This window comes from Staurois parvus, unplaced genomic scaffold, assembly GCF_062004578.1.
Source record: "Staurois parvus isolate SC_StPar_1 unplaced genomic scaffold, SC_StPar_1.0 ptg000813l, whole genome shotgun sequence".
Classification (NCBI taxonomy): domain Eukaryota; kingdom Metazoa; phylum Chordata; class Amphibia; order Anura; family Ranidae; genus Staurois; species Staurois parvus.
Genome location: NW_028318609.1, coordinates 446,386 through 590,564, shown reverse-complemented (window position 1 = coordinate 590,564; position 144,179 = coordinate 446,386). Strand labels below are relative to the sequence as shown.

At 44.2% G+C, this 144,179-nt stretch overlaps 2 protein-coding genes across 2 annotated transcripts; one reads left to right on the top strand and one right to left on the bottom strand.

The window, feature by feature from the left end:
- Nucleotides 1-29,276: 29,276 nt before the first annotated feature.
- LOC149444114 (uncharacterized) lies at nucleotides 29,277-34,128 on the bottom strand. The gene is made up of 3 exons (XM_089654925.1): nucleotides 33,998-34,128; nucleotides 31,453-32,102; nucleotides 29,277-30,744 (listed from the first exon to the last, which is right to left on the bottom strand). Exons 1-3 carry the CDS (start codon nucleotides 34,126-34,128, stop codon nucleotides 29,354-29,356), a joined length of 2,172 nt encoding a protein of 723 aa, XP_089511051.1. The 3' UTR covers nucleotides 29,277-29,353.
- A 36,758-nt stretch (nucleotides 34,129-70,886) lies between these two features.
- On the top strand, nucleotides 70,887-134,178 carry LOC149444113 (transcription factor CP2-like protein 1). The gene is made up of 15 exons (XM_089654873.1): nucleotides 70,887-71,053; nucleotides 86,134-86,276; nucleotides 87,151-87,227; nucleotides 90,266-90,371; nucleotides 99,374-99,480; nucleotides 99,662-99,814; nucleotides 101,738-101,848; nucleotides 102,610-102,704; nucleotides 107,180-107,234; nucleotides 112,988-113,081; nucleotides 115,428-115,518; nucleotides 119,017-119,099; nucleotides 125,940-126,085; nucleotides 127,150-127,201; nucleotides 132,796-134,178. The coding sequence occupies exons 1-15, from the start codon at nucleotides 70,971-70,973 to the stop codon at nucleotides 132,831-132,833; spliced, it is 1,434 nt and encodes a 477-aa protein (XP_089510999.1). The 5' UTR covers nucleotides 70,887-70,970; the 3' UTR covers nucleotides 132,834-134,178.
- Nucleotides 134,179-144,179: the final 10,001 nt, after the last annotated feature.

The window sequence follows — 144,179 nt, the reverse complement described above, 5'->3', positions numbered from 1 at the left end:
AGCTGACACTCTGGGATTCTTCTTTACCTCATGCAGCATTCTGCGCTGTGCTCTTGCAGTCATTTTTACAGGACGACCACGCCTAGGGAGAGTAGCAACAGTGCTAAACTTTCTCCATTTGTAGACAGTTTGTCTTACCGTGTACACATGAACATCAAGGCTTTTGGAGATACTTTTGTAACCCTTTCCAGCTTCATGCAAGTCAACAATTCTTGATCGTAGGTCTTCTGAGAGCTGTTTTCTGTGGGGCATGGTTCACATCAGACAGTGCTTCTTGAAACCAGTAAACCCAAAAGAGGTGTGTGTTTTTTAAGGGCAGGACAGCTGTCAGCAACACATCCAATATCATCACACTGATTGGAGTCAAGGTTGGCTCACTCCTGGCTCCAATTAGCTCTGGGAGAAGTCATTAAGCTAGGGCCTCACATACTTTTTCCTCCCTGCACTGTGAATGTTTACATGTTATGTGCAATTAAACCATGGCAACATCTAATATTTGTGTAGTATTATGTTCAGCAGACTGTGTTCTTCTATTGTTGTGCCTTAGATGACGTTCAGAGCACATTTTATGCCCAATTCATGCAAAACTCCACATAATCCCAAGGGGTTCACATACTTTTTCTTGCAACTGTGTGTGTGTGTATATATATATATATATATATATATATATATACACAGTATATATATATAGTGTGTGTGTATATAAGTGTATACATATATATATTGTGTGTGTATATATTTATTTACAAAATTTCACACCCACTGCCCACTTCACAAAATTTCCACACACCCCTTATAATTAAAATATCCCACCCACTTATATACGCATCACACACCACACATATCCACAGTGCATTTTTTACATATTACCTGCTCCACTTTCCATTCCTTTAGCTTCCACATCTCTTGGGCATTACCATATCCCACACTTCTAGAATCACAATATGCATATAAAAAGAGCCTTCCAGGGACCATTCCAATACTCTCCCTTACACTCAACTCTTCCTTTCTAAAAATCAAAATATTCCTTAAATCCAACAAAACGTCTTTCACACAGCTCACTATAAACCACAATAGCCTCTCCACTCCTCCGAATATTACATAAACCAAACATCATCATTTCAAACGTAATCTTCTCCAACCTGGTCAATCCCTTGACAAAGTTCATCAGACTCTTCCATGCTCCAAATTCTCCACACACCTACACCCCTCACTCGGACATAACTTACTATCAACCAGTCTTCTCCTTCTTTGAAACTCTTGTGTCGGCAAACATCTGTGAGCCGCCATTAATGCCACATCCTTCTGCTTATTCACTGGCTCTCTCTCACACCCCTTTCCTCATACGTTCTTACTCTGACTTTCACTTAATCCACCTATCAACTCCAGACTTTTCCTTCCTTCCAACATACCCATCACTTTCTTACTTTCACACCATACTTCTTTTCCCACATCCTTCAACTCATACCTTCTCAAACATCTCTCAATCCTAACGTAAAACCACAGCGCACTAAAACACACTGGCTTTCGCAAATCCACCTCACACAACTTCTATCTTCTGAACACACTCCCACTAGCGTATCTTAACATGCAACCTGCCAGACTCTCACTTATTTTCACACACGGGCTTACATACTTTATCACCAAAAATCTTTCAATATTTAGTACACCTTTCCCACCATTCATCCTTCCTTTCATCATTTTTCCTCTCCTTAATTTTTCCATTCTTGACACCCACAGGAACATAAAACATGCTTTAATTATTTTCTTCAAGATTCTATCAGGAGTGGGAAAAACCTGAAATTGATATAATAAAATAGGCAATAATACAGTCTTAATTATTAAGGATTTCCCCTCCACGCTTGGGATCCTCAAGGAGCAGAAATGTATTTTCTTTTGTATTTTCAAAATATTTCCCAACTTTCCCTCCCATACAACTCACTATTAAATTGTACACCCAATACTTTAATACTTCCGTTACATATTTTGCAACCAACCTCCACTTTCTCCCTCCGTTCTCCAAAGAACTCTTCCCCATATTTATTCCAATACCACTTGCTGCAGAAAAAAATATCAATCACCAATTTCCCTCTCCTCAAACCTGCAACACTTTTACATACCACCCTCACATCATCCATATATCCAATTAAATTTAAGCTTTTTCCCCCACTCCCAGGCATCTCCACTCCCTGCACAAATTTATCTTTTTGCCAATATTCTCAATAAAGGTTCAATCACACATACAAACAAAACAGGGGACAGAGGACACCCCTGCCTTACACCCGCTTCTAATTGCACTTCTCCATTAACCATCCATTCACTTGCACCTTACTTATCACACTGCTATACAAAATTCTTACCCATTTAACCATTCCCTCAGGCACACCCATCCTTTCTACTACCTTAACCCCTTCATGCCTACATCACATAAATATGCGGCCTCACAGAACTGGGCTTTTTTCCGTGGGGCCGTATATTTGCGTACCTGTCTTTCTGCTGGGAGCAGTGCACTCCCAGCACAAAGACTGAGGTGTCACTGAGAGCCCCCGCGCCCTGTTTTTTTTTTTTTTCTCTCTCTATGAATGGAAGAGAGATGCATTGTATCTCTCTAACTCCTGGCATAGAGGAAAGAAAAAAAAAAGTTTGCTAAAAAAAAAAAAAAGAATAAATAAAAGAAAAAATAAAGAAAACGACCTAGATCAAAGTTTGATATAGTTCAGTGTCAGGGTAAGTGTTTGGGTCAATGTCAGAGTCAAAGGTCAGGATTTTTAATAATTTTTTTTTTCATTGGTATCAATGTCAGTTAGTGTCAGTGTGTTTTATGTTAAAAAACAAAAAAAACAAAATGTGCACTATTATTTCTGGGCTGTACTACGGGTACAAACAACAAATAACTCACATATATGGTATTGCTGCGATCGTCAAGAGCTGGAAAATGTATTTTGGGTTTTTCTTTGGTGGTAGGTCAGGGTAGTAACAAATGCACAGCTACATTTTTTTTTTTTACTATTTTGGGCCAGTTTTCCTTTGATTAAAAAAATAAATAAATCAGGAGATATCCATTACCATTTACCACCAAATGAAAGCCCAATTTGCCAAAAGCACACTAAACATTCTGCAATCTATCTACCAGGCACTTACTCCTCCCCCACCATTTTAGCAATCACCCCTTCCAATCTGTCAGTAATCAACTTTGCTATTAGTTTATAATCAACATTCAATAATGAAATAAGCCTCCAATTCTTCAAATCATCCTTATCTCCTTTCTTATATAATAAAACAACAATATTTTCACGCATAGAAGCAGACAGTTTACCTCTTTTCAAAACTTCCACACAAATGTTATACACCCATTCTCCTATTATCTCCCAAAACATGCAATAGAATTCAACAGGCAAGCCATCACTCCCAGGCATTTTTGCTCTTTTCATATTTTCCATACATGCCTCAATTTCAATCTTCCCAATCTCATCACACAAAACATCCTTATCTTCTTCATTCTAATAATCCCCAATCTGCTCTAAAACCTCATCCTCCACCCTTTCTTCCCTTTCCCTTTTCACATACAAATTTGCATAAAATGTCCATACTTCTTTCCTCACTCCATCACCACTTATCACATCCACATTCCTTACATTCAACATCCCAACTCTCCCTCCATACACCTTTTTAAAGAAAAACTTTGTACATTTCTAATCCTCCTCTTTCATAACAGTCTTTGCTTGCAACAAGATATTCCTTGCTCTCTGGTTTATAAATTCATTCAATTTATCTTTTGCTTTCTCAATCTCATGACTCGCATCCTCTCCCAACATTTCTTAACTCATTTAAATATTCAAACTCTGCTGCCACCTCTCATATTCTTTCCGCTCATTCTCTGCTTTCTCAAACCCTTTTTTAATAAAGAAAAATGTTGTTCTTGTTTTAACCCATTCCCATCATTCAACCACACTTTAAAATCATTCACTCTCTCTTTAATTTATAAAAAAAAAACTCACATATTCACTCCTAACTACTTCATCATCCAACAAACTTTCATTTAATTTCCATACCCCTTTTCCATACAAACCTTCTCCTTTAATGTTCACAACTAGAGATGAGCGAATCGAAGTATCCGAAGTGGAATTCGAGTCGAATATCGGAAAAATTTCGATTCGTGCCGAATCCGAAAAACAGCCTAATTCGGACGCGCGAATCGAAATTTTTCCGAAAATGGCGGCTGACATGTGCGGCGACGGAGCGGGGATGTCGGGGAAGGCGCGCAGACAAGGCGCGCTGCCCCATAATGCATTCCTCAACGACATGTGATCGCATCAGCCAATCAGCAGCCAGCCAGCCAGCACTGTGTAATGGTCGAGGTATATATAGCGGCCATTTTGGAAATCTTCATTTGCCTGCAGTCATTGAACAGAGGCAGACCGCTCTGTACTAGGGACAGGGACAGAGTTAGGGCCACAGAAACGAGAATTGGGGACAGAGAGAAGTTACTTAGGGACAGAGAACCATTACTCAGGGACACAGACTTGTTAATGAGGGCCACAGAATCGTTATTTAGGGACAAAGAAACGCTAGTTAGGGCCACAGAATTCATACTCAGGGACAGACAGAATTTTCACTCAGTGCCAGAGAATTGTTACTTAGGGCCACAGAAACGTTATTAGGGCCACAGAATTTTTACTCAGGGACAGACAGAATTGTTACTGAGTGCCAGAGAATTGTTACTCAGGGACAGACAGAATTGTTACTGAGTGCCAGAGAATTCTTACTCAGGGCCACAGAATTCATACTCAGGGACAGACAGAATTGTTACTCAGGGACAGACAGAATTGTTACTGAGTGCCAGAGAATTGTTACTCAGGGACAGACAGAATTGTTACTGAGTGCCAGAGAATTGTTACTCAGGGACAGACAGAATTGTTACTGAGTGCCAGAGAATTGTTACTCAGGGACAGACAGAATTGTTACTGAGTGCCAGAGAATTGTTACTCAGGGACAGACAGAATTGTTACTGAGTGCCAGAGAATTGTTACTCGCACAGACACAAAATTGTTACTTGCACAGACACAGAATTGTTACTCGCACAGACACAGAATTGTTACTCAGGGCCACAGAATTCATACTCAGGGACAGACAGAATTGTTACTGAGTGCCAAAGAATTGTTACTCAGGGACAGACAGAATTGTTACTGAGTGCCAGAGAATTGTTACTCAGGGACAGACAGAATTGTTACTGAGTGCCAGAGAATTGTTACTCGCACAGACACAAAATTGTTACTTGCACAGACACAGAATTGTTACTCGCACAGACACAGAATTGTTACTCAGGGCCACAGAATTCATACTCAGGGACAGACAGAATTGTTACTGAGTGCCAGAGAATTGTTACTCAGGGACAGACAGAATTGTTACTGAGTGCCAGAGAATTGTTACTCAGGGACAGACAGAATTGTTACTGAGTGCCAGAGAATTGTTACTCAGGGACAGACAGAATTGTTACTGAGTGCCAGAGAATTGTTACTCGCACAGACACAAAATTGTTACTTGCACAGACACAGAATTGTTACTCGCACAGACACAGAATTGTTACTCAGGGCCACAGAATTCATACTCAGGGACAGACAGAATTGTTACTGAGTGCCAGAGAATTGTTACTCAGGGACAGACAGAATTGTTACTGAGTGCCAGAGAATTGTTACTCAGGGACAGACAGAATTGTTACTGAGTGCCAGAGAATTGTTACTCGCACAGACACAAAATTGTTACTCGCACAGACACAGAATTGTTACTCGCACAGACACAGAATTGTTACTCAGGGCCACAGAATTCATACTCAGGGACAGACAGAATTGTTACTGAGTGCCAGAGAATTGTTACTCAGGGACAGACAGAATTGTTACTGAGTGCCAGAGAATTGTTACTCAGGGACAGACAGAATTGTTACTGAGTGCCAGAGAATTGTTACTCAGGGACAGACAGAATTGTTACTGAGTGCCAGAGAATTGTTACTCAGGGACAGACAGAATTGTTACTGAGTGCCAGAGAATTGTTACTCGCACAGACACAAAATTGTTACTTGCACAGACACAGAATTGTTACTCGCACAGACACAGAATTGTTACTCAGGGCCACAGAATTCATACTCAGGGACAGACAGAATTGTTACTGAGTGCCAGAGAATTGTTACTCAGGGACAGACAGAATTGTTACTGAGTGCCAGAGAATTGTTACTCAGGGACAGACAGAATTGTTACTGAGTGCCAGAGAATTGTTACTCGCACAGACACAAAATTGTTACTTGCACAGACACAGAATTGTTACTCGCACAGACACAGAATTGTTACTCAGGGCCACAGAATTCATACTCAGGGACAGACAGAATTGTTACTGAGTGCCAGAGAATTGTTACTCAGGGACAGACAGAATTGTTACTGAGTGCCAGAGAATTGTTACTCGCACAGACACAAAATTGTTACTTGCACAGACACAGAATTGTTACTCGCACAGACACAGAATTGTTACTCAGGGCCACAGAATTCATACTCAGGGACAGACAGAATTGTTACTGAGTGCCAGAGAATTGTTACTCAGGGACAGACAGAATTGTTACTGAGTGCCAGAGAATTGTTACTCAGGGACAGACAGAATTGTTACTGAGTGCCAGAGAATTGTTACTCGCACAGACACAAAATTGTTACTTGCACAGACACAGAATTGTTACTCGCACAGACACAGAATTGTTACTCAGGGCCACAGAATTCATACTCAGGGACAGACAGAATTGTTACTGAGTGCCAGAGAATTGTTACTCAGGGACAGACAGAATTGTTACTGAGTGCCAGAGAATTGTTACTCAGGGACAGACAGAATTGTTACTGAGTGCCAGAGAATTGTTACTCGCACAGACACAAAATTGTTACTTGCACAGACACAGAATTGTTACTCGCACAGACACAGAATTGTTACTCAGGGCCACAGAATTCATACTCAGGGACAGACAGAATTGTTACTGAGTGCCAGAGAATTGTTACTCAGGGACAGACAGAATTGTTACTGAGTGCCAGAGAATTGTTACTCAGGGACAGACAGAATTGTTACTGAGTGCCAGAGAATTGTTACTCGCACAGACACAAAATTGTTACTTGCACAGACACAGAATTGTTACTCGCACAGACACAGAATTGTTACTCAGGGCCACAGAATTCATACTCAGGGACAGACAGAATTGTTACTGAGTGCCAGAGAATTGTTACTCAGGGACAGACAGAATTGTTACTGAGTGCCAGAGAATTGTTACTCAGGGACAGACAGAATTGTTACTGAGTGCCAGAGAATTGTTACTCGCACAGACACAAAATTGTTACTTGCACAGACACAGAATTGTTACTCGCACAGACACAGAATTGTTACTCGCACAGACACAGAATTGTTACTCAGGGCCACAGAATTCATACTCAGGGACAGACAGAATTGTTACTGAGTGCCAGAGAATTGTTACTCAGGGACACCTAATCGTTGAATTAAATAGTATGTCAGACAACATGCAGAGGAGTGGCAGAGGAGGCAATGTTTTAGGAGCGAGCAGACGTGGCAGCAGAGGAAGGGGTCGAGGCAGCAGTATTCACAGCCAGAGGCCAGTGCTCCCGGTGTCATCCAGCGGTCGTGTCTCCACCGACAACCCTGCCGTCATTGATTGGTTGGCTCGGTCGTCTTCCTCTTCCCAGGTCACCTCTGACACCTACAGCCAACGGTCGGTGGGTACGTCAGACACAACCGTTAGTTGGCATGGCCCGGGACCAAGCCCACTGAAATCACGTGTCCTCTACCTGCCCCTGTCCTTTGCTGTTCCCTCACCAAGCGAAGTATCGCATGCTGTGGGCTCAGCCCCACTGTACAGTGAGGAAGAGCTAACAGAGGGCGGTCAGGAACGGGGGGAGACATCGGCCTTTTCAGCAGCCAAGCGAACAAGTACTGGCGAGGAGAGTGGCTCGGTAGCCGGTCTAGAGACAGGTCTGTCTCCTGACCCAGACGCAGCCGAGGGGGCTAGTAGTGAGGCGGAGACCCTACTTGATGATGAGGAGGTTGATCGCACTTGGCAGCCTCGTCGTCATCAGGCAATTTCTTCCGCATCATCAGGAGAAGAGGGTGGCAGCTTGGCAGCGAGCAAAACAGTCGGTGGGTTGCCCAGGAGACAGCAGCAGGGTCGCATCAGTGTCAGTGGAGCCAAACGTCCACGGAGTAGAGCACCAGCTCCACTGCAGCCTACCACCACGGCCAGTAGTGGTGCCGGTGCGCACGGAGGAAGTAGCAGTCAGCCAGTGAAGAGTAGCGGGGGCAAAGTTTCCTACTCGGTGGTGTGGCAATTTTTCCTCAAGCCGCCCGAGGAAGTAAACGTAGCCGTATGTCGACTATGTGGCCAGAAATGCAAGCGTGGCCAGGGGGCCCATGTTGGGACTACAGCGTTGCGTCAGCATATGCAGCGTCACCATTCGGTGGCCTGGGAAAACCGTGATAAACATACGGCGGTTCTGCCTGCCCCAGCCCCCGCTCCATCACCCGCTCCGTTACTTGCTCCGTCACCCGACGTCGTCAATCGCCCTCTATCAGCCAGTCAAGGCTCCAACACCTCTGCTGAGGGGAGTTGTCGCTCATTGGCATCTTCCGCTCGTTCAGATGCTCCTTCTCCTGCTACTCCTCTTCTCGGATTCCGTCAACAGTCTTTCTTGGAATCCGTATCCAAGAGACAACAGTTTGCGAGCACGCACCCGACGGTGCAAAAGCTGAACGTCCTCCTGTCCAAGTTGCTGGTGCTGCAGTCCCTCCCTTTCCAACTGGTGGACTCAGCACCTTTCCGAGAAATGATGGCTTGTGCCGCGCCGCGGTGGAGAGTGCCAAGCCGTCATTTCTTTGCCCAAAAGGCAGTGCCAGCCCTGCATTCACATGTAGAAGAGATGGTGGGCCAGTCTTTGAGCATGTCGGTCTCTGCCAAAGTGCACGGCAGCGCCGACGTGTGGAGCTGTAACTACGGTCAGGGACAGTACATGTCATTTACGGCCCACTGGGTGAACGTGGTGCCGGCACAGCCGCACCAGCAACTTGGACAGGTCACGACGCTTTTGCCTCCACGTTTGCACGTCCTTGGTCCAGCAAGCATGTCCGCCTCTACCACCTCTTTTTCCGCCGTGTCCTCAGCCGCCACCCCCGTGCCAAGTCCCATTACCCGACCGGCATATCACATGTGCAGGGCGCAACGGTGTCACGCTGTGCTGCACCTGGTATGCCTTGGCGAACGTAGTCACACAGGGGAGGAACTGCTGAGTGTAATGAACAGAGAAATCGACAGATGGCTGTCTCCGCGCAAACTAAAAATCGGAACCATGTTGACTGACAACGGAAAGAACATGGTGTCTGCTCTGCGTCAAGGAAGGTTGTGCCATGCATGGCTCACGTGTTCAATCTGGTTGTCAAGCGGTTCCTAAAATCCACCATCCCACTGCAAGACATCCTTAAAATGTCACGTAAACTGTGCATGCATTTCAGCCATTCCTACACCGCAAAGAACACCCTCATTGAGCTGCAGCGGCAGAACGGAATTCCACAGCATCGCCTGATCTGCGACGTTGCAACAAGGTGGAATTCAACCCTACACATGTTAGACCGCCTTTACGAGCAGCGAAAGGCCATCACCGATTTCCTGATGTTACAAGCGGATAAAGGTACTCCCCTGTGTAACTTAGATGTCAGCCATTGGCAGCTCATGCGTGACACCTGCCGCTTGCTCAGGCCCTTTGAGGAGGCCACGCTATTCGTGAGTCGGCAGGACTATGGGATGAACGACGTCATTCCTCTGTTGCACGTCCTGGAACAAATGCTGTTAACAATGGCTGGTCAGGGTGCGGTAGACGTGGCGCACAGATCTCAACGCCACATGACCCCTGTGGGGGCAGGACAGGAAGAAGAGGAGGAGGTAGAGGAGGACATTTGTGCTCAGGAATTATTGAGTGAAATGGGTGGTTTTTCCACTCAGCGGACAGGAGTGGAGGAGCAGGAGCATCTGGTAGAGGAGGAGGAGGAGGAGACAGAGGACCCAGACGCACCGTGGCAGTATGCTGTGGAGATGGAGGCAGGGAGTCCCTCGCATTCCTTGGCACAAATGGCCCATAGCATGCTCGGTTGCTTGCGTAGCGACAGCCGAATAATAACCATCAGACAGAGGGATGACTTTTGGCTGTCCACCTTGTTGGACCCTCGCTACCGGTCCAAAATGGTGGCCTTTTTCACACCTGCTGAGAGGGAGGCCAAAATTACGTACTATAAAAACCACCTATGTAGTCAGTTGGTCTCTGCCTTTGTGCGCCAACGTCCATCCTCAGACACTGTGGGCCCTGTGCGCTCGCGTTCCGCTGGCATGGCAGCAGGGGAGGGGTGGGGTGGTAGGAGCAGTGGCAGCTCCACCAGCAGTGGCTGCCTCAGTCTGCAGTCGATGATGAGTAGCTTTCTTCACCAGCAGCAGCAGCAGCAGCATCAGGTGGACCTGGAGCAGGAGCTCAAACAACAGGCTTGGGCCTACTTGGACAGCACCCTGCCAACCGAGGTAGACAATCCCCTTGACTACTGGGCAACGAAACTTGACCTTTGGCCCCAACTAGCTGAATTTGCCCTTGAAAGGCTGTCATGCCCGGCCAGTAGCGTGGCATCGGAGCGCGTGTTTAGTGCGGCAGGAGGTATTGTAACTCCGCGGAGGACACGACTGTCCACCCAAAGTGTGGAGAGACTCACGTTTGTGAAAATGAATCAGGCGTGGATTAGTCTGGATTTCAAACCACCAGTTCCTGACACAACTGACTAAATCCGCCATGAATCATGCCTCAAACATGTGCCACTTTCAGGTCTCCTCACACTGCTGGTGTGTTTAATTTTTTGACATAGGGTGCTGGCAGATTACGGGCCTCCTATAGCTGCTGCCAGGCCCCTAATCTGCCATAGGCCCCTATATACCGCCTCCTCATGCTGCTGCTAGGTCCAGAGTCTCTCATGGGTCCCTGTACGGCCTCCCATTGCTGCTGTCTCCATCGCCACACTCTGCTGCCATGTGCCACTTTCAGGTCTCTTCACACTGCTGGTGTGTTTAATTTTTTGACATAGGGTGCAGGCAGATTACGGGCCTCACATAGCTGCTGCCAGGCCCCTAATCTGCCATGGGCCCCTATATACCGCCTCCTCATGCTGCTGCCAAGTCCAGAGTCTCTCATGGGTCCCTGTACAGCCTCCCATTGCTGCTGTCTCCATCGCCACACTCTGCTGCCATGTGCCACTTTCAGGTCTCTTCACACTGCTGGTGTGTTAAATTTTTTGACATAGGGTGCAGGCAGATTACGGGCCTCACATAGCTGCTGCCAGGCCCCTAATCTGCCATGGGCCCCTATATACCGCCTCCTCATGCTGCTGCCAAGTCCAGAGTCTCTCATGGGTCCCTGTACGGCCTCCCATTGCTGCTGTCTCCATCGCCACACTCTGCTGCCATGTGCCACTTTCAGGTCTCTTCACACTGCTGGTGTGTTAAATTTTTTGACATAGGGTGCAGGCAGATTACGGGCCTCACATAGCTGCTGCCAGGCCCCTAATCTGCCATGGGCCCCTATATACCGCCTCCTCATGCTGCTGCCAAGTCTAGAGTCTGTCATGGGTCCCTGTACGGCCTCCCATTGCTGCTGTCTCCATCGCCACACTCTGCTGCCATGTGCCACTTTCAGGTCTCTTCACACTGCTGGTGTGTTTAATTTTTTGACATAGGGTGCAGGCAGATTACGGGCCTCACATAGCTGCTGCCAGGCCCCTAATCTGCCATGGGCCCCTATATACCGCCTCCTCATGCTGCTGCCAAGTCCAGAGTCTCTCATGGGTCCCTGTACGGCCTCCCATTGCTGCTGTCTCCATCGCCACACTCTGCTGCCATGTGCCACTTTCAGGTCTCTTCACACTGCTGGTGTGTTTAATTTTTTGACATAGGGTGCAGGCAGATTACGGGCCTCACATAGCTGCTGCCAGGCCCCTAATCTGCCATGGGCCCCTATATACCGCCTCCTCATGCTGCTGCCAAGTCTAGAGTCTCTCATGGGTCCCTGTACGGCCTCCCATTGCTGCTGTCTCCATCGCCACACTCTGCCATGTGCCACTTTCAGGTCTCTTCACACTGCTGGTGTGTTTAATTTTTTGACATAGGGTGCAGGCAGATTACGGGCCTCACATAGCTGCTGCCAGGCCCCTAATCTGCCATGGGCCCCTATATACCGCCTCCTCATGCTGCTGCCAAGTCTAGAGTCTGTCATGGGTCCCTGTACGGCCTCCCATTGCTGCTGTCTCCATCGCCACACTCTGCTGCCATGTGCCACTTTCAGGTCTCTTCACACTGCTGGTGTGTTAAATTTTTTGACATAGGGTGCAGGCAGATTACGGGCCTCACATAGCTGCTGCCAGGCCCCTAATCTGCCATGGGCCCCTATATACCGCCTCCTCATGCTGCTGCCAAGTCTAGAGTCTGTCATGGGTCCCTGTACGGCCTCCCATTGCTGCTGTCTCCATCGCCACACTCTGCTGCCATGTGCCACTTTCAGGTCTCTTCACACTGCTGGTGTGTTTAATTTTTTGACATAGGGTGCAGGCAGATTACGGGCCTCACATAGCTGCTGCCAGGCCCCTAATCTGCCATGGGCCCCTATATACCGCCTCCTCATGCTGCTGCCAAGTCCAGAGTCTCTCATGGGTCCCTGTACGGCCTCCCATTGCTGCTGTCTCCATCGCCACACTCTGCTGCCATGTGCCACTTTCAGGTCTCTTCACACTGCTGGTGTGTTAAATTTTTTGACATAGGGTGCAGGCAGATTACGGGCCTCACATAGCTGCTGCCAGGCCCCTAATCTGCCATGGGCCCCTATATACCGCCTCCTCATGCTGCTGCCAAGTCTAGAGTCTGTCATGGGTCCCTGTACGGCCTCCCATTGCTGCTGTCTCCATCGCCACACTCTGCTGCCATGTGCCACTTTCAGGTCTCTTCACACTGCTGGTGTGTTAAATTTTTTGACATAGGGTGCAGGCAGATTACGGGCCTCACATAGCTGCTGCCAGGCCCCTAATCTGCCATGGGCCCCTATATACCGCCTCCTCATGCTGCTGCCAAGTCCAGAGTCTCTCATGGGTCCCTGTACGGCCTCCCATTGCTGCTGTCTCCATCGCCACACTCTGCTGCCATGTGCCACTTTCAGGTCTCTTCACACTGCTGGTGTGTTTAATTTTTTGACATAGGGTGCAGGCAGATTACGGGCCTCACATAGCTGCTGCCAGGCCCCTAATCTGCCATGGGCCCCTATATACCGCCTCCTCATGCTGCTGCCAAGTCTAGAGTCTGTCATGGGTCCCTGTACGGCCTCCCATTGCTGCTGTCTCCATCGCCACACTCTGCTGCCATGTGCCACTTTCAGGTCTCTTCACACTGCTGGTGTGTTAAATTTTTTGACATAGGGTGCAGGCAGATTACGGGCCTCACATAGCTGCTGCCAGGCCCCTAATCTGCCATGGGCCCCTATATACCGCCTCCTCATGCTGCTGCCAAGTCTAGAGTCTGTCATGGGTCCCTGTACGGCCTCCCATTGCTGCTGTCTCCATCGCCACACTCTGCCATGTGCCACTTTCAGGTCTCTTCACACTGCTGGTGTGTTTAATTTTTTGACATAGGGTGCAGGCAGATTACGGGCCTCACATAGCTGCTGCCAGGCCCCTAATCTGCCATGGGCCCCTATATACCGCCTCCTCATGCTGCTGCCAAGTCCAGAGTCTCTCATGGGTCCCTGTACGGCCTCCCATTGCTGCTGTCTCCATCGCCACACTCTGCTGCCATGTGCCACTTTCAGGTCTCTTCACACTGCTGGTGTGTTAAATTTTTTGACATAGGGTGCAGGCAGATTACGGGCCTCACATAGCTGCTGCCAGGCCCCTAATCTGCCATGGGCCCCTATATACCGCCTCCTCATGCTGCTGCCAAGTCTAGAGTCTGTCATGGGTCCCTGTACGGCCTCCCATTGCTGCTGTCTCCATCGCCACACTCTGCTGCCATGTGCCACTTTCAGGTCTCTTCACACTGCTGGTGTGTTAAATTTTTTGACATAGGGTGCAGGCAGATTACGGGCCTCACATAGCTGCTGCCAGGCCCCTAATCTGCCATGGGCCCCTATATACCGCCTCCTCATGCTGCTGCCAAGTCTAGAGTCTGTCATGGGTCCCTGTACGGCCTCCCATTGCTGCTGTCTCCATCGCCACACTCTGCTGCCATGTGCCACTTTCAGGTCTCTTCACACTGCTGGTGTGTTAAATTTTTTGACATAGGGTGCAGGCAGATTACGGGCCTCACATAGCTGCTGCCAGGCCCCTAATCTGCCATGGGCCCCTATATACCGCCTCCTCATGCTGCTGCCAAGTCCAGAGTCTCTCATGGGTCCCTGTACGGCCTCCCATTGCTGCTGTCTCCATCGCCACACTCTGCTGCCATGTGCCACTTTCAGGTCTCTTCACACTGCTGGTGTGTTAAATTTTTTGACATAGGGTGCAGGCAGATTACGGGCCTCACATAGCTGCTGCCAGGCCCCTAATCTGCCATGGGCCCCTATATACCGCCTCCTCATGCTGCTGCCAAGTCTAGAGTCTGTCATGGGTCCCTGTACGGCCTCCCATTGCTGCTGTCTCCATCGCCACACTCTGCTGCCATGTGCCACTTTCAGGTCTCTTCACACTGCTGGTGTGTTAAATTTTTTGACATAGGGTGCAGGCAGATTACGGGCCTCACATAGCTGCTGCCAGGCCCCTAATCTGCCATGGGCCCCTATATACCGCCTCCTCATGCTGCTGCCAAGTCCAGAGTCTCTCATGGGTCCCTGTACGGCCTCCCATTGCTGCTGTCTCCATCGCCACACTCTGCTGCCATGTGCCACTTTCAGGTCTCTTCACACTGCTGGTGTGTTAAATTTTTTGACATAGGGTGCAGGCAGATTACGGGCCTCACATAGCTGCTGCCAGGCCCCTAATCTGCCATGGGCCCCTATATACCGCCTCCTCATGCTGCTGCCAAGTCTAGAGTCTGTCATGGGTCCCTGTACGGCCTCCCATTGCTGCTGTCTCCATCGCCACACTCTGCTGCCATGTGCCACTTTCAGGTCTCTTCACACTGCTGGTGTGTTAAATTTTTTGACATAGGGTGCAGGCAGATTACGGGCCTCACATAGCTGCTGCCAGGCCCCTAATCTGCCATGGGCCCCTATATACCGCCTCCTCATGCTGCTGCCAAGTCTAGAGTCTGTCATGGGTCCCTGTACGGCCTCCCATTGCTGCTGTCTCCATCGCCACACTCTGCTGCCATGTGCCACTTTCAGGTCTCTTCACACTGCTGGTGTGTTTAATTTTTTGACATAGGGTGCAGGCAGATTACGGGCCTCACATAGCTGCTGCCAGGCCCCTAATCTGCCATGGGCCCCTATATACCGCCTCCTCATGCTGCTGCCAAGTCCAGAGTCTCTCATGGGTCCCTGTACGGCCTCCCATTGCTGCTGTCTCCATCGCCACACTCTGCTGCCATGTGCCACTTTCAGGTCTCTTCACACTGCTGGTGTGTTAAATTTTTTGACATAGGGTGCAGGCAGATTACGGGCCTCACATAGCTGCTGCCAGGCCCCTAATCTGCCATGGGCCCCTATATACCGCCTCCTCATGCTGCTGCCAAGTCTAGAGTCTGTCATGGGTCCCTGTACGGCCTCCCATTGCTGCTGTCTCCATCGCCACACTCTGCTGCCATGTGCCACTTTCAGGTCTCTTCACACTGCTGGTGTGTTAAATTTTTTGACATTGGGTGCAGGCAGATTACGGGCCTCACATAGCTGCTGCCAGGCCCCTAATCTGCCATGGGCCCCTATATACCGCCTCCTCATGCTGCTGCCAAGTCCAGAGTCTCTCATGGGTCCCTGTACGGCCTCCCATTGCTGCTGTCTCCATCGCCACACTCTGCTGCCATGTGCCACTTTCAGGTCTCTTCACACTGCTGGTGTGTTTAATTTTTTGACATAGGGTGCAGGCAGATTACGGGCCTCACATAGCTGCTGCCAGGCCCCTAATCTGCCATGGGCCCCTATATACCGCCTCCTCATGCTGCTGCCAAGTCTAGAGTCTCTCATGGGTCCCTGTACGGCCTCCCATTGCTGCTGTCTCCATCGCCACACTCTGCCATGTGCCACTTTCAGGTCTCTTCACACTGCTGGTGTGTTTAATTTTTTGACATAGGGTGCAGGCAGATTACGGGCCTCACATAGCTGCTGCCAGGCCCCTAATCTGCCATGGGCCCCTATATACCGCCTCCTCATGCTGCTGCCAAGTCTAGAGTCTGTCATGGGTCCCTGTACGGCCTCCCATTGCTGCTGTCTCCATCTCCACACTCTGCTGCCATGTGCCACTTTCAGGTCTCTTCACACTGCTGGTGTGTTTAATTTTTTGACATAGGGTGCAGGCAGATTACGGGCCTCACATAGCTGCTGCCAGGCCCCTAATCTGCCATGGGCCCCTATATACCGCCTCCTCATGCTGCTGCCAAGTCCAGAGTCTCTCATGGGTCCCTGTACGGCCTCCCATTGCTGCTGTCTCCATCGCCACACTCTGCTGCCATGTGCCACTTTCAGGTCTCTTCACACTGCTGGTGTGTTAAATTTTTTGACATAGGGTGCAGGCAGATTACGGGCCTCACATAGGTGCTGCCAGGCCCCTAATCTGCCATGGGCCCCTATATACCGCCTCCTCATGCTGCTGCCAAGTCCAGAGTCTCTCATGGGTCCCTGTACGGCCTCCCATTGCTGCTGTCTCCATCGCCACACTCTGCTGCCATGTGCCACTTTCAGGTCTCTTCACACTGCTGGTGTGTTAAATTTTTTGACATAGGGTGCAGGCAGATTACGGGCCTCACATAGCTGCTGCCAGGCCCCTAATCTGCCATGGGCCCCTATATACCGCCTCCTCATGCTGCTGCCAAGTCTAGAGTCTGTCATGGGTCCCTGTACGGCCTCCCATTGCTGCTGTCTCCATCGCCACACTCTGCTGCCATGTGCCACTTTCAGGTCTCTTCACACTGCTGGTGTGTTAAATTTTTTGACATAGGGTGCAGGCAGATTACGGGCCTCACATAGCTGCTGCCAGGCCCCTAATCTGCCATGGGCCCCTATATACCGCCTCCTCATGCTGCTGCCAAGTCCAGAGTCTCTCATGGGTCCCTGTACGGCCTCCCATTGCTGCTGTCTCCATCGCCACACTCTGCTGCCATGTGCCACTTTCAGGTCTCTTCACACTGCTGGTGTGTTAAATTTTTTGACATAGGGTGCAGGCAGATTACGGGCCTCACATAGCTGCTGCCAGGCCCCTAATCTGCCATGGGCCCCTATATACCGCCTCCTCATGCTGCTGCCAAGTCTAGAGTCTGTCATGGGTCCCTGTACGGCCTCCCATTGCTGCTGTCTCCATCGCCACACTCTGCCATGTGCCACTTTCAGGTCTCTTCACACTGCTGGTGTGTTTAATTTTTTGACATAGGGTGCAGGCAGATTACGGGCCTCACATAGCTGCTGCCAGGCCCCTAATCTGCCATGGGCCCCTATATACCGCCTCCTCATGCTGCTGCCAAGTCCAGAGTCTCTCATGGGTCCCTGTACGGCCTCCCATTGCTGCTGTCTCCATCGCCACACTCTGCTGCCATGTGCCACTTTCAGGTCTCTTCACACTGCTGGTGTGTTAAATTTTTTGACATAGGGTGCAGGCAGATTACGGGCCTCACATAGCTGCTGCCAGGCCCCTAATCTGCCATGGGCCCCTATATACCGCCTCCTCATGCTGCTGCCAAGTCTAGAGTCTGTCATGGGTCCCTGTACGGCCTCCCATTGCTGCTGTCTCCATCGCCACACTCTGCTGCCATGTGCCACTTTCAGGTCTCTTCACACTGCTGGTGTGTTTAATTTTTTGACATAGGGTGCAGGCAGATTACGGGCCTCACATAGCTGCTGCCAGGCCCCTAATCTGCCATGGGCCCCTATATACCGCCTCCTCATGCTGCTGCCAAGTCCAGAGTCTCTCATGGGTCCCTGTACGGCCTCCCATTGCTGCTGTCTCCATCGCCACACTCTGCTGCCATGTGCCACTTTCAGGTCTCTTCACACTGCTGGTGTGTTAAATTTTTTGACATAGGGTGCAGGCAGATTACGGGCCTCACATAGCTGCTGCCAGGCCCCTAATCTGCCATGGGCCCCTATATACCGCCTCCTCATGCTGCTGCCAAGTCTAGAGTCTGTCATGGGTCCCTGTACGGCCTCCCATTGCTGCTGTCTCCATCGCCACACTCTGCTGCCATGTGCCACTTTCAGGTCTCTTCACACTGCTGGTGTGTTAAATTTTTTGACATAGGGTGCAGGCAGATTACGGGCCTCACATAGCTGCTGCCAGGCCCCTAATCTGCCATGGGCCCCTATATACCGCCTCCTCATGCTGCTGCCAAGTCCAGAGTCTCTCATGGGTCCCTGTACGGCCTCCCATTGCTGCTGTCTCCATCGCCACACTCTGCTGCCATGTGCCACTTTCAGGTCTCTTCACACTGCTGGTGTGTTTAATTTTTTGACATAGGGTGCAGGCAGATTACGGGCCTCACATAGCTGCTGCCAGGCCCCTAATCTGCCATGGGCCCCTATATACCGCCTCCTCATGCTGCTGCCAAGTCTAGAGTCTGTCATGGGTCCCTGTACGGCCTCCCATTGCTGCTGTCTCCATCGCCACACTCTGCTGCCATGTGCCACTTTCAGGTCTCTTCACACTGCTGGTGTGTTAAATTTTTTGACATAGGGTGCAGGCAGATTACGGGCCTCACATAGCTGCTGCCAGGCCCCTAATCTGCCATGGGCCCCTATATACCGCCTCCTCATGCTGCTGCCAAGTCTAGAGTCTGTCATGGGTCCCTGTACGGCCTCCCATTGCTGCTGTCTCCATCGCCACACTCTGCCATGTGCCACTTTCAGGTCTCTTCACACTGCTGGTGTGTTTAATTTTTTGACATAGGGTGCAGGCAGATTACGGGCCTCACATAGCTGCTGCCAGGCCCCTAATCTGCCATGGGCCCCTATATACCGCCTCCTCATGCTGCTGCCAAGTCCAGAGTCTCTCATGGGTCCCTGTACGGCCTCCCATTGCTGCTGTCTCCATCGCCACACTCTGCTGCCATGTGCCACTTTCAGGTCTCTTCACACTGCTGGTGTGTTAAATTTTTTGACATAGGGTGCAGGCAGATTACGGGCCTCACATAGCTGCTGCCAGGCCCCTAATCTGCCATGGGCCCCTATATACCGCCTCCTCATGCTGCTGCCAAGTCTAGAGTCTGTCATGGGTCCCTGTACGGCCTCCCATTGCTGCTGTCTCCATCGCCACACTCTGCTGCCATGTGCCACTTTCAGGTCTCTTCACACTGCTGGTGTGTTAAATTTTTTGACATAGGGTGCAGGCAGATTACGGGCCTCACATAGCTGCTGCCAGGCCCCTAATCTGCCATGGGCCCCTATATACCGCCTCCTCATGCTGCTGCCAAGTCTAGAGTCTGTCATGGGTCCCTGTACGGCCTCCCATTGCTGCTGTCTCCATCGCCACACTCTGCTGCCATGTGCCACTTTCAGGTCTCTTCACACTGCTGGTGTGTTAAATTTTTTGACATAGGGTGCAGGCAGATTACGGGCCTCACATAGCTGCTGCCAGGCCCCTAATCTGCCATGGGCCCCTATATACCGCCTCCTCATGCTGCTGCCAAGTCCAGAGTCTCTCATGGGTCCCTGTACGGCCTCCCATTGCTGCTGTCTCCATCGCCACACTCTGCTGCCATGTGCCACTTTCAGGTCTCTTCACACTGCTGGTGTGTTAAATTTTTTGACATAGGGTGCAGGCAGATTACGGGCCTCACATAGCTGCTGCCAGGCCCCTAATCTGCCATGGGCCCCTATATACCGCCTCCTCATGCTGCTGCCAAGTCTAGAGTCTGTCATGGGTCCCTGTACGGCCTCCCATTGCTGCTGTCTCCATCGCCACACTCTGCTGCCATGTGCCACTTTCAGGTCTCTTCACACTGCTGGTGTGTTAAATTTTTTGACATAGGGTGCAGGCAGATTACGGGCCTCACATAGCTGCTGCCAGGCCCCTAATCTGCCATGGGCCCCTATATACCGCCTCCTCATGCTGCTGCCAAGTCCAGAGTCTCTCATGGGTCCCTGTACGGCCTCCCATTGCTGCTGTCTCCATCGCCACACTCTGCTGCCATGTGCCACTTTCAGGTCTCTTCACACTGCTGGTGTGTTAAATTTTTTGACATAGGGTGCAGGCAGATTACGGGCCTCACATAGCTGCTGCCAGGCCCCTAATCTGCCATGGGCCCCTATATACCGCCTCCTCATGCTGCTGCCAAGTCTAGAGTCTGTCATGGGTCCCTGTACGGCCTCCCATTGCTGCTGTCTCCATCGCCACACTCTGCTGCCATGTGCCACTTTCAGGTCTCTTCACACTGCTGGTGTGTTAAATTTTTTGACATAGGGTGCAGGCAGATTACGGGCCTCACATAGCTGCTGCCAGGCCCCTAATCTGCCATGGGCCCCTATATACCGCCTCCTCATGCTGCTGCCAAGTCTAGAGTCTGTCATGGGTCCCTGTACGGCCTCCCATTGCTGCTGTCTCCATCGCCACACTCTGCTGCCATGTGCCACTTTCAGGTCTCTTCACACTGCTGGTGTGTTTAATTTTTTGACATAGGGTGCAGGCAGATTACGGGCCTCACATAGCTGCTGCCAGGCCCCTAATCTGCCATGGGCCCCTATATACCGCCTCCTCATGCTGCTGCCAAGTCCAGAGTCTCTCATGGGTCCCTGTACGGCCTCCCATTGCTGCTGTCTCCATCGCCACACTCTGCTGCCATGTGCCACTTTCAGGTCTCTTCACACTGCTGGTGTGTTAAATTTTTTGACATAGGGTGCAGGCAGATTACGGGCCTCACATAGCTGCTGCCAGGCCCCTAATCTGCCATGGGCCCCTATATACCGCCTCCTCATGCTGCTGCCAAGTCTAGAGTCTGTCATGGGTCCCTGTACGGCCTCCCATTGCTGCTGTCTCCATCGCCACACTCTGCTGCCATGTGCCACTTTCAGGTCTCTTCACACTGCTGGTGTGTTAAATTTTTTGACATTGGGTGCAGGCAGATTACGGGCCTCACATAGCTGCTGCCAGGCCCCTAATCTGCCATGGGCCCCTATATACCGCCTCCTCATGCTGCTGCCAAGTCCAGAGTCTCTCATGGGTCCCTGTACGGCCTCCCATTGCTGCTGTCTCCATCGCCACACTCTGCTGCCATGTGCCACTTTCAGGTCTCTTCACACTGCTGGTGTGTTTAATTTTTTGACATAGGGTGCAGGCAGATTACGGGCCTCACATAGCTGCTGCCAGGCCCCTAATCTGCCATGGGCCCCTATATACCGCCTCCTCATGCTGCTGCCAAGTCTAGAGTCTCTCATGGGTCCCTGTACGGCCTCCCATTGCTGCTGTCTCCATCGCCACACTCTGCCATGTGCCACTTTCAGGTCTCTTCACACTGCTGGTGTGTTTAATTTTTTGACATAGGGTGCAGGCAGATTACGGGCCTCACATAGCTGCTGCCAGGCCCCTAATCTGCCATGGGCCCCTATATACCGCCTCCTCATGCTGCTGCCAAGTCTAGAGTCTGTCATGGGTCCCTGTACGGCCTCCCATTGCTGCTGTCTCCATCTCCACACTCTGCTGCCATGTGCCACTTTCAGGTCTCTTCACACTGCTGGTGTGTTTAATTTTTTGACATAGGGTGCAGGCAGATTACGGGCCTCACATAGCTGCTGCCAGGCCCCTAATCTGCCATGGGCCCCTATATACCGCCTCCTCATGCTGCTGCCAAGTCCAGAGTCTCTCATGGGTCCCTGTACGGCCTCCCATTGCTGCTGTCTCCATCGCCACACTCTGCTGCCATGTGCCACTTTCAGGTCTCTTCACACTGCTGGTGTGTTAAATTTTTTGACATAGGGTGCAGGCAGATTACGGGCCTCACATAGGTGCTGCCAGGCCCCTAATCTGCCATGGGCCCCTATATACCGCCTCCTCATGCTGCTGCCAAGTCCAGAGTCTCTCATGGGTCCCTGTACGGCCTCCCATTGCTGCTGTCTCCATCGCCACACTCTGCTGCCATGTGCCACTTTCAGGTCTCTTCACACTGCTGGTGTGTTAAATTTTTTGACATAGGGTGCAGGCAGATTACGGGCCTCACATAGCTGCTGCCAGGCCCCTAATCTGCCATGGGCCCCTATATACCGCCTCCTCATGCTGCTGCCAAGTCTAGAGTCTGTCATGGGTCCCTGTACGGCCTCCCATTGCTGCTGTCTCCATCGCCACACTCTGCTGCCATGTGCCACTTTCAGGTCTCTTCACACTGCTGGTGTGTTAAATTTTTTGACATAGGGTGCAGGCAGATTACGGGCCTCACATAGCTGCTGCCAGGCCCCTAATCTGCCATGGGCCCCTATATACCGCCTCCTCATGCTGCTGCCAAGTCCAGAGTCTCTCATGGGTCCCTGTACGGCCTCCCATTGCTGCTGTCTCCATCGCCACACTCTGCTGCCATGTGCCACTTTCAGGTCTCTTCACACTGCTGGTGTGTTAAATTTTTTGACATAGGGTGCAGGCAGATTACGGGCCTCACATAGCTGCTGCCAGGCCCCTAATCTGCCATGGGCCCCTATATACCGCCTCCTCATGCTGCTGCCAAGTCTAGAGTCTGTCATGGGTCCCTGTACGGCCTCCCATTGCTGCTGTCTCCATCGCCACACTCTGCCATGTGCCACTTTCAGGTCTCTTCACACTGCTGGTGTGTTTAATTTTTTGACATAGGGTGCAGGCAGATTACGGGCCTCACATAGCTGCTGCCAGGCCCCTAATCTGCCATGGGCCCCTATATACCGCCTCCTCATGCTGCTGCCAAGTCCAGAGTCTCTCATGGGTCCCTGTACGGCCTCCCATTGCTGCTGTCTCCATCGCCACACTCTGCTGCCATGTGCCACTTTCAGGTCTCTTCACACTGCTGGTGTGTTAAATTTTTTGACATGGGGTGCAGGCAGATTACGGGCCTCACATAGCTGCTGCCAGGCCCCTAATCTGCCATGGGCCCCTATATACCGCCTCCTCATGCTGCTGCCAAGTCTAGAGTCTGTCATGGGTCCCTGTACGGCCTCCCATTGCTGCTGTCTCCATCGCCACACTCTGCTGCCATGTGCCACTTTCAGGTCTCTTCACACTGCTGGTGTGTTTAATTTTTTGACATAGGGTGCAGGCAGATTACGGGCCTCACATAGCTGCTGCCAGGCCCCTAATCTGCCATGGGCCCCTATATACCGCCTCCTCATGCTGCTGCCAAGTCTAGAGTCTGTCATGGGTCCCTGTACGGCCTCCCATTGCTGCTGTCTCCATCGCCACACTCTGCTGCCATGTGCCACTTTCAGGTCTCTTCACACTGCTGGTGTGTTTAATTTTTTGACATAGGGTGCAGGCAGATTACGGGCCTCACATAGCTGCTGCCAGGCCCCTAATCTGCCATGGGCCCCTATATACCGCCTCCTCATGCTGCTGCCAAGTCCAGAGTCTCTCATGGGTCCCTGTACGGCCTCCCATTGCTGCTGTCTCCATCGCCACACTCTGCTGCCATGTGCCACTTTCAGGTCTCTTCACACTGCTGGTGTGTTAAATTTTTTGACATAGGGTGCAGGCAGATTACGGGCCTCACATAGCTGCTGCCAGGCCCCTAATCTGCCATGGGCCCCTATATACCGCCTCCTCATGCTGCTGCCAAGTCTAGAGTCTGTCATGGGTCCCTTTACGGCCTCCCATTGCTGCTGTCTCCATCGCCACACTCTGCTGCCATGTGCCACTTTCAGGTCTCTTCACACTGCTGGTGTGTTAAATTTTTTGACATAGGGTGCAGGCAGATTACGGGCCTCACATAGCTGCTGCCAGGCCCCTAATCTGCCATGGGCCCCTATATACCGCCTCCTCATGCTGCTGCCAAGTCTAGAGTCTGTCATGGGTCCCTGTACGGCCTCCCATTGCTGCTGTCTCCATCGCCACACTCTGCCATGTGCCACTTTCAGGTCTCTTCACACTGCTGGTGTGTTTAATTTTTTGACATAGGGTGCAGGCAGATTACGGGCCTCACATAGCTGCTGCCAGGCCCCTAATCTGCCATGGGCCCCTATATACCGCCTCCTCATGCTGCTGCCAAGTCTAGAGTCTGTCATGGGTCCCTGTACGGCCTCCCATTGCTGCTGTCTCCATCGCCACACTCTGCTGCCATGTGCCACTTTCAGGTCTCTTCACACTGCTGGTGTGTTAAATTTTTTGACATAGGGTGCAGGCAGATTACGGGCCTCACATAGCTGCTGCCAGGCCCCTAATCTGCCATGGGCCCCTATATACCGCCTCCTCATGCTGCTGCCAAGTCTAGAGTCTGTCATGGGTCCCTGTACGGCCTCCCATTGCTGCTGTCTCCATCGCCACACTCTGCCATGTGCCACTTTCAGGTCTCTTCACACTGCTGGTGTGTTTAATTTTTTGACATAGGGTGCAGGCAGATTACGGGCCTCACATAGCTGCTGCCAGGCCCCTAATCTGCCATGGGCCCCTATATACCGCCTCCTCATGCTGCTGCCAAGTCCAGAGTCTCTCATGGGTCCCTGTACGGCCTCCCATTGCTGCTGTCTCCATCGCCACACTCTGCTGCCATGTGCCACTTTCAGGTCTCTTCACACTGCTGGTGTGTTAAATTTTTTGACATAGGGTGCTGGCAGATTACGGGCCTCCCATTGCTGCTGCCAGACATGTAATCTGCCATGGGCCCCCGTACCGACTCCTCATGCTGTGACGTTGCAACAAGGTGTAATTCAACCCTACATATGTTAGACCGCCTTTACGAACAGCTAAAGGCCATCACAGATTTCCTGATGTTAAAAGCGGATAAAGGTACTCCCTGTGTAACTTAGATGTCAGCCATTGTCAGCTCATGTGTGACACCTGCGCTTGCTCAGGCCCTTTGAGGAGGCCACGCTATTCGTGAGTCGGCAGGACTATGGGATGAATGAGGTCAAATCGGCCATGGGCCCCCGTACCGCCTGTTCACGCTGATGCTGGTCCCACAGTGTGACCTGGGTCCCTGTACGGCCTCCCATTGCTTCCACTCTGCCATGTGCCACTTTGAAATCTCCTCACACTCCTGCGGTTGTCCATTTTGTCATAGGTTGCTGGCAGATTACAGGCCTTCCATAGGTGCCACCAAGCCCCATATCGGCCATGGGCCCCCGTACCGCCTGGTCACGCTGCTGCTGGGCCCACAGTGTGACCTGGGTCCCTGTACCGCCTCCCATTGCTCCCACTCTGCCATGTGCCACTTTCAGGTCTCCTCACGCTCCTGCTGGTTTCCATTTTGTCATAGGTTGCTGTATGGCCTCCCATTGCTGCTGCCTCCACCGCCACACTGTGGCTCCAAACACTGGTTTTGGCCCCGTGACTGGCCAAAGGAGTGAAGTGTGCAGTGATTCTAAGATCGACGGCACTCATCTGCATGTCATACTGACAGACAGTATTATTTCTCTTCCCCAGCAGACTCCAAGGGCATTTAAATTAAAGGTACAGTGTTCTGCACTAATATTAAGTCTCTCTGAAGCCTAGAAACACCCTTTTTTAAGTTAAATTCACAGCGAATTTATTCGACTCGAATCGAATATTGTCCACGAATTCGCCGAATCAGTCGAATCGAATTTTTCATTTCTTCGCTCATCTCTATTCACAACACATTCAATTTTACCATGGTCCGTGAAAGGCTCCCTCCGCACAGCATAGGATTCCACACTCCTATTCCTGGACAAAACAAAAAATCAGTCTGTGACTGTACAGTTCCTTTGTCACTGAAAAGTAAACCCTCCATCCTTCCCAACATCCCTCAAAGAAAAAGTGTTCACCACATCCCCCAACTCCTTCCCAGTTGCATCAATTTCCCCTGACCCACCATCACGACCACCACCGTTCCCACCACCACACCTATCCCCTGCCCTTATAATACAGTTAAAATCCCCTACCATCACCATAGGCCCCCCCCCCCAGAAACAAATGCAATTTATTAAATAAACCCACCCTCTCATGTTTATTTGTAGAACCATGTACCCCAAACATTTTACATACCACACCACACAAGAACACCCTTCCCCTGCTCCACGTGCACTACTTTTTTTTTTACCTTAAATTTTTGGGGCTCCGTTCTTAGCTGCTTCCCTATGGCTGGGGCCTTCCAGTATCCTGTAACCATCCGTTTCCACTTGTTTCTAGCTCACAAAAGATTGCACGGATGAGTCCGACTCTTCCGCAGGGTCAGCGTTTGCAGGACTCATACTGCTGGAGAACTCTTCATTGTTGTCAGTCTGGGAAGATGACTCCGGACTCTTCCTCTTTAAGGATGAATTCTGGTCCATCTCCATCTCCACCCCTTCAAGACATGTCCACCTCCTCCTTTCACTCTACCACCTCCTCTTCCCCTCTGCCGCCAGGGTGTCAGGGACATATCCCCCAGAAGGAAGGATAGCCCCCTCATCCCTAGCGGCATCATTGGGAGAGTCCACAGAGGCAGGAGCCTCCTGTCTCTCAGCATGTTGGTTGCCCCCATTGGATTTATAGCTTTGTGCTTCATCACCGTAGGTAACTGGGGTCTGCATCACTGCAGGCCCTGCACTCGTACCGCCCTTCAGGTCAACATCTGCAGCTCTCATCCTTACCTACACAAAAGCCTGACATTGCCGCGCCAGATGAGAGCTACCTCCGCAGAAGTGACATTTTCGCTGCTCTGTGCAATCCGCCATTTTGTGACCAGCCTTGAAGCAGTTCCAGCAGAACTGCCCAACTTTGCAGTTCTCCTTCGTATGCCCAAAAGAAAAGCACCTACGGCAGAAGGTAGGCTGACCGGGATACCACAAATACCCCGGTTGCTTCCAATGGAAAACGCCTGAAGAGGGTGCTGCACTCCCCCTATCCAATCATGGTCAGCCCTTAATTGCGCCCAGAATTTCCGGTGCCCATTAAACGTACCAAAAACATTTGTGAGCTTTGTTCCGATGGACAAAAAGTCACAGTACCAAAGCACAAAAGCTCTCACCTCCTCGTCCCTAACAAAGGGATTGTACATGTGGACTGTTATTGGAATCTGCTGCTTGGACTCGCTACACAGGAAAGTAATACCATATCTCCGCATTCTCGCCCTTCCGCAAAAGACATATCTGAAGATCTTCCTTTTTCCAGAATGCAACGTCATACAAACCGGTCACAGGAAAACACTGCACGCAAAAAATGCTTCTGAACATAATGAAGACCAATCTCTCCACGTCTAGGCTTGGCCACAGCCAACCTCAAGGTATTTGGTGCATCTGGGACTCCTGTCACCATCATCGCCTATAACTCGCCCACAGCCAATGAATGGTAGGGTGAGGGATCGCTCTCCTACATTCCTGGTGGCGTACCTCCCAATAGCAGCATGGGGTGCACCTGAAGGAAACTCCCCAAGGCCAAGAGAAACTGGCACCGGTTGTTACCTATGGCCAAGGTCAGGCACAAATGCACTGACCTTAGCCAAAAGGCCGAGAAGTGACAATTGTGTGGTCATGCAACATTGTACATATATGAAATTTTTATAATTTCTTTCACACAAATAGCTTTAGTGTTTTTATTTTTTGCACTATAAACAAAAAAAGAGCAAAAAATGTGAAAAAAAATGTTTTCCTTTGTTTCTATTAGAAAATTTTGCAAACAGGCAATTTTTCTCCTTCGCTGATGTGTATTGATGAGGCAGCACTGATGGGCACTGATAGGCTGCACTGATGAGGTGGCACTGGTGGGCATTGATGAGGAAGCACTGATGATGCTGCACTGATGGGCACCGCTGACTGGTGCAACTGCTGGGTGGCACCGATGGGTGTAACTGCTGGGTGGCACTGGTGGGAGGCACTGCTGAGCACTGGGTGGCACTTCTGGGTGGCACTGATAAACAGTGCTCTAAAGATCAGTGCAGATGTCCTCTGTGTCATTTGCTGGTTATCGGCAGTACTTTCCTCACGCTGCCTATCAGTGCCCATCAGTGCTGCCTACCCATGCCACCTCATCAGTGCCCATCAGTGCTGCCGATAACAGGCAACTGTATTTACTCGGCGATCTGCTGTGTCATTGGACACAGCTGATCACGTGGTAAAAGACTGCTGTGATTGGCCTTTTACCTCATCATGTGATCAGCTGTGTCCATAAGACACAGCAATCACGGAAAGCGTTGGTTGCGTGCCTCTAGGGGTGCGTTCTGGACATCATATGACGCCCTCCCAGAACTGGACAACCGCACTTTAGCCATCATTCGGCTATAATGCAGTTGGCAAGTGGTTAAAGGATGTCTTCACTACTAAAATACCACATGACCTAATTTATATAACTCATGCAGTATTTTAGTAGCTTTGTGGTATTTTAATGCATACTCAGATGTGGTAATACACTGGTTAGTGAAATGTCCTTGATCAAAGTTTGCAATCAAACTTTTGGTAGGTTCAAAGGTTTGGCCCATCACTACCACTGCAGGCAGGTCTCCAATGCACTGTCCTTGGCTGTGTTGGTGGTTCCCAGTGCATCCTGGTTGGTGTGGATCCACAGGGCAGGCAGAAGTAATGTCAAATCCAGGTACAGCAGCAGTAGAAATTACACACATTTTTGATTGAAAAGATACTTTTATTGCATAAGCATCAAAAACAACATGTTACGTGTAATCGGGGTACATCTCACCCTGTACTGCGACGCAGCGCACCACATAGCAATACAGTTCCAAACATACGATAAATACATTCAGGCCAATAAATACATTCGCTCAGCGGTATGATGCCTGACGTGATGTGCACGGAGGATGAATCCCCCGGACCACCACGTCATGCATGACGCCGCTTACCCCAAAAACTGTAGCATCCTAATACGGTATACATTTCCTAGTTACTATGTCATGCACGAAAACGATAACTGAAAAAAAAAACACTATCAACAATAGGCATCGGGTGTGTGGGGGGGGGGGGGGGGCGGTGGGGGGGGGGTGGTGGTGGGGAGGAAAGGGGGAAACACAGGCCCGAAGCTTTATTGAAGGGACAAAGACACGCAAGGGGGAGTAGGGGGAAGGGGGAAATCTTCAGACGTCCTCTTCCTCCTTAAAGTCCAACAAGGAATAGTCTCTGAGCAGACTGAGGATCAGTCTGCGGCAGTCCTCAATGGACATCCTCTCCCGCTGGAGTGTGAGGCGCTTTCTGGCGCACCATAAAGCGTCCTTGAAACAGCACAGCACCCGCCAGGCGCCGTCAATGTCCTCCAAAGAAAAAGTTCCACAGAACAGTCCATTCAAAACCCCAAAGTGAGTGATGGCTGTCTGTGGCACAAAGTCCTTGAGTTCAGGTTCCAGGGCCCCCAACAGGGCCTGAGCAAATGAGCACTCCCAGAAAACGTGATAGGACGTTTCCTCATGGGTGATGCAGAAGGGGCAGTGTCTGTATCTGCTCAGGTTCCTGGCATGCATAAATGTCCTGAGAGGCAGTCCCCCCTGGATAGCCATCCATGCCAGGTCTTTGTGCCTGTTGGTGAGGATGTTAGAAGAAACATTCCTCCAGACCACCTTGCAGGTGTCTGAAGGCAGGCCTGGAACCGACTCCAAAATGTCGCTGGCTCGGATGAGCTTGTAGATGGTCTTTGGCTTCCACAAGTCCGGCTTGACTCCCTGCAGCCCTTGCTCCCTGATGAACTTGAAGGTATCCAAGTAGAACCAAGGAGTGTCCCAGTTGTAGGGGATGGAACTATCCCAGGTGTCCCACCCCAGGGACCTCCAGAGAGGCAACAGGAAGAAGCGAGACATTGCGTTCCCGCCAGAGTCCATAGTCCGTCTTGGCAAAGTTCTGCGGACGCAGTTGCAAGCAAAGAACACCCTCAGCTGGGTGGCGATGTCGGGCACGCCCTTACCGCCCTTGAGGGGTTCCTTGAACATGACTGCCCGCTTCACTCTGTCCATCTTGGAGCCCCAGATGAAGTGAAACACCGCCCTGGTGATGGCCTTGCAGGTGTTGACCCGGGGGGGCCAGGCCTGGGCGAGGTACTGCAACACAGGGAGAATCTCGCTGCGGAGTACCAGTGTCTTCCCTTCGATGGTGAGGTCTCTGAGGCTCCAGAGTCCAAACTTTTGGCGCATCTTGGCCAGTCTCTCCTCCCAAGACTTCAGGGCTGCGCCCTCGGCACCAAACCAAACTCCCAAAATCTTCATGAAGTCTGTCTTGATGCCAAAGGGCATGGATGCAGAAGAAGGCAGGAACCACTTTCCGAAGAGCATGACTTCCGACTTCCCGCAGTTGACCTTTGCCCCCGAAGCTTGGCCGAAGTCCTCGCAGGTCTGGACGAGCAGGTCGATGGAGCGCTGGTTGGCACAGAACACCGTCACGTCGTCCATGTAGAGCGAGCACTTCACTTCCCGTCTGTCTGGTCCCGGTGCGGTGATTCCCCCGATCTCTGGATTCCGTCTGATGCATTCGGCGAAGAGCTCTATACAGCAAACAAAAAGCAGAGGTGAGAGAGGACAGCCTTGTCTGACCCCGGAGAGAACCGGGAAGGGGTCAGTCTTCCAGCCGTTCACCTGCACGGAACTACAGATGTCATTATACATGATGTCAACATATGAACAAAACATTTCCCCGAGACCAAACCTGCGCAGGGCTCTGCACATAAACCCATGGGAGACACGGTCAAAGGCCTTCTCCTGATCAAGACTGACCAGGGCCGCGTGCACACGGCGGTCCTTGATGTATTGGACCGTGTCCCGGACAAGCGCTAGGCTGTCCGCAATCCTGCGGCCAGGAATGCCACAAGTCTGATCCGGGTTGATGATCTGTCCGATGACAGCCTTCAGTCTGTTCGCCATGGCCTTGGCGAGGATCTTGTAGTCCACGTTCAGAAGAGAGATGGGACGCCAATTTTTCAAGTCACATCTCTCCCCCTTACGCTTGTACAGGATCGTGATCATCCCCTCCCTCAACGAAGGAGGCATCTTGCCCTCCACCACCATCTCCTCGTACAGCTCGAGCAGGTCCGGGCCCACGAGATCCCACAGCGCTACATAAAGCTCCGCTGGGAGACCGTCGCAGCCCGGGGTCCTGCCTTGCCTAAAGGATTTAGCGGCAGAGTGCAGTTCCTCCAACGTCAAGGGGGCGTTGGTGGCCGACAAACCTGCAGGATCAATAGTGTTAGAGATACCTGACAAGAACCTGTCGGCCGCTTCCGAGTTCGTTTCTTTAGGAGAGTAGAGGTCGGAGTAGTAGTCGCTGACCACTTCCATCACGGCCTCCTTCCCCTTCTGGAGTGTTCCAGTCTTGTCACGCAGCTCCGACAGGGGTGTGTGTCCTGAGTGGAGTTTCCTGAAAAAGAAAGAGTTACACTTCTCACCTTTCTCGAGATGCTCCACTTTGGCACGGAAGACAATGTGCCTGGATTCTTCCTCAAAGTGCTTTTTCAAGCACTTCTTGGTGTCCTCCAGGTCTTGCCTCACGTCCCAGCCACAGTGGTGAAGGTCCTGCAGGGACTGCAGCTGACGCTGCAGCCTCCTGAGTTCCTTCCTCCTGGCACACACTTGCTGGCGTCCCCTGGCCTGAAAGAAGCTGCGCAGCTTGACTTTCACGAACTCCCACCAGTCGCTGACCTTAGGAAAGAAAGCCTTCTCCTCTCGCCAGGCACCGTAGATTTCCCTGAGCTCCGCTAGCAGTTCCTCATCGCCCAGCAGGGTGCAATTCAGCTTCCAGGAGCCTGGGCCCGGGGCAAAGCCCTCTCCCAGATCACCTTGAAAGTGAATGGCCCTGTGGTCAGAGAAAAAGCAGGGAAGCATGGAGAACCCGCGGTGCCTGACTGCCCTGGAGGTGAGCACAAAGTCAATCCTGGAGCGCACGGATCCATCGGGGCGGCTCCATGAGTAGTTCACGGAACCGCGCCCCACGGATCCCACTGCGTCTCGCAGGGAAGCCTCTGCAATCATCTCCCGGAGCAGCTTCGAGGTGACGTCGAGTTTTGCGTATATGCTGGAGCTGCGCCCATCCTCCTCTATCGGACAGTTAAAGTCACCGCCGATTACTACTGCTCTCGTTGTGGCGAGTTGCGTCCGCAGGGTTTGGAAAAGTTCCAGCCGCGCGTTCTTCTCCGGGGGGGCGTACACGTTGATGAGCCTAACGGGCTCCCCCGCCCACGAACCATCTATGACCAGAAGGCGGCCACAGACGAGCTCATGGACGGAGTCAACAGTGAAACGTCCTCCCCGGATAAGAACCGCAACCCCTGCAGACTTGCAATCGCCACCCCCAGACCAGTAGGAGGGACCATGGGTCCACTGGGAGGACAAATGAGTGTACCTCCTCAGAGGGGGAAGTGCGCACTCCTGAAGCATGTACACATCACTCTGCTGTGTGGAAAGAAAGGTCAGCACAGTCTGCCTCCTAGACACGTCCTTTATGCTCCTCACATTAATGGAAAAGATAGATATCTCAGCCATCATGGGAAAGAGATGAAGGGGTTAGTCGGCAGGGGCTGTGCCTACCTCCCCTGGGGAGGGGGGGCGACCTCTGTGACCTCTGCAGCCTGACAAGTGTCCTGGCCCAGACCAATCTGATTGAGGACCTCGTTGAGGACCTCATTGAAGTCGGTGGAGAGATCTGGCTCCGACTGGGTCAGAGCCATCTCTTCTTCCACCTCTTCTTCCTCCAGCGTGTCGAGGTCCTCCCCCACGGGGTCGGGGCCTGCGACATTCTGGAGGACGGCAGGCCGCTTGGTGGCAGAGGAGGTGTCCTCTGCCGCCGGGCTGGCCTGCTCCTTCTTCCGCTTCCTGTACCCCGCCGCAGAGTTGCTGACAGGGGTAACAGGGGGAAGGGGCGGGAAGTCCTCCTGGGAGGACAGGTCCGGGGGGGGTGGGACCGGGGCAGGGGCAGGGGGGCAGGGGGGGGTAGGGGCAGGGGGACCAGGGGCCGAGGGGCCGGGGGCCGGGGCAGAGGGACCAGGGGCAGGGGCAGGGGGACCAGGGGCGGGGGGGCCAGGGGCGGGGGGACCAGGGGCAGGGGGACCAGGGGCAGGGGGACCAGGGGCAGGGGGGCCAGGGGCAGGGGGACCAGGGGCAGGGGGGCCAGGGGGACCAGGGGCAGGGGGACCAGGGGCAGGGGTACCTGGGGCCTGGGGGGGGTTCCTCTTACCCGGGTCCTTTGGAGGCTTTTGTGGCGCTGGTTTGGTGGCCGGGCCCTTGCTCAGGGCCCCGGCGTACGTCCTGCTTCTTTCTGGGCAGTCTCTGTAGACGTGCTCGGACCGTCCACAGAGGTTGCAGGTTCTGGACCTTGGGCAATCCTTGGTCTCGTGACCTGCAGACCTACAGAACCTACAAGAAAGCACACTGCATTCCTTACCCTCGTGCCCCGGCTGGCCGCACTTGCGGCATGACTGGGGTAGGTCCGGGTAGTGTAGGAGTCCTGATGACGATCCCAGGGAGAAGCATTGTTGCAGGTGTTGGAGATCTCCAGCGGGACGATCTCTTAGTAGCCTGCAAAACACAGCCCACTTACCAGTCCAGAAGCCGTTGGTGTCTAGTATCCGGACTGGGTCCTTCAACACGACACAAAACCTTTGGAGGTAGGTGGCGATGTCTCTGCCGGGGACGTGAGGGTTCCTCATGGACACCGTGATCCTTCTTTCGTCCCTTTGAATGGGAGAGTTCGCAGCGAACTTCCGGAAGAGGGAGTCGGGTCCAGCGGTCTTCACTGCCTCCCAGTACCTTCTGCACACCTGTAGTGAGACAAAGGTGACCAGGAACATACCTCTCACAAAGGACTGCACCGACAGGGTCTCTGCCTTGCTGAATCCCTGCTCGAGTATCATCTTCTTGCCGAAGACTTCCGGGGTCATTTCCGGGATTCTGCCATCCACCTCTTTCAGCCGCAGCACGACTGTCTGCTTCATCCAGGGCTCCAAGGGAGGGAGACCGTCTGCAGGGCCGGGGCGGTCTGGGGTGGAGGTGGAGGCGGAGGCGGCTTCTCCCGGGGTCTTGGCGGTGGTGGCGTTCTGTGGCTTCTTCACGGTCTGTTTCTTCCCCATCTTGGCGCAGAGGAGTTCAGAAGGGCTTCCCAGGGATCTTGGTCGGGTTCCTTCTCCTTCTTCTTCCTCGGCGGCTTCACTCTCGCTTGCTTAGCCTTTGAAAAGGCTATTGAGCGTCTACTGCCCGGAGGTAGAAATTACACACATTCAGAGCATGCAAGCCCCTTCATAAGGTCATAGAAAGAGAGCATATATTGGCAAATGAAAGTGGCGGACCATAGGGCCCAGCCAACTCATGGAGAGCCCAAGTATCATCATAGGTTAGTACAAAAACCATATTAAGCATCCCTCTCTTAAACTAGTTAAACTAAGTGCTCTGAAATTAAAATACAATAAACATAAGTAGGATATCAAAGGATAATTATGCAAATTAGGCATGTATCTCACTATGCACTATAACATAGAGACCGGACGGGTCCTGTATGAATAAATAAATAGATATGTAAAAATAGAAATGTTTATAATTAAACATGTGATTCCATATTATTGAAAATGTGTGTACAAGCATTCTAGATGATGATAATGCTACCTATGCCATTAGGGAAAATAAAAATAATGTAATGGAACAAGAGAAAATAAGGAATAGAAAAATAATTAGATTCGTGGAAGGATGGCCAGCTACTGGAAATATTAGGAAATGGATGTAACTATGTATAAGCTGAAGCACTAGAGGTATCAAGTGAGTAGGTGTTATCGTAGAGTATATGATAACCACTAGCCACCACAAACAAAGCATATGGTGTACAAACAAACATGTAACATGTGGATCAATTGTAGTGCTGAGGAAAATAGGGCAAAAAATGGCATCATGAGACAAACAGGAGTGGCAATGGAACCCCCCATACAACTCCACCACTGATAGACTGTCAGCTTGCCTCCAAAAAAGAGGTAAACAACAATGAAGGCAATGCCAAGGAGACACATCTGTAAAATATTTAGATAACTGTGCTGACTTCAGATTTTTCATTCAGTCAGCCATTGGCCAAAGTGTCTCTTTCAAAGAGACGTTTAAAACATTCTGCTGTTGGTAGGTCACAGGATATGGCCTCAATGACCCAGACCATCAGACCCTGAGTGGAGTGGTGGGCCCGAAATATTAAAAGTAAAATAGCTTCAAATAAGATTAAAGGCATTCAGGCCAATATAGGTCCTTCTCTACCATCAGAGGCATATATCGGTGCCATTAAACCCAGGTGTTTCACATGCAAGCATGTCTAACATGAACAGAGACTTCACCACAAAGGGTAAAACTTACCCCATTTCTGAGTTCCACACCTGTTCATCTGCATATGTGGTCTACTGTCTATCTTGTCCATGCGCCTTGCTGTAATTGGGCCTTACCATCCGGACTCTCAGGAAGTTGTTTGGGGAACACTGTCATCTTGCCATGGATGGCATCAACAAACTTAGTGTCCCCAGGTACTTCCTGGAACTTCACCAAAATGCCTCTCAGGGTCTGATGGTCTTGGTCATTGAGGCCATATCCTGTGACCTACCAACAGCAGAACGTTTCATATGTCTCTGTGAAAGACATTTTGGATCTATATTTTGGACACTTTTGCCCTTGGCTGATTGAATTAGGAGCTTGAAATCAGCACAGTTCTCTAAATATTTTATGGATGTGTCGCTTTGGCATTCCCTCCATTGCTGTTCTTCCCAATTTTGTGAGTCAAGCTTACAGTCTTTTAGTGGTGGAGTTGTTTAGGAGGTTCCACCGCCCTTCCTATCTCTTGGTGCCATTTTTTGCCCTCTTTTCCTCAGCACTACAATTAATTCATATGTGACATGTATGTTTGTACACCATATGCTTTGTTTTCTGCCAGCTAGTGATTATCATATACTCTATGATTACACCTACCTCTAGTGCTTCAGCTTATACATCCATTTCCTAATATTTCTGATAGATGGCCATCCTTCCATGATTCTTATTATGTTTCTATTCTTTCAGTATTTTCTTTTGCTCTACATTATTTTCATTATCGCTAACGGCATAGGTAGCATTATTATTATCATCATCTAAAATGTTTGTGTACACATTTTCAATAATATGGATCCACTTGTTTATGTATAAACATTTCTATTTTTACATATCTCTTTATTTATTCATACAGAACCCTTCTGGTCTATATGTTATAGTGCATAGTGAGACACATGCCTAATTTGCATAATTTTCCCTTAATATCCTTTTTTGTTTATTGTATTTTAATTTAAGAGTGGGAGGCTTGATATTTTTTGTGTACTAACCTATGATGACACTTTGGCCTCTCCATGAGCTGGTTAGGCCCTACAGACCGCCACTATCATTTGCCAATATCTGCACCCCTATATGACTGATGAAGGAGCATGCATGTGCTGAGATTTGACATCACATCTACCTGCCCTGAGGATCTACACCGACCAGGATGTACTGGTGACCACCAGCACAGCCAAGGACTGTGCATTGGAGACCTACCTGCAGCGGGACTGGCCAGGAGTTGCAAAGCAGTTGACACCAGTTTGACAAGCACTCGTTTGACTACTACTATTGTGAGTTGCCAATTTTGTAGAAATAAATTTGCTTTTATTGCTGCACTCAGATGGAGCTGCTACTCTCTTTTGTATAAGTTGTTGAAACTCTATGCTAGTACCACTTCCTGGGGCAGGGAGTTCCACATTTACACTGCTCTAACAGTAAATAACCCCTTTTGGAATCTAAAGGGGGCCAGATTTAGGGGGGTGCTGGGTTGCACTCTGTCCCCCCAAGATTCTACTCGTGCCCCCCTCCCAGGTCTCTGAGACCAGTGCATCTACTGAGCTAGTCCATGATACTCCCCCTTCCTCTGCAGTGGTTGGTTGTTAGGGCTGCCGTTGTCCTAAAAACCAATGGTGTTATGTGTGGCTCTGTCCTAGTCATTCACAGGGGGATGGAACTTGAACATCCTACGTGCCTTCTAGCTCCCACCCTCTGCCTGGTGCAGAAATGTATGGGGCACTGTGATGAGGGCATTTGATGTAAGGGTGCACTCTGATATGGACTTCTGATATAAGGGGGGACTCTGGTGAGGGAGCCTGATGTAAGAGGAAACTCTGATTGGGACACCTGATATAAAGAGGCACACGTTCTGTTTAATCATCCTAATCTAAGGATCAGCCTAAGAAATGCGCTTTTTGTAGCAACCACATAGAGGAGATCACTCCTGCATTGTCTTTACACTACCTGGAAGTTGTGTTAGATGTTACATTTGGGTCATGACTTGTGGTACAGAAGCACATCGAGTGAACAGGGAATACTGGTTCTTTACATCCTTGTCACACTATGCAACAGTGTGTAAGTGACTCACAAACGGTGTTGACATTATGCCAGATGACTTTTTGTTACTGCACCCCCAGATCAGACAGGCTGGATCTGGTCCTAAATTGAAGGTTAACCCTCTTTTCTTCTAATTTCAAATTATGGTCATGTGTCCTTCAGGAACCTCAATTACTACAGTTAGGTCTCATGCACATGGGTGTATTAAAATACTCTTATGTACACTGGACCTTTCTGCCATAGGCTGGCAGACAAATCCAGCTTAAAAAATGCTTTTTGGCACATGCATTTATGTGTTCTTACAAGTATATGGCTTTGAGAAGCATATGTGCTGCTAAATGGTTAGCACTTCTGCCTGGCAGTACTAGGGTCATTGGTTTGAATCCCAACCATGGCATCACCTGCCTGGAGTTTGCATGTTCTCCCTGTGCCTGCGTGGGTTTCCTTCGGGTACTCCGGTTTCCTCCCACACTCCAAAGACATGCTGGTAGGTTAATTGGCTCCTATCTAAATTGGCCCTAGTATGTGTATTTATGAATGTGAGTTAGGGGCCTTAGATTGTACGCCCCTTGAGGGTTAGGGACTGATGGGAATGTATATATATATGTAAAGCGCTGCGTAAATTGACGGCGCTATATAAGTACCTGAAATAAATAAATACTTCTAATGACTATATAGGTAAATAGTTAGGCTAAAAAAAAGATCAATCTAATTCAACCACTAGACAAAAAACAAATATAAAGCCTTCAAATAAGGCATGGATGCTCAAGCTCTGACCCTTGGGCCACATGTGGCCCTCGGAGCTCTCTGATGTGGCCCTCAACCTCAAACCAGGGAAGCGGACTGCTAGTATCCACTTTCAGAAAGTGTGCAACAAGTCAATGGCAAAGCACAGCTAACCTGTAGGAAAGCTGCAGGTGCACTGTGTTGCACCCATGGCGTGGGTGAACCGCAGCACATCATTGTGAAAGCAGCCTTATAGGGGACTCAGGACAGTAAGGGCTCATTTACAATTGCAGTTTGGTGGATGACAAAACCCCGTAGTTAAGACTTATTTTTACCACACACTCCCAACCACTGATGTAGCATCAGGGGTCACAATGGCAACCCCGCCCCATACTCCAAGGGGTCAGTGCGGCCTCCCTGTCACATTCTGTTTTACACTTGGACAGGAGGGGCTGCAGGGGTGGCATATACAGGAGCTAATCCTCTCCATTCTCCTCCTACATTGCTGAAAGCTGGCTTCTCCTCCTCTCCCTCCTGTCAGCATTCAGTGACTGCAGGAAGAAAATGTTCATTATGCTCTTCAAAATACAAAAATTCTAAATTCTGAACCATTTCACTTCATTGCGGCCCATGACTGTTTACCAAATTATTTTAAGTTGCCCTCGCTCTTCCAAAGGCTGAGCACCCGATTTGGAGAATCCCACACCCATATATTCATTTATTCTAGCCACTAGAATGCATTTATTGACTTTTATGCATGTTTACATGGGTATGTGCAAAATATTATGCCAGCAAGAATCTCTCTGAATGCAGGTTTAAGGCATTTTTTGTGTCCCTAAACGCTGCTCTAAAATACTAATTTAAACGCCACAATGTGCATGGACATATTGACCAAGAAATATAAAAAGAAAAATGTCTCTAAAAGCCGCATTTTATGTACATCAGGCCTTACTGGAGTCACCTTTTGATATTGCTGTACATGGTAAGAATATCTCAAGTGCCTCTTCCCCAATCTATGTTATTGCTCCTCATAGCTTTGGTCCACCATTCCCCCTTATTCATTTTGCTTCCCTTCACTGAACTCTTTCTTTGTTGACCAAAACTGAAATGCATATTTAGGATGAGCCCAAGCCGGTGTTTTGTAAAGAGAATGAATTATTGATTTATCCCTTGAATATATGCCCCTTTTAATGCCTGCGGGTACTTTTTTGCTAGCTTTAACTGCAGCTTGCCATTACATGCTATTGCAAATGAATACCTTTTGGTTCCAGCAGGGCAGTTGTCCACAAAGGATTGGTGGGACTGGTTATTTGCAAGAACATAGTCAGTGGGATATGCTGATGGCCTGGTGCCGGGCAGAGACGTGGTCAGAAAACAGGCAAAAAGATTGGTCCAAGTAGCAGGCAGGAACATTGTTGATAAACAGGCCAAGGTCAGTAAAGTCAGCAGACAGAGATGTGGTCAGCAAATAGCCAAAGGATTGGTTCAAGCAGCAGGTAAAAATGTGGTCAATTAACAGATGTGGTCAGTATGAAAGCAAAGGATAAGTACAGGTGGAAAGCAGAGATGTGGTTGATAAAAAAGTAAGGGTCAGTTTAGGTGGAAGGCAGGGATGTGGTCGGTATGCAGGTAAAGGATCAGTCCAGGCAGCAGGCAGGAGCATGGTCAATTAATAGGCCATGTTCGGTTCAAGCAGCAGGCAGAGATATGGTAGTTATGCAGGCAAAAGATCAGTCCAGGTGACAGACAGATACAGGGTCAATTAACAGGCCCGGGTCAGTTCTAGCTTCAAGCAGAGACATGGTCAATATGCAGGCAAAGGGTCCAGGCAGCAGGCAGAAACATGGTTGAGAAAAACAAATGGTCAATACACAGGACATTAGATGCAGACAAAATACAGAGACACACACCTTCACCATACCCTAACTAAAATTGTAGTGAGGTATGGTAGTGACAGAAGCAGTCTACTATGCAGAGGCCAGGTTGTGAGGGACATTGGGGACAATAGTATTGTGTGTCATGCCTTACTCCATCTTTGGTGCATACACAACATTTTTTGGGGGGGAGGGGTTTGGCCTGTTTCAGTAGGAGAGAGCAATTCAGGGAGATGTCTCTCATACAGCCTGCTGACTATATCAGAACAAATGTGTTCAGGTGCAGGGCCTTGCTGTTAAATAGGGGCAGTTATCTCTTCTTGGTAGTTTAGGAAGGTTTCAGGTTTTCCTGTGGCCCTGTAGACATCGTAGGAGTTGTAAATGGCCATTTAGAACAGATAGATGGACATTTGTTTTTTTCTTTTTTTACCAGTCAATGGATCTTCTGGTTGCCATGAAGGGCTTCATCCTTTTGGTCATTATAATCCCACACCTCCCATGAATTGATTTGTAGTCATATACACAAAGAGGTTTTTGGATCAAACTGCCTCCCCTTGATTTCCACTTTAGTGTCTTCGTGGATGAAAGACAGCTATATTTCCATTCGTAAGTGCAGAAGTCATACGTGTACCCTCCCAAAGTTTATATAACTTCACCCTGTATTTATGTTTATTGTGGATGTACCACTTAAAGACCAGTCTGCCTACAGAATAGATTGGGGGCTCATTGTCATATACCTGACTGTGAAAGCCAAGATGACACGTGAATCCTCTTGCCCAAGCACCACTTGTGGAGGGACTGCTCAGGTCCCATGGATGTGAACAAAAGAGAAAAACTTGTTCAAAGGTTGCAACAAAGGATTATTCAAATGGTGGATAAAGAGCCTCGATCAACTTCCAGACAAATTCAAGCTGACCTTCAGGCACAGGGTACAACTGTGTCAGCTTGCACCATATGTCACAATCTAAATGAAAAGGGGCACTATGGTAGGAAACCCAGGAGGACCCCACTGCTGACACCGAAACATACAATAGACAGATTGGAATTTGCCAAAACTTACCTGGGGAAGCCAAACTCCTTTTGGGAGAATGCTTTCAGAAAAAGCAATGAGGCCTTTAAAGAAAAGAATCCAGTCCCTACGGTCAAACGTGGTGGGGGTTCACTGATATTTTGGGGTTGCTTTGCTGCTTCAGGCACTGGATGTCTTGACCGTGTGCATGGCATTATGAAATCTGAAGACTACCAAAGAATTCAGGGGTGCAATGAAGGGCCCAGTGTCAGAAAGTTGGGTCTCTGTCAGAGGCCATGGGTCTTACAACAGGACAATGACCCAAAGCACACGTCAAGAAACACCCAGAAATGGTTTAGGACAAAGTGCTGGAGAGTACTGAACTGGCCAGCAATGAGTCCAGATCTCAATCCCATAGAGCAACTGTGGAGGGATCTCAGAACAGCAGTTGGGAAAGGGAACCCTTCCAATCTGAGAGACCTGGAGCAGTTGGCCAAAGAAGAGTGCTCCAAAATTCCAGGAGAGGTGTAAGAAACTCATTGATGGTTACAGGAAACCACTGATTTCAGTTATTTTTTCCAAGCAGTGTGCTACCAAATAGTAAATTAAGGGTGCAAATAATTTTGTACAGTCCATTTTTTGGGGTTTTGTGTGGAATGTGTCATATATGGCTTTTTGTTTCTCCCCTTTTTGTTGTGTCATACCAATACAGACAAAAGAAATAAACATGAAAATGCCGAAACATTTGTGATTGCAACAATTTTCTGGGCGAAGTGCTACATTATCTGACAGAAATACAGGGGTGCCAATATTTTTGGCCATGACTGTATACGAAATGAATGTGCAAATGATTAAGGGAAATTTGTATAAAATACAATACCATATTCAAACACATTAAAGTAGTTCTAAAAGCAGAAGGATTTTTACTCTAATTAATTCTATGCATCAAGGTAAAAGGAAAAGCCTTCTGCAAGCAGCCCCCCTAAATACTGAGCCTTCCCTGTTTTGATTCAACGATGTGCAAGAAAACAGCTGCTCTCTCACTCCAGAGACAGGCAGCAGTAGGAGTCATTGGCTCCTCCTGCTGTCAATCACAGCCAGTGAGGAGAGAGAGTGAGTGGGGCCAAGCCACACTATGTGGCTAGAGCCAGCTAGGGAGCAAGCATGCACAGGTGCCCCCAGAGCAAGTAGCTTACTATGGGGGCACTCAGCAGGGAGTAGGGGCAATTAGCATCGGTGGGGGACCCCAGAAGTGGATTGGAGCTGCTCTGTGCAAAACCACTACACAAAGCAGGTAAGTATAACTGCTGTGCAGTGCAATATAAATTAGCCTGTTCGTGCTGACAGGGGAGAAATCTGTATTGTTTTCATACAGACCTCTCCCCTGCCAGCTCTGCCAACGATCACCGAGTCTCAGACAAGAATTAGCGTCCGGGACCCGGTGATTGACATGCCAAGGAGCCAATAGCCATGCGGGTAGGGAGAGCATGCACGTGCGCCCCCTACTTGGAAATCCAAAATCATGTGTATATATACGTGATTTTGCACATCTGTGCCGCCCTCTAGCAGTACTTCTTCTATAGGGCGGTCGGAAAACAATTAATGAAAACTGGAAGTGTGGAGGACCCTTGGACATTAGGGCTAGGTTCAGACCTATGCAGTGTGCGTTTGATCTGCTTCTGCAGTGCTTTGTGTGGTGTGTTTTGCATTTTTGCACTTTTTTTATGCAATTTGCATCTTTATGGTTTATTTTTTTTTTTTTTTAAGCCAGCTTGTTGCTGAGCAGATTAAAAATGCAAAACACATCAAAATTTAAGGTCCCTAACTCAAATCCATACATACACATACTAGGGCCAATTTAGACAGGAGCCAATTGGCCTACCAGCATGTCTTTGGAGTGTTGGAGGAAACTGGAGTACCCAGAGGAAACCCACACAGGCACAGGAAGAACATTGAAACTCCAGGCAGGTGGTGCCATGATTGGGATTTGAACCGACAACCCTAATACTGCCAGGCAGAAGTGCTAACCATTTAGCCACTGTACATAGAAGTTATTTTTCTGCACTGTGCACAATCCCATCATTGCTTTTGGGGGAACATCAACACTCAAGTTCAGGGGCGGACTGACAACTCATGGGGCCCCCGGGCAATAGGGAATCATGGGGCCCCTGTGTTCTTGCCCACACTCAAACCACACCCAAAGAAGCCTATTCAAGGTACCAGGGGCATCTCATGGGGCCCCTTACTGACTCCGGGCCCTCGGCCAGTGCCCGAGTGCCTAAATGGTCAGTCCGCCCCCGCTCAAGTTGCTTCTTCAGCAGACCCTGTCACCAACTTAAAGGCAATAAAATTACAGAAAAATCAACTATGTAAACAGCTTACTTTCAGTATTTTCCTTAAATTTATTTTATTTATTTGCTTGTGAGTGCCCTTGAACCTGATAGAAAAGTTGACAATCTCAAGATAGTCAGTTCACAAGCCCAAAATCCTCCCTCTCACACATTGCATGTCATAGCCCTCTCCTCTTTTAGAAATGTCTAATGCTGTCTGTGCTGGCCCAGCTCCTCCACCCCTGCCCTCACCTCCCTACATAAACCTTTTATGTAGCTGCCATGGGAGGAGCAAAGTTGAATACTAAAGAATGTCACTTGAGTTTTTTAGGGCTTCTATCATCACATCCAGCATGGTAGCGCCCAGCAACAGTCTCAGGGCTTTTGAGTGCCTACACAAAGGAAGATTTTACAGGTAAATAATATTCATTATATACTTACAAGCAAGGCTTTTTTTCGCAGAGAATAAGTGAAGGAACTCCCCTTTTCTGAGCACCGCCCCTTGTTTCCACCCCCTACCCATCTCCTAGTACTACCCCTTTTAGAAAATACAGAACAAAGTTTCATTTTGTGCTGCTTAGTAATTAATATGGAATTTGTTAATGATAACAAGAGGAGTAATAAAAATAGATCCCCTTCATCCAGGAACAACAGACCCCTCCAGTAACAATAGCTCCCTCATTGCATAAAACCCCTCCAGTAACAATAGAACCCCCCGACAACAAGATACCACCCCATAGATCCAACCTAGCAACTGTAGACCCCCAGCAGTAACAACAGATCTCTCAGGAATCATCATCAATAGACCTCTACTTCAACAGTAGATCCCTCTCAGCAACAATTGAACCCCCAACAACAATAGATTCCTCATCAGCAACAATAGACCCTCCAGCAACATTTGAAAAAATGTTAAAAAATAGATTCCCCACTAGCAACAACATTTTCACTAACAGAACTAACATTAAATATAGGACATAGTGTTTTGGGGGGGGGGGGTTGTTTTTGTTTTTTTGCTATGCATTGTTCTTTACTTTTGCTTGGATGCTGCCATCCCATGTGAGTCTGGTGGCCATCTTGGGTCAGGAAGAGTCTATTTAGGACCCTGGCTCCTAGGCTTGGCGTGCACTTTTGTAGGGACAGGTCACCTGTCAGGAAAAGTAATAGCAGTTGGAAGAGGTTCCAGATGAGTAAGGACATGCCATCTTCCCTACACACAACAGTGCATAGAGAGCTTCATGGAATGGGTTTCCATGGCCGAGCAGCTGCATCCAAGTCTTATATCACCAAGTGCAATGCAAAGTGTCGGATGCAGTGGTGTAAAGCAGTGGTGTAAAGCTTTGGACATCTTTTTATGTCCTTTTCCATCTTTATAAAGTTTTATTACCTTGTTATGCAGGACTTTTGACAGTTCTTTTCTCATCACCATGGCTCAGTATCTAGCCTAGTCAGTGCTTCATTGTAAGAGCTAACAAACTCATTGACTACTTATACACAGACACTAATTGCAATTTAAAAAGCCACAGATGTGGGACATTAACCTCTAATTGGCATTTTAACCCTTGTGTGTCTGTACCAAGGCCAAACATTCCAGGGGACTTTTGATCATGGCCATTTGGGTGATTTCTGTTATTATGATTTAAAAAGGAGCCAAACAACTATTTGATAATAAATGGCTTCATATGATCATCATCCTTCAATAAAAGAGCATTTTTTGGCATGATCATTCATATTTTCAATATCAATGCCAAAATTTCACAATTTCTGCCAGGGTATGAAAAACTTTTGAGCACAACTGTATATTATTTCTGATTAATTCTATTCAATTCTTTTTTTTCTATTTCATTCTTTTATCTTCTATATCAAGGGGTCAAAATCTTTACCAAGTAATTATAGACCTGTTAGTTTAACTTCTATAGTTGGGAAGATACTGGAGAGTTTAATAAAAGACCACATAGATGAGTTCTTGCTGGAAAAAAATATTTTAAGCAACAGACAGCATGGATTCATGAAAGACAGAAGTTGTCAAACAAATCTGATTTCATTTTATGAGGAGGTGAGCAAAACCTTGGACAGAGGGGTGGTGGTGGACGTGGTATACTTGGACAGAGGGGTGGCGGTGGATGTGGTATACTTGGACAGAGGGGTGGCGGTAGACGTGGTCATGGGGCCCCCAGACAATAGGGGATCATGGGGCCCCTGTGTCCTTGCCCAAACTCAAAAAAGCCTAAGAAAAAGGTACCAGGGGCATCTCATGGGGCCCCCTACTCACCCTGGGCCCTCGGCAGTGCCCGAGTTTCCAAATGGTCAGTCCGCCCCTGGACGTGGTATACTTGGACATAGGGGTGACGGCGGACGTGGTATACTTGGACAGAGGGGTGGCGGTGGACGTGGTATACTTGGACAGAGGGGTGGCGGTGGACGTGGTATACTTGGACAGAGGGGTGGCAGGTGGATGTGGTATACTTGGACAGAGGGGTGGCAGGTGGATGTGGTATACTTGGACAGAGGGGTGGCGGTGGACGTAGTATACTTGGATTTTGCAAAACGTTTGACACAGTTCCCCACACACAGCTAATGTGTAAGGTAAAGTCTACAGGCTTGGAAAAATCCATATGTAATGGATAGAAAACTGGCTAAAAGATTGTATTGGTGAGTAGTGGTTAATGATTCATACTCTGAATGGTCTAGGGTTGTCAGTGGTGTACCCCAAGGTTCAGTGTTGGGACCCTTACTTTTTAATATATTTATAAACAATATAGGGTCTGGAATTAAAAATCCCATTTCAGTCTTTGCAGATGACACCAAGCTGTGCAGTGGAATAACGTCCTTACAGGATGTCTCCAATTTACAAGCCGACCTCAATGCACTGTTTAATTGGGCAACTATGTGGCAAATGAGGTTTAATGTTGATAAATGTAAGGTTATGCACTTGGGGGCTAAGAATATGCATCCATCATACATACTAGGGGGGGTACAACTGGGGGAATCCATGGTGGAGAAGGATCTGGGAGTTCTGGTAGATCACAATAATAATGGCATGCAATGCCAAGCTGCAGTTTCTAAAGCAAACAAAATCCTCTCTTGTATTAAGAGGTATAGACTCCAGAGAGAGAGATATCATATTACCCCGGTACAAATCATTAGTAAGACCTCATCTGGAATATGCAGTTCAGTTTTGGGCACCAATTCACAAAAAGAACATTGGGGAACTGGAGAAAGTGCAGAGAAGGGCAACCAAACTGATAAGAGGCATGGAGGAGCTCAGCTATGAGGAAAGATTAGAGGAACTGAATTTATTCTCTCTTGAGAAGAGGAGATTAAGGGGGGATATGATCAACATGTATAAATACATCAGTGGTTCATATAGTGAACTCGGTGTAGAGCTATTCACCCTGAGGTCATCACAGAGGACAAGGGGGCACTCTTTACGTCTGGAGCAAAGGAAATGTAATCTACAAACACGGAAAGGTTTCTTCACAGTGAGAGCTGTGAAAATGTGGAATAGACTCCCTCAAGAGTTGGTTCTGGCCAGCTCAGTGGATTGCTTTAAAAAAAATGCCTGGATTCTTTCCTAGGAACAAAGAATATAACTGGATACTAACATTTATAGGTAAAGTTGATCCAGGGAATATCTGATTGCCTCTCGGGGGATCAGGAAGGAATTGTTTCCCCTGCAAGAGCAAATTGGATCATGCTTTCCTGGGTTTTTTTGCCTTCCTCTGGATCAACTGTGGGTATAATTATAACTTTTTTTTTTTTTTTTTTTATGGTTGAACTGGATGGACTTTTGTCTTTTTTAAGCCAGACTAACTATGTAAAATGCTCATGTCCAAAGTACTATCTTTTTATTTTCTGTTATATTCTATTCTATTCTTTTCAGTTCTAATCTATTTGAATTCAAATGTATTCTATTCAAATTTCAGAAGATGGTTGTATTCTATGAATTTTATTCTATTGTTTGTTTTTTTTCTGTTCTATTCTGTTATTTTCTATTGTATTTGAATTTATTCTATGTGAATTTCAGAAGACGGTTATATTCTTTCCATTTTGTCCTATTCTTTTATTTTCTATTTTATCCTATTCTATTTTAGTCAAAATTATTCTGTCCTAATTTTGAATGTTATATTCTTTCTATTTTATTATATTCTATTGTTTCAATTCTATTCATTCCTATTCTAATCTATTCAAATTTGAATTCATTCTGTTCAAATTTCAGAAGATGATTCTATTCTAATTTATTCTATTTTTTCATATTCTTTTTTATTCTAATCTATGCTATTTGAATGTATTCTATTCGAAATTTAAATTTCAAGAGATGGTTATAGTATTTCTATTCTATTCTATTTTCTGTTCTGTTTTACTCTATGCTATTCTTTTCTATTCTATTCAAATTAATTATATTTGAAATTTGAATTTTGAAAGCCGGTTATATTCTATTCTACTATTTTCTATTCTAATGTATTCTATTCAAATTTCAGAAGATAGTTGCTGTATATTCATTCTATTCTACTGTTTTATCTATTCTATTATCTATTCTTCTTTCCATTCTTCTTTTCTGTTCTATTCATTCTATTCTTTTTCTATTCCATTTTAATCTATTCTATTCAAATGTATTTTATTCATATTTCTAAAGACGGTTATATTCTGTTTTATTCTATTCTTTTATTTTCTATTCATTTCTCTTCCTTTAATTTTTTTTATTCTGTTCTGTTATACTCTGCAATACAAAGCAGCATGTCGGTGCTGACGGAGAGATCTGTGTTTATACACGTACCTCTCCTCTGTTACTGTTCCTTGGCGTTCGCCGAGGTCGGCAGGGAATATCTGGCCAGGACCCAGTAATCAACAGCTGTAACTGCGGGTAGGGTGTGATTTAGCGCAGCCCTGCCGCCCTGTAGCAGTAGTTCTGCTATAGGGTGGTAGTGAACCGTTAATTTTGTTTTGTGTTGGGTTTTTTTTTTGCTTTCCAGGTTTTTCCTTTGATTTTTTTTGTTTGTTTGTTTTTTGGTTAATTTTACATTTCATTTTAATTTTTTTTTCTTTTTTTTTCAGTTTGTGTTCCGGTTTTTTTTTTTTATTCCATTTTTCTGGTTCAAGTCTTTCAAGTATAGTGGGGTCCAATATTGCTGGGGGTTTTTTTTCTTTTTATTTATATTCTAGCTGCCACTGGTGCTTTACAGCTGCACTTACCTCATTTTGTACACCAATTAATTTTAGGTAGGGTAATGTTACTGGGTTTTTTTTTTTCTTGTTTGAAATGTAACTTGTTGATATAAGTTCTTTCAGACTATTCTTGATGCATGAGAGTCCTATCATTGCAAATACACTATTTCAAAATATTTTTTTATTTTTTATACATTTGTTGTGTGGCTCTGTGAATACATCTTGATCCTTTCCTTTTGTGTTTACACGTTTGTTAATATGCAAGTTGCAAATAAGTAGATTGAGTATAGTGTCATAAAAAGAAAAAAAAATCAGAACAACCTTTACTGAAGCCACACCTGTACACAAATAATTCTGATTGCTATGGGATTGCTATGGACTTTGCACTCAGTACTTTGCCTCTACTATTGAATAAAGCTGATCGTAGATATTATTGCCTGGTTGGGCATGCATGCTTGATACTTTCCTGCGCTAGTTACTTCCCCAAACAAGAGAGCACGTGTTATGTACCTCCCATAAACTTTACGCCATTGCCCAATCTGGTCAAAAATGTCTAGATGGGGGGTAGCGGTGTCAGTCAACTGATGTCTATGAGCACCTTTAGCCTGGATATTTGAATCATTTGAATCTGTGCTGGGAGCATCTCCGCTTACAGTAAACAGTTGAGACTTCATGTGGATGTGTACAGTGTACACAGCGCAGCGGGCGTGGCATTGGTGACAGATAGTCTTGCTTCTCATGTTTACACACAAACACTGATCATACAGATGCTGTTCTTCACCACCCTACCTCTCTGTACATGAAGTCCTGACTTCTGGAAAACCATTGTGTAATCTATGTTACTGCTGTACTGGTTAGATCACTGGGACATAAAGAGGTAAAACTGGTTTTATGTTTCCAAAATGAACTTTTTTCATTTTCTTGGTGGTCTACAAAGGCTACACTGCTTATTTAAAAGCCCAATAATCACTTGCCCTCCAGAGCATTTACCCCCCTTCCTGACCAGGCTATTTTTTGCGATACGGCACTGTGCTACTTTAACCTCCTTAGCGGTTTTCCCGAGTGTAGCTCGGGGTAAAATTTCTATACCAAGAGCGGTAACCCCGAGCTACACTCGGGCTTACCATGCGGCGTTGCTCAGGGGGTCCCTGCAGCACTTACCTTGTCCTTTGCTCCCGCGATGTGTCCCCTGCAGCGTCCCCGGCCATCTCCTCCGGCCGATGCCGGCATCCGGCTTCTGTGTTCCAGTCCCTGTGACGTCGGGACGTACGGGCGCCGGAACCGGCGGGAAATTAGAAATTTTTTAAAAATGTCATTTTTGCTGTCATTGCTGTTTCAATGCATTTCACATATATTTTGTCCCTACTGCTTTGTCCTGTGCCCTGCCTGCATTTTGACTGTTCTTTCTGCCTGGAAACTTAGAAAAGTCCATGGCGTCCAAAAAGCGTCCCTTTACGTCAAAAGCGGTTTTAGAACAGCGATAGTAAATCAGAACCACTTGCAGAATTGAGTGATAATGATTGTGGGGAAATTCGTCATCAGACACTGAAAACGATTTTGCGACTTTGCTCAGCGATGTGCGAATTTGCCTCTGTATTTCAAATTTCGGTGTTTTTGGTTTGATTATATTATTGAATTAAATTTATTATTATTATATTATTATTTTTTACGATTATTTATTAAATTATAATTTATGATTTCATGTTTCAAGTTTTATCATATCCAGAATGTTTACTAGACTCTTGTTCGTACAGATTTCAGTGAGTTATTCCTAAAAATTACGGTCTACAATAAAAAACTACATATTTCCATGCAAAAAAATGGTACCGCTTTCAGCACAGAAAATCGGAAAGAATCATACCGCCAAATGATGCTGTCATGCAACTCTGCACCCAAATTAAATTTTTATGTCTTTTTTTTTTTTCTCCACAAATAGAGCTTTCTTTCAGTGGTATTTGATCATCTGTGGTTTTTTTTGTTTTGTTTTGGTTTTTTTTGCACTATAAACAAAAAAGGCCCAACAATTTTTTAAAAAACGATATTTTTGACTTTGATTATACAACATATCCAATAAAAAAATTTAAACCAAATTTTGTCATAAATTTAGGCCAAAATGTATTCTGCTACATGTCTTTGCTAAAAAAAAAAAAATCCCAATACATGTAAATGAATTGGTTTACGTGAAAGTTCTAGTGTCTACAAATGGTGGTATGTTTACTGGAATTTTTTACTTTTTTTAAACTTATAGCGGGACTGCGGTGGGCATTCTGACACTGGGGGGGAACTGACTAACTGCCACTGACATCCCCAGTGACATGAATACAGTGCTCAGTGCTAATAAAAAGCCCTGCATCATCCTATGGCCTGCCTTACACTACACAAGGGGTTTGTTTACACCAGATGCAGTCAGGTACATTTTTAAAAGTGGCATTATCATCAAGGGTCTGATTGCTAAGGTTACCCAACATAGTCTAGCAAATGTAAAAAACACTGTCAGCGCACTAGAGGCTCATATCCTATTTGGCAAATAAGGTACATAATATGAAGTCCATGATAGTCCATAAAAATACTGCTTAGGTGGCAGCCATCCCAGAGTATGCCAACTCTATAGAGATAAAAAGGAAGGAAGGGAGAGGCGCCTTCTAAGTGCAGTATATAAATACAGTTTAGCCACTTCAAGTCCGGACACTTTTACCCCCTTCCTGTCCAGGCCAATTTTCAGCTTTCAGTGCTATCACACTTTGAATGACAATTGAGTGGTCATGCAACACTGTACCCATATGAATTTTTTAGCATTTTTTTGAGACCGATAAAACTTTATTTTGGTGGTATTTATTCACCACTGGGATTTTTATTTTTTTTGTTATATAAATTAAAATGTCCAAAATGTTTGAAAAAAAGTGTTTCTTATAAAATTTTGCAAATAAATAATATTTCTTCATAAATATTGGCCACAATTTATTCAGTTATCTTTTTAGTAAATAAAAAAAATAACCCAAATTAGTTTATAACCAAATATTATAATTTTTCTAATTTTTTTCCTTTCATTTTTATTTTATTTTTTATATTATTATTTGTTTTTTTGTTTTTTTAACATACCGCCACCCTAGCAGCACAGTGTCACCATAGTGACACTGTACTACTTGTGGTGGGTGATGAAGATTTTTTTTTTTTTTTTTTTTACACCCATAGAGGCTGTAAAAGCAATCATTTCTCCTTCTCTCTGGCTGCATTCTTGGAGCCATTGAGAAATACTGTGAAAGCTGTGATTGGTCACAGATTGTCATATGGTACAAGGCTGTAGTACCATAGCCTTGTACCATGTGACCTCTGTGATCATTCACAGATTTTACTAGTAGTAAGCAATGATGTCAGAAGTGACATCTTGCTTACTACTACTATTCATGTGATCACTGATTGGCCAATCAGTGATCACAAGATCGGGACCTCACACAGAGCGTGCACAACCTGAAAATGCCGTTTATGAACGACAACCTGCTCCTGCACTGCTCCCCTCTGGCCATTTATGTACATGGGCTGGATGAGAAGTGGTTAAGCCACAGTTCAAAACACTCACAATGGTTGAAATGTTAGAATCCCATCAGGTAGTTAAGAATGCCTCCAGGTATACCGCCGTCCTCCACATCCTTCAGAAGTCCGTCTGACTACCGTGGGACCTCCATGGATGGTGATGGAGTCTCAGAGAGCCACCGCCAAAGGCCAGAAGCAGGGGCGGACTGACCATTTGGAAACTCGGGCACTGCCTGAGGGCCCGGGGTCAGTAGGGGGCCCCATGAGGTGCCCCTGGTACCTTTTTCATAGGCTTTTTTGAGTTTGGGCAAGGACACAGAGGCCCCATGATCCCCTATTGCCCGGGGGCCCCATGAGTTGTCAGTCTGCCCCTGGCCAGAAGTGTCTGTGACCAGCATGGACTTCAAAAGTCAGGCGGATGTGACGTCAGAGGAGAGGGGACGGCACACCAGGGAAAACAAAGCTACATGTTTGGAGCTTACTGCTCCTTCCAAAGGCTTCTGGAGGGAGCAGTAAGCTCCGAGCCTTGTTTTCCCTGGTGTGCTGCCCCCTCCCCTCTGTGACGTCACATCCACCAGGCTCTTGTGGTCCATGCTGGTCACGGACACTTCCAGCCTTTGGCGGCGGCGCTTTGAGACTCCCTCACCATGAACGTGTGTTCCATAGTGGTTGGATGGACTTCTGCCAGATGTGGATGACGGCGGTATACCTGGAGGCATTCTTAACTACCTGATGGGCTTTCTAACCTTTTAACCATTGTGAGTGGTTTTTAATGGTGGCTTATTTAACTGTATTTATATACCGCACTTAGTTACATAGTTAGTCTGGCTGAAAAAAGACAAAAGTCCATCCAGTTCAACCATTTAAAAAAAAAGAAGTTATAATCCTATACCCACAGTTGATCCAGAAGAAGGCAAAAAACCCAGCAAAGCATGATCCAATTTGCTCTTGCAGGGAAAAAAATTCCTTCCTGATCCCCCGAGAGGCAATCGGATATTCCCCGAATCAACTTTACCTATTAATGTTAGTATCCAGTTATATTCTGTGTATCTAGGAAAGAATACAGGCCTTTTTTTTAAAGCAATCTAAGCTGGCCAGAACCAGCTCTTGAGGGAGTCTATTCCACATTTTCACAGCTCTCACTGTGAAGAAACCTTTCTGTGTTTGGAGATTAAATCTCTTTTCCTCCAGACATAAAGAGTGCCCCCTTGTCCTCTGTGTTGACCTCAGGGTGAATAACTCTACACCGAGTTCACTATATGAACCACTGATGTATTTATACATGTTGATCATACCCCCCCTTAATCTCCTCTTCTCAAGAGATAATTAATTCAGTTCCTCTAATCTTTCCTCATAGCTGAGCTCCTCCATGCCTCTTATCAGTTTGGTTGCCCTTCTCTGTACTTTCTCCAGTTCCCCAATGTTCTTTCTGTAAATTGGTGCCCAAAACTGAACTGCATATTCTTAGAAGGCACCTCTCTCTTCCTTCCTTATTACCAACATAGTCTAACAGATGATCCACTTCCAATGCTCTTCCACGGTACACACTTATCACGAGGCTCCTATAAATGCCCAATTTTCTGAATGAGTGGTCTTATACCACTTTATTGGAGGTCTGCTGAAGTTCCTAATATTAAGAAATGGTTATTGAAGGCACAGTATATAGCAAGCAGAGGAATGGAGGCATAAATTCTCAGATAATTACAACACTTGGGTTCTATGGATTGACTTTAGAACCTCTGACCCGAACAAACAGTTGATTTAATAATATGTGGTGGGAATGACCTCTTACACATGAGCTATATCATACACATGCTTTCAGCGGTTACAAGTGACTAGGGTTGGCTAACATGACATAACAGTTAGTTGTATATTCTTCTCTAGTTCTTCTTTTGACCTCATCTCTAGGGGGAATCAGCCCAGTAGCGGGCAAACCCTGGGATCTCTTTTCTTCCGTTGTTAGTGCCTCTTCATTTTTCTTTCTACTCCTTCTTTATTACTTCCTATATTCTGGGAGGTTTGGGGAAACCTTGCAATAGGCACCCCAGACAGTATACACCTGGCTTGAGTAATGTAATGTTGTTTTCAGTGCATCTGTTTGTTTTCCATCCACTTCGGCTGGTGGTGAATTGCCTTCATCATGTTTGAACACATATGGAAGCTTTGAGGTGTTGTGTATATTTTTGGGCTTTTTCCACTTTGGTTGTAATTTTTCTTCTTTATCTCAACAAATGAAAATAAATGCAGCAATATGCATACTTCCAAAAAATGTATTTCAATGCATGGGCGTAAATAAGGGGGGGTAGGGGGAGTTCAACCCCTCCCCCTCTCCAGAGTGTCCCGCCCAAATACTGAATCACTGTCCCTGCTGCACTGCTCATCCTCAGCAACATCACAGGTTGCGCAGCACTCAGAGCTAGCTACAGTATATCAATATACCAGCTGACAGAATACACCCACCACTGCTGCCCACTGTTGTCAGCTATAGTAGTTGGTTGCTAGGACCGCCAACATCCTAGAAAACAATTACTCAATTTCCCTGCCCTTGGCACTGGCATATAGAGAATGATAACCTGCCAAGTGTCCAACCTGTCAGCTTCTACCTCTCCTATAGCTGCACTGAGAAGGAACAGATGTTTAAGTAAGGACCATGATCCATGGTTCTTGGGGTAGGGGGGGTGCTCTGGGGACCATGATGTAAGAGGAGGCCATGGGGACTTTAATGTAAGGAAGGGGGACTCTGCAAATCCTGCTACAAGGAAGGGGAACTCTGGAGACCTTGATGTAAGGATGGGGGGGCACTGGGGACCCTGATGTAATAAATGAGGACTCTGGAGACCATGATGTAAGGTGGGGGGCTCTTGGGACCCCGATTCAAGGAGGGGGACTCCGATGTATGGAGAGAGTAACTCTGGGGACCTTTATGTAATGAAGGGATAACTCTGGGTATCTTGATGTAAGAAGGGACTTTGGGGACCCTAATGAAAGTTGGGACTCTGGTGTGAGGGGGGGGGATTCTGGAGACCCCGATATAAGGGGAGGAAAATCTTTGGGGATCCTAATGAAAGGGGTAGGCTCTGATGTAAGGGTGGGAACTCTGGGGACTCTAAGAAGGAAGGACTCTGGACACCTTGATGTAAGGGGGATTCTGGGGACCCTGGTGGAAGGGAAGGTGGGAGAGGAGACCCCAATGTAAGGGACTTTGGGGACCTTGGTGTAAGGTGGGAGGGCTCTGGGGACTCTGAGGGGGGTTTCTGATGTAAGGGGGGAACGCTGGGAACACTAAAACAAAGGGGTGACTCTGGGGACCCTGTTGTAAGGGGGGGGGGAACTCTGGGTGCATTTTTGCAAGGGGGTGATCCTGGGGACCCTGCTTTAAGAAGGTTGGACTCTAGGTACCCTAATATAAAAGGGGACTCTGGAAACCATGATGTAAGGGAAGTGGGAAACTCTGGGGACCTTGATTTAAGGGGGTGACTCTGAGGACGCTGATATAATATTGGTAGTCTGGGGACTATGATATGGGGGGGACGCTTGAGACATGTGAGACTTATATAAGACAGAGGTTTATGTGTGTCTGTGAGACTGTCCTTAAGTAGCTTCTATTATATACAGTGTCTACTGATCTGTATGCATCCAGCCATGATTAGGTATTCACTGGCTGTGCGAATAATTGTAGCTGTCCACACACAGCTGTCAGTCCCAGCCATAGGAATCAGTAGATTCTTGTCACTGGGATTAAATGCCAGTAGCCTTAGGCCTCTTTTCACATAGGCTTTCTGATGAGGTCTGCCTGTCAGTTTGTAAGGTGGACCTGATCAGAAGCTCCATGTAGGTCTATGGGCAGGACCTCTGTCCAGGTACATAAAATAATGGAAAAGGACTCCATCTGCACTGCAAACACAGGGTGAACGGGTCATGTTTGGTGGGCGCTATTGCCCGTCAGGTGTGACAGCTGGGAGCATCGTCTGTTGCCTTGGCAGCTTAAAGGGGGTGGGGGGGCCGTAAAAACACAACTCAGCCACCAGCTGAACCCCACAAAAAGAAAAATCATCCGCGGCCTGTTTCAATGAGCCAAGTCTACACCATTGCAGTGCTTTTAAATGCATTAAAAAAATTACAGCATGCTGCATTGTTGCACACCACAAAGAAACCGAAAAAGCAAGAAAAATGCACAGTGAAAGCGGGGATTGTGGTGTAAATGAGCCCTAGACCTTTTACACAAACTATTTTATTATCACATTATTTCAAAAAGCAAGTGTAAAAGAAAACAGGTGAAATTTTGTACTTTTGGGTTTAGCCAATCATTTTCTGTTTGTTCTTTTTGGGCCACATAATTGGGGGTGTGTGCTAAAGGATGTCACTCTTTCCCATGTCAGAAAGTTGGGAGGAATGTGAAACACTTTATGACCTAGAAACTAAGCATGGTGGCCTAAGACATCTTTGAAGTGGAACAGAAGAATCCATTGGTTTCTGTACACCACACTAGAGTGCACGTGGTTGTTCTTCTATTCATAACTTTATGACCATGTATTTATATTCTTATTTATATTCTTTTCGTTCAGTGCGGTACCTCCCAGATATCCAGTGATGTACTATCACTGATCTGAGTTTGTGTCCACGCATGCGCGTACTAGCGTAATGACGTACGCTCGCGCATGCGCATGTCTCTCTGCATGATGTGCGATTCATTATTTAAGTCTCGACGTCCTCCGGGTGGGCTCACCCCTTTGACAACATGCTGGTGCACGAAACGTATCAGGGGAGCCCACCAGAGTGACATCACAAGGCCAGCCACCATCTTTATTTCTGATTGTACTATCACATGTGAGTTTATTTTATATACCTGGATCTTTTAGCCAACATATCAATAAAACATACTACACTATTGGCACCTATTTGTTCTCTGGCTTGGTCATTACGAGCCCTATAAGGTGGAGCCATCTTTGAATCTGGACCCATTACTTGGAGCTGTTTCTAATGGGTATGTGAGCAAAGTGTGATCCCTGTGTGTGAGCAACATCATCCTGAGTGTCCACATTTGAGCCAGATGACCCCGCAGCCCTTGACCAGACCCTGATGACCCTATTATAGGATATACATATAATGCACATTTTATATGTGCTTCTGGTAAGTGCATAGCCTTACTGGCTCTTGACACCCACAATTACCAACACGGAGCACGGATCACCCCGTTTATGGACTGCTATATTTGTTGATTGGACTATTCACATTTGTCACTCAATTATTTGGCTTGTATTGACGCATCGCTATAAGATGTAACCATCACTACACTAACTTTGCGCCCTCTTTAGCGCTCACTATTTACATATATATATATATATATATATATATATATATATATATTACGATTACTATTATTGGTTATGTTATGTTCTTTATCGCTGCATATTTATTTCTTTTTACTGTTATTTTAAGGTTTTACCTTTTTTTTTTTATAACTATTGTTTTTTGTATTGGTCATTTTATTGTTTACAACAATTAACAGTATTGTTGCAATAATGTATTACAGATTTGTAAAGGATATAGATAACAGAGTATGAGCATATTCAACATCTTACAAAATTCAGTTTATAAACAATGTAACTCTGTAGTCATTACTGTCATCAATACATTTCTTTTTTCTGATGAGTATGCATTGTTTGTTTGAAATATTCAGTAAATCATTTGTTTAGAGAAGAAAGGAAGGTTGTGAGAAGTGGAGATTAGAGATTAGAGAGAAGTAGAATAAAGAATGAGATTTGAAATTATTACATATTTCCTTTTTTTGGATAATAGGGTGATAATAATAGAGTGGAGTAGCTGTATCTCTAGTGGTGTTTGATTGGTACATCTTGTAGTTTCTTATATAACGGTACATCGATGATCTTTGAGCCATAAGTCCCAGTGTTTCCGGAATTTAGCAGATGAGTTGTGTATTTGAGCAAAGGGTTTTTCGAAGGCAGTGTTTTTGTTCAGGATTTCAGTTACTATGTGAATGGATGGCGTTGTAATTTGTTTCCAAAGCCTGGCAATACTCAATTGGTCCACTATCAATATATGCATTAGTACAGTTCTGGACTGTGGTGGCCAGGAGTCTATTCATATTCCCAAAAGTGCCAGGGCTGAATCAGGAATTGGAGAGGAGTTTGTAATTGATGTTATAAACGTGAAGATATCTGACCAGAATGGAGTAATTTGTGGACATTCCCACTATATATGGTACAAGGATCCTTGTTGGCTACAGTTCCTCCAGCATAATGAGGAGTAGCGGTTGGATGAATGTGCTGCCAAATGTTGTGGAGTTATGTCCCATCTGTGTAATATCTCTTGGGCTGATTCCCAATGGTTAATGCATCTGGTAGTTTTCCTAATCCAGTTTCCTGTTTGCCATTGTTGAATCTGGAATTGTTTCCCAATGTCTCGTTCCCATTTATGCATCGTTGGTAATTTTCCTTGGTGACGATGTTGAAGAAGGATATTATATATGAATGAGATACCTCGTTTGTGAGAATCTATTCTTTCATAAAAGTTGGTCAAAGATCTGAGGAGAGAATCTTCTTGGTATTCCAGGTTGCGTAATGCATGATGAATTCTTAGATATTTGAAAAAGTCCTTATGCGTAATTTTGTATGTTTCAGAAAGTTGTTGAAATGTTTGTAGGGTACCATTGGCATATAGTTGGGCAAGATTTTGAAGGCCTGCTTTTGACCAGGATTTAAGTTCAGGTGTCATCGATGATATGGAGAGTAGAGGAATGAATCCATTAATTGTAGGGTGATATCCCTTTGAGGTTCGTAGAATAGACACCCAGGTGCGGAGAGTCACATTGATTGTGTCTAGGCAGTATCTTGGGGCTCTATGGGTGAGAGTAAGAGCTCCCAATGTGGCTTGAGTGTCACTATGGATAAGGGACTGTTCGATCTGTACCCATCATTTGTCTATTTGAGGTGTCCACCAATGCTGTGTCTGATCCAACACTATTGCTTTATGGTATAATTGTAGATTGGGGGCTCCCATACCTAAATTTGATCGAGAAGTGTATAGTGTCAATTTGTTGACCCGTGCCTTTTTGGTTTCACAGATGTAAGTGTTTAATAGTGATTGTAGTTTTTGTATGGATGAAGATAGTAATGGTATTGGGATGGCTCGAAAGAAATATAAAATGTGTGGTAAGATAAACATTTTTACAATAGTAATTTGCCCAACCCATGAAATAGTGGTGTTGGAGAACTCTTTACATAGTTCTGTTATTTTAATGAGTAGAGGTTTTACCTTTTATCTTCTAGCTGCTTTTACATTCCTTTTGCGCTCGTAATCACTCTCAATATAACTTTATGACCACCTACCGAATATTGAGTGGCCCCTTTTTCTGCCAAAACAGCCCTGACCCATCAAGGCATGGACTCCACTAGACCTCTGAAGGTATGCTGTGGTATCTGGCACCAAGCCGTCAGTAGCAGATCCCTTAAGTCCTGTAAGTTGTGAGGTGGGGCTTCCAAGGATCAGATCTGTTTTTCCAGCACATTCCACAAATGCTCCATTGGATTGAGATCTGGAGAATTTGGAGGCCAGGTGAACATCTTCAACTCCTGTTTTGTCAAACCATTGTTTCTGAAGTAGGCAGATGATCAGGGCACAATGATTAGCTGCTTATTTGGAGTCACCCAGCTAGGCCTCTGTAGTATTTATTGGTTAGCAATGTGTTAACAAAATCTTCCTGTTCCCTTCTCATTTCTTGGAGCACCCCTGCTCCAAAAAATTTGTACCCTTTTTAGGTGTCTTTGGTCCAGTCTGACAATATCTTGAATACTCTTTACCCTGTTTTTCCACTGTTTGAGATGTCAGAGCTAACACATAGCTAAGGCTACCTTTCCCCCACCCCCATATGACAGTGCCCAGGCTGGCAATTGGCTACTCAGGTGCAATGTACTGCAGGAGGAAGAAAGAAAAGCAAAGGTAGAAGAAGAGAAAAATCATTTTCTGTTTATTCTTTTTTGAGCCCCATAATTGGGGGGTGTGCTAAAGGATGTCACCGTTTCCCATGTCAGAAAGTTGGGAGGAATGTGGTAATGCATATACTTTATGGCCTAGAAAACCAAGCATGGCCTAAGACATCTTTGAAGTGGAACAGAGAGGGTCCATTGGTTTCTGTACACTGCACTAGAGTGCAGGTGGTTGTTCATCTGTTCATAACTTTATTACCACCCACCTAATATTGAGTGGCCCCTTTTTCTGCCAAAACAGCCCTGACTTATCAAGGCATGGACTCCACTAGACCTCTGAAGGTATGCTGTGATAACTGGCACGAAGCCGTCAGTAGCCGACACTTTTAAATCCTGTAAGTTGCGAGGTAGGGCCTCCATGGATCAGACTTGTTTTTCCAGCACATTCCACAGATGATCCATTGGATTGAGATCTGGAAAATTTGGAGGCAGAGTGAACATCTTGATCTCGTTGTGTTTGTCAAACCATTCTTTCTGAAGTAGACAGCATGATCAGGACACAATGATTAGCTGCTTATTGGAGTCACCCAGCTAGGCCTTTGTAGTATTTATTGGTTAGCAAGGTGTTAACAAAATCTTCCTGTTCCCTCCTCGTTCTTTGGAGCACCCTTGCTCCAAAAAAATTACTATATACCCTTTTTAGGTGTCTTTGGTCCAGTCTGGCAATATTATGAGTACTCTTTACCCTGTTTGAGGCATATCAGAGCTTACACATAGCTAAAGCTACCGTTCCCCCATCCCATGACAGTGCCCAGGCTGGCAATTGGCTACTCGGGTGCAATGTACTGCAGGAGGAAGAAAGAAAAGCAAAGGTAGAAGAAGGAAAATAGTATATTACTTTGCCCAGAATTGACATGTTCCCCAGCACACTTGCCAGCAAACCAGCAAAAAAAAAAAAAGCCACAAAGTACACCAAAACTTTTGTGTTAAAACAGAGGTTTTATTTGCACAGCATTACAACATTTGCAAACATATGTGGAAGTCTCATTGCTTCCTCAAGGCCCCTCTGCATAATGTGGTCCTAACTGTAGTCCAAGGCAGGCTGGCCATCAGTTTTTCTTTCATTCAGACAGCAATGGAGGTGGATGAGGGGATCCCCACCCCCCGCCATTAAAATAGACTGATCAGCACTGCAGCCTATTGGCTGCAGTGCTCATCAAGCAAAAAAACAATCAAACATACAGACAGGGCAGTTGAACAGAAGTCGTTCATTAGATCAAATTTGTTCAACCACAGTGGCCACACATGGATGGAAAACTGGCTGGTCCTTGCTGAACCGGCCAAATTTCCATCCATGTATGGCCAGCTTTTTTTATTGTCTTCATGCTGGAGCTTTAATAGCAATAGACAAGTTAAGGGTGGATATGCCTGGTGGTAGCCCATTCCTCTAGAGGAAACACCAGAAGCCCAGCACAGCACAACATCAAGAAGACCAGTGTGTCCCCATACCATGTGACATATTTGTTTTAAAGAGAGAAAGAGAGAGAAAAGGGCCAACAATATATTTGGACTTCATGGAATTGTGGTGACCATTTTCTTCTTCAACCTACTTTTCCCCTTCTTTTCTCTGCTTTGCAGTTCTTTCATTTCAGGATGCAGTCTCTTTAAAAACCCTGCCAGCTTACCTGGCTCATGCCTTCTACTTGTGCCAGTCTGGAAAGTTCTTTGGCTCCCTAAAAAGATCTTCTTGGTGGCTGTGCGTTACTCAGCAAGACTTCAACACCGAGAACCCTCCCTTGTCATGGCATGTTGTATATCAGGGCTTAAAATTTCAAGTCCTAAGCTACTAGCCAGGCCTTAAGAGTTACTCGCCACCAACAAACACACACAAACAGAGACACCTGTGTACACACACACAGACATGTACATTCACACGCAGAAACATGTACACACACGCACAGAGACACATGTACACACACACATACAGACACATGTATACACACACAGGCATGTACAGACATGCATACATACAGATACATGTACATACACAGAAATACACACGCACAGACACATGTACATACATACACAGACACATGTACATACATACACACAAACACGTACATGCACACACACATAGACACATGTACACACACATACATGTACATACACGCAGCACATGTACAGATACACACATGTACATACACACAGACACTTGTACATGCATACACAGACACACACAAACACACACACATGTACACACACACTCTCCTATAAAAAGTTGCAGTACTTTGTTGTTCACTCACAGAGCCGGGTACTGCACTCTAGGGGGAGGCAGAGAGCACAGCACATACTCCTTCCGTTGCTTTTACTGCGCTCAGCTATTGAGCAGTCTGACGGCTCCCAGTGCCAATGACAGATCCAGCCTGGGCTCCGAGCCTGCTCACCAAGACAGCCCTGGGGGACACACTCACCCCCACGATAATTTCCACTCACCATTGGCGAGCAGGCGAGTGGAAATTTCAAGGCCTGTTGTATATAATCTGTCACTCTTTGTTTAAGGAAGGGAATATGTTTTGGATAGTTTACACTATTTTATTGCTGAGTGTGAGCACTTTGTGTTTTACTATTTATGGCCATTAATAATTTAGTTAAGCGATGATAAACCAACGAAATAGCGCTGCGGCCTATGTGTTTTTATCTGCTAGTTGTATTAAATTGGTTTATTCGATGCCTGCAATTCTAGGAATGTTCAAAACTATGCATGCTTGCAAATCTATGCTACCACTGCTTTATCATATTCATTTCACCTTGCAGAGTCTGTTGTATTAATCGCCCTAGTTATTATTAGCAGTTAATGAAGGTAGCGATATCATCGCTTTCATTCTTTGCCAGGAATCAGAGGGTGTAATAGGGTAGTTCTTTGTCCCTATTTTCCTAATCTTAGTTATTATAAAATGTTGCCATCACAATGCCAGTTTGTGCCTGTCTCTTAAAAACATGGAGCCTATTCTCTTTGCACACCATACTGGAAACAGCCATGTGGTGCATAGGGTGGTACAACGACTCCCGACTGGTCATGGTGTAGAACATAAATAAAATGTCCATTAGTACACCAACAAGCTTGTCTCCAACTGCAAAGCTTTTTTTTTTTGTAGGATCACATAGAAAAGCAACTTTTCAGGAGCGGGCAGGGACCCTTCCTCAGACATGTTAAACAAGCTTGGAGAGCTGTCAACATACAGTACATTTTTCATGCACATCTCTGACACAATTCTGGAAAGAGGGAAAACAGTGGTCCAAAACAAAATGAAAAAAAGCTGTTTTTTCTCCTACCCAAAATAGGGGCAGCAAGGTACCTGCACAATAGGCTCTGTCTTAAAATCATCATTGCAGTCTTTAGAAAAATGGCGGCCATGTCTAAAGCTAGCCATAGATAACTAATTTTTTTTTCCAATTATCCTGTAGGCAGGTGCAGTCTACAGTTTCCACTGCAGGTGGTGCTCATCTGAAGTGGCATTGCCACTGGAAGAGGAAGTCAAGAGAAACTGGGTTTCTCTATGGTTTCCTCAGTTCCCTGGAGCAATGATCTGGTTTGATGCGTTGAATCCAGGTGACCCTGGTGGCCATCTTGGGTGATTCAAAGTCTTTTTTAAGTCTCTACCCCCAGGTTTTGGCAAGGTTTGTGTGAGAGGCTAGTGTAGGGACAGGATGCCAGTCTGTCAGGCATGGCACTAGTGGTAGGGAAAGGTTCATGAACAGTAGAGAGAGAGTAGGGCCTACATCTCATTTTTTAGCAAGTTCTCCTTTGGATTGGACCGGCCAGGCCGCACTTCATTCCCCTTGGCAGGCACTTTCCTCAGCTTGGGCCTATTCACCACTCATTCTTCTCTGAACTGTCGTAAATGTCCTGGTCGGTTAAGCCTCACTGCCATGTTTGTTGTACTGCTTTGCAATACATAGTTTCTGACCATCCGGGACTGTGTGTTTACTGCCACCACACCACGCTGCACCTACCCAACAAGCCGCAAGGCTGATCAGAAAAAAAATGTATTCCTCCATCCACCATGCTTGTATGGATGGAGGCATCCATTAATTTTTTTTTTTTTTTATCAGCCTTGTGGATTGTGAATGGAGTAATCCTCCCCAATGAGATATTGTATTCTGACAGTGGGGCTCTTCTGCTGTCAGAATACACTGGACTGTAGCCTCTTACTGAAGTTTTTCAACAATCCTGTTTAACAGAAGCCAATCTAACAATTGAATTCTGTTGAATGGGGACAGGCATACATGGATTGAAATTCACCACTCCCTGCTGAACTGGCTACATTTTGATCCACCTATGGCCAGCTTTACCATACAACCTCCTGAGCACATCCAGCTTCCTTAGCATTTTGGAGAGCAGAAAAATGTTCTGATCTTCTACAGAATGGTGGCCATGAATGCAGGCTGCAGTGTCTTATGTACAGTTTTTCTGCTCTCTACATTTTGAAGAGAAGACAAATTTACAGACTCGCTCAGGGCTGCCATTAGAAATCATAGGGCCCGGTACAGCCTACATGAAAGGGCCCTCTCCCCAGCCTGCAGGCTGCCATTAGAAATCATGGGGTCCCATACAGCCTACCTGAAAGGGCCCTCCCCCAGCCTGGGGGTTGCCATTAGAAATTATGGGGGCACCATACAGTCTAGATGAAAGGGCCCTTCACCCAGCATGGAGGCTGCCATTACAAATCATGGGCCCCCATACAGCCTACCTGAAAGGGCCCTCTCCCCTCACCTGGGTATTGCCATTAGAAATCATAAAGCCTGTATGATGTGACCCAACAGTTTATGTGGATGGAGCTATGGGCAGGCAGCCCATGATACATTATGGGGACATAACCGCAGGTCCACAGGCGTGTGGGTGCAGGTGTACGACCCTGAACAGAGACGATGTGCATTTGGGGCTGCTTACACACACCTTTCAAATTAGAACCTGTGTTTGTACAGCCACTTTCAGTCATTTACTGGCAAATAACAGGCCATACATCAGGGGTGCTCAACCTTTTGAAGAGTGAGGGCCACTTAAGTGATTTGTTAACTGGTTGCAGGCCACAACTAAATTTAAATGGTTCAGAACTTAGATTTTCTTTATAGCATATTGAAGATTTTCCTCCTGCAGCCACTGAATGCCAGCGCATGGGAGAGGAGGAGAAGCTGTATTTCAGCAGTTGCAGGATGAAAATGGAGAGGATCGCCCTTCCTGTCAAAGTACAAAACAGAATGTGACAGGGAGGGCACACAGGGCCCCCTGGACCATGGAATCGGGTTACAATTGCAACGCCTGACGGTACACCAATGCTTGGGGGGGGGGGGGAGTGTATGGCAGGGGCGGACTGACCATTTGGAAACTCGGGCACTGCCCTAGGGCCCGGGGTCAGTGAGATGCCCCATGAGATGCCCCTGGTACCTTTTTCATAGGCTTTTTTGAGTTTGGGCAAGGACACAGGGACCCCATGATCCCCTATTGCCCGGGCGCTCCATAAGTTGTCAGTCCGCCCCTGGTGTATGGTAAAAACGCATCTCAACAATGGGGTTTTACTGCCCCCCATACTGCAAAACTAAATAAGCCCTTGCTGTTCTGAGGCTGCTTTCATACTGATGTGCGGCTGTTTACCTGCAACGCGAGTGAAGCAGTGTACCTGTGGATTTCCTGCTGCACTTTGCCATAGACTTCTATTCTATCTTGCAGGTGTGGTGCACTTTCTGTAAGCGCCCCAAACCTGCAGGATATAATAGAAGTGCCCTGATGATCAGTGCCACCCATCAGTGCTGCCCAGCAGTTGCGGCCAACAGTGCCAATCAGTGCCGCCTATCAGTGTCCATCATTGCTGCATATCAGTGGAGCATCATCAGTGCCTCCTCATCAATGCCCACCAGTGCTACATCATCAGTGCCACCTCCTCTGTGTCAATCTGTGCTTCCTATCAGTGCAGCCTTATCAACGCACATTAGTGAAGGAGAAAAATTACCTGTTTGCTAAATTTTATAATAGTAACAAAGAAAAACTTCTTTTTTTTTTCAAATTTTTTGCTCTTTTTTTGTTCATAGTGCAAAAAATAAAACACCCAGTGGCGATTTAATACCAAAAGAAAGCTCTATTTGTGTGAAAAAAAATGTTAAAAATTTCATATGGGTACAGTGTTGCATGACCGCGCAATTGTCATTCAAAGTGCAACAGTGCTGAAAGGTGAAAATTGGCCTGGGCACGAACGGGGTAAAAGTGCCCTGTAGGCAGGGGGTTAAAGGAGAATTATACAAAAAATGTTGTTGGTTAAACCCACAAGTGTTATTTTTTTTTTTTTGACCACTACTACTCCTATATTTATATTGGGCTGGAAAGTTACAATTGCAGCAATGGATGAAAAATTTAGCACTGTAAAACACTTTTTGTCAAATAGTGCATTTTATATAGAACTATATAGATCAAAATGAGGGACATTCGAGAAGGAAAGAGGGACAAATTGGGGACAGTCCCTCGAAATCAGGGAAAGTCCCTTGAAATCGGGGACAGTTGGGAGCGATGGTAATATTGTAGTATTAATGACAACAGACTCCAGTGCTAATTGTATAGTACAACATACAAATGTGCACAGCATAAACTATAAATAAATAAAATGGTACACTCCACCCAAAACTGAATTGACGCTCAAAAATAATAGATATATCAATTGCCACACCCCAAATAGAATCAAACTAAATAGGTGTCTAGAATAATAAGAACATAATTGATATATGCATCAAATGCTCCACTTTAGATCAAACAAACCAAAATACCCAAAGGACGGAGTTCATGAAGAGAGATTACAATGATGTAGAATGTACGGAGAAGGATCCACCAGAGCCTTCCCAGAAGACTTTGCCCATGGATTGTTAAGCAACAGCAAGCCACCCCAGATCTCGTACACCAGATATGGCACAATGCCAACGGTGGGCTGGCCCAGAATAAGGAAGAAGCCAGCCACCAATGACATTATTTTTCAAAACGACAGCGCAGGATGCAGAGCCGAGGCAAGTCGAACCTATACCAACGGGGCAAGCAAATAAAAAAAGTTCCTATTTTTGAGCTTACTGATTTTCAAAATACTAGTTATGGGCTTGATGTTCGAGTAGGACGTATGTTTTCCCGCCACGCCCCACAATGCACTGTGCTCTGACTGCAATTGGTAAAAGCAAAGCTTGCATGCCCCGGTCGATGAGGTCACAAGGGGGCAGGCTTTTTCTTTTTTCTTTTTTTTTCTTTTCTTCGGGTCGGCAGTAGCGGTGGGCAACGTCATTGACGTTGGATCTACTTCAGGGGACATTTTTTATTTTTGTTTTTAATAAAAGACTTGTCAAAGACTGTCTACTGTCATTTTTTTACACTACACTTTTTTTGTTTGTGAAAGAGTAGCTGTACCATGTATCCCATACTCATTCACATGGGAGGGGGGCCAGGATCTGGGGGCCCCCTTGTTGAAGGGGACTTCCAGATTCCAATAAGCCCCCTGCTCGCAGACCCCCACAACCACCAGCAACAGTTGTGGAGTAGTGGCCCTTGTCCCCATCAATATGCTTTGGAGGGGGAGCCCCCCCACCCCCATGTTGAGGACACGTAGCCTGGTATACTCGTTCCCCCCTCCCCTTTCTTGATCTGCCGGGCTGTATGCTAGGATAAGGGTCTGGTATGGATTTTGGGGGGAAACCCCACGCCATTTTTTTAAAATTTGGAGTGGGGGTTCCCCTCAAAACCCATACCAGACCCAAAGGGCTTGGTATGGATGTAGGGGGACCTCACGTAGTTTTTTTTTTTTTCATTTTGGAGAACGGGTTCCCCTCAAAACCCATACCATACCTGAAGGGCTTAGTATGGTTGGGAGGGGGGACCCCACGCCGTTTCTTTGTTTATTTTTTAATTCAGTGACCCCCGCTGACAGCTGAAACATTACCGTATGGTTTTCACTACTAAGATACCGCATGACTTGGGGTCAGTTCACACTATAGAAACGCAGTCCAGATGTGTTCCAAATACATTTTTGCATGCACATTTTTGGTGCGTTCCAGTGCATTTCTGATGCGTTATTGACACGTTCCTGTGTGTTTTTGCATGCGTTGCAGTTAATTTTTTACCTATTTTTTTCAATTTAAATAGGGAAATGTGCGTTCCAGTGCGTTTTTAGTGCGTTTTGGAGTGTTCTAGTGCATTTTTTATTCATTTGTACAGTTCTGCACAGGAAAAATGCAGCCTGTTCTTTTTTTTTTTTCTGCTTCCGGAACGCACTGGAACTGCAAGCACTGATGTGAACTAAGACATTGACAACCATATAACCTACTTTCTGTGCATTTTGGATGCAGAAAAAAAGCAACTGAAACTCCATGTAGTGTGAAGTGGCCGTAAATAAAAATATGGTATTATAGTAGCTTTTTTTTAGTGGATACCAACTTTTTTTTGGGAAAAACACTGTGTGGTATCTTACCACATACTTGGAACCTGCTTAGTGAATTGCCCCCTGGGACGCAGTTCGGAGTCGAACTTTTGTTAGGTTTGAACGTTTGACTGTGAACCAGGGTCTGACTGCCAACTGGGGCCTCCAGGCAATAGGGGATCATGGGGCCCCTGTGTCCTTGCCCAAACTCAAAAAAGCCTATGAAAAAGGCACCAGGGGCATCTTATGGGGCCCCCTACTGACCCCGGGCCCTCGGGCAGTGCCCGAGTTTCCAAATGGTCAGTCCGCCCCTGCTGTGAACCAAAAACGGGGTGTCCAGCCCATAACTACTAAATACATGTATTTATCATGTAACCGCTTGCCATCTGCCCTATAGCAGAAGTACTGCTACAGGGCGGCACGGGTGCGCAAAATCACGTGTGTGTATGTATGTATGTATGTGTGTGTATATATGTATATATATATATACATGTGATTTCGTAGTTCCGGGTAGGGGGCACGCGTGAGCCCTATCCGAGCCGCCATCCGCGGCCTCGGCTGTCAATCACCAGGTCCTGGTCAGTGATTACTCGTCGGTGCCTGATGATTGCCGAGCATCTCTGACGGGGGAGGGGAGGACGATTTGTAAACAATTCAGTTCTCTTCCCTGTCAGCTTCTGCACACTGCTTTGCATGGCTGTGCATAGCAGAGCCATACAAAGCAGTGTGCTTACAGTGAAGCACACACATAGCCCACTATGTAAGACAGCACACAGTTAACCTTTTGATCGCCCCACATGTTAAACCCTTCCTGCCCAGTGCCATTAGTACAGTGTCAGTGCTTTTTATTAGCACTGATCACTGTATTGGTGTCACTGGGAATATCAGTGACACCAATTCAGCCCCCCCCCCCCCAGTGTCAGAATGCCCGCCACAGTCCCACTATAAGTTGTTGATTGCCGCCATTACTAATTTAAAAACAAAAACACAAACGTCATTTGTAAATGCTATAACTTTCACGTAAACCAATTAATATATACATATTGGGATTTTTTTTTTAGGAAAGACGTAGCAGAATATATTTTGGCCTAAATTTATGACAAAATTTTTTTTTTTTTTAAATTACTTTACTGGACATGTTTAATAGCAAAAAGTCAAAAATATTGTTTTTGTCTCAAAATTGTCAGTCTTTTTTTTTTTTTTTTTGCAGTCTATACATGATTCATCTCTACATCTTCATTGGAATATCATCTCTGATGACACCGCCTTATTTTGTATCGTAACTTAAATGTCTGTTTTAATATTGCAAAAATAAAGAATTGCAGATTTTTTTAAATGATTGAATTGTCAAGTTTATCATTTGATAGAATTGTGCTGCTAAAGTCCCACCAATAAGAGGACCTTTTCACTGTATCTTTCAGGGATGATGGCACCCCTTGAATCATACCCCTTTCTCTCTTGTCTCAAAATTGTTGGGGTTTTTTTTATAGCGCAAAAAATAAAAACCGCACAGGTGACCAAATACCACCAAAAGAAAGCTCAATTTGTGGGAAAAAAAGGACATAAATTTAATTTGGGTGCAGTGTTGCATGACCACACAATTGTCAGTTAAAATAACGCAGCGCCGTGATGCAAAAAATAGCCTGATTAGGATGGGGGGTAAATCCTCTGGAGGGCAAGTGGTTAATAAGGGGGGGGGGGGGGCGGAAAGTCTTCTTTAATACTTTTTTGCTGTTTGTTAGTGAATTTCACAGTTGAGAGATTATATTACATTTCACTAAAGGTAACATTCATACTTTACTGCCCATTTAAATTCATTTACAGGGAAATAAATCCTACCTATAAACCATGTAACTTCGTAAAATCGTTGACAGATACACTTTTACAGTTCTAACTCTCTTTTATATTTGCAAGGTATCCAGAAGCTTGCTTTTATGTTTGCATTGCCTGGAGATGTCACCCATAGCTGATGAGAAGTCAGACTCCTTATCAACATGTGAGATGTCCCAGCACCTTCCATAAAGACAATGTATACAGAGAGAGTGAAGTTGCATACATATAAACAACTCCCGCAGTGCGATGTCTCTTTTTGTGTATATGTATACACACACTCAAAGAGCAGGGCTGGACTATTCAGATCAGCCAATGAGAACCGAGAACGGGTGCTAAAAAGCCAATGGGGGAGCTTCTCATGACATCCACCTGCTTCTATAAGAATAGTCTAGGTTTGGGAGTATCCTGTTCTGCATACAGTTAGAGAATCCCTGACATCTGGCTGCTTTGGAGGAATTTTAAAGCGAACGTTCTTGTCATCACTGCACTTCTATACATCGAACAAGTCACCATGCTGCTTTGGCATAGCCAACCCGAACACTTCTGGCCTACTCCTGCTGAACACTATCAGAGCCCACCCAATGCATTCTACAGGTAAGAGTATGGGAGCATGAGACAAAAGCTGGCCATACACATGTAGATTTTTGGAAGAGAATATTCGTATGAAAATTCTTTGCACGTTCGGTGAATGGAGGAATGTGATTCGAAAATTTTGTCTTTTTGCTTTTAACATTCGAGTTTAAAATTATTATTATTCCTAGATTGTAAGCTCCAAGGAGCAGCTCCTCCAATCCCTCTTGTATTGAACTGTACTGTTGCTCTATTGTGTCCCTCCATAATGTAAAGCGCTGAGCAAACTGTCGGCGCTATATAAGTCCTGTATAACAAAAATAATTATACAGGATTTATATGGCACAACAGTTTGCTCAGTGCTTTACAATATAAAGGGAGACAATACAGTTCAACACAAGAGGGTTAGGAGGACCTTGCTCCTTGTAGCTTACAATCTCTGAACGATAACCACATGCACTGGGCGAAAATTTGTTTGAGCGAGAAAAGCTTTCCTTCTTGAACCATCGAATTTTCCCGTCACTGCGGACATCGATTTGACCCTACTAACGATTAGAAAATCAACCGAATAACACATCGACACTTAATGTTTGATTGATGGTCTATCACAGCCTTTCTCAACCAAGGTGCCCAGGCACCCTGGGGTGCCTTGGGGTTTCTTCAGGGGTGCCTTGGCAAAAGTGTATTTGATTTGGAAGAATAAATCACCTCTAGCATTGAGTGTCCTACATGTGTAGATGTTGCTATGTTCTATAAAACTATTAGAATAGTATTTTACATTTTAGAATGGGGTGCCTCAAGGCTGCCCATAATTTTAGAGGGTGCCTTGGAACTTGCCATAATTTTAGAGGGTGCCTTGGAACTTGCCATAATTTTAGAGGGTGCCTTGGGACTTATCATCATTTTAGAGGGTGCCTTGGGACTTGCCATAATTTTAGAAGGTGCTTTGGGACTTACCATAATTTTAGAGGGTGCCTTGGGACTTACCATAATTTTAGAGGGTGCCTTGGGACCTGCCATAATTTTAGAGGATGCCTTGGGACTTGCCATAATTTTACAGGGTGCCTTGGGACTTGCCATAATTTTAGAGGGTGCCTTGGGACTTGCCATAATTTTAGAGGGTGCCTTGGGACTTGCCATAATTTTAGAGGGTGCCTTGGAACTTGCCATAATTTTAGAGGGTGCCTTGGGACTTGCCATAATTTTTGAGAGTGCCTTGGGACTTGCCATAATTTTAGAGGGTACCTTGAAATTGTCTATAATTTGAAAGGGTGCCTTGACTAAAAATAGGTTGAGAAACACTGGTCTATCATAGGTTGATTTGTATTGAACCTTTTTGGCTATGCGGTTGTTCTGCCTATCTTGCTGCCTACCCCTTTCATGTACTTGATTTTTATTTTTTTTTTACTGTGTTTTATATTACCTATGCGCCTTTTTCTTGTTGCGTAGTCTATCTCACGATGTTGTGCGGGTTTTGCAGTCTACATCTTAATAAAAATGTTTGTTAGCAAAAAGAAAATCAAACGAATATTCTTGAAACGAAAATTCTCAAATGAAAATCGATACGTGTATGGCCAAAATTACTGTTGCGTTCACATCTATGCAACGCAAGAGTGCTTGTGATATCACATGCACAAAATCCCACTATGTTCTGGCAGGTGCATTGTGGCACTGTTCATTCTTAATGTCACTGCAAATGCGCCATGGGGGTCATTTACTAAAACTGCATGGTGCAGCTCTGCAACCAATCAGCTTCCAGGTTTTATTGTCAACGTTTTGAACAAGCTATAGTTAAAAGCTGGCTACCATGCACAGATTCTGAGTGCTCCAGTTTAAGGGCCAGTGCGTTGATCTGCATTTTACAGCTGCATTAAAACGCAGATTAACAAAAAAATAATAATATCCAATGTGTCCTATTCACAGCATAATGCTGCGTTGACCTGTGTTGCACAAAAATACAACATGTATGCGTTTTACATCCCAGTCACATCAAGTCCGACTTTGAAATCTAAAGTAGTACATGTACTACTTTTGGTGCAATTTGCATAGTGTCAGATGTCTTTGAAATCGGCAGGTCCCCTGACTTTGAAATCGTGCGAATTCACTGTAAGTCGCACGATTTCAAAATTGGGGGACCCACCGATTTCAGGTGCGATTTGAAAGACATCTGACACTATGCAAATTGCACCAAAAGTAATGCATGTACTACTTTAGAAATCGGTGAGGCTCCGACCAAGTCGGGAACGCACCAATATGACCGCTTCAATTGCGGACAATATGGTGCGACTTGGCATGCAATTTGCAAATTGCATAGCATGCAAATCGCATGCCAAATCGCACCCAATGTGACCGGGGACTTAAAGCAACTGATGCAAGCAACACAATGCACAGGATAGCCTTTGAAAATGCAATACGCTTTAACGCACGGAAAAAAGGCATGTCAACGGATGTCAAAAATGTATGTCAACGGATGTCAGCGCGCGACTAAAATGGATAAAAATGTACATTTATTTTCTATACATTTTAGTGCAAGTCAGTGTGAATGGGACCAGGGGCGGACTGACCATTTGGAAACTCGGGCACTGCCGGGGTCAGTAGGGGACCCCATGAGACGCCCCTGGTACCTTTTTCATAGGCTTTTTTGAGTTTGGGCAAGGACACAGGGGCCCCATGGTCCCCTATTGTCCGGGGGCCCCAGGAGTTGTCAGTTTGCCCCTGAATTGGACCTACCGCTGGCCACACATACAATTTTCTTGTTCAATTTCCTTTAGATTTTTAGCTATGTAGTTCAAGGGCCTGTCTGATTGAATACAAATTTTTTAAAGAGGGAATGACTTTGCTACTTTTAGTGTAGTCAGTGTCCTTTTCCCATATGCTTTGCTATATAGTAGATTTAAAAAACAGGGAAAAGTATTGTGCTGAACATTGAGCATGGGTAAATAGAAACACCATACATGAGAGCAGTGCTTATAGCTGTCCATCCAAAATACTGAATGTGAACAAAAACGTTATTATTTATTTATTACCTGTACTTATATAGCACCGTCAATTTACGCAGTGCTTTACATATATGTTGTACATTCACATCAGACCTAACCCTCAAGGGGTGTACAATCTAAGGTCCCTAATTTACATTCATACATACACATACCTAGGGTCAATTTTAGACAGGAGCCAATTTACCTATCAGCATGTCTTTGGAGTGTCGGAGGAAACCTGAGTACCTGGAGGAAACCCACACAGGCACAGGGAGAACATGCAAACTCCAAGCAGGTGGCGCTGTGGTTTAAATTCAAACCAATGACCCTAGAACTGCCAGTGCTAACCACTTAGCCACTGTGTTTAGATTTGACCTAAATTTATATGGTTTTGGCAAATCCAAAGGAAAATTGAAACAGAAAATGATATAATGAATGGACAGCCTGATTAAATCTCCCCACAATGTGTAGTGCAATGTGAATTTAAAAAAAAGTGCCCATGGTTCTTTTGTGCAGTTGTTCCCTGTAGATGTAAATGAGATGTCTGTTCATATTTGCAATGGAAAATCATGTTATGGTGGGCACAGCTAGGCCAGTTTTCACAGGGGCTACAAGATCCACCCTTCTTTCTATCTTAGTGGGAATTATTATACAGGATTTATATAGCGCCAACAGTTTGCACAGTGATTTACAATGTGAATGTTTTTGCTCAGGGTTATTCATGCTTTTTTATTGTTTCTTATCCTTATGACAAAGAGAATGACCCCACACCCTTGCTATGGTTCTTAGCATTTTGGACAATTTTTGAAGCCAGTGCGACAATAAGAGTCTGTCACATTGTGCCTACTACTCTGGATCAGTCACATCACTGGTAAAACCTGTTTCCTGAGTATGTGTGATATTCACTTAAAGCATAGCTCCGCCTCCTTCCTCCTCAGTTGTCCCCTTTTTGATGTATAGCCCTGCGAAAAAACATGTACGATTTAAAATCTATTTACGATAAAGAACTATATTTGTTTAGAACTTTTTTTTATTATTTTATTTTTAATTATATTTATTTTCTAATCTTATTTTATTTATTATTATTATTTATTATTACTATTTCAATAACATTTTATCAAAAGTGTTTTACAGCACTAAACCATGGAAACATCTTCTAAATTATTGTATTTGTTCAATAATTTAATTACGGTATATTTATTTTTTAATCTTATTTTATTTATTATTATTATGATTATTATTATTATTATTACTATTTCAATAACAATTTATCAAAAGTGTTTTACGGCACTAAACCTTGGAAACATCTTCTAAATTATTGCATTTGTTCATTTCAAAAGCCAGTATATAGAAAAAGCATTGGTTACATTTTTTTCCTTTTTGTGTGTTAAGTCTCCATATAACAGGGGTATGCTAGTGAAGTGTCTTTTACATACATACTTTTTGCTAATTGTTGTTCCTCTTTTCCATCTCAAAAAGTTGGGAGGTATCAGCAGTGGTGTATTTAGGTTTCCTGCTGCTCTAGGCAACACAAAAATTGGCTCCCCCCCACGGAGAGACCCTGACACAGACCAACACCTCCCTCCCCCCAGGAAGAGTGGCTGACATTGACCAACAACACCCCAGCCCCCCTTACACTGGCAACAGCCCACCCTGGCAAGAGATAAGACACTCACCTTCACAGCCCTGGACATCCCCAGGAACAAGAGTCAGGCTCTGCATCAGGGGCAGACTGACAACTCATGGGGCCCTTGGGCAATAGGGGATCATGGGGCCCCTGTGTCCTTGTTCAAACTCAAAAAAGCCTTTGAAAAAGGTACCAGGGGCATCTCATGGGGCCTCCTACTGACCCCAGGCCCTCGGGCAGTGCGCGAGTTTCCAAATGGTCAGTCCGCCACTGCTCTGCATACACCATAAAGCAGCCTGCAACCCCTCCCAGATCCCACCTGGTCCCCGTGCTGCGTGTGTCCCTTCCAGGGGCGGACTGACAACTCATGGGGCCCCCGGGCAATAGGGGATCATGGGGCCCCTGTGTCCTTGCCCAAACTCAAAAAAGACTATGAAATAGGTACCAGGGGCATCTCATTGGCCCCCTACTGACCCCGGGCCTTCGGGCAGTCCCCGAGTTTCCAAATGGTCAGTCCGCCCCTGGTCCCTTCTTACATCCCTTCTTTCGTGGGGAAGCGCTGCCCACTTGAAAAATGCTGCTGTCCCCATTGAAAAATGCCGCCCTAGGCAAATGACTTGTTTGCCTTGTGGTAAATACGCCCCTGGGTATCAGTAACCACTTCAATACTGGACACTTTCAACCCCTTGGCCCAGGCCAATTTACAGCTTTCATTGCTCTTACATTCTGAATGACAATTGCTCGGTCATGTAACACTGTAGCCAAATTAAATTTTTTTAAACAAATAGAGCTTTCTTTTGGTTGTATTTAATCGCCACTGGGTTTTATATTTTTTGCTAAATAAATGAAAGACTGACATTTTGGAAGAAAAACTAATTTTTCTTTCTGATACACAAACTATGATTGATATATCTGAAAATCAATCAGTCCTGATGTACTGATGGCCTATCTCATTTCTTGAGGCCCGGAAATGCCAGGACAGTACAAATATCCCCTAATTGACCCCTTAAAATACAGTTTAAAAAAAAATTTACTTTTTTTTTACTGTCACCAGTGCAGTACACAGCTTCATTAATTAGCTGGTGCTAGGGACATTGACTGATGACAGTTTTAAAAAAATGGGGGGGGTTAAAATTTTTTATTTTTTTTCCTACTTTTTTGAGGTTTTTTTACATACTGTGATCAAAGCAATACAGTGTTACCATAGCAACACTATGGTTTCCATTCTTACCATTCATTGTGTACTATTGTGTTGATCTCTGTGATTGGTCACAGTGATCACATGGTACAGAAAGGGCCAAGCACAGTTAATGACAATAGTACACACAGATTAAGTGGATTTCACTCCGAAAAAACACTGGGGATGTGATCAGGATTTTTTTCTTTTTTTGCACACTATGATTGCTTATAACCATGATAATCACTGTTATAAGCAACCATTTTTTTCGGCATGAAATCCATTTAATCTGTGTGTACTATTGTGAATTAACTGTGCTTGGCCCTTTCTGTACCATGTGATCACTCTGACCAATCACAGAGATCAACATATTAGTACACAATGAATGGAAGCCATCCATTGTGTACAATCGCCATGTGATCTGCTGTGATTGGTCACAGCAATCACATGGTCCTGGCAGCGGCCCAGTACACTGATCTGTCATCCGCTGTGTCCAGTTGACCCGGTGTGCAGTGCACAGAGTGGGTGACAGATCACGTTGCAGCGTGGGCCATGGGGCACACAAGGCCAATCCTGGGAGGACAGCATATGATGTCCATGCAAGATAGCAGCTCTCCCACGTAGCTGTTACCTGTTTATGGGCCGGGCGGGAGGTGGTTAAAGCAGTATTAAGCCGAAAAGCAAACATTTATTATATTGCAGCTTACCAGTTCGTAGATGTGGTGGCTGCATTCGTTTTTTTTTAGGCTTTCTTTCTTTTTTATTTTAACCTGGCAGTCTGACTGGAAAATCTGTTTTTGTTTTTCAAAAGAACAAGCTCCCTTGCACATTGTATTAGTTACAGGGAAGAGAAAAACCATTTAACACTGACAAGGGTGCCTACAATGATCAGCTTATTTATGTAAAACCTTTATCCAAAAAGGAAAAAAAATGTTTGCTGAAACTGATTATAAAGCATTAGCTGGAATTTGGTTTCAATTTGTATCTAAACTTGCTAGTGCATCTAACCTCCCCTCCCTCCTGACAATGCTGCTGTCCAATGGTGTCCCCTGTGCTCCTTCATCCAGAGTGGGGGCACTCTAACAAAGGAGATGTTACTGGCCAGATCACCAGGTGCAAACAGAGGGGAAAAAAAAAACGAATGCAGCCACCACATCTAATGATTGGTTAGCTCTAATGTATGACATTCCTGTTTTTTTATTGTGGTCTATGCACTGTTGGGGAGATTTAGGTGTATCTACGTTCAAAAACAATATTTTAAAATGTTGCAGCCAGTCCTTAGATGTGGTGGACAATTTTTTTTTTTTTTAGCCTGGGTTCACACTGATGTGGAACGGAATTCACAGCATTTTCTGTGTGAATTCCGCAACACTTCACAATCACACTCCACGCAGTCCGATGTGCAGAATTGAATCGCATAGGTGTGAATACCCATGCTATCCGATTCTAGTGCAGACCCAAAAAAGGGTTCTGCAACTTTTTGGTGTGGATGCAGTGCGATTTGAGCCATACATAACGTATGAACCAAATCGCACCGCACAGAATTTGCATGTGATTTGCACAGGAATGCGGTGTTCCTGTGCGAATCACATGCGATGTACCGCACTGCATTAGTGTGAACCAAGCCTCAGTGTACATCAATTTTTTACAAGAATAGGAAAATATTTGATAATCCTATCAGAAAGCTTGTATCCTTGGGACTTCCTGTGGACTGAACATAAACCTCAAACGATATCTACTGTGAACTACAAAGCAACTCTCATCAATGTAATGACCAGGAGGAAGTGTTTGAAGTCCAAATCAGGAAAAACACCTAGGCTGACAACACTACTACTCCTTAGGTATAGTGCCTTGAGTATGAGTTGTCACCTTAGTACAGGACTTGTGTTACTGGCAGAATCACAAGTGATAATAAAGGGAAAAATCCTGAAAAAAAAAAAAACTAATGCAACCATCACATCTAAGGACTGGTAAGCAACAATATAATAATGTTTGTTTTTTGGGTTTAGATACACTTTAACCCCTCTTTTTGACCTGGTGACCATTGTCACTGAGACAGAAAGAAAAGGGAAACCCTAAATGTTGGGGTTGCCATGAGAGCAGGAGTTGAAAGGAAATCATTTAATGGGTCAAATGTAGAGCTACCCCCCAGGAGCCTCTTGGTAAATTGGGTTCTCTGTTCCTTTGCTTTGACTCTGAGAACAACCTCAGCCCCACACACCAGGTTAAGAGATGTTTGGGAACGTAAAAAGACAAACATTTATACTCATCTAGGTAGATGCAGCATTTGTCCAATGCTGCATCTGTTCCCCACTGTCTTTATGATCGAGAACTGAGTGATCAAAGGTCACTGATTGTTCAGTTCTCCGTCTTCAGTGAGCAGAGAGCAGGTGACTGTCAGTCACCTGCTATCTGCTCTGCCCCTCCAGCGCTTACTGGAGCAGTGGACTGTGGAGAGGGTGTAAGCTGTTGGCTCAGGCTCTCAGCGGCGCCCTGAGTGGCTGAGCCAGCTGCCAATCCAGGCATCTGGGTGGATCCCAACTTCAAAGTCAGAATCTCTCCAGAGCCTGGACCTGCTCAGTGATGTCAGCTGGCAGCATCCTTTAGCCCAATGTCAGCTGAAAAGGAGTGCAGAACGAAGTGCACTCTTGTGATCCATAGAAGAAACGGGCCAAAAGAGCTTTGGCCCTACTTCTCCTTCAGGCAAATGGATACGATACTGCTACTGAGAGCACAAATATAGATACTCAGCACACAACTAGGGGTCAGTATCAAAAAGCAAATATTAGACTGGTTACTGGTAAATGAACCCAGTATATTGTCGTGGGTTGCAGTAAATAGCAATGAATAAGTAAAGGATTAGGCCAATTTACTAGAAAATATATTCACTAGGCTATAAAATATAGTTCTGTGTTGCTACCTTAGAGTAAACCTGGTAATCTAAAAGTTAAATACTTAAAAGTTAAGTTAAATGCTCTTGTCCCTTTTAAGGCACTATTGGACCACTATTGGACCAGATGAAAGAGAAACAAGTCTATTATAGTTGGGGTTTCCCTGCATGCTTGATTGGGTGGAAGGATGGCAAAGTGGGAATACTGAGATTCCCAGATGAAATGAGAGACTTCTGTGAAAGACTAGAACTACAGTCAGTGGACATTAAGGGGTGGTCAGAGGGGTTGAAGGAGAACGTAGCTCTAGGAAAAGAGAAATGGCTACGAGTATCTAAAAAGAGACAGTAAGGGGAAAAAGATAGGGGGAGGTGGCTTTGGGGCTGAGAGGGGTGTGGGGAGAGGAGGGAGCGCAGAGCTGAATATTCGGCCATCTCACCTTCCTTTTTTTTTTTTTTTTCTTTTTTATTTATGGCAGGTTGTCAGGAGGCCAAACATGCTGCCAAATTTTAGACCCAGGATGAGATACCGGGGTCTGATTGGGCATGTGTGTTTGGAGCCCCACCCCAGGATAGAAATTAAAGGTGATAAGAAATCGCAACTGATTCCAAGGCAGAAAGTAAGCCAGTGGGGTTTTAAACAGGGGTATGTTGGGGGGAGGGAGGGAGGACGGGAGGAGGGGGAGGGTGGAGATGAAGGGAGGGAGGGAAAGAATATTAGTAGTAGGTCGTCTGGTCCAAAAAAGACACATGTAAATATAATAAAAGGGAAGACAGATGAAAATAGATGAAGAGAAACTAATAAATAGGATTAATTTCATGACATATAATGTAAACGGTCTGAACTTCCCAATGAAAAGGTATAAGAGCTTAAGTGAGATGTATCAGCATTCTATAGAAGTGGTGTTTTTTTCAAGAGATATATATAACCCAAGATACAAATGTGAAATTACATTCCAAATATTTCCCAACCTGGTTTTATGCAGATTCACCAATAAGACGGGAAAAAGGGGTAGCAATCAGGTTTGGGAAGAATATAAGATTTACGGTAGAGGAACATTTGGTGGACCCTGAGGGTCGATCTTTATTTCTGAGAGGTAACCTACAGGGCATGGAGTGTACTTTGTCAAATATTTATTGCCCTAATAAAAATCCAATGGTATACCTGGAAGGGATACTAAAAAAAACTTATAGATTTTAAGAGGGTATTTCTGATTGTGGCAGGAGACTTAAATTTTTGTATGGACCCAGAGATGGATGCAACATTGGGTGTCCGAGGAGGGCGGTTAGGAATTTAAAGTATTTCAAAAAGCTCTTGCATCAACGTTAACTGATAGATGCTTGGAGAGTGAAACATCCTAGAGAAAGGGACTACACTTTCTTCTTCTCAGTACATAAGATGTATTTGCGATTGGATTACATAGTGATTGAACATAGACTTTTGGAGTCTCTGGAGAAAGCAAGTATAGAAGTGATGTCTCTGTCAGACCATGCTCCTGTCACAGTGAGACTACAGGTCGGAAGTGAGAAGAACATAATGAATATGTGGCGATTAAACGAGATGCTATTACAAGATCAGGAAATTGAAAAAAGATTAAAAGAGGAAGTTGAACAATACTTTAGGTTAAATGAGAATGAAGAAGTGTCTGTGGCGACAGTTTGGAAAGCACATAAGGCTTATATTAGGGGAATATTAATATTGATTGGGGCGGAAAAAAAAAGAGAGGGGCAAGAAAATTAGGACAATAACGGAAGAATTGTATGAGATGGAACAATTGCATAAAAAGAAAATAGGTATAGATGTACAGCATGAGATAACTAAGAAGAGAGATGAATTAAAAGACCTTATGGAACAAGAAAGTAGGAAGATTTATAAAAGATGGATATTGGTGGGGGAACAAACCAGGGAAATATTTAATGAGGAAGTTGAGGGAGAAGAAAATGAAGAATTTTATTGAAAAAATTAAAGATGAAAAAGGAGAGATGGTTTGCTCAACCACCGATATCGCTGAGGTACTTCAGAAATATTACAGTGGCTTATATGGAGCAAAATAAAAGAATCAAAAAGAAGCAGATTAAGAAAGAAAGGAGAAAAGGAAGAAATATTTCAATGATGCTGGCTTACCCAAACTGGATAAAGCTAGATTAACAGCTTTAGAAAGTCCAATTTCGCAAGACAAAATAAAGTGTAGCAAGAAAGAGCAAGGCAGTTGGTAAGAGCCCAGGGCCAGGTGGTTTTTAAATGAGATACTACAGGAAATTTAGAGAACAAGTAGTCCCCAAAATATGTACATATATGAATGCATTGGGAAATGAAACAAAAATGAGGGAGGAATCATTAAATGCATATATCACAATTATACTAAAGGAGGGGAAAGACGGATATCAGTGTGCCAGTTACAGACTTATATCTTTGTTAAATGTTGATAGAAAATTATATGCAAAGGTATAAGCAACTAGGCTGAAAGAACTGATTCCAGAATGGATACACTTATATCAAGTAGGATTTATCCCGGGTAGAGAAGGAAGGGATAACAGATTAAGATCACTGTTCCCCCTGCAAAAAAGTAAAGAAAGTAAGGTCCCTGGGGTTATTCTATCGATTGATGCTGAAAAGGCCTTCGATAGAGTTGACTGGGGATTTATGATAGAGACACTTGAGACCCTGGGAATTGGGCCCAGAATGTTAAACTGGATTAAAGAACTATATAGAGAGGTCCGTCAGCTGCTGTGAAGGTTAATGGCTCTCTGTCAAAGACTGTTAGAATGTATAATGGAACAAGACGGGGATGCCTATATAACAAACCCCAGACTAACATGACCTAATTTAATGAAAATATTAAAAGAATATGGAGAGTTATCCAATTTGAAAATCAATCCATTCAAATCAGAAATATTAAATATTAATGTTTCTCAAGAAAGGAGAAACTAATTCTTCAAAAAGAATTCCCTTTTACATTGAGAAAAAAAGAACGAAAATATTTGGGAATAAAATTAACCTAAAGAATCTATTCCAGGCAATTTATATTCTACTAACAAATGAAATAAAGGATGAACTGAGGAGAATTTCAGGAGGTAGGGTGTCATGGATAGGCCATATAAATATGATAAAGATGATCATAGCACCAAAAGTCCTGTATAAATTTAATATGCTCCCAATACAACTACCAAGGTCTTTCTTTGTGATTTTTAAGAAAATGGTACTCAGATATATATGAGCCAACAAAACAAATGAGCATTAAATATGAAATTTTGTGTAATAATAAACTAAGAGGGGGATTAAATATGCCAGATATTAGGAGATACTATGTTTCAGTGTTATTATCACGAATATAGGATTGGATACACAATACACAGGGCAGAAGTTGGGTAAAAATGGAGAATATATTAAGTAAAGCACAATAGGATAGAATTATATGGATACCACATGAGTTTCACACATTGGATGAAGGCACTAGTACTTTGACACTAAATGTATTGAGGGTATGGGATGTACTACATAAGTAAATGAAATAGAAATATAATTCACTTATGATTCCATTGGCAGGAACAAAATTTTTCCCACCAGGGGATAAATGTATCTCGGGAAAATGGATAAAAGATAGAAATACACGTTTGAAAGATATTGTAAATAATGGGGAACTATGTTCTTTTCGCAATTTAAAAAATAAGAAATACATATTTTCAGTTTTAGATGAGTGGCGATACTATCAACTGAAACCTTTTTTTGCAGAGCTCACGCAACCATTAAGGACAGAGGAGGAAATGTATCCTTTAGTATATATGCGTAGTTCAAATAATACAAAAACATGCTACTTCAAGAATCTGTAGGACCCTTGTGGATATAACTGGTGCAGATTCTCAAGGGTCAATAGATCAGTGGGAAAAGGAGCTTAGAACAAAATGGAATGAGAAACAAAAAAATAAAATGTTTAGATTACCACGTGGTGGTGAATATGAACACAGTTGAAATTAATTATAAATGTTTGGTAAGATGGTATATTACACCTATTATAGCACATCAACAAAGACCAGAGATATCACCTATGTGTTGGCAATGGTGCAGTTATAAGGGGACAATGGCACACATTTGGTAGTTCTGCCCAAAAATACAAGGATATTGGCAGGATTTAATTCAATATATTCAGTAGATACTGAAGATTAGTATATCGCTAGATATCACCAGCAAGGCTCCCACTTTTCATCCATTACACATCTGCATCAGAGGTTGGTCATTAGCTCTGAGGAAAGGGATTCGTCCCCAAAACGCGTCAGCCATTTGACCGCACTGACAGTGAGGACACCTTGCCTGCCGTTGTGGCCATCGTCATTTTTCTATGCTTTTTAGATACATGCTTTGTTTGTGAGTGTTTTTATTATTTTTTACTCTTTACAATAAACCTTGGATAATGCACTAGGTGTGTGCGCCACCTGTTTTCTCTTTATCCAGAGGTTGCAGACATGCTGCAGGACACTGTCAAGGTCTGTGAATATGCTATGTGAGTTGTCGGAGATTGAAGAATAAAGTTGAATAAAGCACATTGACCGGATGGCATACACCCACGGGTCCTTAAAGAATTGAGCTCTGTCATTTCAAAGCCATTGTTTCTAATTTTTAGGGACTCTTTAATGACTGGCATAGTACCACTGGATTGGCGTAAGGCCAATGTGGTGCCAATATTTAAAAAGGGGTAAAAATCTTTAGCAAGTAATTATAGACCTGTTAGTTTAACTTCTATAGCCGGGAAGATACTGGAGAGTTTAATAAAAGACCACATAGATGAGTTCTTGCTGGAAAAAAATATTTTGAGCAACATACAGCATGGATTCATGAAAGACAGAAGTTGCCAAATAAATCTGATTTCCTTTTATGAGGAGGTGAGCAAAACCTTGGACGTGGACGTGGTATACTTGGATTTTACAAAAGCGTTTGACACAGTTCCCCACACATGGCTAATGTGTAAGATAAAGTCTACAGGCTTGGAAAAATCCATATGTAAATGGATAGAAAACTGGCTGAAAGATCGTATTCAAAGAGTAGTGGTTAATGATTCATACTCTGAATGGTCAGGGTCATCAGTGGTGTACCCCAAGGTTCAGTGTTGGGACCCTTACGTTTTAATATATTTATAAACCATATAGGGTCTGGGATTACAAATACCATTTCAGTCTTTGCAGATGACACCAAGCTGTGCAGTGGAATAACGTTCTTACAGGATGTCTTCAATTTCAAAGCCGACCTCAATGCTCTGTGTAATTGGGCAACTATGTGGCAAATGAGGTTTAATGTTGATAAATGTAAGGTTCTGCACTTGGGGGCTAAGAATATGCATGCTTTATACATACTAGGGGGGTACAACTGGGGGAATCAATGGTGGAGAAGGATCTGGGGGTTCTGGTAGATCACAAGCTTAATAATGGCATGCAATGCCAAGCTGCGGTTTCTAAAGTGAGTAAAATCCTCTCTTGTATTAAAAGAGGTATAGACTCCAGAGAGAGAGATATCATATTACCCCGGTACAAATCATTAGTAAGACCTCATCTGGAATATGCATTTCAGTTTTGGGCACCAATTCACAAAAAAAATATTGAGGAACTGGAGAAAGTACAGAGAAGGGTAACCAAACTGATACGAGGCATGGAGGAGCTCAGCTATGGGGAAAGATTAGAGGAACTGAATAATTTATTCTCTCTTGAGAAGAGGAGATTAAGGGGAGATATGATTAACATGTATAAATACATCAGTGGTTCATATAGTGAACTTGATGTAGGGCTATTCACCCTAAGGTAATCAGAGGACAAGGGGGCACTCTTTACGTCTGGATGAAAAGAAAATTAATCTCCAAACACGGAAAGGTTTCTTCACAGTGAGAGCTGTGAAAATGTGGAATAGACTCCCTCAAGAGTTGGTTCTGGCCAGCTCCGTGGATTGCTTTAAAAAAAGGCCTGGATTCTTTCTTGGATGCACAGACTATAACTGGATACTAACATTTATAGGTAAAGTTGATCCAGGGAATATCCGATTGCCTCTCAGGGGATCAGGAATTTTTTTTCCCCTGCAGGAGCAAATTGAATTATGCTTTGCTGGGATTTTTTCCTTCCTCTGGATCAATTGTGGGTATAGGATTATAACTTTTTTTTTTTAATGGTTGAACTGGATGGACTTTTGTATTTTTTCAACCAGACTAACTATGTAACTATGTAAGACATGTTTCGAGACAGTTCTATACTGGAGACGTACTGTATTAGATAAGGCTGTTATAAATCACATCTATAAAAAGGCAATATGGAAATGGGAATCAAAGCCTGCAAAGAGGGCCACAGGCTGAGCAACAGTTTGTTTTATTATCCTCTTTTTGTACATTGTATCTCTAATCTTCATCATTTGTAACAATCACCTATACTCAGTGTTGATGTACACTATATTACTTACAGAGAGTCCATTCCACTGCCCTTCCTAAAGCAGGAGGACCAACCAATAACCTCTGCACTGTGCCCAGTCTTCCAGTGTGTGCTCTGTGCACCAAGCTCTCCTGCTGTGAAGTTACACGAGGAGTCACTCACCTACCTCAACCAAGGTAACCAATCCTTTCTACAATTAGCCAGTATACAACTATTTGATCTTTGGTCTATATGGTGTCATGCATACAGTTATACAGGGACTGTACAGCATGCAGAGCGTATGTAATTGCTTTCCTGGGAACCGCTGCTGCCATGTTTAGTCACCTATTGAGACACATTAGAAGAGGTATGCGGTGCTGAGGGTTATGTAAAGCATCCGCATGTGTATTGACATATGCTCCAAATGCACAATATATGCATTCAGAGTGCTAGTGTGTATACGGCTGCTTTGTGCAGCTCTTGGCACAAAACTACGTACAGCCACTGCTTCTAATGCATCTCAAAGGGTGGCTGTACACGGTGGCAGTGGTACTCTGGAGTGTCATTACAAAGGCTCTGAATGCTACACAGCCTGTGCACTACAAGGATTAAATGCTTGTTTATTTTTGAGGCACAGGGATAGGTGTACTTACTTTATTCCTGCCTCTGGCTGCCTCCATTTATGCGACCAGTCCAGCCCTATCACTTCTCTAAGGTGCTCAGCCGAGGTCACATGCTTACCACTTCCACATACAATGTAGCATTAATAGCGCTGCCTTGTACGTGATGACACTGATGAACTACCCACAGCTTGGAGCTTTGGGCAAAATCCCTATCCCTAACATAATGGTCATAGAATATACACACCTAAACCGTTATATCTGAAGATCTTCACTTTGTGGCCCACTCAGTTCCATAGTCTTGGTCTTCTCCATGCTACAACCTCCAATCAAATCTCCATCCTTACAGGACTCTAGGCCTGCTTAGGGGAAAATTCTCTGGGGACATGCAGCCCCAATAAGACAAATTTTAGCATAACTGTCATTTTATATGTATCACCTTCTGGTGCAGGTCAGTCCTATGAAATTCGGATGTTAAGTAACTGGAAGGGAGCCATTGATCTGCCTGAAGGTCGTCGCCTGCTAAAGGTAAGTTTATCTAAAGCAGGCTGTATTTTCAAGTTCATATCTCCATAGGCACCCGGTTCAGATATTTCTTATAATAAATAGTCTGGCAGCTCAAAAGCATTAACTAAAGAGTATCTAAACCCACAGCCAAAAATGTAACATATTTTACCTTACCAGTATATACAGTGACTTGAAAGTATTCCTACTCCTTGAAATGTTCCACATTTTGTCATGTTACAATCAAAGACTTATATATTTTATTGGGATTTTACGTGATAGACCAACACAAAAAGGCACATAATTGTGAAGTGGAAGGAAAATGATAAATGGTTTTCAACATTTTTTACAAATATGTGAAAAGTGTGGCGTACATTTGTGTTCAACCCCCTGGAGTCAATACTTGCAAGTACAGCTGCAAGTCATTTGTGTCTACCAGCTTTGCACATCTAGAGAGGGACATTTTGCCCATTCTTTTTTGCAAAATAGCTCAAGCTCTGTCAGATTGGATGGAGAGCATCTGTGAACAGCAATTTTGAAGTCTTGCCACAAATTCTCAATTGGATTAGATCTGGACTTTGACTGGGTCATTCTAACACATGAATATGCTTTGATCTAAACCATTCCATTGTAGCTCTGGCTGTATGTTCAGGGTCGTTGTCCTGCTGGAAGGTGAACCTAACAGGTTTTCTTCTAAGATTGCCCTGTATTTGGCTCCTTCCATCTTCCCATCAACTCTGACCAGCTTCCCTATCCCTGCTGATGAAAATCACACCATAATGCTGCCACCACCAAGTTTCACGGTGGGGATGGAGTTTCCAGGGTGATGTGCTGTGTTCATTTTCTGCCACACATAGCATTTTACTTTTAGGCCACAAAATTCAATTTTGGTCTCATCTGACCAGAGCACCTTCTTCCACATGTTTGCTGTGTCCCCCACATGGCTTCTCACAAACTGAAAACAGGACTTCTTATGGCTTTCTTTCAGCAATGGCTTTCTTCTTGCCACTCTTCCATAAAGGCCAGAATTGTGGAGTGCATGACTAATAGTTGTCCTGTGGACAGATTCTCCCACCTGCGCTGTGGATCTCTGCAGCTCCTCCACGGTTACCATGGGCCTCTTGGTTGCTTCTCTGATTAATGCTCTCCTTGCTTGACCTGTCAGTTTAGGTGGACGGCCATATCTTGGTAGGTTGGCAGTTGTGCCATACTCTTTTCATTTTTGGCTTGTGGATTGAACAGTGCTCCGTGAGATGTTCAAAGCTTGGGTTATTTTTGTATAACCTAACCCTGCTTTAAACCTCTCCACAACTTTATCCCTGAGCTGTCTGGTGTGTTCCTTGGCCTTCATGATGTTGTTTGTTCACTAATGTTCTCTAACAAACCTCTGAGGACCTCACAGAACATGAGTATTTACTGTATACTGAGATTAATTTACATTAATTTACAAGGTGGACTATTTACTAATTAGGCTACTTCTGAAGGCAATTGGTTCTACTACATTTTAGTTAGGGGTATCAGAGTAAAGGGATGGCATAAGCATACAAATTGGCTCTGATGAAGAGGCAAGCCCTTGAAACGCATCAAACATTTGGAGGTCTAGGAGTCCCATTACGGATATCATCCAGTGTGACTGGACCTTGCTGTACTATATATGATGTGCCCTTGACATTTGTTCTTTTGTGAGTATATTACCACTTATTTATCTAATAAATTATCTTTTAAAAAGATAATGCACTAGGCCCATGCGCCCTGTGTTTGTTTCTTTGTATCAAAGTAAAGGGGGCTGAATATAAATGCACTCCTCACTCTTCAAATATTTATTTGTAAAATACTTTGAAAATCATTTCCCTTCCACTTCACAGTTATGTGCCACTTTGTGGTATCACATAAAATCCCAATAAAATACATTTGTTTTTGGTTGTAACATGACAAAATTTGGGAAATCTCAAGGGGTATAAATACTTTTTCAAGGCACTGTAGATGATACAGAAAATGTAGAAAAAAAAACACTGATCCTGAATGGCAATGAGCTTGGCCTTCCTGCAAACTTATCTCTATCCAAACATGCTGCAATCAATTACAGGCCAGCTCAACAAAAGATGGGATGCTGGTAATGTCATTGTCCTTTCTATAGACAAGGAGAGGGGAGGTTTTTGTAGGCCACATTTGGAGAGAAGCCTAGAGTGACAACTCTGTATCTTCATAGATACAATACAGTGATTGATTGTTGTCACCCTAGGACAAGAAGGCTACATTCACACTTGAGAATTGTGTAGCTTGAAGCTCCAAAAACATTCAAACTTAGAAAATCAATTGTTCTCTATGGTGCCTGTTCACATGATCAGGTGTGAAAAGGCACCATAGAGAACAATTGATTTTTTAAGTTTGAGCTTTTCTTGGAGCTTTGAGCTTCAAGCTACAAAATGCTGAAGTGTGAATGCAGCAGAAGTGTGTTACTGGCAGGATCACCAATTGAAAGTAAAGGAAAAAAGCCTCAAACATCTAAAGAAGCCACCATATCTAAGAATTGCTACGCAGCTATATATTGCATTTTTGTTCATGGGTTTAGATACTTTTTAAAATAAACATTTTTCTGCCTGTGGGAAGTAAAAAAAAAAAAAAAAGATAATTTTTTTTATGCAATATTATATGTTGAGCATTAAAGTGCACTACTGAGGATAGCAATATGAACTGCCATTGCAAACTCATTTTTAAAGGAATCCAGTCACAAGGGCAACATGGAGGCTGCTATTGCTTTTACATCTAAAATTTTAGTTGCCTGACTGTCATATTGATGCATTTCTGTTATGAGTACTTTGATTTAAAGACACTTGCTCTGTCATTCTTATCCTGATTTCATTATGTAGTTACTTATGAGCTACTGACACTTGGCAGTGAAACCATGATCAGGATGAAGGCCTTGAAGCTGGGCACTCCCCAATCAAGTCATCATTGGTAGTTCCTACTATTTATTCCTCCCAGGTTCACTTTAAGCTGCTTCAAAATGGCATTGTTATGACAGGTACTCTTTAGCAGATTATGACTTTCCTCCTTCACAGAGTGTAGTCAGAGTGGTGTTCCATGACCGACGTCTACAGTACAGTGAGAGACAACAGCTGGAGAGCTGGCAGATGAGCCACCCTGGGGACAGAATTCTTGATATCGGTAGGTTAACAAAAATTTTCACTAATGTACTGTTTGTTTATAAGAGGAATTACCATTATGGTAGGCAGAAAATGTGTATTGGTTGATGAGATGTCTGTAATAAACGTGTTAGCCAGTGACTGAACATAGAGTAGATCTCCAGCCAAACAGCTGAACCTACAGATGTGATGGATAGGTGCAACATGGTTCTGCGGCAGAAAGCACACAGAGTCCCGGAGTGCAGAAACCGATATATTGCAGAACCTGTAAAACAGTACAACAAGCCCAGTGGGGAGGCTCACCTGACCAGGACACTAATGAAAGTTAAGAGAAGAAAGCAATGCCCTGTGTTATAAACAGAGCAGGCATCATGACTGGGGACAGTCTCTTCGGACTAGTCTGTAGGGTAATAAAGGAGTTAAGTGATGGCAGAAGAGCAGGACGGTGAAGGGGTGTGATTTGGATTGTGGTGTCAAATTATTGTCAGGAAAAAGAAAAGGAGGGGACTCCTACATCACATTAAGTTCCATGACATACTGTTCACTCAGTTGGCAATGAAGAGTCAGCAGTGCTTAGGCCCGAACAAAAGACAGCATCTGTGAAGAGTAGAATGTGGCTTGGCTGGTCCAACCCAAAGGGGAGCTTTCTTAAGTTGCAGACATAGACCCTATCCTTCCCCTACTCCTCTGGAACCTCTCCTTACCACTGGTGTTGGCCCTGACAGATGGGTATCCTGTCCCTGCACTCTCCACCTGCAAAATGTGCACCAAAACCCAGAGGCAGCGACTTAAAGAGATTTTGCATGACCCAAGATGGCCACAGGGTCATCTGGATCCAGCGTAGCCAACTCCAAGGGACCAAGGAAATCATAGAGAAATTTCTTTTGACTTCTCCCAGCTGCATTGTCGTTCTGGTTCAGCATCACGTGCAATGGGGAATGTAGACTGCACTTGCCTACAGATGAAATCCATATTCTATAGATCACCTGTTAAAATATGCTTCATGTTGTTTATCCGGAACTATAATTGTAGAACACTTTGCACTGATTTGTCTCTACTCTAACCCAGCTGTTGCTCCTAAGTGTGGTATAGTAAGAACATAAAATAGTGGAGCAGCACTAAAAAGCATCAATATGTGCAATAAAATATAAAGAAACCGTGAGGAATATACAGTATGTTTAAGGTGCTCAAATAAGTCCACACTATGTGCAGTCCTTAAACAATAAATCCTTCAAAACAATCTTCAGTGCATCTCCACGAATAGAATTCACATAAAAAGTGCACTCACTCACTGGATAAGATTGTGACCTCTTTATTTAAGAAAGTCACTAGAAAATGCTCCAGATATTGAGACTCCACTTTCCTCTATTCAAGTCTGTGGTTCTTCATATTACTCTCCAACAGGGCTTCTTTTCTCAGAAAATAGGTGCAAGAACTTCCTCTTTCTGAGTCTTCACCCCATTGTCTCAACCCACCACCCTCCTCTGAGCACCGTCCCTTGGTTCCACCCCCTACCCACCTCCCAGTTCCCCCCCTTTAGAGAATACAGAACCAAGTATCATTTTGTGGTGCTAAATAATTTGTGTATAGGTCTAACTATGATCCTTACTGAGTCACATATACAGTATCTCACGGAAGTGAGTACATCCCTCACATTTTTGTAAATATTTTATTATATCTTTTCATGTGACAACACTGAAGAAATGACACTTTTGTTTCTATGCAGAAGGGAGTCTGATTTTGGACTCTCCAGCTTTAGTAAATAAACCCCAATCAGCTTCTAACCTCAGCTTGTTCAATGAAGCTTTGGCAATGAAACCTGCAAGCTGATTGGTTTCTATGCAGAAGTGAGTCTGATTTTGCACTCTCCAGCTTTAGTAAATAAACCCCTTTGCTACAATGTAGTGAGTGTACAGTTTGTATAACTGTACATTTGCTGTCCCCTCAAAATAACTCAACACACAGCCATTATTGTCTAAACCGCTGGCAGCAAACATGAGTACACCCCTAAGTCAAAATGTCCAAATTGGGCCCAATTAGCCATTTTCCCTCCCTGGTGTCACGTGACTCGTTAGTGTTACAAGGTCTCAGGTGTGAATAGAGAGAAGGTGTGTTAAATCTGGTGTTATTGCTCTCACTCTCTCATACTGGTCACTGGAATTTCAACATGGCACCTCATGGCAAAGAACTCTCAGAGGATCTGAAAAAAAGAATTGTTGCTCTACATAAAGATGGCCTAGGCTATAAGAAGACTGCCAAGACCCTGAAACTGAGCTGCAGCACGGTGGCCAAGACCATACAGCAGTTTAACAGGACAGGTTCCACTCAGAACAGGCCTCGCCATGGTCAACCAAAGGAGTTGAGTGCACGTGCTCAGCGTCATATCCAGAGGTTGTCTTTGGGAAATAGACGTATGATTGCTGCCAGCATTGCTGCAGAGGTTGAAGGGGTGGGGGGGTCAGTCTGTCAGTGCTCAGGCCATTCGCCGCACACTGCATCAAATTGGTCTGCATGGCTGTCGTCCCAGAAGGAAGCCTCTTCTAAAGATGATGCGCAAGAAAGCCCACAAACAGTTTGCTGAAGACAAGCAGACTAAGAACATGGATGACTGGAACCATGTCCTGTGGTCTGATGACACCAAGATAAACTTATTTGGTTCAGATGGTGACAAGCAAAGTGTGTGGCGGCAACCAGGTGAGGAGTACAAAGACAAGTGTGTCTTGCCTACAGTCAAGCATGGTGGTGGGAGTGTCATGGTCTGGGACTGCATGAGCTGGCACTGGGGAGCTACAGTTCATTGAGGGGTGCTGTCATTCGCACCCCAGACGATAAAGTAAACAAAGGGGCGGGGTCATCCAGTGACATTACCCAATAACCCCTCCCCTTTGTTTACTTTAGTGGTCGAATGACAGCTACAAAGTGAAGAAAAAAAAAGCCAGCAATGACATCTAGTGGCAGCCAGTGAGGGAGCCTGTCTGTTGACACTGCTCCCTCACTGTATACACTGCTCCTCTCCTGCCCCTCCTTGCACACAAAGAGAACCTGTCACTCATATGCTATCACATAGGGGACTATTGGTCCCCTATGTGATAGCAATAAAATCATAAGTTAAAAAAAAAATTTAAATAAAAACACACATTAAAAGTAAAAATGGAAAAAAAAAATTGAGCCTCCCCACCCCCACATACGCAAACATTTCGGTTTTGGTTTTCGGCCAAACGCATCCTGAATTTTCAGTTTCGGTACCAGAATTTTAATTTCGGTGTCCCACTAAAAAAACACAACAAAACATGCTCCAGTGGGGGAAACAAATTACTTCTTGATCCCCCAGGAGGTAATCAGATAATCCCTGGATTAACAAACTCTGCTGTTATTATTTATAACTGTTAACCACTTTCCCGCCGCCCTATAGCAAAAATACTGCTACAGGGTCACGTGCATGTGTATCTATATGTGTGTGTGTGTGTGAATATATATATATATATATATATATATATATATATATATATACACATACACACACACGTGTGTGTGTGTTTATATATATAATGTGTGATTTTGCATTTCCAGGTAGGGGTCATGCGCTCCCTGCTTGCACTGCCATTTGTGGCCTCGGCTTGTCAATCACCGGGTCCCAGCCGGTAATTCCCCGCCGGCGATCACCGAGTATCACTGACAGGGGAGAGACCTGTAAGTAAACAATACAGATCTCTCCCGTCAACTCCTGCACATTGCTTTGTTTGGCTCTGCATAGCAGAGCCATACAAAGCAATGCTCTTACACAGTGAAATACACACACAGTAAAACAGCACACAGTTAACCCTTTGATCGCCCCAGATGTTAATCCTTTCCTGCCCAGTGTCATTAGTACGGTGTCAGTGCTTTTTATTAGCACTGATCACTGTATTGGTGTCACTGGGGATGTCAGCGACAGTTGGTCAGTTCCCCCAGTGTCAGAATGCCCACCGCAGTCCCGCTATAAGTCACTGATCGCCACCATTATTAGTATAAAAAAAAACAAAAAAAACTTCCAGTATATATACCGCCATTTGTAAACGCTATAACTTTTACGTAAATCAATTAATTTACACGTATTGGGTTTTTTTTAGCAAAGACATGTAGCAGAATACATTTTGGCCTAAATTTAGGACAAAATTTTATGTTTTGAATTTATTTACTGGACATGTTTAATAGCAAAAAGTCAAAAATATTGTATATTTTTCTCAAAATTGTTGGGGTTTTTTTGTTTATAGCACAACAAATTAAAAAATTACAGGTGATCAAATACCACCAAAAGAGCTCCATTTGTGGGGGGAAAAGGGCATAAATTTAATTTGGTTGCAGAGTTGCATGACTGCGCAATTGTCAGTTAAAATAACGCAACGCCGTATTACAAAAAATGGCCTGGTCAGGAAGGGGGGGTAAATCCTCTGGAGGGCAAGTGGTTAATATCTGGTTGTATTTTGTGCATTTACAGCTCCGAACTATCCCTGATTTCAACGGGCTGTCCCTGATTTGCAACAAAGTCCCTCTTTCCTCTTCAATTGTCTCTCATTTTAGTCTGATCTATATAGTTGTATATAAAATGCATTCTTTATCTATCAAAAAGTGTTTCCCAGTACTAAACCTTTCATCCAAATTCTAAATTGCTGCTATGTAAATTCCAAAAGCTAGTATAAAAGAACAGGAGTGGTAAAAAAAAAGCACTTGTGGGTTTAAATAATGTTTTTTAACTTCTTTATGGGGGTGTGGCGGGGGGTGTCCTATGCCTACTTACTTTTGCTAATTGGTGTTCCTCGTTCCCATCTCAAAAATGTGGGAGGTATGCATTTAGGAATGCATTAATATTTTATAAATCTACTGAGCTGGCCAGAACCAGTTCTTGAGGGAGTCTATTCCACATTTTCACAGCTCTTACTGTGAAGAAGCCTTTCTGTATATGAAAATGAAATCTTTTTTCCTCCAGACATAAAGAGTGCCCCTTTATCCTCTGTAATGGCTTGAAAGTGAATAACTCCAAGTTCACTATATGGACCACCTATGCATTTATACATGATCATACGTGATCATATCCCCTGTATAGGGCTCATGCACACAGGGCTTAGTTTTACAGGTCTTTTTTTTTTTGCCTGTAAACATACCTCTATGTTAGCCTATGTGTCCATGCACACATAAGCATTTACAGGCAGAAAACAAATCCATCAACAATGTGTTTCCCCTGGTTCACACCAATGCGTTTTTTAGTGCTTTCTGCATTTTGCAGAAACTCACTACAGTCCATTTAACATGGTTTCCTATAGGACATGTTCACATCTATGCTTTTTGGGCTGCTGCATTTTTGGAAAGGGTCAGGGACTTTAATAAAAGCAAAAACCTGATTTTTTGCTAAAATAGAGTTCAAAGGAGAATCTGCTGAAACGCATGTAGTGCGTTATTGCTGTGTTTTTGCCGCATTTTGCGGTTTTTCTGCTCAGCAACAAAAAAATGTCCACTTTTATTAAAAAAAAAAAAAGCTTAAAAAAAACACAAAATGCAGTAAAAAAATGCTTGTAAAAATGCAAATCAAAAAGCATTATAAAACAGATAAAAAGCAAAAAGCATAGATGTGAACCAAGCCTTCAGGAGAGGAGCTTTTGGGCAGAAAAATCTATTTAGAAACAAATTCAGTTCCTCTAATCTTTCCTCATAGTTGACTCTGATCAGTTTGGTTGCCCTTCTCTGCACTTTCTCCAGTTCCACGATATCCTTTTTTTGTGAATTTGTGCTCAAAACAGAACTGCGTATTCCAGATGATTACCATGCTGCTACTTTATAATTGTTTAGTTTTGCGAATGGGCACCAAATGCATTATGGGACACACTTCTTAAGCCTATGACTATATATTTTAGGCTAGATTTACACTTGTGGTTGGGGGGGGAAGGAAAAACACGAGGTTAAGACAAGTTTTTACTGTTCCCCGACAGCTCCCACTTAAGCTGCAAGTTCAGTGGGCAGAGGTGCAAAGTGATCTCTTCTGCCACGTTCAGTGGGCAGTACCACCCGCTGACCCCCTACCTATGTAGTGATTTGTGTGTTTATTGTTTAACTGCAAGTGGTTATCCAAAGGAATTAAAAAAAAAAAAACAAAGAACTTAAAAACGGGAACAGAGCAAAAAAAAAAAATCTCAGTGTAGAAAGGTCTGTTTCTTGTAACGTGGAAACAAATGAGGGGAAATATTCTCAGTGGAAGCACAGGCAGCAATTCAAACTTGCCAGATGTTCTAACTCTTCACTATTCTATCTGAAAAAAAAAACGTTTTTGCTGGAGGTTGGGATTTAAATTATAGACACTATGTAAGTGATACAGAAATGAATGTGCTCTAAATGAGAGAAGGGCTGTCATCAAATATGCACTATATCGCCAAAAGTACTGGGTCCCCCCTCCAAATCATTGGATTCATGTGTTCCAATCCCCTCCATGGCCACAGACGTATAAAATCAAGCACCTAGGCATGCAGACTGCTTCTACAATCATTTGTGAAAGAATGGGTCGCTCTCAGGAGCTCAGTGAATTCAAGCGTGTCCATCCCTGACATTTCCTTGTTACTAAATATTCCACAGTCAACTGTTAGTGGTATTATAACAAAGTGGAAGCAACTGGGAACAACAGCAACTCAGCCACAAAGTGGTAGGCCACGTAAAATGACAGAGCGGGGTCAGCGCATGCTGGAACGCACAGTGCACAGAAGTCACCAACTTTCTGCAGAGTCAATAGCTAAAGACCTCCAAACTTCATGTGGCCTTCAGATTAGCACAACAGTGCATAGAGAGCTTCATGGAATGGGTTTCCATGGCCGAGTAGCTGCATCCAAGTCTTACATCACCAAGTGCAATGCAAAGCATCGGATGCAGTGGTGTAAAGCACGCCGCCACTGGACTCTAGAGCAGTGGACAAGTGTTCTCTGGAGTGATCAATCACGCTTCTCTGGCTGGCAATCTGATGGACGTGTCTGGGTTTAATGGTTGCCAGGAGAACGATACTTGCCTGACTGCATTGTGCCAAGTGTAAAGTTTGGTGGAGGGGGGATTATGGTGTGGGGCTGTCTTCCAGGGATTGGGCCTGGCCCCTTAGTTCCAGTGAAGGTAACTCTTAAGGCGTCAGCATACCAAGACATTTTGGAAAATTTCATGCTCCCAAATTTGTGGGAACGGTTTGGGGATGGCCCTTTCCTGTTCCAACATGACTGTGCACCAGTACACAAAGCAAGGTCCATAAAGACATAGATGAGCAAGTTTGGGGTGGAGGAACTTGACTGGCCTGCACAGAGTCCTGACCTCAACCCGACAGAACACCTTTGGGATAAATTAGAGCAGAGACTGTGAGCCAGGCCTTCTCGTCCGACATCAGTGCCTGACCTCACAAATGCGCTTCTGGAAGAATGGTCAAACATTTCCATAGACACACTCCTAAACCTTGTGGACGGCCTTCCCAGAAGAGTTGAAGCTGTTATAGCTGCAAAGGGTGGGCCAACTCAATATTGAACCCTACAGACTAAGACTGGGACACCATTAAAGTTCATGTGCGTGTAAAGTAAGGCATCCCAGTACTTTTGGCAATATAGTGTGTCTGGTGGGGTGTTTCCATTGCTGTAGTCCTTATTGGATATTGAAGACATCGGCTGATGTGATTTAAACCTCCAGAATTTATTAGAAACTAGAGGACCACCACTAAGGGCAGCTTCACACCAAAACGTGATGCAGGAAAAGTGCATTCCGTGCACGTTTCCCACACCAAGTTGAAAACTCATTGCCTTTTGAAATTTGCTGTGGGTACCAATACATGTTACGGCACCCCAAATGCAGATTGCAAATGCAGTGCACCAGATACTACTACTTTATAAAGTAGTGCATGCACTACTTTTTTTGGCGATCCGTTGCAATTTGCTATTCAAGTCAATGGGCTACAAAATCACAGCTGATTGCGGACCGCATTCCTTTGTGATTCAGGTGTGAACCAGCCTTAAATGAAATTGACCTTTTGAAAGTCCACTTAGAAAGAAACACACTAGCTTAGAGGTCTATGAAACATCAAATTGTAAGATCTATATTCAAGAGAAGAAAAGCAGGACTTTTTTTAATGGGAACGCAGTGGAACACAGTTTCGGCACCTCCAGCATTGAATGCATGTAATGGCAAGAGGTGTTGAGGAGTGCTGCAGGGCCTACTGATGCTGGCTGCTGGGGGATCTATTGTCATTGGAGGGGATCTATTTCTGCAAGGTGGTATATTGTTGCTGGTAGGGGATTTATTGTTCCTCAGGGGTCCACTGTTGCTGGAAGAGATCTACTTCTGCGACCGAGCCCTGATGGGTGGAACAAAACGCATCAGAAGATGTGGCCAGAACAGTGGCGGAGGCCATTCCTCAATATTGGACTCCTGGGGTTGGTTGAGCAGGGTCCATCCCTTCACTTGGAAGGGATCTACTGTTGAGGGGGGTTCTATTGTTGCTGGTGGTGTCAACTGTTGCTGGAAGGGATCTAATATTGAGGGAGGGTGTATTGGTTTTGGCTGCAGGAAGATCTGTTGTTACTTCTGGCGGCCTATTGTCCATGGGGTGGCATTTTGTGGGGGGGAAGTCCATTGTTGTGGGGGGGGGGTGTCTGTTGCTGCTGTATATGGGGGAATCTACTTTACGGATTTTTTTGTTATTAATTCCTTAACAATTACTTAGCACCACAAAATGATACTTGGGTCTGTATTCTGTAAAAGGGACGGTACTGGTAGGTGGGTAAGGAATGGAACCAAGGGACAGTACTTGGAGATGGGTAGAGGGTGAAGACAAGAAGTGAGTCACAGGGGGTGGGAGTTCCTGCACCTATTTTCTGAGGGTAAAAAAAGCCCTGAACAAGGTTATATCTAAACGTACATTGGTTTATGTTTGGGTAGATTGAAGTTGACATAAATTCTTTCTCCAATGTAAAACCTGACTTAGAGTTGTAGTTTTCAGTTAGGTTGCCATTGAACTATATTCCTAATGTGTTGCAGATGTCCCACTTTCTGTGGGTGTGATAGACCCTGTTGCACATCCCAGCACTTTGAACATCATTGAATTCCTGTGGGACCCCAGTAAGAGAACATCTGTTTTTCTACAGGTAAGGAAAAAGGCAATTTGGTCATGATTTTGGCTTGAGAAGGTCTGCTGGAATGTAATGTGCGAGACAAAGTCTCTTGTGTCCTTCTTTTTCAGGAACATAATGTGCGAGACAAAGCCTCGTGTCCTTCTTTTTCAGGAACGTAATGTGTGAGACAAAGCCTTGTGTCCTTCTTTTTCAGGTACATTGTATCAGTACAGAATTTACTCAGAGAAAGAACGGAGGAGAAAAGGGTGCCCCATTTCGGATTCAGGTGGACACATACAAGTCAGACTCTCATGGAAGCTTTACAGAACATCTTCACTCATGTAGTTGTCAAATCAAAGTGTTCAAGGTACGTCTATGCAGGGCGGTATTTTTCTAAGGTACTTGATGGCCAATACCTAAAGCAACAGGATTATTGGGAGAAATTGTTGGTCTTTTTCCACAAAAAGGGATAGTTAGTAACCAGAATGTACAAAAAATAAAAACTATAACTACCCGCTCTTCGAATGAGCACCTGGAATTGTCTTACATGTGTTTGACGCAAACCTTTCTGACTGGCTAAAGCAACCATTCTCAACCAGGAATCCTCCAGAGATTGCAAAGAGTTCCTTGAACTGTAGTTGATTGACCTCTCATTTGATGGTGCCTGCAAATTTTCAGGACTATAGCCACTTGGCATAATCAGCAGCATGCCATCAAGATCTTTTTAGCTTTCTGTATGGGTGGTATTCTGACCACCACTGTAAGGGGCAAATTCTTTCCCAATGACTATATGCCAACAGAGTGTTTGGCCAACCCTGGACATTGCCAGTGGTGAGTGATACTGCATCTGTTTCCAGTCACCTCTAAGACTGAGAACTGAGTGATCAAAGACTGAGTGATCTTCAGTGAGCAGTGAGCCAGTGCCAGCTATTGGTCAGGCATCTGGGTGGATCCCAACATTAAAGTCGGGATCTGATTAACTCCAGAATCTGGACCAGCTGAAGTGACTTCAGCCAACAGTGGACTTTGGCCTGCAGTTGGCTGAATCTGGGTCACAGGAGTGCAGAACCAAGTGCAAAAGGGGTTTGGCCCACTTCTCCTTTAATAGCCCATTCATATATGTGTATCTATGAATGTGAGTTAGGGGCCTTAGATTGTACGCTCTTTGAGGGTTAGGGACTGATGTGCATATACAATATATATGTAAAGTGCTGCATAAATTGACAGCGCTATACAAGTACCTGAAATAAATAAATAAATAATAATGAATATAAAGAAATATTATAAAGGGGAAATAATATGTGTACTGGCCTTCAAGAAATTAGACTAACTAAAATTTCCAGACAAGCAAACATTTTAAAAAATCTTCATTCCTTTATATTCAGGTCAACCAAGACATCTGAGAGCTTTTAAAGCTGTCCATTATACAATTCAATAATAGTGAGCTATGCTCCCAGATTTGGTCCTCAGTTACATTGCATCGACTTCCAGTGAAGTCGCACGATTTCAAAGCTGGATGGCTGGACTCAAGGTGCAACTTGCAAGACATCTGCGGCTTGCAAAGACACAGATGTCTATGCAGGTCGCACCTGAAGTAGTGCATGCTCTGCTTTCAAAATCGGTACAACTCTGACCAAGTCAGAATCGCAACGTTATGACCAATTTAATTCCGGAGAATAGGGTGCAATTTGAAAATAGCATCGCATGGCAAGTCACGCCCGTTATGACTTGAGCTTCTTTTGTGATAATCAGGATGTTTATTCCCATATGGAAGAAAAATATATTTGAACTATATTTTAAAAATATTCTTCTTGACATATATTTAAAATGCTACAATTTTGGTCACATTCATTAAAAAAATACAACTCTACATTTTGGAATGCATTTACAAATATATCTAAAATATATTTTAAAATGACTTTTTTTATATGTTAAAAAAAAAAACTGAAGAATATGTCTAAAAGAAAAAATATATTTTTAAAAATATATATTTTTTAATATATTCTTCAGAGTTGGGTCAAAGTAATGGATGTGGACAACGATCACAATAAGTTCTGTCCCTCTGTTATCTTGTTTATGTCATGTGCATCTTATTTAGGTGATTTTTTTTTTAGTTTTCAGAGTAGGTAAGAGTAAAAGTTAGAATCTCAACATTGTAGTATGTCATCAGCCATGGTAAACTGGGAAAACCTTAGCTGCAGAGATGTTGAGTAGGAGCTGCATTAGTAAAAATTATTCACAACTGCAGTATGCTATTTACCTTTTGGCCATTGTCTGTCCCCATGTGTAGCCTAAAGGAGCAGATCGCAAGCAGAAAACAGATCGTGAGAAGGTGGAGAAACGCTCAGCCCTAGAGCGGGAGAAGTACCAGGCAGCATGTGAAAATACTGTCCTGACTGAGGTACTGACATTTTTTTTTTTTATCTTTAATCACTTGACCTCTTAAAAGTTTTACCCCCTTTATGACCAGGGCATTTTTTTGTTATTGCAATGCACTACTTTAACTCGTAATTGCAAAATTGCACCCAGACGAAAGTTGTATAATTTTTTTTGTGGTATTTGATCACCACTGGATATTTTTATTTTTTATATAAATGAAAAAAGACTGAATATTTTGGAAAAAAAAAAAATTTTTTTTACTTTCTGCTATAAAACATATCCAGTGAAAAAATGGAAAAAAAAATCTGATTTCTTCATACATTTAAGCCAAAAATATATTCTGCTACATGAATTTGGTAAAAATAAAAATCCCAATAAGTGTAAATAGTTTAATTTTTTTTCACACAAATAGAACTTTCTTTTGGCAGTATTTGATCACCACTGGGTTTTTTATTAGTTATTATATAAACAAAACAAGACCAAACATTTTGAAAAAAAAAATATTTTGTTTTACTTGCTTTCTGCTATAAAAAATATCCATTAAAAAAATTTTCATCTCTCATCTTTCATTGTTCTGACCGTTCTAAAAGTTTGTAAAGTTTAGCCTGTTAGCCATTACTATAGAAAACAGTTTATTTAATAACCAAAGATCCCTACAATTAGAATCAAATGCCACACATTTAGGTTTTCTTTATAAGTGACTTAATCAGATTGCCAATATCTAATAATCCCATATGTTTGAAGAGTTTAGTCGTCCTCTACTTACTAGAAATATCTTTTCAGTGCACCCCTTGGCCAGACACAGATGTATCCCGAACTCCAACCAACATCCCCAGTATGTGCTCACCGAGAATATACAAAGTGCCCTCCCTGGAGAGGTAAGTGGAATTGTCTTTTTACTGCTTCACAAAGGCTGCCAGGAGAAGGGCACAATTAACCACTTTCTATCTGGCCAATTCTGACACTTCCCTCCTACATGTAAAAATCAGCAGTTTTTGTTTTTTTATGCTGGAAAATTACTTAGAACACCCAAACATTATATACTTTTTAAGTAGAGGCCCTAGAGAATAAAATGGTGGTCGTTGCAATTTTTTATGTCATGTTTTTCAAATGCAATTTTCTTGAATAAAATACACTTTATCTGCTTTCCCACCGTCCTATAGCAGATATATTGCTACAGGGCAGCAGGGGTGCACAAAATCACGTGTATATATACATGATTTTGAATTTCCGGGTAGGGCGGGCTCTTACTGTGAATAAGCCTTTCTGTATATGAAGGTTACATTTCTTTTCCCCCAGACATAAAGAGTGCCCCCTTGTCCTCTGTAATGACCTGAAAGTGAATATCTATACACCAAGTTCACTATGCGGACCACTTATGTATTAATACATGGTGGTTATATCCCACCTTAATTTCCTCTTCTCAAGAGAGAATACATTCAGTTTCTCTAATCTTTCCTCATAGCTGAGCTCCTCCATGCCTCTTATCAGTTTGGTTGCCCTTCTCTGCACTTTTTCCAGTTGCCCGATATTTATTTTTGTGAAATGGTGCCCAAAACTGAACTGCATATTCCAGATGAGATCTTAATAATGATTTGTACCGGGGTAATATGATATCTCTCTCTGGAGTTTTTACTTCTCTTAATACATAATAGTATTTTGTTTGGTTTTGACACTGCAGCTTGACATTGCACGCCATTATTAGGTATATTATCTACTAGAACACACACTTCACACTGTCTCTGTATCTGCCAGCCCAGCCACCATCTTCCCTATAGATATGTCTCGTCTTCCCTCCACCCTGCTATGCCACCTCAAGCGGCGGAACCTTGGTTAAAAAACCCTGATTTAGATTGTCCTTAGTTGTTAGGTAAATTCTGTAGGAAGACAGTTGTTCAGGTGGCTGTGCAGTGCTTCAGAGGCTGTGGCTCAGTTACCACCCCCTGCATTCAGGAATTCAGTTGATGTTTCTTGAACATAGTGAGCGGAGGGACAGAGGCTGCAGCCTTAATATTCATGTGATTTCCACCACTCCCTGGGGAGGTTAGCCCAGAAGGTGGGGAAGTGACCCATAATAATTCTTATGCCTGGCAGTCTGGGAGCAGAATGCAGGGTTCAGCTGTCTGGTGGTGACCCCTGTGCTGGGGGCTCTGCCCCTAGGGCAGAGAGGAGTAGAGAGCGGGTACCTGTAATATTCGCTCCCCAAAGGTGCCAATCCTTAATGGGAAGCGGGGGACAAAGGCTTAAAGCGGAACTTCCCCTTTTGGGTGGAGCTCCACTTTAATACAACTCCTTTGGAAATGTTATACCTTTTTTGCTTTGTACTACTACTCCCACAGCTGTGCAATTAGGGTTGCCACCTCATCCCTTTAAAACAGAACACATATTAGTTACACAGGTTCTGTGACTAATTAAGGTGGTAATTAAACTCTGTGCCTTATCTGCATTAACCTCTGGCCGCCCGGCCAATGGCCGTTTGGCGGCCGGCAAAATCCCTCAGCGTTCCAGTTTGTGCGCTTGCAGAGCCACGCAGCGGCGCAATCTGTCACGGGCCGTGTACCTCGGACACGGCAGATTCCAGATCTGAGTACCGGCCCCGTTGCTGGTACCATGTGACCTGCTGTGACCAATCACAGCAGGTCACATGACAGTTATATATAATGGATGGCTTCATTCATGCCATCCATTGTATACCAGTGTGTCTAGCTGTGAATGGTCACAGCGATCACATGCACGAGCTGAGCCAATCACAGCTCAGCTGTGTCATGTGATTAGCCGTGGCCAAATCACAGCTACAAAAAAAAACAAACACACCCTGAATGAATCGATGTCATTCAGGTAAATGACAGGTAAAGTAATTCTTTGCAATAGGCAAATTGTGTAAAGTAAAAAAAAAAAAAAATACTGATCACTTCCCCAAAGTAGTACAAATGTTACTATGGTAACATTGTACTACTTTGGTCATAGTGAAATATGAAAAAAAAATCTTAAAAAAAAAAGAAAAACAATTTAATAAAAAAATTAAAAATAATAAACAAAATAAAAAAAATATATATTTTTTTTCATACTGTCACTAGTCAGTGTCCCTGATCACCGCCATGCCAGTTATATGATGACTCTGTACTGCACTGGTGACAGTATGTAAAAATTGTGAAAATAATTTTTTTCATTTTTTCATTTTCCGAAAAATTATGACCAAAAAAATACTTCAAAAAACTCGCCATGCCTCTTATGAAGTACGTCGGACTGTCTACTTTGCAAAAAGGGGTCATTTGGGGGATATCTGTACTGTTCTGACATTCTTGGACCTCAAGAAATTAGATTGGCTGTCAGTACTTCAGGATTGATCAATATTCAGATCTATACCATAGTTTGTGAACTCTATAACTTTCCTACAAACTAAAAAATACATCCTAATTTGGGTTACTTTCACGAAAGACATGTAGCAGAATACATCTCGGCCTAAATTTTTGAAGAACAATTATTTATTTGCAAACTTTTATAACAAAAACAAAGAAAAACGTGTTTTGTTTTCAAAATTTTCAGTCTTTTTTTGTTAATTTAGCAAAAAATAAAAACTCCAGTGGTAATTAAATGCCACCAAAAGAAAGCACTAGTTGTGTGAAGAAAATTATAAAATTTTAGTTTGGGTACAATGTTGTATGACCGCGCAATTGTCATTCAAAGTGTGAGAGTGCTGAAACCTGAAAAATGACCTGGGCAGGAAGGGGGTAAAAGTGCCTGGTATGTAAGAGGTTAAAGCAGAGTTCCACTCAAAAGTGGAAGCTCCGCTTATTTGCCTCCTCCCCCCCTCCACTGCCATATTTGGCACCTTGGGAGGCACCTTGGGAAGGGGGAAGTGGGTACCTGGTTTTAACAGGTACCCGCTCCCACTTCTGGCTCAGTTCGCTGCGGGAAAGTGAGCTGGAAGTTTGGCCCCCTCCCGCAGTCTCCTGGGAACTTTCACAGGTTCCAGGAGACTGCCGTACCAATCAGGAGGCGCGGCATGCGCAGTGGGCACCAGGCTGTGAAGCCACAAGCTGTGCGCCGTCGAGTACAGGAGAGAAGGGACTGCGCGGGTGAGTACATTGTTGGACCCCGGGTCAGGTAAGTGTGTATTTATTAAAAGCCAGCAACTACAATTTTTGTGACTGCTGTCTTTTTTTTAATAAACAGCACGTGCGGGAGTGCGGGCGCCATTTTTCCTTGGTTCTCAATGTGCGCGTGTACGCACTTAATGCTGATCTTCTTCAAAATGGCGACTGTGTAATGCGCATGTGCCAGCTACTATTTAAGTGAACGGCGGACGACGCGGTGTGATTGGCGACCCCCCTCTAAAGACGTGCATGTGCACGATATGCGTCAGGAGGAGCCACATCACGCCGTGACGTCACGCCGCCGGAGCAACTTGGAGCTCCGGCAGCCATCTTTGAAATCGGACGGTCAGTCCTGTTTGCTCACTGAATTTCTACCTATTACTTGATGCATCGGTTTTTAATTTTACTTGTCACATTAAACTATTTTTCATCTATCTACTACACTATGGGCGTATCCTTGTTCTAACCCCCTGGGGGAGCCTTAAATTTTCAAATATATTGCCTCATGACAAACCCTTATATCCAGAGAGGAAATCTCCCACCCAGGGAGCAATACTGGTTTAACCCCTTAAGGGGAACTCTGGTGGACGTGGATCACCTGTAAAACCCTAAGAATCCTGTCTGATGACCTACCATCCCTTAGAGGGAAGACTACACAGTTCCTGACTCCCCTTGATGACACCTGGAATATTGATATAAGGCGCATTTTACATGCGCGTCCTGTGAGTGCGCATTACTTACACTATTACTGCACAGACACCGGTTCCAGAATAACCAGAGCACAAGAGTCACCTTTTTGAACTGTCTTACTATTTGAACTGGTCCACTTCTATTTTATTAACTTTTTATGAATTTATATTAGACACACATTTACAGATATATTTATATTTAACTTCTTAGCGCTGCACCCCCTTTTTAGAGTCTATTATATAAGGTGTTATTGGTTACCTTTGTGCATAGCGGCTTTTTATATATATTTTAGGGTGCTCACATTTTTACCTATATAGTGTGCAAATACCGTTTTTCTTGGCTGTGGGTTCTGTGAAGGGAAAAAAAGGCCCAAAACCCAAGGGGCTCCTTCAGGGGAGGTACTGCAATACAATTATTTTCAATACAAACAAGACTTTTTGTGAACCTATTTAGGAGCTATATATTGGAGTGGAGAGCTATTCTCACAGTAATACGTGAGATTTGCTGGGGTTTTCTGATTGGTGCCTATCTACTGTTAAACATTTTGCCTTTATTTCCATTCCTAGAATCTGCACATCTCCGGTATGTACGTCAGACAGCTCTACAGAGTATGTTGGGGAGGTAAGTTAAAGTCTAGATTTTTGTAACCATGATTACTAATTATACATTTTAATTCTAGAACAGTATAATGAATTATAAATGAGCATACAAACATAGTAACCAAACACACATCTGCTCTTATTGTTGACTTGTTTTTGAAAGGTAGATCTTTCAATGCAATATCAGAAAATATTGTGCAAGAGGATCTGTATGTAAATTATTCATCTTTTTCTGTTTTTGGTTTTTGTTTTTTTAATGGAGGTTCTTATAACTAGACGTGCGTTTTGTTATGTTACAATTCCTTTTTCAGACAAAAACGTAATTTTTGCAGATTAGGAGTATATAATTCTCTGAACGGACATAGTGACGAATATCAAAGAATCCAAAAAAAAGTTATAACATGATTAATGAATGCATTTGTTTCACTTGGATGATATCAGATGATGTGATAGTAGTTTGAACCCATGGGGAAATTAATTCAATTTTCAAATTTGTTCAACAATTTGCATTCGGATAATGTTTTAATTATTTGGAGATTCGGATGTTTATAAATCTCTGAATGAACATACAGTAGTAATGAATGTCAAAGAATCCAAAAAAAAAAAAAAAACTTATAACACTTTATGAATGCATTAATTTCATTTAGATGACGTCAAATGATGCGATAGTAGTTTGGACCCATGGGGAAATGAATTAAATTTTCAAATGTGTTCAATAATTTATATTCAAATAACGTTCCATGTGTTAATACAGATGCGCATGACGCCAGCTGATACTGTCCAATCAGCTCATGCCACTTCTCTTGGTGGGTTGGCCTACAGTCCAAAAATATAGAAACCATCCAATTTGAATCCATCCAATTCAATAGTATATCGAGTACAGTATATATAAAATCTTCCGGAAAAACTGCAACATTTTTAGGATAGACCCGAACCCAGAATATATGAAATGAATGCTGAAGATACAAAACGAATCTGTAAAACAAATTGGTTCAACATAACGAATGTGATGAAACAAAATTCTTCAATGAACTAATGCATTCAAAATGAAACAAAAAATTTCTGGCGTTCACATGTCTACCTCTAACATTGCCTGTATTTTGTAGCTTCCAGCTTTTTAAAAGTACACTTCAGTCTAAATATAAAGAATAAATGCACATTTAGTCTACTTATCCAGTACTGCCCCATCTTCCCCCACCCCAGAACATTCATTATAGGTTATACACTGCTCAAAAAAATTAAAAGAACACTTTTTAAATCAGAGTATAGCATCAAGTCAATTAAACTCCTGGGATATTGATCTGGTCAGTTAATTAACAGAGGGGTTTGTTAATCAGTTTCAGCTGCTTTGGTGTTAATGAAATTAACAACAGGTGCACTAGATGGGCAACAATGAGACCACCTGTAAAACCATTCCTGTTTTGGGGGTCGAGGTCACTGACATTTTTTTTCGCTACTCATCTTTTCTGACTGTTTTTCACTTGTTTTGCATTTGGCTAGGGTCAGTGTCACTACTGGTAGCATGAGGCGATACCTGGACCCTACAGAGGTTGCACAGGCAGTCCAACTTCTCCAAGATGGTAAATCAATACGTGCTATTGCCAGAAGGTTTGCTGTGTCTCCCAGCACAGCCTCAAGAGCATGGAGGAGATTCCAGGAGACAGGCAATTAGTCTAGGAGAGCTGGACAGGGCCGTAGCAGGTCCTTAACCCATCAGCAGGACCGGTATCTGCTCCTTTGTGCAAGGAGGAACAGGATGAGCACTGCCATAGCCCTACAAAAAGACCTCCAGCAGGCCACTGGTGTGAATGTCTCTGACCAAACAATCAGAAACAGACTTCATGAGGTTGGCCTGAGGGCCTGACCTCCTCTAGTGGGCCCTGTGCTCACTGCCCGGCACCATAGAGCTTGATTGGCATTTGCCATTGAACACCAGAATTGGCAGGTCCGCCACTGGCACCCTGTGCTTTTCACAGATGAGAGCAGGTTCACCCTGAGCACATGTGACAGATGAGAAAGGGTCTAGAGGAGCAGTAGAGAATGTTATGCTGCCTGTAACATCGTTCAGCATGACCGTTTTGGTGGTGGGTCGGTGATGGTCTGAAGAGACATATCCATGGAGGGACGCACAGACCTCTGCAAGCTAGACAACGGCACCCTGACTACCATTGGGTATCGGGATGAAAACCTTGGACCCATTGTAAGACTCTACGCTGCTGTAGAGTCCTGGGTTCCTCCTGATGCACAATAATGCAATGAGAGAGTATGCAGGTAGTTCCTGTAGGATGAAGGAATTGATACCATTGAATGGCCCTCACACTTGCATTAACTAAAACCAATAAAACACAGACTGTCCAAGAGCTGAGTGATGCCCAGGTCCAGATCTGGGAGGAAATACCCCAGGACACAATCCGTCATCTCATTGGGAGCATGCCCCGACCTTGTCAGGCATGCATACAAGCACGTGGGGGCAATACAAACTACTGAGTACCATTTTGAGTTACTGCAATGAAATTTCAGCAAAATGGATTAACCTGCATCATTTTATCAATTTGATTTTTGGGGTGTCTTTGAATTCAGTCTCCTGTAGGTTGAGTATTTTCATTTCCATCAAACAATGAGGCATCCTTACATTCCTAGTCCATATCAGCATAGATATCCAGCATTAAATTTTCCCCATTGAGATATGATGTGTTTTCAAAGTGTTCCTTTCATTTTTTTTTTTTGAGCAGTGTACTAAGCTACACCACTGCTCCCAGATCTTCACCAAGTGGTCTGCTTGGTGCTGTTCCTCTGCCTGACAGACAGGCTTTCTACTGATGTGCATGAAAATCCATTTGAATCGATGTGCTATCTTGTCATTATGAAACATCATTCACTTCAGATGTTGAGAGGTGCAAATTGGTTCAGTGTTAACCCATATGCTTTCCTTCTGGCAATGGTATGTGTTGGTTCCTTAACCAATAGCCGCCCAGCCAATAGCCGTTTGGCGGCCGGCAAAATGCTGTAGATTTCCGGGTGGACGCCATATGGCATCCTCCCAGGCATGCGCAGTCTTCACGCTTGCAGAGCCGCGCAGCGGCTCGATCTGTCACCGGCCGTGTACCTCGGACATGGCCGATGACAGATCTGAGTACCGGCCCCCATTGCCGGTACCATGTGACCTACTGTGACCAATCACAGCAGGTCACATGACAGTTGTATACAATGGATGGCTTCATTCATGCCATCCATTATATACTAGTGTCTAGCTGTGAATTCTCACAGCGATCACATGCACATGTCATGTGATTAGCTGTGGCCAAACCACAGCTAAGCACAAAAAAAAAAAAACCCTGAATGAATCGATGTCATTCAGGTAAATGCTTGCTTATAGCAAAGTAATTCTTTGCGATAAGCAAATTGTGTAAAAAAAAAAAAAAAAAATACTGATCACTTCCCCAAAGTAGTACAATGTTACTATGGTAACATTATAATACTTTGGACATAGTGAAATATGAAAAACGAATCTTAAAAAAAAAGAAAAATATGTAATAAAAAATTTAAAATAATAAAAAAAATGAAAAAAATATATATATTTTTTTTTCATACTGTCACCAGTCAGTGTCCCTGATCACCGCCATGCCAGTTATATGATGACGCTGTACTGCACTGGTGACAGTATGTAAAAAAAAAAAAAATAGTGAAAATAATGTTTTTAATTTTTTCATTTTCCGAAAAATGAAAAAAAAAATACAACTTCAAAAAACTCACCATGCCTCTTATGAAGTACGTCGGACTGTCTACTTTGCAAAAAGGGGTCATTTGGGGATATCTGTACTATTCTGACATTCTTGGACCTCAAGAAATTAGATTGTCTGTCAGTACTTCAGGATTGATCAATATTCAGATCTATACCATAGTTTGTGAACTCTATAACTTTCCTACAAACTAAAAAATACATCCTAATTTGGGTTATTTTCACCAAAGACATGTAGCAGAATACATCTTGGCCTAAATTTATGAAGAACAATTATTTATTTGCAAACTTTTATAACAGAAACAAAGTAAAACATGATTTTTTTTCAAACTTTTTGGTCTTATTTTGTTAATTTAGCAAAAAATAAAAACCCCGGCGGTGATTAAATACCACCAAAAGAAATCTCTAGTTGTGTGAAGACAATGATAACCGCGCAATTGTCATTCAAAGTGTGAGAGCGCTGAAACCTGAAAATGGCCTGGGCAGGTAGGGGGTAAAAGTGCCCGGTATGGAAATGGTTAACATACTGGGGTAGTTACTAAAGCTGGTTCACTCAGAATCTGGTGCAGCTGTGCATGGTAGCCAGCTTCTAACCTCAGCTTTTTCTATTAAGCTTTAGCAATAAAACCCAGAAGCTGATCAGTTTCTATGAAGTGCACATGATTCTGAGTGAACCAGTTTTAGTAAATAACCCCCTACTGAGCTGATCTCAGGTACTTTTAAGTTCTCTGCTATTGGCCATCTACATTATATTGCCAAAGGTATTGGACCAGCCCTCCAAGTCATTGGATTCAGCTGTTCCAATCGCCTCCATGGCCACAGGTGTATAAAATCAAACACCTAGGCATGCAGACTGCTTCTACAAACATTTGTGAAAGAATGGGTCGCTCTCAGGAGCTCAGTGAATTCAAGCGTGGTACTGTGATAGGTTGTCACCTGTGCAATAAGTCCATCCATGAAATTTCCTTGCTACTAAATATTCCACTATTAACTGTTAGTGGTATTATAACAAAGTGGAAGCAACTGGGAACAACAGAAACTCAGCCATGAAGTAACAGAGCGGGGTCAGTGCATGCTTAAGCGCACAGTGCGCGTAAGTCACCAACTGTCTGCTGAGTCAATAGCTAAAGACCTCCAAACTTCATGTGGCCTCCAGATTAGCACAACAACAGTGTGTAGAGAGCTTCATGGAATGAGTTTCCATGGCTGAGCAGCTGCATCCAAGCCTTACATCACCAAGTGCAAGCCAAAGCATTGGATGCAGTGGTGTAAAGCACGCCACCACTGGACTCTAGAGCAGTGGATACGTTCTCTGGAGTGACGAATCATGCTTCTCTGTCTGGCAATTCGATGGACGAGTCTGGGTTTGGCGGTTGCCAGGAGAACAGTACTTGCCTGACTGCATTGTGACAAGTGTAAAGTTTGATGGAGGGGGGATTATGGTGTGGGGTTGTTTTTCAGGGGTTGGGTTCAGCCCTTTAGTTTCAGTGAAGTGAACTCTTAAGGCGTCAGCATACCAAGATATTTTAGACAATTTCATGCTCCCAACTTTGTGGGAACAGTTTGGGGATGGCCCCTTCCTATTCCAACATGACACCAGTGGACAAAGCAAGGTCCATAAACACATGGATGAGCAAGTTTGGGGTGGAGGAACTTGACTGGCCTGCACAGAGTCCTGACTTCAACCAGATAGAACACCTTTGGGTTGAATTAGAGCGGAGACTGTGAGCCAGGCCTTCTCGTCCGACATCAGTGCCTGACCTCACAAATGCACTTCTGGAAGAATGGTCAAACATTCCCATAGACACACTCCTAAACCTTGTGGACAGCCTTCCCAGAAGAGTTGAAGCTATTATAGCTGCAAAGGGTGGGCCAACTCAACATTGAACCCTACGTACTAACACTGGTATGCCATTAAAGCTCATGTGCAGGTATAGGCAGGCATTCCAAGACTTTTGGCAATATAGTGTATACCTTCACCTTACAGTTTTATTTTTATATATTCCCTCACTTTCATATGTTTTTCCCCCCTGCAGGGTCTAAGTCCTTCTGCATCTATCAGTGACACTCAGCAGTGGCTTTTGAGAAACCGGTTCTCCAATTACTGTCGAACATTTTCTAACTTCACAGGTAAGATGACGAAGTTGCTTCTGTTGGATTTGTTACTTTGGGACTAATGAGTATCCAGTTTTCCCTTACTGTACTGGAAGCACAACATCCCTGTATCAGAAATTATAAACTTAGTTAATGCTCTTCGTTGAATCAATTCAAACAACAACAATCACTTAAAAAATTAACTACATAATGATAAGTGATAATAAAAGTCCAATTATAAGCCAACCAGATGTACTAACTATACTCTAAATTCATGATCCACAAAAAGATGGCTCTGATAGTTTTATGGGCAACTCCACTTTTGAGAAAAAAAGTCCTCTCTCTGGGTGATCTATGTACATTGCAGGAAATGTAACAAACTTTGTTGTAGATTCCTACCTATTTCCGCTCTGAAGAAGAATCTGTTTGTTCCGAGGCTTTTATTGATTCATTACAGATACTTATATAGCGTCATCAATTTATATATATTGTAAATTCACATCAGTCTCTAACCCTCAAGGGGTGTACAATCTAAGGTCCCTAACTCACATTCATACATATATAGTAGGGCCAATTTACACAGGAGCCAAATAACCACTTGCCTATTGGGCACTTTTACCCCCTTCCTGCCCAGGCCAATTTTCAGCTTTCAGCACCTTGAATGACAATTGTGTGGTCATGCAACACTGTACTCATGAAATTTTTATAATTTTTTTTCAAACAAATAGAGCTTTTTTTTGGTGGTATTTAATCACCACTGGGTGTTTTTTTTTTTTTTTTGCATTATAAATGAAAAAAAATGAATATTTAAAAAAAAAAAAAAAGGTTCTTTTTTTCTATTTTCAAACGAGTAATTTGTCTCCTTCACTGATGTATATTGATGAGGCTGCAGATAGGCAGCACTGGGGGGACACAGAGATCACAGATAGCGCTGGGTGAGGCATATGACTCCCTCCCAGAACTGGATGAACGTGCTGTAGCTATCATTCGAGTATAGCATGGTAGTAAAGTGGTTAACCTACCAGCATGTCTTTGGAGTGTGGAAGGTACTGGTAGTACCCAGTGGAAACCCACACAGGCACAGGGAGAACATGCAAACTCCAGGTAGTGTCATGATTTGGATTTGAACCGATGACCGTAGTGCTGCTAGGTGGAAGTGCTAACCACTTAGCCACTGTGCTGAATGGGAGTGACTTTATCATTATTAATCAGCTGATGCATTTGCAGTGTTCTCCTGAGGAGAGTGACAGGAGTCTGCATTCCTTTAGATGTGATTAATCTTTTGGAAGCATCTTACCAAAACTGAAATTCCTATTGCAGGGGACGCCTAAAGCCTAACTTGTATTTTAGTGCAGACTTCAGGGAAAATTAGGGAGCCAAACACACAAGCAGGAAATGACATTTCTGAGGGGGGACATTCAATAGACCAACGGTGTACAGAACGCTCTCTCTGCAGCAAATGAAAGCTGGCTTCTTCTCTTCTTTCTCTTGTTTGCTTTCAGCTGCTGCAGCGGGAGCCATACAGAGGATCGTTTCCAGTAATTGCCCCTTTGGTGCACATATCACCCTCCCTGCGCTTCATACATTTCCCCTTGTGTGCCCGCATCCCCGCAGTGCTGCCGGCTTCCCTCCCCTCCCTTCTACCTGCAGCTGCAAGCGCACAATAGGATCCTTCAGGCAGGAGAGTTGGGGAAGGGTCCTCTAAATATGTCACATTTACCAGCCCCTTCCTTTTCGGAATGAACACAATGAGTGATTGGTGCTGATCACTCACTATGTTCATTCATAACTCAAGTATAGTAAACAGTGTTTTGTTTGAGGGGGGGGGCCCTGCCAGGTTGACGGTATGGAGCCCTGTGGTTTCTATCAGCAGCCCTGCTGCTGATGGCAAAGGAATGAGGCAACAGAGAGAAAAGACATTTAGTGCTCTGTATTGAGACAAGTACACACTATAGAGGGATATGCTTTGTTCATATCTCAGATCTGTGGTTTACAGCCACTTTAAAGCTTGATGAAGATGCAGATAAGGTAAGGTGGCATCTCTTGACAGCACTGTAGTCAGCTGGCTCACTGATACATACTGGCACAGCTAAATTTGGTCCTCAGTACATATTAGTAGGAACATTTTCCTGGCCACCAGTATGAACACTGATATTTGATATTGATATTTTAAACTTGACTGGTTAAGAAGGAAGTTACACAGCACAGGTCTCAGGAACTGCACTCTAAACAAGCTGTATGATGGTGTATTGCAGAGAACAAAAGTTTCTAACTTTAGCACAGCTTCAGAGTTTGCTGGTTAACATTGATAACTCAGAGATTGCTTTTGGTAGTTGTTTGGACTTGCCATTTTAATAAAATTGTTGGTAACTCAATCCTTAGGGGCAGATCTCTTGAAGCTATCTCGCAGGGACCTCACTCAAATATGTGGAGTAGCTGATGGCATCCGTCTGTCCCATGCACTGGCAGCAAGGTGGGTACACTCGGAGCTGTACAAGAAGACGTATTTTCTGAGAAATATGTAAAGTTTTGTTACTGACTTGCTGAAATTGCTGCTGTCTGACTGCCTCTGGTTTCAACACTTTCTGATACTTTGTCCTAGAACAAGTATGCAGATACACAAGAGCAGAGCTTATTTTCAGCAGGAAAGTGGGGGAACGCAGTTCCAGCACTGAATGTATGTAATGGCAAGGGGTGCTGAGGTGTGGTGGAGGGTCTATTGATGCTGTCTGCTAGGGGATCTATTGGCGCTGGACAGGATCTTTTATTGTATGGGGATCTATTGTTGCTGGGAAGGTCTATTGGTGGTGGTAGGGAAACTATTGTTGCTGGGAGGTAGGGGTCTTATGTTGTCGGAGGGTAGATTGTTGGATGTACTGTTGTGGAAGATGTCTATTGATGCTGTCTGCTGGGGGATCGATTGTCGCTGGAGATTATCTATTATTGCATGGGGATCTATTGTTGCTGGTAAGGTCTATTGTTCCTGGGTGGAAGCTATTGTTACTTGGGGGAAATGTATTGTTGCTGGGGGGTAGGGGGTCTTATGTTGGGGGTAGATTATTGGATCTACTGTTGAGGAAGAGGTCTATTGATGCTGTCTGCTGGAGGATCTATTGTCACTGGAGAGGATCTATTGTTGCTGGTAAGGTCTATTGTTCCTGGGGGGAAATTATTGTTACTTGGGGGAAATATATTGTTGCTGGGGGTAGGGGTCTTATGTTGGGGGGTAGATTATTGGATCTACTGTTGAGGAAGAGATTTATTGATGCTGTCTGCTGGGGGATCTATTGTCACTGGAGAGCATCTATTGTTGCTGGTAAGGTCTATTGTTCCTGGGGGGAAATCTATTGTTACCTGGGGGAGATATATTGTTGCTGGGGGATATGGGTCTTATGTTGTGGGGGGTTCAATAGTTGGATCTACTGTTGAGGGAGAGGTCTGTTGATGCTGGCTGCTGGGAGATCTGTTGTTGCTGCTAGGGGTCTTTTGTTGCTAGGGTGGATCTACTAATTCCTGGATGGTATTTTGTTGTGGGGGTCCATTGTTGCTGGGGAGTCTATTGGTGTGGAGGGATCTATTGTTTCTGGGGGGAGTCCACTGTTGGCTGCAGGGGATCTATCTTACTGCTTTTCTTCAATATCATTAACAAATTCCATACAAAATTACTTAGCACATACTTGGTTTTGTATCCTCAAAAAGGGATGGAACTGGGAGGTGGGTAGGGGGTGGAACCAAGGGACGGTGCACAGAGGTCGGTATGGGGTGGAGACATGGGGGGGGGGTCAGAAAAGGGGAATTCCTGCACCTAGTCTCTGAGGAAAAAAAAGCCCTGCCCAAGAGTATACAAGAGCTGGTGTCAGAGCAAGTTTCTTATACTTGTTTTGAAGCCATTGGATTTTAATGATAGCCGGGCAAATAGCATCTTCAAATGTAAATGTTATCAATGGCAGTTGACATATTTGTACATTTCCATATTCATGCCATAAACAAGCCGCTTTTGAATTAACTGAAATAAAAGCATTTTGAAAATGGTGAATTTTTGGAATACATGCTATAAAATTACAGGTTGTAACCCTGTTGCAGATTTCAACTACTTACTGACCATTCCCTTACTTACCATTGTCACCAGTGAAAAGTGCTCTATAAATGGAGAACAGGCTTCTGAATGAAAGGCCCACCTCCTCCATACACGGAAACCGTGCTATTGGTTACCACAATGGAAAGTGCTCTGTGAATGGAGGGGGGCAGAAAGGGTGGACATAGTCTGCACTTTTGATGAATGTTTGTGACCGGTGAAGCCACTCATATTAACCTCTGCAGTACTGGAAGATCACTGCTGTGGAGGTATCTGATGGGCAGAAGACAGAATTTCTAACTAACATGAATAAATAAAAAAATAACATTGGATCCTATGTATTTCCAATCAGGAGGTATCTGGTGGGCAGAAGACGGAATTTCTGACTAAGGATCCAATGTTATTTTTTTATTTATCCACCTTAGTCAGAAATTCTGTCTTCTGCCCACCAGATACCTCCTGATTGGAAATACATAGGATCCAATGTTATTTTTTTTTATCCACCTATGTATTTCCAATCACTAAGTGTTGAGGCCATCCACATGCTTCTAGGGAGATTGAAGCATCAGGCTTCCTTTCTTTGAAAGTAAACCTAAAGGCAAAACTTTTTTGCTTTGTTTTGGAGTGGAGATGGATTAGTCAGGTTTTTATTGCTGTCTGATCCCCTGCTTGGGACATTCTCTCTATTTGACCTGTTTACCATTACCACTGAAAGTGAAAGTGAAATCAGAGAGATCCAGCCATGCCATTAACGTCAGCAACCATGATGCAGAGTGGTAGACCAGTCCTTGAGATAGGAGATCCAGACAATCTGCTAGAGCCCATGGGGGGGTCTACCAGAAGTTTGGTCAGGCTGAAGAACCACAGCTCCAGGTCAGTTTGAAGATATGAGGATCACCAGAATGCCATCCATCTCATCTCCATTATACAGAACAGACGAGATTTGGCTGTCCCTAGCCAGCTGGACACCCCAAACAGAGGGTCATCTGATCAAGAGCCAGTTTGGCTGGTCTACCACCCTCAAGGACTGGTATACCACCCTGCTTCATGGTTGCTGACTTTAATGGCATGGCTGGATCTCTCTGATTTCATATCTCCAGGCCAGTTTGAAGCTATGAGGATCACCAGAATGCCATCCATCTCATCTCCATCATACAGAATAGACAAAGAAGAATTTTCAAAGGAGGATAGGCATAGCTCAGGTTGTACTGATCCCACGGAGTCACTTGAGCATCCCCCCCCCCCCAGATCTAGGTGCTACCAGCTGATATAGTCTGCTTGTAGACTGTCAATGGTTAGAATCCTCTGGTTTCTTTCTGGTGGTTGATGTATGCTACTGCAGTGGCATTGTCCAACTGGCTCTTCATCGGATGACCCTCTGTTTGGGGTGTCCAGATGTCTTGGGACAGCCATATTGCTTGGAGTTCCAGAATGTTGATCAGGAGATGGGATTCCTCCACGGATCAAGTTCCTGCACTGACCAGGTATATAGAACTCCTCCCTAGTCCTTCAGGCTGGCATGTGTTGTTGGGATTTTCCAAGAAAGACACCAAAATTTTCCTAACTCCAGAGCTCGATGCCCGAGCCAGCAGGCTAGAAATAACCTGGTCTTTGGTGTCATACAAGTTGGTTTTGTCTAGAATGCAGATGAGGACTTTTCTCTAACTTTCATGATCTGCATATTTGTTTGAGGTCACTATTGAAGCCAGTGTGTCAGAAAAACAATAAGGCAACTAGTAGCACATTTACGAGTTGGTTAGCAATGGCAGATCCTATATTTTTCCACTTCATTGGATGAAATGCTATTTTCCATAGGTGTAGTATTTTTTGGGTTTTCTTCAAATAACACAAGAACAGACACATTTTACATTTGCTGTAACTATATTTTACCAACAGGTCTGTGCGGCCACGTCTTACATTATATATCAGTTCAGAATCTGTGGGAAAGAACCAGAATGATGAAGATTCAAGCCAGACAGGTAGGTTCAGCCAGAGAAAATGCCAAACTGGCCCTACTTGTGGGCAAAATATAAGACGATTTCAACATCTTCATTCTACCTAAGCACATAACATCAGTTCAAGCCCCCTTAGAAGCTCCTTCCCACCACTGAGATGCATGGTAAAGCCTTTTACCAGGATCCTTAGATTGTGAAGAGCTCTGACTATGTTCCACCAGCATTTAAAGGTCTGTGTGGGGTATACTATTCAGCTAACACATTGGTGTTAGCTGAGCAAATCTTCAGTGTTAGTTTCAGCAACTCTTAAAGTGTTACTAAACCCAGGAACCTAAATCCGCTATATCTGGTCTCCCACAGTACACAGTAAATATAAACTGCTAAATACCTTTTCTCATCAGCAGTTAGAGCATTCTTGTGACTTCTATCAGCTCTCAGCAGAGCAGGTTACATCTTGTAGGAGGAGTTTTCTCTCTGCTCTAGGAGGATGAAAATCCCCTGACCTCTGTCTAGACAGTGCTGATTGGCTCTGTGCTGATCACATGCACTCTCCCAAGAAAAAAAAAAAACACTCTCTAGCAATACACACCAAACTGAGCATGTGCATGCCTACGGATCAGTCTGGAGATAAGTGGTGGTCGCTTGAAAAAAGGGGAAGAACAGAGAAGAAAGGATCAAACAGCCTTTTTACAGAATGCAGTGGATTAACCCCTTAGGTTCCACAGTGAGTATAACAAGCATGCTTTACTGCATATACAGACTGATTTTACTGTTATGGGTTTAGTAACACTTTAAGCTATAAATAAAAGTTGATCTAAGAATTAATTTTTTTTTGTAACACTACCGCACTATGTCTCTTCAAAAGGCTCTCTCTTTTTTTTCCTCTCTGGTTTGTGGAGAAAATACTGAATGTGTTTACCATTCAATCTGCATCTAATGCATATTCTCTCTTGCCATTCCTACTTTTATGATTTACTAATGTGGATTTTTTTCTCACATTTTAAATCTGTAGAAACCCATGAAAAGAGCCTCCCGCTCAGAGTGTTGCTGGTATAGAATATACCACATGGTCTAGAGCGGGTGTCGGCAACCCGCGGCTCCGGAGCCGCATGCGGCTCCGGAGCCGCATGCGGCTCTTTTTCAACTTTCCTGCGGCTCCGGAGCACACTGCCCACCAGGTGACAGGCAATAGGGTCGGCAAGCCGCGGCTCTTTTAATGCAGATCTTCTGTGTGCCGGGCGCCCGCTGGCAAACATTGGCTGTCAGGATGTAGGCGGGGCAGCCCGGATGTAGGCGGGGCAGCGTGACGAACTCCTCTCCTCTCACAGTCCGCCCTGAAGACCAGAACGGCGCGGGAACCCAGCGAGAGGAACGCGCGGAGCAAAGGTAAGTGAATTCACACAATATGGGGAATGAATTACTATGGGGGATGAATTACTATGGGGGATGAATTACTATGGGGGATGAATTACTATAGGGGGGATGAATTACTATAGGGGGGATGAATTACTATGGGGGATGAATTACTATATGGGGGATGAATTACTATAGGGGGGATGAATTACTATAGGGAGGATGAATTACTATGGGGGATGAATTACTATAGGGGAGATGAATTACTATATGGGGGATGAATTACTATAGGGGGGATTAATTACTATGGGGGATGAATTACTATATGGGGGATGAATTACTATGGGGGATGAATTACTATGGGGGATGAATTACTATAGGGGGGATGAATTACTATGGGGGATGAATTACTATAGGGGGGATGAATTACTATGGGGGATGAATTACTATATGGGGGATGTATTTTCAGTTTTAAAAATGTTTCTCTCAAAATAAATTTCAATCGTGGTTTTGGCGAGATTTGGCTCAGTCGAAAAAAAAGGTTGCCCACCACTGACCTAAGGCTATGATTGTGATTATGACGATACACTGTGGCCCTGATTAACCCTTTGCTTACTGGGCCCTTAAACCCCCTTCATGACCAGAGCGTTTTTTGCAATATATGCAGTGTCGGATTTGTTTTAAATGTTGCAATGGTTTTGCGGCTCCCAGTCTTTTTTTCCCTCTCGGAAACGGGTCCAAGTGGCTCTTTATGTCTTAAAGGTTGCAGACCCCTGGTCTAGAGTTTCAGCTACCATCCAATTGCTGTCAAAATGATGGTAGGTAGGGATGGGCTGTTCAGTGAACACACAAACGGTAAGAGCGTTTGGCAGGCTTTCAGCCCGCTGTGCCCCATTGTGCCCTGACAGTGCATTGCGATTGGCCAAAGCAATGCACCTGAACACAGGTCAGGTGCAATGCTTTGGCCAATTAAAGGGCATGATGACGTCACAAGGGGGTGGGGATGACCCCACCCCCTTGTGACACCATCACAGTCGTTAAGAATGGTCATCCCGTCACTGCTGTCAGACGTCTGGAGCCAGCATCGCGAACTGGGAGTTTTTTTTCTATTTTAGGGCGGCAGGCATTGTGATGGACGTTGGATTTACTTCAGGGGACTTTTTTTACGTTTTTGTTTTTAATACAGGACTTGTCAAAGACTGTCATTTCTTATACACTTTTTTTTTTTGTGAATGAGTAGCGGTACCATGTACCCCATACTCATTCACATGGAGGGGCGATCCAGATTCTGATAAGCTCCCCCCGCGCCTGCAGACCCCCAAACCACTGGCCACAGTTGTCGGGAAGAGGCCCTTGCCCCCATCAACATGGGGACAAGGTGCTTTGGGGGGGGCTTGCTCCTCCCCCCCCTTTCCTGACCTGCCGGACTACATGCTCGGATAAGGGTCTGGTATGGATTTTTCACAAAATTTGGCATGGGGGATCCCCTCAAAATTCATACCAGACCTGAAGGGCTTGGTATGGATTGGAGGGAAACCCCACACTTTTTTTTTAAATTGCCGGGCACTTCAGCTGTCAATGTTTTTAGTAGCCGTGCACTCAAATGCGGTACCATACCGCTTAGGGAATTGTCCCCTCTGTTCAAAATTTGCTGTCAAACTTTTATTATGTTTGAATGTTAGACCGTGAACCCAACAAGGGAGTGTTTGGCCCATCACTAATGGTAGGCCTACACTATGAACTTGTAAACTCTAGCCAAATGCCATTTGGTTTGCTAAATTCCTGTGTATCAGAAAAATACTTGGCTGCAGATGATCAACAATACAAAAATTTCCTACTTGTATGAATGAAAAATTCCATGCATCTTTTGCTGGAGTGCAAAGTAAGTTTCTTGATGATGATGACAACAGTGGACCATGCCTGTGCAATTTGTGTTAAAGTAGCCACATGCTGTCTCCATCAGAAGTCCACATGATAGGGGCACAGTTGAGATACAGGGAGAGAACATTGTCACTTTATAATAGGAAACTACCTGAACAATTACTTTTATTGCAGGATCACCAGGAATTATTTTAATAAAGCTGCAGTTTTAAAACTATTAAAGCTGAAGTTTAGGAAGGGTCATTTTTACAGTTACATTGATCCAACTTGGACTAAAGTAAGTATGTGCCATACCTGTGGGATCCCAGCGGAAGCTCAAAATTATTGTAGCACAGCCAGGGATTGGTGGGCAAGCCAGCGGGGCTTGCAGCCGCAATGAGAAAGAGCGTGCAACTGTCAACTCCAACCTGTGATGTCGGGGATGGGCAGGGCCGATTTGTTTCAGGGGCTCAGCCCCCTTTGTCCAGCAAGCACTGCATAGACCAATAGCTGGCATTTATACATTGCTGGCCAGTGGCAAGGGAAGATGGTGACAAGGGGCAGGACCAACTGGGCATGTGCAGCTGAAGCAGTGTATATTACACCTGAATTATACACCACTACGGGTGCACATGTAGTAGTTCCAAATGGTCCTGCCCCTTGCCACCTTTTCCCCAGCTGGCACTGTATAAATTTCGGCTGTTTCCCTATGAGCGAGTTGTTTTTAAAAAGGGGCGGAGCCCCTGAACTGCATAACGGTCCCGCCCATCCTCCACATCACAGGCTGGACATGACAGCTGCACTCTCTCCCATTTCACCTGTACCCCCGCCGGCTTGTTCGCCAATCCCTGACGGTGCTATATGTTCACACTGCTGCAGGTCCTGTTTGCAGGCATCAGATAGATAAAAGCCAAGTGCAGCCATTCTTGGCTCGGCTCCTGTATGCTGTTAATCAAGAGTTTAGAATGTAATTGTATGTTTAATTGGTGTCTTTGTGGTTTAACTTTTGACCCCTGCACTCTGTATGTAACGCACCCCTGAATCCTGCACTCTGTACGAAACTTACACCTAAATCCTGCACTCTGTACGAAACTTACACTTAAATCCTGCACTCTGTATGAAATGCACTCCTGAACCTTGCACTCTGTATGTAACGCACCCATGGACCCTGCACTCTGTACGTAACGCACCCCTGAACCTTGCACTCTGTGCGTAACGTACACCTGAACCTTGCACTCTTCACGTAACTCACTCCTGAACCCTGCACGTAACTCACTCCTGAACCCTGCACGTAACTCACTCCTGAACCCTGCACTCTATACGTAATGCACCTCTGAATCCTGCACTCTGTACAAAACTTACACCTAAATCCTGCACTCTGTGCGTAAAGCACTCCTGAACCCTGCACTCTGTACGTAACGTACTCCTGAACCCTGCACTCTGTACGTAACGTACTCCTGAACCCTGCACTCTGTACGTAACGCATCCCCGATTCCTGCACTCTGTACGTAACGCATCCCCGATTCCTGCACTCTGTACGTAACGCATCCCCGATTCCTGCACTCTGTACGTAAAGCATCCCCGATTCCTGCACTCTGTACGTAAAGCATCCCCGATTCCTGCACTCTGTACGTAAAGCAGCCCTGATTCCTGCACTCTATACGTAACGTACACCTAAATCCTGCATTCTGTATGAAACGTACACTTAAATCCTGCACTCTGTACGAAATGCACTCCTGAACCTTGCACTCTGTGCGTAACGCATCCCTGAATCCTGCACTCTGTACGTAACTCACTCCTGAACCCTGTACGTAACGCACTCCTGAACCCTGCACTCTGTACGTAACGCACTCCTGAACTCTGCACTCTGTACGTAACGCACTCCTGAACCCTGCACTCTGTACGTAACGCACTCCTGAACCCTGCACTCTGTACGTAACGCACTCCTGAACCCTGCACGTAACGCACTCCTGAACCCTGCACGTAACGCACTCCTGAACCCTGCACTCTGTACGTAACGCATCCCTGATTCCTGCACTCTGTACGTAACGCATCCCTGATTCCTGCACTCTGTACGTAACGCATCCCTGATTCCTGCACTCTGTACGTAAAGCATCCCTGATTCCTGCACTCTATAGGTAAAGCATCCCTGATTCCTGCACTCTATACGTAAAGCATCCCTGATTCCTGCACTCTATACGTGAAGCATCCCTGATTCCTGCACTCTGTACGTAACGTACACCTAAATCCTGCATTCTGTATGAAACGTACACTTAAATCCTGCACTCTGTACGAAATGCACTCCTGAACATTGCACTCTGTATGTAAAGCATACCTCATTCCTGCACTCTGTATGTAAAGCATCCCTGATTCCTTCACTCTGTACGTAACGCATCCCTGAACCCTGCACTCTGTACGTATCTCACTCCTGAACCCTGCACTCTGTACGTAACTCACTCCTGAACCCTGCACTCTGTACGTAACTCACTCCTGAACCCTGCACTCTGTACGTAACGCACTCCTGAATTCTGCACTCTGTACGTAACGCATCCCTGAATCCTGCACTCTGTACTTAACGCACTCCTGAACCTTGCACTCTGTACGTAACGCACTCCTGAATCCTGCACTCTGTACGTAACGCACTCCTGAATCCTGCACTCTGTACGTAACGCACTCCTGAATCCTGCACTCTGTAGGCAACACACACCTGAACCCTGCACTCTCTACATAACGCACACCTGAACCTTGCACTATGTACGAAACGCACTCCTAAACCCTTCACTCTGTACGTAACGCACTCCTGAACCCTTCACTCTGTACGTAACGCACTCCTGAACCCTTCACTCTGTATGTAACGCACTCCTGAACCCTGCACTCTCTACGTAACACACACCTGAACCCTGCACTATGTACGAAACACACTGCTGAATCCTGCACTCTGTACGTAACGCACTCCTGAATCCTGCACTCTGTACGTAACGCACTCCTGAACCCTGCACTCTGTACGTAACGCACTCCTGAACCCTGCACTCTGTATGTAACGCACTCCTGAACCCTGCACTCTCTACATAACACACACCTGAACCCTGCACTATGTATGATATGCACTTCTGAATCCTGTGCTCTGTATGAAATGCACTCCTAAACCCTGCACTCTGTATGTAACGCACTCCTGAACCCTGCACTATGTATGATATGCACTTCTGAATCCTGTGCTCTGTATGAAATGCACTCCTAAACCCTGCACTCTGCATGTAACACATTTTTCCACAGTTTGTAGAAACCGTTTGGAATGGAAGCTTTTTATTCTTTTTTTAAATGATTGTGCTGGGGGTTGTGTCCGTGAGACTCTTGCTTGTGGCACAGCAACCAAAGCATATTTTATAGGTACAAGGAGGCCCGGGTTTTGTTTAACCACAACCCTTAGACCCCTCTCGTTGTTAAGCATTTAGCCACACCCATTTTTTTCCATGGCACGCTATGCAGAACGCAGGTCACTTCCTCCTTCAAGTGTCCCTCATTCTGAAGTTCAAATTTTGGGAAATATAAACAAGGTGCTAAAGCAAGATAATGCACATATGTTTGAAAAAAATTGCATTCAAGTGAGAAAAGGTTTTTCTGATTATAACACTTTATCTTCACCGCCAACAGCACTGTATCAGGAGATTTATCTGGAAAATGCAACTGCAGCAGAGTTGACAAATAAGCTGGCTGACCTTTTCAGTGTGCCTGCCAATCACATACTGAGGATCTCCAGAACTGGCCCCCATGGGATCCATATTCTGCTTAGTGACACAGTAAGTAATTGCAGTGCATGATAGGCACACATTGGGGGCATTTATTAAAACAAAAGGATAGGGTAGTGACTCTACAATGACGACGCATATCTGCACTAGTCTCCCCTACCATAATTATGTTATTGATGTGTGAACCTGAAGCAATACTACACTGGACATGTCCACCCAAAAAAGCCCCACAATATTTCCATTTGCATGGCTAATGGCTAGATTAGGCTGCTTTCATATGGCTATATTTCTATTGGCGGCTAGAGCTGTCAATCACCAAGTTCCGGCCGGAGATTCCCCGCCAGCACCCGGCGATCGCCGAGGAACAGTGACAGAGGAGAGGTCTGTATGTAAACAATACAGATCTCTCCAATTTCAGCACCAGCGCACTGCTTTGTATTGCTCTACATTACAGCCAGGGCCGGTGCTAGACTATTTGCCCTAGGCAAGACCAGTTAACTCTCCCCCCACCCCCAAAGAAAAAAAAAATAATAACTTTTCAAAACCACAGGAAATATTAAATCAACAAAACACTAAACTGATTTTCTTTTAATGTGCAAAAATAAGTGCCAAAAGATGTCACCAGGACCAATATTAATGACAAAATATATATTAACCAAATATAAATTAACTGTATTAACCAATCAGACAGAGAACAAAAAAGACAGAGTTCCAAAACTCCACAGTGATTAGCAGCCGCTAGCCATCTTGCATAAAGGGACAGAGTCTGAGAGGAACACTGAAAGGAGCAGCAGCTCACCTGCTACAGTGGCCCCAGACACCAAATAGTCGTGTGTGTGTGTGTGTGTGTGTGTACAGGCTGTGAGACAATTGTGCAGAGTAAAGATACCATCATTCCTTGCGTATGAGGAGAGGGGGACTCTGCAGAGAAATGAAGAATTCATACAAGAGGTCCATAGGCCCCACTGCACTGCACCCAGGTGCCCCTAGGTGGTAGTGCGCCCTAGGCAGCTGCCTAGTTGAAGCACCGGCCCTCCTGATTACAGTACACATTAAAAATGTCCTAATGTGGTGCAAATATGCACAGCCTACTAATATGTCTGCCTTCCCTGCAGATGGTCAGAAATATGCCAGATGAATCCTGCTTTACTGCTTCACTGCAAAAAAGTAAGTGTTCATTCCATGTGAGATGAAGATTATGTGTCAGAGACTGTGATTTGTTTTTTGTCATAGGGCTGATCAATAGCCAATGCCCAGAGGAGAGAGTACATGCTAACTCCCACATCCTATTAAAACCAATCAGAAGTCATGTTATTGGGTCTTGGTGCAGGAAACTAAAATTTGGTTGCTCTGCACTTTGCACATCGCAGCATTGTGCATTGGTTCACTGAAGACGTTTGTACGTGTTAATGTTTGGAACGAATATAGCATACACCTACAGAAATGTAATGCCTACAATGATTTCTAGGGCTATGCTGATGATCTTAGCAGTACACAGACTGATGATTTTACCAATTTCTTTTGAATATTTAGCCCGTCCAGAAGTCTTAGCATATTATCTGAAAAACTATTGTGTAATCCCATGCTACCTAGTTAAATATCCTATATTTTATTCACATTTTTAAAATAAAGTGAAATGAGTAAATTTGAAGTAAAATAAATACCAGGTGGCTCCAAGCAAATTGTGTTCTCACAATCTAAGTATAACAAAAGCATGAATAATTTTGCTGCACCTAATAAAGTTAAAATGTACTAAACCCACAACAGTGATTGCTTGTTATACTCCCTGTGGAACCAAAGGGGTTAATCCGCCGCATGGTATAAAAAAAAGGGCGTTTGATCCTGACTTCTCTGATCCTCTTCTTCTTCCAGAGTCTCCCATCCATCCGCTGATAGTACAGAGCTCCAGGAGGCACTCTAGCAATACACACTAAACTGAGCATGTTTAGAGTTGTTTTTTTGGGGGGGGGAGGGTGCATGTGATCAGCACAGGGCCAATCAGCACTGTCCAGACAGAGGGGTCAGGGGTCATGCAGCCACATAGGACAGTCAGAGGAGAATGAAAACTCCTACAAAATTAACCAGTGCTCAGCTGGACACTGAAAGAAGTCACAAGACTGCTATACACTGCTAAAAATAACTTATCAGCAGTTTATATTTACTAAAATAAATTGCATTTCCATGTTCTGTGGAAGACCAGATATAGTGAATGCAGGGTCCTGGGTTTAGTAACACTTTACCTCCACATATGTAAATTTTTAATTATGCATATGTCAAATATAGCAGAAACAAATTATACATAAAAGTCCAAGCGTGAATGAATTTCCTTCTGTGTAGTAGTTATAAATCCGCAAACAGAGTCCACCCTTTGTGTTTTTGCTCCATATATCATGTGCAGTGACTCTCACCACCATTCACAAATGCACTCACCTCCAAAAATGACCTGTCAATTCCCAGGTCAAACCACACCTTCCCCACACTGGGGTTAATCCCAGACTCCACTCCACTACAACTCCTTAACCAACTCTTCCTCCTGTTAATATATCTGGTGGGGCACACGGCTTCTAAATTTCCGGGTGTATGACCCTTTACATTACATAGTTCCAGTGCAATGGAAACCACGACTATTGTCTAAAGCAGGGTGTCAAACTGGTGTACCTCCAGCTGTTGTAACACTACAAGTCCCATCATGCCTCTGCCTTTGGGAGTCATGCTTGTAACTGTCAATCTTGCAATGCATCATGGGACTTGTAGTTTGGCAACAGCTGGAGGGGCACCAGTTTGACACCCGTGGTCTAAAGGAAGTCAGGCAGTTGATTCAATGCATCTTCTAGCATCATGAAAACCCACAGGATGCTCCCAATGCATGAGTCTATTCTCCCCTCCAATCCCAGGTGCTTCTCAGTGGCTTGCAGCCAGGAATATCTGAATACATTGGCCTTTCCCCAGCTGAAGTAGTCAGGTGTTTTTTTTTTCGGGGGGGGGGGGTGATCTGGAACTGGGTTTAGTTTATTTTCTATGCTTAAATAGAAGTAAAATTGTAGTACTGAACATCTATTTATGGATTTATAAATAGAAAAAGAATAAATAAAAGACCACGTCGATAAGTTTGTGCTAAAAAGAATATATATTTTTATTCATTTTTTTTCATTTATAAATCTAAAAATATACTTGAGTTTGTTATAAAAAAAATATTCTGTTTAGCAAAAACTCATCTATGTGGTCTTTTAACAAACTCTCGTATATTTTTAGATTTGTAAATACATTTTTTTTTAACAAACTGTCAAGTATATTTATAGATTTATAAATTTAAAAAAATATTATTGTTAGCAAAATCTCATCTATGTGGTCTTTTAACAAAATCTCAAGTCTATTTATAAATAAAAAAAAGAATACATTAAAAAAATATATTCTTTTTAGCAAAAACTCCTCTATGTGGTCTTTTTTAACAAACTCTCAAGTATCTTCCCAACTACTGAAGTTAAAACTATCCGGTCTGTAGTTACTTGCTAAAGACTTTGATTACTTTTTAAATATAGGCACCTCATTGGCCATACACCAATCTTGTGGCACCAACCCAGTCTGTAAAGAGTCTCTCAAATTTAGAAACAATGGCTTTGAAAGAACAGAGCTCAACTCTTTGACACATGGACACATGGGTGTAAGCCAGGGCTTAAAATTTCAAGTCCTGAGCTACTACCAGGCTTTAAGAGTTACTTGCCACCAGATGCCCCACCCAACCCCTTCCCTGCCTCACCCCTAAACTTGCCCTCATAAATTATCTCATGAAATGAGACTGTGAAATGTTTAATGCGGAACACATATTAACAACATATTTAATAATATTAATAAAGCAATGTGAACACCTCCTCCATCCCATGTCTTTCTCCTTCTCCAGTCCCATCTCCCCCATCCCATGTCCTCCTCTACAAGTCCCCTTTACCATCAGAGTCCCCCTGTACCATCACAGTTCCCCTTCACCATCAAAGCCCCCCTGTACCATCAGAGTTCCCATGTAACATCAGAGTCCCCATGGGCCATCAGAGCCCCCATTTACCATCAAAGTCCCCCTGAACATCAGAGTTTCCTTTTACCATCAGAGCTCCCCCTGTACCATCACAGTCCCCCTGTACCATCAGAGCCCCCACTTACAGAAAGAGCCCTCCAGCTGTGTTGGAACTGTGCATGGCGGGGAAGGAGAAGAGGAAAGCAGAGAACAAGTGTGGCTGGACCGAGAAGGCAGAGAGGAGTAAAAAAGGAGACTGAAGCAGAATAGAACATCTACACTGGAGAGGAGGGGAGAGATTGTCGGGGAAGAAAGTGCAGCTGCAGCCAGAGCAAAGAGATCTAACCTGTCAGATGAGAACCAGCTTGTCAGGGAGTGAAGGTTGGTGCAGCAGCACCCAGTACACAGTGCCGGCCTGCACATGTTCCCCTTAGTGAGAGACCCGGAAGCACTTGAAACCGAGGTTGAGGGAGGAGAGCAAAACACCAGCGGTGAGCGGGGAGAGGAATGGGGGAAATGGTGAGGGTGATTGGTGCACAGGTCTGGGACATGAAGCGCCAAGGTCTGTCTACCCAGCTGCCTTATAGTGGCTCCGGCTTTGCCAGTGACTCGCCCCCACATTATTTCCACTCGCCAAATGCAATCTGATCCACGTGCTTTATTCACCCCTTTTTTTGACTCAAGGTTTCTGAACCATATCAATTTTGAGCCATTGGGGTTCTTTTGGGACTATGTCAATACTTTCCCCATTATACACATTAAACAACCATTTGTCTTTGAATACACCTGCAGCTCTTCCAAGATACAAGACTGACTTTTTCTGTGACCTTATGGTGAAGATCTCACCACAAACCATCAATGGAATTGAGCTCTAGTCAAATTGTAATGTGTCACTAGTTTATTGGCTGAAAAATCTGCTAATGCTTTAAAAGACTAAGTTACAAATGTACAGCTACATGTTAATGCATATAGATTTTATGGAAAGGTAAATGCCATCATTTTCAGAAGTCATTTCATGCTGTTCTAGAGTTATTACTGCAATACTTTAAACACTTATGGTTGAAAGTGGATATTTTGGCAGTATTTAAAACTTTTGTGGGTAGAATCACTAAGGGTCCATTCACATTACTGCTTTACCTGCATTGGTGCGATTCAATGAAGTTCAAGATAAACAATATTGCAACACACCTTGCCGACAGATGTGCGTTGCGTTGTGCTGCTAGAAATGCTACAGGCACATTTTGGTGCATTCAAATGAATGGGCTGCCTTAACCCCTACGTTCCTAAGGGTAAAATAAATCTTAAAGCCTAAGCACAATTTTGCAACTTTGACATGTGTTCGCAAAACTGTACATATCATCACAACTACTTTGTACATTCAGGTGGATTATACCTTGTTTTTTTATTCAGGACAAAATGAGCTTTCATTTGGTGGTAAATGGTAATGGATATCTCCTGATATATATATCTATCTATCTATATATATCTATCTGGCCCAAAATAGTAACTATTTTTTAATTTAACTGTATATTGCCTCCTACTGCCATAACCTACCACCAAAGAACAACCCAAAATAATTTCTTCTGCTCCTGACGATCGCAGTGATACCTCATGTGTGTATGAAAGTTGTAGTTTATACCATAGTGCAGCCCAGAAACAATAGTGCGCAATTAGTTTTTTTTTTGTTTTTTTTTTTACCTGCCACTAACTCAGATACTAATTTAAAAATTAGAACAAAAAAAAAACCCTGACCAAAAAAAAAATTACCCTGACCCAAACACTAACCTTGGCACAGACCTAGACCAATCTAGGCATTTTTTGTTTATTTTTCATTTCTTTTTTTTTATTACAATTCATTTATTTATTTTTTACACATACTTATTTTTTTTTTCTCTCTGCAAAGACAAAGAGAGATACAATGCATCTCTTTCCTCCATTCAGAGAAAAAACAAGAGGGACTGACTTCACAAAGACTGATCACTGTGATAGCCAATCGGAGGCTATCACAGCGATCAGGTAACCCGGAATTGGGAGTTCCAGGTCCCGATCATTAGAACAGGAACTGAAAACTCTCAGTGACACCCCGGTTTTTGTGCTGGGAGCACATCATACGGTGTGCTCCCAGCACAAAGACAGGTATGCAAATTAGCTGCCCCACAGAAAATAGCCCAGTTCTCTGAGGCCAACTCGTTTTCATTAACCCCTTGACACAGTCGGTGTCAAGGGGTTAATGAAAACGTGTAAAAGCATGTGTACTAATGCAGCATAGTAATGTGAATAAGGTCCTTAAAGTATAAATATCCAAAAGTATAAAAAAACTGTTGGCTGTAGAGTTCAAATAGTTTGAGACCCATGCTGAGTTTTTAGTGGTGTCCAAGGCTCTCCTGGTTTTTCCTGTCCTGCTGACATTTTTCCAGACAGGAATTAAAGGGAACTCTCCAGCTGCAACAAAATTGGAAATTACATATGCTTTTCTTTAGGGAAGTAGAGCAAGGCTGGATCCCAAGTCAGATTTTCTTCTCCGTCCTTGTCCCTTAATATGATTAATTTATGATTTCCTGTCTGGTGATAGCAGTGATGATGGCGATGGATCCCAGATATCAGTAAAAGCCTGGCATGGGCTTCTAATCCTTCCCCAGGCTATCCAAAACTAGCAAAAAAAGTTTTTGGTTTGACATACACTTTAATGGTGTAACTTGAATATGGGAATATTCCATACGATTAAATTTGCTATCTTCGTTTCTTGTCTACACAGTGCAAAATCCTGATGGATACCACTGCATCCTGAAGTAATCCTCAAGTGAAGCAACACTTCTACACTAGATATTCCAAAATAAAGGATGCTGCTACAAAGCAGGCATGCGAGGCCTAAGTAATGGAGTGGAATGACACCGCAAGGAATACACCTCAAGCATTTGCTAAAAACATTCCTGCTCTCCTCGAATTCCTTCACTCTAACTTGTTTAAGGGTGTTCAGACATTTTCTTTTGCTTCAAGCAAACATTAGCCCTGGTGCTATATGGTGGATTGCCCTGCCTTGCAGACATGAGGATAACCTATTACAAACCTAGGCAACTAAAACGGAGCATATAATAATAAAAATTCTCAGGTAGATGTTCCACATAATTTTGACATGTGCAGGGCTGTCTTAATGCCCAGGGCCCCCATGATAATTTTGCATTACATCATACTTGCCAACTGTCCCGGATTTTCTGGGACAGTCATGCTTTTAACTAAGCTGTCCTGGGATGGCCATGTCCAGGGCAATGTCCCAGAATCTGTACTGTGCCCTCCTGGTGCTAGTATTGTGGGATACCCCCTGTACAATAAGTATATGTTTAATTCTATCAGCTATTTACACTTTTATACATGGGAGTAGGTGCATAAATTGGGCCAGTGCATTTCTTTGCCCAGGGGGCCAAAGTGCTATTAAGACAGCCCCGGACATATGGTTCTCACAAAAGGTAAGGGCATATTCACCCTTGATCATTTTCCTTCAGTAAAGTGTAACATTTACATGAAATTTACTGCATGAAAATGCATTCCAAGTAGAAATCCCATTCTTTCCCATGTGGCTGGTTCACATCTATGGGTTTTGTGTTTTCAAAGGGAAAATATATGAGCCTATCTACAGCAACGTATGCATTACCACACAAGTGAAAATGTGTGCATGAGCCTTAATTGTAGAGCTACAGTATAGGAAGCTAAACTGTATAAAAAAAAATTTTTCCTCATGTAAAATCAGATTTTGGCCCATCTCTCCCAATCCTCCCAGTTGGTCCCTTGATGTGAGCGGGTGTCCTGACTTACACAAAAAGAAAATTCTGAGTTTGGCCCACCATCCTCCCAGCTGGTCTCAATTTCAGTTAAGGCATTATGTAAAGATTGGCATATATTGGCACTTTAGCTGACTATATCTGGACCCACTGCTATTTTGCTATTCATTTTTAACTGGAGCTAGCCTCTGCTTATTTTTTTTTCTTTTTTATCCTATTCATTTTGAACTGCAGATGCCAGTAGATTTTTCTAAATTAAATCGATACACACTGATCTGCATTGCTACATGCAGAAATCAGTCTTTTTCAGTTTTGTAGCTTTGTATGTAAGTATTTCTAATAAAATATTCTTACAAAAGGTATCAGTATAGTTCTGTGTGATGTTTATTATGCAATTATCATGATCACACAATTATGGTGATGTTACACAGAATCATTATGCAGAAAATGCCAGAGGCCAGAACAGGGAAGTGGGTTAAATCTGCTTTCCCTACTCAGTCCCCATAAGTGCCAACGTTGTCCTTAACCACTTGCTGAACGCGCTATAGCCAAATGACGGCTACAGCATGGTTGTCCAATTCTGGTAGGGAGTCATATGATGTTCTCCTAGGACCATGCACCCACTGTAGCATGCACCAATTCTGGGAGGGAGTCATAGGATGTTCTCCTAGAACCACGCGCCCACTGTAGCATGCACCAATTCTGGGAGGGAGTCATAGGACGTTCTCCTAGAACCACGCGCCCACTGTAGCATGCACCAATTCTGGGAGGGAGTCATAGGACGTTCTCCTAGAACCACGCGCCCACTGTAGCATGCACCAATTCTGGGAGGGAGTCATAGGACGTTCTCCTAGAACCACGCGCCCACTGTAGCATGCACCAATTCTGGGAGGGAGTCATAGGACGTTCTCCTAGAACCACGCGCCCACTGTAGCATGCACCAATTCTGGGAGGGAGTCATAGGACGTTCTCCTAGAACCACACGCCCACTGTAGCATGCACTAATATTGGGAGGGGGTCATATGATGTTCGTTCTCGTTGAACCGTGCACCCACTGCAGCATGCACCCAGCTCTCTCTGTGATCACTGTGTCCTTCGGACACAGCTGATCACGTCATGTTAAAGGGACAATCCCCAAGCAACGTTTTTAAAATTTTCTATTGTCCAATTTTGGGGGGCTTGTGCAAATTGTACCCTCCGTTTCCTGCTCTTAGAGGACAGGAGTGGCATCCGATGTGGTCTTCTGCTGCTGTGGTGCATCTGCCTCAAGGTTCGACATTGTTGTACATTCAGAGATGGTATTCCACATACCTTAATTAACCACTTGGTACAACTGAGTTACTTTTGCCTTTCTATCATCTCGAACCAGTCTGCCCATTCTCTTCTGACCTCAACAAGGCATTTACGTCCACACAACTGCCGCTCACTGGATATTTTCTCTTTTTCGGACCAATTCAAACCCTAGAGATGGTTGTTAAAATCCCAGTAGATCAGCAGTTTTGGAAATACTCAGGCCAGGTTGTGAAAATCCCAATAGATCAGCAGTTTTGGAAATACTCAGGCCAACCCGTCTGGTACCAACAACCATTCCACGTTCAAAGTCACTTCAAACCGAGCATCAGAATAGGGAAGAAAGGGGATTTAACTTCAAGTTGTCTTCACCACGTCTAGATGAGTTGCTGCCAAGTGATTGGCTGCTTAGCAATTTGTGTTAGCAAGCAATTGAAAAGGTGTACCCAATAAAGGAGGCCGGTATACACGTAAACACTGTATTTTGCAGTGTGTTTGCATACATACGATTTGAAGCATTTCTGTTCTGTATTCTTTAAGGCTAGGTTCACACCTCTGCATGTTGAGATTGATGCCTTTTTCATGCATGTTTTGTTTTTTTTTTAACACGCCTGTCTGTAGATTTTTTTTGCCAATAGGAAAGTAATGGATATCAGAAACCAATCAATTCAATCAGATGGTAAAATATAAACTAAAGCAATCAAGCTAAACACTAAAAGGTACAATCCACAATACCCTATTACAAATGATAAATATAATAAGTGTACTGCAATAGCTATATAACAAAAAGTTCATATTGCTATATATCGGCAAGAACAGCCAAAGGTAATCCAGTGATTCACAATAAGTGATAGTATTCAAACATCTACGTGTGAAGGTGCTTTGTCCCACCACCAAAGGAAGTCAAGGCCGCTCACCTTACTGACATGCCACCTGAATAAATAGAAAGGTCATAGCACACCTTTCCCCTTGGAGATCAAAACCATTGTGAGAACTTCAGCCTCTTCAGAATGATAGCGATGTGTCCATCAGAATTTGTTATCATAAAAGCAAAAACAGACAGACATAGTGCTCTCTGTTTGCCAAAAATTAACACGAAAAAAAGCGCAAACAAAAAGAAAATGCGGTCCTTAGAAACACAGATTCAAGAACTGAAGGATCGCATTGATCCTTATAAGTATATGAACTTTTTGTTATATAGCTGTTACGCTACACTTAATATATCTATAATAGAAAGTATTGACTTTGATGCCATCTTAATGTGACTTTGATTGGATGTGACTTTGGATGGGTGCTCCCTGGATGTGACTTGGATGAGTGCATCAAAGTTGCACCCATCCAACATCGCATCAAAGTGGAAATAAAGTCAATACTTTCCTATTAGGAGTAATGTGTTTGTTTGATATGTGTTTTTGCATTTTGTTTATCTTTTTTGCCAAGTGTCCATTGAAGTCTATTGAACCACAAAAGCACCATGTTGCATTTAAAAAAAAAGTCCCTGACCCTTTCCAAAATTGCAGCAACTGAAAAATGCATAGATGTGAACATGTCTCATAGGAAACCATGTTAAATGGACTGTAGTGCATTTCTGCAAAATGCACTAAAAATGCACAGCTGTGAACCAGTTAGCCCTGTGCTCTAGAAACCCAAATCCTTAGGTCCTAAACCAGGTGGTACTGAGTGATGCGGAAAAGGTGTACATTGTGCACGGGGTACAGGAAGAGGTGAGAGGTGCTGCATCCCATTGATGACCCAGAGTGAAGTCCATACCAGGGTAGAGATGTCCATAAGATCATCCAGCTGGCCCATTGAGATATATTTATTCTCAAATGCGTGATGATATTACGCATCTGGTGAGTGCGCAATTCTATTGTTTATATATCACCAGAAGACACAAAGAGGATCACCTTTATCAGAGGCTTCACATTTATGAATTTGTTATACAGACTTTGTCACTTTATTTGCACTATCTTTTCACTTTGATGGATGAACTTTGACACTGTCACTTTATATATACCCACCTGTGCTGATTGAATTCATCACTTATATTAGCACTATACTCACTTTATTTTATTAAGATGTTTGGTTAACCCCAAATATTATATATTGGTGAATCCATTGCACTTTATTGGATTAAGATTTTACAGTACTTTAGCGCTGCACCTTGTTTTACTATATACAGGAATTGATCTCTCCATATTCCTCCTGCAGCCACTGAATGCCTGCTGGAGGGAGAGGAAGTGATGCCAGCATTCAGCAGCTGCAGGAGGAACAAGGAGATATATTCCTCTATATGCAGCTGTCCCTGCTACTCCTTCTATCCAGCTTCTTTCTGCTGCCCCTCCACTGTGCTATCTGGACCACCTTCCCTCTCCCACTGGCTTCTGCGGGGATGCTGTCAGGACAGAGAGCAGGGAAGGAGCCGGTAAATATGTCATTTATCAGCTCCTTCTTTTTCTGTACTGTGTAATTGAGAACTAATTCAAGGCGAATATTGGAAGAAACGTAAGCTATAACTTATTACAGAAATGCCCTGGAGGAGAAGACGGTTAGAGGGGTAGGAAGGAAACGATTAACAATCTTTGAAGGTGAATGATAGTGTAGACTCTAAGAGGGAATTTTGCTACATCAACATATAGAAAACATGAGAGGCATGAGAGGAAACCGCTCCAGTTAATGCTATATATTCCAAACCTCGGGCTCATGAAGAAATCCAGGTTGCATAGGTAGCATTGCAGATGTAGCTCATAGAACAGTAAGCACAATCATTAGAATATGGATAAGAACAGATTAGATAGGAGAATAGAAAAAGACACTCAATGAAAAGACACGGACAAAGAGGAGAGAGAGAGAGAAAGTAAAAAAAAAAAAAAGGGGAGGGGTGGGGCTCCGAGGAAATCACAGCAGAATCCATCCTCATATTGACAGAAGGGACTGGTCGAATCTTGATGGTTGGGTTATATCCAGCCAGCGACGCCATATCTGCAGAAATTTGGTATGGGTATCCAACAATATGGCCGTCAGTTTTTCATTCACCATTATGAAGTTCATTCGATTTTTGACAGCCTCAAAGCTGAGAAGAGGGGTTTTCCAAGCCCTCGCAATTGTCAATTTAGTAGCCACAAATAAGTGTGATGCCAGCTGCCGTTCAGGACGGAGAAGACCCTCCAATGGTTTAAATAGAAGCGCTTCATACGGGTTACGCTTAATGTCTGTGTGAAGCATAGGAGGAGGAGGAGGGCATACACCCTAATCCATAATCTGCTTACTTTAGGACAAGTCCAACAGATGTGAGCCATGGTACCCAATTGTTGGCATCCCCGAAAACAAACTGGGGAATATGTAGGGATGAAACTAGCTAAACGAGCAGGCGTATAGTACCATCGATAAAGGATTTTGTAGGCATTCTCAAGAATAATGACATTCCTAGAACATTTAGATAATGCTTGGGTCATGGTCCGCCAATCCTGTTAATCCAGAGTCCCCCCTAAGCTCCTTCTTTTTCTGAATGGAAAGTCAGTACTGATCACTGACTCTGTCCATACAAAAACTAAAGCATAGTAAACAGTTTACTGTGCCTCAGTTGTGAATAAACAGAAAGCTCTGTACAGAGCTACTCCTGTCCATTCATTCTCACTAAAGCCCCCCCCCCCAACAGAGCTCCAATGAAAACTGAAAAAAAAAAAAAATAAAAAATACTGTACTAAAAAATTAAAAGAAAAAAATATTTAAAAAAACTGACACCAGTGGCAGAACTACTAGGGTCACAAAGGTCGTACTTGCACTCAACCTAGTTCTTTAATGTGGACCTAAAGGCAGAAGGTTTTTAATTTAATGCATTCTATGCATTAAAAACCTTCTGCAAGCAGGTCCTCCCCCAGCCCCCCCTTATACTTACCAAAGCCCAATCTCAATCCAATTATGCAAGAGAGCAAAGGCTTTCTTAGCTCTCTCTCCTCATTGGTTTAGGCACAGCAGTGGGGGTAAATGAAAAAACAAGGGAAGCGCAACCTAGTGCAATAAAACCTTATATTTGGCTGCAGGCCATTGGCTCCTGCTGCTGTCAGTCACAGCCAGTGAGGAAGGAGTGGAGGGCAGGGCCAAGTCATGGTCACCACATGATCCTCCACCAATCGAAAACAGAACTCACCAACAGTTGTGACACCTAGATTATAGGCAGCTCTGATGGGCAATTAACCTGTACCCTGAAAGACTAGTCATCTGCCCAACAACCCATGGTCATCACAGAGGTACCAAAAATTAAGAAGGCCTAACATAATATAATATTTTATTCATATAAAAATTGTTAAACAGCAAATCATGTGCTCACATGTATACAGTATACACAGTACAGACACCATCATGCATACTACATGAGGCACACTGGTGCTCTGCAAACCATTGAAAGGGTGAGGAGGAGGATAATGACCCCAGCAGCCATATTGTGATGTCCATGGTTGAGATATGATAGAGAATATTATGACCAATCACCTAATATTGAATAGGTCCGCAATTTGCAGCCAAAAACAGCCCTGACCCGTTGAAGCATGGACTCCACTAGACTTCTGAAGGTATGAGATATCTGGCATCAAGCTGTCAGTCACAGATCCTTTAAGTCCTATAAGTTGTGAGGTGGGGCCTCCATGGATCAGACTTCTTTCTCCAGCACATCCAACATGTAAGACCCTGCTGCAAGAGTTGATGCGGGATGTTAAAACAAACACAGTATTGTAGTGTCCTGCACAATAATGGCATTCACACGCAGTAGAGCAGCACCATGGAACTTGTATGCTGAACTGCAGGACTTTACTAAGGAGTAGTGTATCTAGGAACTACATTTCCCAGAGGAGCTGCCATGTGGGCGGAGGCATATACTGTATATGTAAAAGCCAAGGAGATGAGAGGGGAGAGATCATGAGAGAGGAGAGTGCTGACTGTAGGAGGACCGGACCAGGCCATGGAAAGAGAGTGAGAAGAGAGGCAAGGAGAGTCTGCTAATTGCTGCTCTTGCCGCATTGCTAAGAAAGCTAATCTGCCAGAGAGTGTGTGAAGGCCTCATCGGAGAAGAGAGAAAGACTGCCAGAGTTTGCCAGATACCATTTCTCGGTTGAGAGAGCCCCAAGCGTTACCAAGGGCAGGAAAAACTGTGTGCAAGAGAATGGCAAACGTGGAGCAGGTGACAGTCACAGACATTGCACATAGTTATTAAGATGCAGCCTAGTTCCTTCAGCCACCATTGTTTGACAACACTCAGCACAGCTTTATCATCAGATCTGATAGCAGGTCAGTTCACAGACCGAACCACCGCTATGTACCCACCATCATTCATTCAATTAAGAAGGCCCTATCCTAATGCCAATAGTCTTTCAGTTCAGAGAAGAGTTGCCCTGTGGCAACAATCACTCCTGCCAGCATAACCATTTGCTGCTTTAGATTCATTATTGACTAGTGCTGTAAAGGAACATTACACAAGTCAATTGTTGCTTCCAGGGGGAGTTTTGTTTTTTCTTTATTTCATTGTTAGTCAGAGAACCATTATTCATGCTTCCTCTCACTGTGCACCAACTGGGCCCCATCACACGCGCAGAGGACTCTTCACTGCCTTTAAGAGAACATTGGTTGTTTTGGGGTAAAGAGCTCTTTCCTTATTTCAGGCTACCTCCTTGCCATCAGGTCCTGAGGGCCCAAAGTGATCTAGTCTACCTGTTTGATAGCTCTAGCTGCTCACTGGGGACTGTAAGACCACCTCAGGTTGAAGGTATTGGGTTAGTTCTTGAAAAGCAGGCATGCTAACACGAACAGGCTCTTTGATAAGTGTTTTTTTTTCTTTCCTTGTTTAAAGTTGACACAAGTAGTGACTGACCCTGCATATACCAATTCTGTTTATGTTGTGTAACCAAGCTACATTGAAGTTGCTATAAACCTCTTACCAGGTTACTCCCATCAGTGTGCGGGTCTATTTTTAGAGGGTGCTTTATCCAGTTAAGAGAATACTGTGGTGTCAGCAGGGGTTGGGCTTTTACAGAGGGCCCAGAACAACAGGGAGCCTGAAAACAATCAAGCAACTCCTAAGGGGGTAGTGCTACACACAGATGCTCAATTGGATTAAAATCTGGAGAATTTGGAGGCCAAGTTAACACTTAAACTTGTTGTGTTCCTGAAACCATTCATGGACCAGTGTCGCAGGGTGCATTATCATGTTGAAAGAGGCCACTGCTTTTAGGGAATACCTTTTCTGTGAAGCAGTGTACTTGAGAAGCAATAATGTTTAGGTAAGTGGTATGTATCAAGTAACTTCCACATAAATGGCAGAACTCAAACTTTCCTACCAGAACATTGCCAAAAGGATCACACTGCCTCCGCTGGCTTGCCTTCTTCCCATAGTGCAGTGTTTCTCAACTCCAGTCCTCATGGACCCCCAACAGGTCATGTTTTCAGGATTTCCCTCAGATGAAACAGCTGTGGTAATTACTAAGGCAGTGAAACTGATCAAATCACCTGTGCAAAATAATGGAAATCCTGAAAACATGACCTGTTGGGGGTCCATGAGGACTGGAGTTGAGAAACACTGCCATAGTGCATCCTGGTGTCATCTCTTTCCCAGGTAAGTGATGCACACACACCTGGCTAGCCATTTGATGTAAAAGAAAAACTAGATTCATCACATCAGACCACCTTCTTCCATTGCTCTGTGGTCCAGGTCTGATGCTCACATGTCCAATGTAGGAGCTTTTGGCTGTGGACATAAAATCACACTATGTGTTCTGACACCTTGCTATTAGAAACAGCGATAACTTTTTCAGCAATTTGAGCTACAGTAGTTCTTCTATTGGATTGGACTGCACAGGCCAGCCTTTGCTCCCCATCTGCATCAATGAGCCTTGGCTGGCCAAGACCCTGTCACAGGTTTTCCTTCCTTGGTCCACTTTTGGTAGATCCTGACCACTGCAGGTCAGGAACATCCTACAAGGGCTGCAATTTTGGAATTGCTCTAACCCAGTCATCTAGCCACTACAATTTGGCCCTTTGTCAAAGTCGCTCAAATTCTTACTCTTGCCCATTTTTTCAACTTCAACATTTAGATTGCTGCCTGATATATCCCTTCTGCTTTCAGGTGCCATTGTAACAAGGTAATCAATGTTATTAACTTTACCATGTTAGTTGCTGAGTGTAAATAATCAATATTCAACTATATGAGGCCTTCTTAATTGTTGGTACATCTGTGATGACCTAGAGTTGTTGGGGAGAAAGCAAGCCTTTCAGGGTATGGATTTAAAAACTTCATCCCCATTTTATCTCTCTCTAATCTAGGGGTCACAACTGTTCGTGAGTGTGGTTTGGTGGAGGATCACATGGTGATCAGCGCAGATTGTATTACTGAAGAGGATTGCAACGTTTAAACCACATACAGTATATGGGCTGAAAACAATTGTTTCATTATACGATTTACATTGTTGGACAATATATTTGAATATCAAATCACATCACTTTCAAGATATCAATTGATAAACCCCTAAATTATTAAAACAACTTTACTAAACTGCAATCCATACAACATGACACTAAATGGGATCAAACTACTGTAACAAAGAACACTGAAGAGAAGTGGGTGTGCTTTAAGGCATATTAAACAACAGAATTCGTTGGTGCATTGCACTTGGCACAAATATAAAAGAACAAAAGTTAAACCTGGGTGGCTAAAGACTAACATAAAAAGGTATATTAATAAGAAAAAACAGGGTCACACTCTGCATTCCAAAACTACAAAGAGTGCAATAAGAATTGCAGGAGTGCGAACAGGGCAGCCAAAACAGGTTACAAAGACACATTGCTGAGGAAAGTTAAAAAAAAAAAGTAGTTTTTTTTTTTTTTTTTTCCAAATTACTATATTAATAGTAAAAAGGATAGGTCAGAACATGTTGGTCTCACAGAAGTGAGTACACCCCTCACATTTTTGTAAATATTTTTTTTATATCTTTTCATGTGACAACACTGAAGAAATGACACTTTGCTACAATGTAAAGAAGTGCGTGTACAGCTTGTATAACAGTGTAAATTTGCTGTCCTCTCAAAATAACTCAACACACAGCCATTAATGTCTACACCACTGACAATAAAAGTGAGTACACCCCTAAGTGAAAATGTCCAAATTGGGCCCAAAGTGTCAATATTTTGTGTGGCCACCATTATTTTCCAGCACTGCCTTAACCCTCTTGGGCATGGAGTTCACCATGGATTCACAGGTTGCCCCTGGAGTCCTCTTCCACTCCTCCATGATGACATCACAGAGCTACTGGATGAATTTTATCTGTTTTTGGTTGCCTTTGTGATGGCACTGCATTAGCCCCAACTTTTCTTTCAATAATGTTTATTGAAAAACATTTTTCAAGACAGTGTGGCACAAGGTCCAACAAAATAAGTGACAGATAACTGCTACATATCGTTACCAGCAAGATGGGATCCTTCCCCCCACTCCTCACTACGCAGCAGGCCAGCGCCATGGAGATGATGACCATCGTTAGCTGTGCCCTAAGGATCAGGGTAATTCTTATTGATAATACAGAGAGGTCCCATCTATGCCTAGATAGAAGACATAAGGATTCAGTATCATAGAATATCCAGCAGATACACATTGTATGTAAAGAGACTATTTAGTATGAAGGCAAAGTAAACTATGATTAGGCAACCACATAAAGTTCCCAATAACCAACTACAACCAGCCCCAACTTCTAATGCATCCACATTAACAATGTATTGGAGTTCTGGGTTTGGGTGCTGAAGGACTGGGGCCTTGCTAAACATTTAATTTAGCTGTTGGAAGGCTGAAGCTGCTTCAGGGGACCATTCTTTACAATTAGACTGCTTTTTAGTCATGGCAGTAAGGGGTGTGGCAATAGTGGCAAAGCCTTTTATAAAATGTCTATAATAATTGGCAAGGCCCAGAAAGCTTTAAAGCCCTCTTAAGGTGTTCAGCTGTGGCCACTATAAGTTTATCTAGCTTAGCATTTAGAGAAGTAAGATGTAGGTGGCAGGCAGGGTCAGACACAGACAGGCAAAGTAAAGTAGAATAGTC

What these genes read in the sequence shown, in the direction of transcription:
- LOC149444114 (XM_089654925.1), bottom strand. Translation starts at nt 34,128, where the DNA reads ATGACCCCGGAAGTCTTCGGCAAGAAGATGATACTCGAGCAGGGATTC. An exon ending in TCACTACAGGTGTGCAGAAG is followed by an intron (nt 32,103 to 33,997) that starts GTACTGGGAGGC and finishes GCTCACCTCCAG; the next exon opens with GGCAGTCAGGCACCGCGGGT. An exon ending in GGCCGACAGGTTCTTGTCAG is followed by an intron (nt 30,745 to 31,452) that starts GTATCTCTAACA and finishes TTTGCTGTATAG; the next exon opens with AGCTCTTCGCCGAATGCATC.
- LOC149444113 (XM_089654873.1), top strand. Translation starts at nt 70,971, where the DNA reads ATGCTGCTTTGGCATAGCCAACCCGAACACTTCTGGCCTACTCCTGCT. An exon ending in AAGGTCGTCGCCTGCTAAAG is followed by an intron (nt 87,228 to 90,265) that starts GTAAGTTTATCT and finishes CCTCCTTCACAG; the next exon opens with AGTGTAGTCAGAGTGGTGTT. An exon ending in AAAGTGCCCTCCCTGGAGAG is followed by an intron (nt 102,705 to 107,179) that starts GTAAGTGGAATT and finishes TTCCATTCCTAG; the next exon opens with AATCTGCACATCTCCGGTAT.